The sequence below is a fragment of the Melospiza melodia genome, chromosome W (assembly GCF_035770615.1).
Source record: "Melospiza melodia melodia isolate bMelMel2 chromosome W, bMelMel2.pri, whole genome shotgun sequence".
Taxonomy (NCBI): Eukaryota; Metazoa; Chordata; class Aves; order Passeriformes; family Passerellidae; genus Melospiza; species Melospiza melodia.
Window position 1 is genome coordinate 28,111,812 of NC_086225.1, and position 144,179 is coordinate 28,255,990.

The following is a 144,179-nucleotide window of genomic DNA, read 5'->3' on the forward strand; positions in this document are numbered from 1 at the left end:
CTGCAGACACAAACCTCGGCCCGTTTCCCTGACAAACACAACTCACCTGGCCCTCTTCTGGATGGCAGATTGTCGGAGGCACTTGGTACTATCAAACCAGCCCGACTTGGCACTGGTGCCACCTTGAGTCTGGGAACCATCCTGCGTATCGTGGATTTTCAGGAGCCATTCGGACAGTCCCAGCCATAGTCCCCCAAACACAAACCTCGGCCCTTTTCCCTGGGAAACAAATGTCACCTGCCCCGCTTCTGCATGGCAGATTGCAGGAGCCACTTGGTACTATCAAACCAGCCTGATTTGGCATTGGTGCCACCTTGGGTCTGGGAACCATCCTGCGTATCGTGGATTTTCAGGAGCCAGCTGGCCACTCCAAGCCATAGGCGCCCAAACACAAACTTCGGCCAATTTCCCTTGCAAACAAAACTCACCTGCCCCGCTTCTGGATGGCAGATTGCAGGAGCCACTTGGTACTATCAAACCAGCCTTTCTTCGTACTGGCGCCACCTTGGGTCTGGGAACCATGCTGCCTATAGTATATTTTCAGGAACCATCCGGTCACTGCAGGCAATCCGCCCCCAGACACAAAACTGGGCCCGTTTCCCTGGAGAGCAAAACTCACCTGTCCTTCTTCTGTGTGGCAGATTGCAGGAGGCACTTGGAACTATCAACCAGCCCAGCTTGGCACTGGTGCCTACTTGGGTCCAGAAACCATCCTGCGTACCGTGGATTTTAAGGAGCCAGCCGGCCTGTCCGAGCCACAGGCCCCAAAACACAAACCACGGCCTTTTTCTCTGGTAAACAAAACTCAGCCGCCCCGCTTCTGGTTGGCAGATTGCAGGAGGCACTTGGTGCTATCAAACCAGCCTGACTTGGCACTGGTACCACCTTGGGTCTGGGAACCATTCTGCAAATCGTAGATTTTCAGGAACCAGACGGACACTGCAGGCCTTAGGATCCCAGGCACAAACCTCGGCCCGTTTCCCTGGCAAACAAAACTCAACTGCGCCACTTGTGCTTGGCAGATTGCAGGAGGAACTTGGTAGGATCAAACTAGCCCAACTTGGCGCTGGTGCCACCTTGGGTCTGGGAACCATCCTGCGTATCACAAATTTTCAGGAGCCAGCCGGCCACTCCCAGCCATAGGCGCCCATAAAAAAACCACAGCCCTTTTCCATGGCAAACAAAACTCACCTGCCCCTCTTCTGGATGGCAGACTTCAGGAGGCACTTGGTAATATCAAACCAGTTTGACTTGGCACTGGTGCCACCTCAGGTCTGGGAACCATCCTGCGTATCGTAGATTTTCAGGAACCAGCAGGACACTGAAGGCAATTGTCCCCCAGAGAAAACCTTGGCCCGTTTCCCAAGCAAAAAAAACTCACCTGCCCCACTTCTGGATGGCAGATTGCAGGACCACTTGATACTATCAAACCAGCCCGACTTGGCACTGGTGGAACGGTGGGTCTCGGAACAATCCTGCCTAACATAAATTTACAGGAGCCACCAGGCCACTGCTGGCCATAGGCCCCCATGCACAAAACACGGCCCTTTGCCCTGGCAAACAAAACTCAACTGCCCCACTTCTGGAGGCAGATTGCAGGACCCTGTTGGCATTATCAAACCAGCCCAACTTGGCAGTGGAGCCACATTGGGTATGGGAGGCATCCTGTGTATCGTGGATTTTCAGGAGACAGCCGGCCACTCCCAGCCACAGGCCCTAAAACACAAACCACGGCCCTTTTCTCTGGCAAACAAAACTCAGCTGCCCCACTTCTGGATGGCAGATTGCAGGAGCCACCTGGTACTATCAAACCAGCCCGACTTGGCACTGGTGCCACCTTAGGTCTGAGAAGCATCCTGCGTATCGTGGATTTTCAGGAACCAGCCGGCCACTCCGGGCCATAGGCCTGCAGACACAAACCCCGGCTCGTTTCCCTGACAAACACAACTCACCTGCCCCGCTTCTGGATGGCCGATAGCAGGAGGCACTTGGTACTATAAAACCAGCTCAACCTGGCACTGGTGCCAACTTGGGTCTGGAACCCATCCTGCGAATTGTGGATTTTCACGCGCCAGCCGGCCACTCCTACCCACAGGCCACTAAACTGAAACCACGGCCCTTTTCTCTGGCAAAAAATACTCACCTGGCCCTCTTCTGGATGGCAGATTGCAGGAGGCACTTGGTACTATCAAACCAGACTGTCTTGGCACTGGTGCCAACTTGGGTCTGGGAACCATCCTGCGTATCGTGGATTTTCAGCGTGCACCCTGCCCCTCCCAGCCACAGGCCCTAAAACACAAACCACGGCCTTTTTCCCTTGCATACAAAACTCACCTACCCCGCTTCTGGATGGCAGATTGCAGGAGCCACTTAGTACTATCAAACCAGCTTGACTTGGAACTGGTGCCACCTTTGGTCTGGGAACAACCCTGCGTATCATGGATATTCATGAGCCGGTCGGCCACTCCAGGCAATAGGCCCCAAACAAAAACCATGGCCCTTTTCCCTGGAAAACAAAACTCAGCTGTCCCACTTCTGGATGGCAGATTGCAGGAGCCACTTGGTACTATCACACCAGCCCGCCTTGGCACTGGTGCAACCTTGGGTCTCGGAACCATCCTGCCTATCATAAATTTACAGGAGCCAGCCGGCCTCTTCCGGCCATAGGCCCCCATGCACATACCACGGCCCTTTGCCCTGGCATACACATCTCACCTGCCACACTTTTGGATGGAAGATTGCAGGAGCCTGTTGGTATTATCAAACCAGCCCAACATGGAAGTGGAGCCACCATGGGTCTGGGAAACATCCTGCGTATCGTGGATTTTCAGGAGACAGCCGGCCACTCCCAGCCACAGGCCCGCAAACACAAACCACGGCCCTTTTCTCTGGCAAACAAAACTCAGCTGCCCCACTTCTGGGTGGCAGATTGCAGGAGCCACTTGATACTATCAAACCAGCCCGACTTGGCATCGGTGCCACCTTGGGTCTGAGAAGCATACTGTGTATCGTTGATTTTTAGGAACCAGCCGGCCACTCCGGGCCATAGGCCTGCAGACACAAACCTCGGCCCGTTTCCCTGACAAACACAACTCACCTGCCCCGCTTCTGGATGGCCGATTGCAGGAGGCACTTGGTACTATCAAACCAGCCCGACTTGGCACTGGTGCCACCATGGGTCTGGAACCCATCCTGCGAATCGTGGATTTTCAGGAGTGAGCTGGCCACTCCTACCAACAGGCCACAAACACAAACCACGGCCGTTTTCTCTGGCAAAAAAACTCACCTGGCCCTCTTCTGGATGGCAGATTGTCGGAGGCACTTGGTACTATCAAACCAGCCCGACTTGGCACTGGTGCCACCTTGAGTCTGGGAACCATCCTGCGTATCGTGGATTTTCAGGAGCCAGCCGGACAGTCCCAGCCATAGGCCCCCAAACACAAACCTCGGCCCTTTTCCCTGGGAAACAAACATCACCTGCCCCGCTTCTGCATGGCAGATTGCAGGAGCCACTTGGTACTATCAAACCAGCCTGATTTGGCATTGGTGCCACCTTGGGTCTGGGAACCATCCTGCGTATCGTGGATTTTCAGGAGCCAGCTGGCCACTCCAAGCCATAGGCGCCCAAACACAAACTTCGGCCAATTTCCCTTGCAAACAAACGTCACCTGCCCCGCTTCTGCATGGCAGATTGCAGGAGCCACTTGGTACTATCAAACCAGCCTGATTTGGCATTGGTGCCACCTTGGGTCTGGGAACCATGCTGCCTATAGTATATTTTCAGGAACCATCCGGACACTGCAGGCAATCCGCCCCCAGACACAAAACTGGGCCCGTTTCCCTGGAGAGCAAAACTCACCTGTCCTTCTTCTGTGTGGCAGATTGCAGGAGCCACTTGGAACTATAAACCAGCCCAGCTTGGCACTGGTGCCTACTTGGGTCCAGAAACCATCCTGCGTACCGTGGATTTTAAGGAGCCAGCCTGCCACATCGAGCCACAGGCCCCAAAACACAAACCACGGCCTTTTTCTCTGGTAAACAAAACTCAGCCGCCCCGCTTCTGGTTGGCAGATTGCAGGAGGCACTTGGTGCTATCAAACCAGCCTGACTTGGCACTGGTACCACCTTGGGTCTGGGAACCATTCTGCAAATCGTAGATTTTCAGGAACCAGACGGACACTGCAGGCCTTAGGATCCCAGGCACAAACCTCGGCCCGTTTCCCTGGCAAACAAAACTCAACTGCGCCACTTGTGCTTGGCAGATTGCAGGAGGAACTTGGTAGGATCAAACTAGCCCAACTTGGCGCTGGTGCCACCTTGGGTCTGGGAACCATCCTGCGTATCACAAATTTTCAGGAGCCAGCTGGGCACTCCCAGCCATAGGCGCCCATAAAAAAACCACAGCCCTTTTCCATGGCAAACAAAACTCACCTGCCCCTCTTCTGGATGGCAGACTTCAGGAGGCACTTGGTAATATCAAACCAGTTTGACTTGGCACTGGTGCCACCTCAGGTCTGGGAACCATCCTGCGTATCGTAGACTTTCAGGAACCAGCAGGACACTGAAGGCAATTGTCCCCCAGAGAAAACCTTGGCCCGTTTCCCAAGCAAAAAAAACTCACCTGCCCCACTTCTGGATGGCAGATTGCAGGACCACTTGATACTATCAAACCAGCCCGACTTGGCACTGGTGCAACCGTGGGTCTCGGAACAATCCTGCCTAACATAAATTTACAGGAGCCACCAGGCCACTGCTGGCCATAGGCCCCCATGCACAAAACACGGCCCTTTGCCCTGGCAAACAAAACTCAACTGCCCCACTTCTGGAGGCAGATTGCAGGAGCCTGTTGGCATTATCAAACCAGCCCAACTTGGCACTGGTGCCACATTGGGTCTGGGAACCATCCTGCGTATCGTGGATTTTCAGCGTGCACCCTGCCCCTCCCAGCCACAGGCCCTAAAACACAAACCACGGCCTTTTTCCCTTGCATACAAAACTCACCTACCCCGCTTCTGGATGGCAGATTGCAGGAGCCACTTAGTACTATCAAACCAGACTGTCTTGGCACAGGTGCCAACTTGGGTCTGGGAACCATCCTGCGTATCGTGGATTTTCAGCGTGCACCCTGCCCCTCCCAGCCACAGGCCCTAAAACACAAACCACGGCCTTTTTCCCTTGCATACAAAACTCACCTACCCCGCTTCTGGATGGCAGATTGCAGGAGCCACTTAGTACTATCAAACCAGCTTGACTTGGAACTGGTGCCACCTTTGGTCTGGGAACAACCCTGCGTATCATGGATATTCATGAGCCGGTCGGCCACTCCAGGCAATAGGCCCCAAACAAAAACCATGGCCCTTTTCCCTGGAAAACAAAACTCAGCTGCCCCACTTCTGGATGGCAGATTGCAGGAGCCACTTGGTACTATCACACCAGCCCGACTTGGCACTGGTGCAACCTTGGGTCTCGGAACCATCCTGCCTATCATAAATTTACAGGAGCCAGCCGGCCTCTTCCGGCCATAGGCCCCCATGCACATACCACGGCCCTTTGCCCTGGCATACACATCTCACCTGCCACACTTTTGGATGGAAGATTGCAGGAGCCTGTTGGTATTATCAAACCAGCCCAACATGGAAGTGGAGCCACCATGGGTCTGGGAAACATCCTGCGTATCGTGGATTTTCAGGAGACAGCCGGCCACTCCCAGCCACAGGCCCGCAAACAAAAACCACGGCCCTTTTCTCTGGCAAACAAAACTCAGCTGCCCCACTTCTGGGTGGCAGATTGCAGGAGCCACTTGATACTATCAAACCAGCCCGACTTGGCATCGGTGCCACCTTGGGTCTGAGAAGCATACTGTGTATCGTTGATTTTTAGGAACCAGCCGGCCACTCCGGGCCATAGGCCTGCAGACACAAACCTCGGCCCGTTTCCCTGACAAACACAACTCACCTGCCCCGCTTCTGGATGGCCGATTGCAGGAGGCACTTGGTACTATCAAACCAGCCCGACTTGGCACTGGTGCCACCATGGGTCTGGAACCCATCCTGCGAATCGTGGATTTTCAGGAGTGAGCTGGCCACTCCTACCAACAGGCCACAAACACAAACCACGGCCGTTTTCTCTGGCAAAAAAACTCACCTGGCCCTCTTCTGGATGGCAGATTGTCGGAGGCACTTGGTACTATCAAACCAGCCCGACTTGGCACTGGTGCCACCTTGAGTCTGGGAACCATCCTGCGTATCGTGGATTTTCAGGAGCCAGCCGGACAGTCCCAGCCATAGGCCCCCAAACACAAACCTCCGCACTTTTCCCTGGGAAACAAACGTCACCTGCCCCGCTTCTGCATGGCAGATTGCAGGAGCCACTTGGTACTATCAAACCAGCCTGATTTGGCATTGGTGCCACCTTGGGTCTGGGAACCATCCTGCGTATCGTGGATTTTCAGGAGCCAGCTGGCCACTCCAAGCCATAGGCGCCCAAACACAAACTTCGGCCAATTTCCCTTGCAAACAAAACTCACCTGCCCCGCTTCTGGATGGCAGATTGCAGGAGCCACTTGGTACTATCAAACCAGCCTTTCTTCGTACTGGCACCACCTTGGGTCTGGGAACCATGCTGCCTATAGTATATTTTCAGGAACCATCCGGACACTGCAGGCAATCCGCCCCCAGACACAAAACTGGGCCCTTTGCCCTGGCATACACATCTCACCTGCCACACTTTTGGATGGAAGATTGCAGGAGCCTGTTGGTATTATCAAACCAGCCCAACATGGAAGTGGAGCCACCATGGGTCTGGGAAACATCCTGCGTACCGTGGATTTTAAGGAGCCAGCCGGCCTGTCCGAGCCACAGGCCCCAAAACACAAACCACGGCCTTTTTCTCTGGTAAACAAAACTCAGCCGCCCCGCTTCTGGTTGGCAGATTGCAGGAGGCACTTGGTGCTATCAAACCAGCCTGACTTGGCACTGGTACCACCTTGGGTCTGGGAACCATTCTGCAAATCGTACATTTTCAGGAACCAGACGGACACTGCAGGCCTTAGGATCCCAGGCACAAACCTCGGCCCGTTTCCCTGGCAAACAAAACTCAACTGCGCCACTTGTGCTTGGCAGATTGCAGAAGGAACTTGGTAGGATCAAACTAGCCCAACTTGGCGCTGGTGCCACCTTGGGTCTGGGAACCATCCTGCGTATCACAAATTTTCAGGAGCCAGCTGGGCACTCCCAGCCATAGGCGCCCATAAAAAAACCACAGCCCTTTTCCATGGCAAACAAAACTCACCTGCCCCTCTTCTGGATGGCAGACTTCAGGAGGCACTTGGTAATATCAAACCAGTTTGACTTGGCACTGGTGCCACCTCAGGTCTGGGAACCATCCTGCGTATCGTAGATTTTCAGGAACCGGCAGGACACTGAAGGCAATTGTCCCCCAGAGAAAACCTTGGCCCCTTTCCCAAGCAAAAAAAGCTCACCTGACCCACTTCTGGATGGCAGATTGCAGGACCACTTGATACTATCAAACCAGCCCGACTTGGCACTGGTGGAACCGTGGGTCTCGGAACAATCCTGCCTAACATAAATTTACAGGAGCCAGCCGGCCACTGCTGGCCATAGGCCCCCATGCACAAAACACGGCCCTTTGCCCTGGCAAACAAAACTCAACTGCCCCACTTCTGGAGGCAGATTGCAGGAGCCTGTTGGCATTATCAAACCAGCCCAACTTGGCAGTGGAGCCACATTGGGTATGGGAGGCATCCTGTGTATCGTGGATTTTCAGGAGACAGCCGGCCACTCCCAGCCACAGGCCCTAAAACACAAACCACGGCCCTTTTCTCTGGCAAACAAAACTCAGCTGCCCCACTTCTGGATGGCAGATTGCAGGAGCCACCTGGTACTATCAAACCAGCCCGACTTGGCACTGGTGCCACCTTAGGTCTGAGAAACCATCCTGCGTATCGTGGATTTTCAGGAACCAGCCAGCCACTCCGGCCATAGGCCTGCAGACATAAACCCCGGCTCGTTTCCCTGACAAACACAACTCACCTGCCCCGCTTCTGGATGGCCGATTGCAGGAGGCACTGGGTACTATAAAACCAGCTCAACCTGGCACTGGTGCCAACTTGGGTCTGGAACCCATCCTGCGAATTGTGGATTTTCACGCGCCAGCCGGCCACTCCTACCCACAGGCCACTAAACTGAAACCACGGCCCTTTTCTCTGGCAAAAAATACTCACCTGGCCCTCTTCTGGATGGCAGATTGCAGGAGGCACTTGGTACTATCAAACCAGACTGTCTTGGCACTGGTGCCAACTTGGGTCTGGGAACAACCCTGCGTATCGTGGATTTTCAGCGTGCACCCTGCCCCTCCCAGCCACAGGCCCTAAAACAAAAACCACGGCCTTTTTCCCTTGCATACAAAACTCACCTACCCCGCTTCTGGATGGCAGATTGCAGGAGCCACTTGGTACTATCATACCAGCCCGACTTGGCACTGGTGCAACCTTGGGTCTCGGAACCATCCTGCCTATCATAAATTTACAGGAGCCAGCCGGCCTGTTCCGGCCATAGGCCCCCATGCACATACCACGGCCCTTTGCCCTGGCATACACATCTCACCTGCCACACTTTTGGATGGAAGATTGCAGGAGCCTGTTGGTATTATCAAACCAGCCCAACATGGAAGTGGAGCCACCATGGGTCTGGGAAACATCCTGCGTACCGTGGATTTTAAGGAGCCAGCCGGCCTGTCCGAGCCACAGGCCCCAAAACACAAACCACGGCCTTTTTCTCTGGTAAACAAAACTCAGCCGCCCCGCTTCTGGTTGGATAGATTGCAGGAGGCACTTGGTGCTATCAAACCAGCCTGACTTGGCACTGGTACCACCTTGGGTCTGGGAACCATTCTGCAAATCGTAGATTTTCAGGAACCAGACGGACACTGCAGGCCTTAGGATCCCAGGCACAAACCTCGGCCCGTTTCCCTGGCAAACAAAACTCAACTGCGCCACTTGTGCTTGGCAGATTGCAGGAGGAACTTGGTAGGATCAAACTAGCCCAACTTGGCGCTGGTGCCACCTTGGGTCTGGGAACCATCCTGCGTATCACAAATTTTCAGGAGCCAGCTGGGCACTCCCAGCCATAGGCGCCCATAAAAAAACCACAGCCCTTTTCCATGGCAAACAAAACTCACCTGCCCCTCTTCTGGATGGCAGACTTCAGGAGGCACTTGGTAATATCAAACCAGTTTGACTTGGCACTGGTGCCACCTCAGGTCTGGGAACCATCCTGCGTATCGTAGATTTTCAGGAACCAGCAGGACACTGAAGGCAATTGTCCCCCAGAGAAAACCTTGGCCCGTTTCCCAAGCAAAAAAAACTCACCTGCCCCACTTCTGGATGGCAGATTGCAGGACCACTTGATACTATCAAACCAGCCCGACTTGGCACTGGTGCAACCGTGGGTCTCGGAACAATCCTGCCTAACATAAATTTACAGGAGCCAGCCGGCCACTGCTGGCCATAGGCCCCCATGCACAAAACACGGCCCTTTGCCCTGGCAAACAAAACTCAACTGCCCCACTTCTGGAGGCAGATTGCAGGAGCCTGTTGGCATTATCAAACCAGCCCAACTTGGCAGTGGAGCCACATTGGGTATGGGAGGCATCCTGTGTATCGTGGATTTTCAGGAGACAGCCGGCCACTCCCAGCCACAGGCCCTAAAACACAAACCACGGCCCTTTTCTCTGGCAAACAAAACTCAGCTGCCCCACTTCTGGATGGCAGATTGCAGGAGCCACCTGGTACTATCAAACCAGCCCGACTTGGCACTGGTGCCACCTTAGGTCTGAGAAACCATCCTGCGTATCGTGGATTTTCAGGAACCAGCCGGCCACTCCGGGCCATAGGCCTGCCGACATAAACCCCGGCTCGTTTCCCTGACAAACACAACTCACCTGCCCCGCTTCTGGATGGCCGATTGCAGGAGGCACTGGGTACTATAAAACCAGCTGAACCTGGCACTGGTGCCAACTTGGGTCTGGAACCCATCCTGCGAATTGTGGATTTTCACACGCCAGCCGGCCACTCCTACCCACAGGCCACTAAACTGAAACCACGGGCTTTTCTCTGGCAAAAAATACTCACCTGGCCCTCTTCTGGATGGCAGATTGCAGGAGGCACTTGGTACTATCAAACCAGACTGTCTTGGCACTGGTGCCAACTTGGGTCTGGGAACCATCCTGCGTATCGTGGATTTTCAGCGTGCACCCTGCCCCTCCCAGCCACAGGCCCTAAAACACAAACCACGGCCTTTTTCCCTTGCATACAAAACTCACCTACCCCGCTTCTGGATGGCAGATTGCAGGAGCCACTTAGTACTATCAAACCAGACTGTCTTGGCACAGGTGCCAACTTGGGTCTGGGAACCATCCTGCGTATCGTGGATTTTCAGCGTGCACCCTGCCCCTCCCAGCCACAGGCCCTAAAACACAAACCACGGCCTTTTTCCCTTGCATACAAAACTCACCTACCCCGCTTCTGGATGGCAGATTGCAGGAGCCACTTAGTACTATCAAACCAGCCCGACTTGGAACTGGTGCCACCTTTGGTCTGGGAACAACCCTGCGTATCATGGATATTCATGAGCCGGTCGGCCACTCCAGGCAATAGGCCCCAAACAAATCCATGGCCCTTTTCCCTGGAAAACAAAACTCAGCTGCCCCACTTCTGGATGGCAGATTGCAGGAGCCACTTGGTACTATCACACCAGCCCAACTTGGCACTGGTGCAACCTTGGGTCTCGGAACCATCCTGCCTATCATAAATTTACAGGAGCCAGCCGGCCTCTTCCGGCCATAGGCCCCCATGCACATACCACGGCCCTTTGCCCTGGCATACACATCTCACCTGCCACACTTTTGGATGGAAGATTGCAGGAGCCTGTTGGTATTATCAAACCAGCCCAACATGGAAGTGGAGCCACCATGGGTCTGGGAAACATCCTGCGTATCGTGGATTTTCAGGAGACAGCCGGCCACTCCCAGCCACAGGCCCGCAAACACAAACCACGGCCCTTTTCTCTGGCAAACAAAACTCAGCTGCCCCACTTCTGGGTGGCAGATTGCAGGAGCCACTTGATACTATCAAACCAGCCCGACTTGGCATCGGTGCCACCTTGGGTCTGAGAAGCATACTGTGTATCGTTGATTTTTAGGAACCAGCCGGCCACTCCGGGCCATAGGCCTGCAGACACAAACCTCGGCCCGTTTCCCTGACAAACACAACTCACCTGCCCCGCTTCTGGATGGCCGATTGCAGGAGGCACTTGGTACTATCAAACCAGCCCGACTTGGCACTGGTGCCACCATGGGTCTGGAACCCATCCTGCGAATCGTGGATTTTCAGGAGTGAGCTGGCCACTCCTACCAACAGGCCACAAACACAAACCACGGCCGTTTTCTCTGGCAAAAAAACTCACCTGGCCCTCTTCTGGATGGCAGATTGTCGGAGGCACTTGGTACTATCAAACCAGCCCGACTTGGCACTGGTGCCACCTTGAGTCTGGGAACCATCCTGCGTATCGTGGATTTTCAGGAGCCAGCCGGACAGTCCCAGCCATAGGCCCCCAAACACAAACCTCGGCCCTTTTCCCTGGGAAACAAACGTCACCTGCCCCGCTTCTGCATGGCAGATTGCAGGAGCCACTTGGTACTATCAAACCAGCCTGATTTGGCATTGGTGCCACCTTGGGTCTGGGAACCATCCTGCGTATCGTGGATTTTCAGGAGCCAGCTGGCCACTCCAAGCCATAGGCGCCCAAACACAAACTTCGGCCAATTTCCCTTGCAAACAAAACTCACCTGCCCCGCTTCTGGATGGCAGATTGCAGGAGCCACTTGGTACTATCAAACCAGCCTTTCTTCGTACTGGCACCACCTTGGGTCTGGGAACCATGCTGCCTATAGTATATTTTCAGGAACCATCCGGACACTGCAGGCAATCCGCCCCCAGAAACAAAACTGGGCCCGTTTCCCTGGAGAGCAAAACTCACCTGTCCTTCTTCTGTGTGGCAGATTGCAGGAGCCACTTGGAACTATAAACCAGCCCAGCTTGGCACTGGTGCCTACTTGGGTCCAGAAACCATCCTGCGTACCGTGGATTTTAAGGAGCCAGCCGGCCTGTCCGAGCCACAGGCCCCAAAACACAAACCACGGTCTTTTTCTCTGGTAAACAAAACTCAGCCGCCCCGCTTCTGGTTGGCAGATTGCAGGAGGCACTTGGTGCTATCAAACCAGCCTGACTTGGCACTGGTACCACCTTGGGTCTGGGAACCATTCTGCAAATCGTACATTTTCAGGAACCAGACGGACACTGCAGGCCTTAGGATCCCAGGCACAAACCTCGGCCCGTTTCCCTGGCAAACAAAACTCAACTGCGCCACTTGTGCTTGGCAGATTGCAGAAGGAACTTGGTAGGATCAAACTAGCCCAACTTGGCGCTGGTGCCACCTTGGGTCTGGGAACCATCCTGCGTATCACAAATTTTCAGGAGCCAGCTGGGCACTCCCAGCCATAGGCGCCCATAAAAAAACCACAGCCCTTTTCCATGGCAAACAAAACTCACCTGCCCCTCTTCTGGATGGCAGACTTCAGGAGGCACTTGGTAATATCAAACCAGTTTGACTTGGCACTGGTGCCACCTCAGGTCTGGGAACCATCCTGCGTATCGTAGATTTTCAGGAACCGGCAGGACACTGAAGGCAATTGTCCCCCAGAGAAAACCTTGGCCCCTTTCCCAAGCAAAAAAAGCTCACCTGACCCACTTCTGGATGGCAGATTGCAGCACCACTTGATACTATCAAACCAGCCCGACTTGGCACTGGTGGAACCGTGGGTCTCGGAACAATCCTGCCTAACATAAATTTACAGGAGCCAGCCGGCCACTGCTGGCCATAGGCCCCCATGCACAAAACACGGCCCTTTGCCCTGGCAAACAAAACTCAACTGCCCCACTTCTGGAGGCAGATTGCAGGAGCCTGTTGGCATTATCAAACCAGCCCAACTTGGCAGTGGAGCCACATTGGGTATGGGAGGCATCCTGTGTATCGTGGATTTTCAGGAGACAGCCGGCCACTCCCAGCCACAGGCCCTAAAACACAAACCACGGCCCTTTTCTCTGGCAAACAAAACTCAGCTGCCCCACTTCTGGATGGCAGATTGCAGGAGCCACCTGGTACTATCAAACCAGCCCGACTTGGCACTGGTGCCACCTTAGGTCTGAGAAACCATCCTGCGTATCGTGGATTTTCAGGAACCAGCCAGCCACTCCGGCCATAGGCCTGCAGACATAAACCCCGGCTCGTTTCCCTGACAAACACAACTCACCTGCCCCGCTTCTGGATGGCCGATTGCAGGAGGCACTGGGTACTATAAAACCAGCTCAACCTGGCACTGGTGCCAACTTGGGTCTGGAACCCATCCTGCGAATTGTGGATTTTCACGCGCCAGCCGGCCACTCCTACCCACAGGCCACTAAACTGAAACCACGGCCCTTTTCTCTGGCAAAAAATTCTCACCTGGCCCTCTTCTGGATGGCAGATTGCAGGAGGCACTTGGTACTATCAAACCAGACTGTCTTGGCACTGGTGCCACCTTGGGTCTGGGAACAACCCTGCGTATCGTGGATTTTCAGCGTGCACCCTGCCCCTCCCAGCCACAGGCCCTAAAACAAAAACCACGGCCTTTTTCCCTTGCATACAAAACTCACCTACCCCGCTTCTGGATGGCAGATTGCAGGAGCCACTTGGTACTATCATACCAGCCCGACTTGGCACTGGTGCAACCTTGGGTCTCGGAACCATCCTGCCTATCATAAATTTACAGGAGCCAGCCGGCCTGTTCCGGCCATAGGCCCCCATGCACATACCACGGCCCTTTGCCCTGGCATACACATCTCACCTGCCACACTTTTGGATGGAAGATTGCAGGAGCCTGTTGGTATTATCAAACCAGCCCAACATGGAAGTGGAGCCACCATGGGTCTGGGAAACATCCTGCGTACCGTGGATTTTAAGGAGCCAGCCGGCCTGTCCGAGCCACAGGCCCCAAAACACAAACCACGGCCTTTTTCTCTGGTAAACAAAACTCAGCCGCCCCGCTTCTGGTTGGCAGATTGCAGGAGGCACTTGGTGCTATCAAACCAGCCTGACTTGGCACTGGTACCACCTTGGGTCTGGGAACCATTCTGCAAATCGTAGATTTTCAGGAACCAGACGGACACTGCAGGCCTTAGGATCCCAGGCACAAACCTCGGCCCGTTTCCCTGGCAAACAAAACTCAACTGCGCCACTTGTGCTTGGCAGATTGCAGGAGGAACTTGGTAGGATCAAACTAGCCCAACTTGGCGCTGGTGCCACCTTGGGTCTGGGAACCATCCTGCGTATCACAAATTTTCAGGAGCCAGCTGGGCACTCCCAGCCATAGGCGCCCATAAAAAAACCACAGCCCTTTTCCATGGCAAACAAAACTCACCTGCCCCTCTTCTGGATGGCAGACTTCAGGAGGCACTTGGTAATATCAAACCAGTTTGACTTGGCACTGGTGCCACCTCAGGTCTGGGAACCATCCTGCGTTTCGTAGATTTTCAGGAACCAGCAGGACACTGAAGGCAATTGTCCCCCAGAGAAAACCTTGGCCCGTTTCCCAAGCAAAAAAAACTCACCTGCCCCACTTCTGGATGGCAGATTGCAGGACCACTTGATACTATCAAACCAGCCCGACTTGGCACTGGTGCAACCGTGGGTCTCGGAACAATCCTGCCTAACATAAATTTACAGGAGCCAGCCGGCCACTGCTGGCCATAGGCCCCCATGCACAAAACACGGCCCTTTGCCCTGGCAAACAAAACTCAACTGCCCCACTTCTGGAGGAAGATTGCAGGAGCCTGTTGGCATTATCAAACCAGCCCAACTTGGCAGTGGAGCCACATTGGGTATGGGAGGCATCCTGTGTATCGTGGATTTTCAGGAGACAGCCGGCCACTCCCAGCCACAGGCCCTAAAACACAAACCACGGCCCTTTTCTCTGGCAAACAAAACTCAGCTGCCCCACTTCTGGATGGCAGATTGCAGGAGCCACCTGGTACTATCAAACCAGCCCGACTTGGCACTGGTGCCACCTTAGGTCTGAGAAACCATCCTGCGTATCGTGGATTTTCAGGAACCAGCCAGCCACTCCGGCCATAGGCCTGCAGACATAAACCCCGGCTCGTTTCCCTGACAAACACAACTCACCTGCCCCGCTTCTGGATGGCCGATTGCAGGAGGCACTGGGTACTATAAAACCAGCTGAACCTGGCACTGGTGCCAACTTGGGTCTGGAACCCATCCTGCGAATTGTGGATTTTCACGCGCCAGCCGGCCACTCCTACCCACAGGCCACTAAACTGAAACCACGGGCTTTTCTCTGGCAAAAAATACTCACCTGGCCCTCTTCTGGATGGCAGATTGCAGGAGGCACTTGGTACTATCAAACCAGACTGTCTTGGCACTGGTGCCAACTTGGGTCTGGGAATCATCCTGCGTATCGTGGATTTTCAGCGTGCACCCTGCCCCTCCCAGCCACAGGCCCTAAAACACAAACCACGGCCTTTTTCCCTTGCATACAAAACTCACCTACCCCGCTTCTGGATGGCAGATTGCAGGAGCCACTTAGTACTATCAAACCAGCCCGACTTGGAACTGGTGCCACCTTTTGTCTGGGAACAACCCTGCGCATCATGGATATTCATGAGCCGGTCGGCCACTCCAGGAAATAGGCCCCAAACAAAAACCATGGCCCTTTTCCCTGGAAAACAAAACTCAGCTGCCCCACTTCTGGATGGCAGATTGCAGGAGCCACTTGGTACTATCACACCAGCCCGCCTTGGCACTGGTGCAACCTTGGGTCTCGGAACCATCCTGCCTATCATAAATTTACAGGAGCCAGCCGGCCTCGTCCGGCCATAGGCCCCCATGCACATACCACCGCCCTTTGCCCTGGCATACACATCTCACCTGCCACACTTTTGGATGGAAGATTGCAGGAGCCTGTTGGTATTATCAAACCAGCCCAACATGGAAGTGGAGCCACCATGGGTCTGGGAAACATCCTGCGTATCGTGGATTTTCAGGAGACAGCCGGCCACTCCCAGCCACAGGCCCGCAAACACAAACCACGGCCCTTTTCTCTGGCAAACAAAACTCAGCTGCGCCACTTCTGGGTGGCAGATTGCAGGAGCCACTTGATACTATCAAACCAGCCCGACTTGGCATCGGTGCCACCTTGGGTCTGAGAAGCATACTGTGTATCGTTGATTTTTAGGAACCAGCCGGCCACTTTGGGCCATAGGCCTGCAGACACAAACCTCGGCCCGTTTCCCTGACAAACACAACTCACCTGCCCCGCTTCTGGATGGCCGATTGCAGGAGGCACTTGGTACTATCAAACCAGCCCGACTTGGCACTGGTGCCACCATGGGTCTGGAACCCATCCTGCGAATCGTGGATTTTCAGGAGTGAGCTGGCCACTCCTACCAACAGGCCACAAACACAAACCACGGCCGTTTTCTCTGGCAAAAAAACTCACCTGGCCCTCTTCTGGATGGCAGATTGTCGGAGGCACTTGGTACTATCAAACCAGCCCGACTTGGCACTGGTGCCACCTTGAGTCTGGGAACCATCCTGCGTATCGTGGATTTTCAAGAGCCAGCCGGACAGTCCCAGCCATAGGCCCCCAAACACAAACCTCGGCCCTTTTCCCTGGGAAACAAATGTCACCTGCCCCGCTTCTGCATGGCAGATTGCAGGAGCCACTTGGTACTATCAAACCAGCCCGACTTGGCACTGGTGCCACCTTGGCTCTCAGAACCATCCTGCCTATCATAAATTTTCACGAGCCGGCCATAGGCCCCCATGCACAAACCACAGACCTTTGCCCTGGCAAACAAAACTCACCTGCCACACTTGTAGATGGCAGATTGCAGGAGCCACTTTGTACTATCAAACAAGCCCATCTTGGCACTGGTGCCACCATGGTTCTGGAACCCATCCTGCAAATCGTGGATTTTCAGGAGCCAGCCGGCCACTCCTACCCACAGGCCACCAAACACAAACCATGGCCCTTTACTCTGGCAAAAAAAACTCACCTGTCCCTCTTCTGGGTTGCAGATTGCAGGAGGCACTTGGTACTATCAAACCAGCCTGACTTGGCCGTAGTTCCAAATTGGGTCTGGGAACCATCCTGCGTATCGTAGATTTTCAGGAACCAGACGGACACTGCAGGCCATAGGCCCCCAAACACAAACCTCGGCCCGTTTCCCTGGCAAACAAAACTCAGCTGCCCCGCTTCTGGATGGCAGATGGCAGGAGTCACTTGGTGCAATCAAACCAGCCCGACTTTGCAGTGTTGCCACCATGGGTCTGGGAACCATCCTGCGTATCGTGGATTGTCAGGAGCCAGCCGGACAGTCCCAGCCACAGGCCCCCAGGCAGAAATCTCGTCCCGTTTCCCTGGCAAACAAAACTCTGCTACCCCACTTGTGGATGGTAGATTGCACGAGCCACTTGGGACTGTCAAACCAGCCCGACTTTGCAGTGTTGCCCCCATGGGTCTGGGAAACATCCTGCCTATGGTGGATTTTCAGGAGCTAGCCGGTCACTCCCTGACACAGGCTACCAAAAAAAATCTCGGCCCTTTTCCCTGGGAAACAAAGTCACCTGCCCCGCTTCTGGATGGCAGATTGCTGGAGCCACTTTGAACTGCCAAATAGACCTCACTTGCCAGTGTTGCCCCTTTAGGACTCGGAGCCATCCTGCCTATAAAAGATTTTAAAGAGCCAGCGGGCCACTCTCAGCCTAATGCCCCAATAGGTAAACCATGGCCCTTTCCCCTTGCAAAAAAAACTCACCTGCCCTGCTTCTGAATGGCAGACTGCAGGAGCCAGTTTGTACGTTCAAACCAGCCTGACTTGGCAGTGGTGCCACCTTGGGTCGCGTAAACATCCTGCGAATTGTGGATTTTAAGGTGCCAGCCAGCCACTCCCTGCCACAGGCCCCCAAACAAAAACAACAGCCCTTTTCCTTGGCAAACAAAACTCAGCTGCCCCGCTTCTACATGACAGATTGCAGGAGGCACTTGATACTGTAAAACCAGCCTGACTTGGCAGTGGTGGCACGTTGGGTCTGGGAACCATCCTGCGTATTATGGATTGTCAGGAGCCAGCCGGACAGTCCCAGCCATAGGCCCCCAGACACAAATCTCAGCCCGTTTCTCTGGCAAACAGAGCTCACCTTCCCCACTTGTGGATGGCAGATTGCACGAGCCACTTGGGACTGTCAAATCAGCCTGACTTGGCAGTGGTGCCACCTTGGGTCTGGGAACCATCCTGCGTAAAACGGATTTTCGGGAGCCAGCCGGCCACTCCCAGCCACAGTCCCCCAAATATAAACCACGGCCCTTTTCCCTTGGAAACAAAACTTAGCTGCCCCGCTTCTGGATGGCAGATTGATGGAGCCACTTCTTTCTATCAAACCAGCCTGACTTGGCATTGGTGCCACCTTGGGACTGGGAACCATTCTGCCTATCGTACATTTTCAGGAGCCAGCCGCCCACTACCGGCCATAGGACTCCAGACACATACCTCGGTCCGTTTCCCTGGTAAAAAAAACTCACCCCTCCCCGCTTCTGGATGGCAGATTGTCGGAGCCACTTGGTACAGAAAAACGAGCCCGACTTGTCACTGGTGCCACCTTGGGTCGGGGAACCATCCAGCCTATCATAAATTTTCAGGAGCCTGCAGGACACTGCCGGCCATAGGCCCCAGACACAAATCTCGGCCCGTTTCCCTGGCAAACAAAACTCACATGCCCAGCTTCTAAATTGCAGATTGCAGGAGCCACTTGGCACTATCAAACCAGCCTGTCTTGGCACTGGTGCAAACTTGGAACTGGGAACCATCCTGCCTTTCGTGGATTGTCCGGAGCCAGCCGGCCACTCTCAGCCACTGGCCCCCAAACACAACCCACGGCCCTTTACTCTGGCAAACAAAACTCACCTGCCCCTCTCCTGGATGGCAGATTGCAGGAGCCACTTGGTACTATCAAACCAGCCCGTCTTGGTACTTTTGCCTCCTTGGGTCTGAGAACCATCCTGCCTATGGTAGATTTTCGGGAACCAGCCGGCCAGTCCAGGCCATAGGCCCCGAGACACAAACGTCGGCCCGTTTCCCTTACAAACAAAACTCAGCTGCCCCAGTTGTGGATGGCAGATTGCAGGAGCCACTTGGAACTGTCAAACCAGCCCAACTTGGCACTGGTGCAACCTTGGGTCTGGGAACCATCCTGCTTTTCAAGGTTTTCAAGAACCAGACGGACACTGAAGGCCATAGGCCCCCAACACAAACCTCGGCTCGTTTCCCTGGCAAACAAAACTCAGCTACCCCACTTGTGGATGGCAGATTGCATGAGCCACTTGGGAATGTCAAACCAGCCCGACTTGGCAGTGTTGCCACCATGGGTCTGGGAAACATCCTGCGTATCGTGGATTTTCAGGAGCTAACCAGTCACTCCCTGACACAGGCTGCCAAAAAAAAACCCGGCCCTTTTCCCTGGGAAAAAAAAGTCACCTGACCCGCTTCTGGATGTCAGATTGCTGGAGCCACTTTGAACTGCCAAATAGACCTGACATGCCAGTGTTGCCCCTTTGGGTCTCGGAGCCATCCTGCCTATAAGAGATTTTAAAGAGCCATCGGGCCACTCTCAGCCATAGGCCCCGAAAGATAAACCATGACCGTTTCCACTTGCAAACAAAACTCACCTGCCCTGCTTCTGGATGGCAGACTGCAGGAGCCACTTGGTACGTTCAAACCAGCCCGACTTGGCAGTGGTGCCAAATTGGGTCTGGGAACCATCCTGCGTATCATGGATTGTCAGGAGCCAGCCGGCCTCTCACAGCCACAGGCCCCCGAACACAAACCACAGCACTTTTCTCTGGCAAACAAAACTTAGCTGCCCCGCATCTGGATGGCAGATTGATGGAGCCACTTCTCACTATCAAACCAGCCTGACTTGGCACTGGTGCCACCATGGGTCAGAGAAGAATCCTGCGTATCGTGGATTTTCAGGAGGCAGCCAGCCTCTCCCAGCCACAGGACCTCAAACAAAAACCACGACCTTTTTCCCTGGCAAACAAAACTCAGCTGTCCCACTTCTGGATGGCAGATTGCAAGAGCCAATTGTTACTATCAAACCAGCCTGTCTTAGCACTGGTGCCACATTGGGTCTGGGAACCATCCTGCTTGTCGTGGATTTCAAGAGCCACCCGGCAACTCCCAGCCACAGGCAATCAAACAAAAAGCATGGCCTTTTTCTCTGGCAAAAAATACTCACCTGCCCTGTTACTGGAAAGCAGATTGCAGGAGCAACTTGGTAATATCAAACCTGCCCGACTTACTACTGTTGCCGTCTTGGGTCTGGGAACCATCCTGCGTATCATGGACTTTCATGGTCCAGCCGGCCACTCACAGCCACAGGCCCTCAAACACAAACCACGGCCCTTTTCCCTTGTAAACAAAACTCACCTGCCCACTTCTGGATGGCAGATTGCCAGAGCCACTGGGTACTATGAAACCAGCCTGATTTGGATCTGGTGCCACCTTGGGGCTGGGAACCATCCTGCAGAAGATGTTTTGGACAATATGTCTTCCTGCCAAACAATTGGCAGACCTCCGTGAAACGTCTAGAGCACGATGGGAGTTTTTTCTGTGCTGGCACAGTTTTTCCTAGCCAGACGTAGTGGAAAAGCTTTCTGCTAACATGTAGACGAGAAGAGGTGCTAAAGACGAAGATACGCTTCTCTACGGGGCTAAAAGCCGCTACCGGGCGTCTTTTGGCAGAAGCAGCGCTCCGGAGAGCACTGTGACCGGCACAATCGTCTTTGCGCAAAGTAGCCGCTTCTTCGCTTCCACGAGCCGGAGAGAGCAGCAGCTTCGGAAAGGTGAAGAAGGAAGCTGTACAACACTGGGATTGTGTGTGCAGCTTGCCAACTGATAGAAAACAGTACCTTTGCACTCTCCTGACTTTTCCAATCACATGAACATTCGATTAGAAGCTGTTTTTGACAACTTTTCTTTTCTTCCTGCCAAACACTTGACAGACCTCCGTGCAATGTCTAGAACACGATGGGAGATGTTTTCTGTGCTGGCACAGTTTTTCCTAGCCAGACATAGTGGAAAAGCTTTCTGCTAAGGTGTAGACTACAAAAGACGCTAAACACGAAAGTACCATGCTCTCCGGAGCTAAAAGCCGCTCCCGGGCGTCTTTTGGCAGAAGCCGCGCTAAGGAGAGCACTGTGACCAGCACAATCGTCTTTGCGCGAAGTAGCCGCTTCTTCGCCTCCGGGAGCCGGAGAGAGCGGCAGCTTCGGGAAGGTGAAGAAGGAAGCTGTACAACACTGGGACTGTGTGCGCAGCTTGCCAACTGATAGAAAACAGTGCCTTTGCACTCTCCTGGCTTTTCCAATCACATGAACATTCGATTGGAAGCTGTTTTGGACAACTTTTCTTTTCTTCCTGCCAAACACTTGACAGACCTCCGTGCAACGTCTAGAACACGATGGGAGATGTTTTCTGTGCTGGCACAGTTTTTCCTAGCCAGACATAGTGGAAAAGCTTTCTGCTAAGGTGTAGACTACAAAAGACGCTAAACACGAAACTACGATGCTCTCCAAAGCTAAAAGCTGCTCCCGGGCGTCTTTCGGCAGAAGCCGCGCTGAGGAGAGCACTGTGACCGGCACAATCGTCTTTGCGCGAAGAAGCCGCTTCTCCGCCTCCGGGAGCCGGAGAGAGCGGCAGCTTCTGAAAGGTGAAGAAGGAAGCTGTACAACACTGGGATTGTGTGCGCAGCTTGCCTACTGATAGAAAACAGTACCTTTGCACTCTCCTGACTTTTCCAATCACATGAACATTCGATTGGAAGCTGTTTAGGACAACATTTCTTTTCTTCCTGCCAAACACTTGGCAGACCTCCGTGCAACGTCTAGAACACAATGGGAGTTATTTTCTCTGCTGGCACAGTTTTTCCTAGCCAGACATAGTGGAAAAGCTTTTTGCTAAGATGTAGAGGAGAAGAGGTGCTAAAGACGAAGGTACGCTTCTCTACGGGGCTAAAAGCCGCTCCCGGGCGTCTTTTGGCAGAAGCCGCGCTAAGGAGAGCACTGTGAGCGGCACAATCGTCTTTGCTTCAAGTAGCCGCTTCTTCGCCTCCGGGAGCCGGAGAGAGCGGCAGCTTCAGAAAGGTGAAGAAGGAAGCTGTACAACACTGGGATTGTGTGCGCAGCTTGCCAACTGATAGAAAACAGTGCCATTGCACTCTCCTGACTTTTCCAAGCACATAAACATTCGATTGGAAGCTGTTTTGGACAACTTTTCTTTTCTTCCTGCCAAACACTTGGCAGACATCCGTGCAACGTCTAGAACACAATGGGAGTTGTTTTCTGTGCTGGCACAGTTTTTCCTAGCCAGACATATTGGAAAAGCTTTCTGCTAAGATGTAGACTACAAAAGACGCTAAACACGAAATTACGATGCTCTACGGAGCTAAAAGCTGCTACCGGGCGTGTTAGGCAGAAGCAGCGCTAAGGAGAGCACTGTGACCGGCACAATCGTCTTTGCGCGAAGTAGCCGCTTCTTCGCCTCCGGGAGCTGGAGAGAGCGGCAGCTTCGGAAAGGGGAAGAAGGAAGCTGTACAACACTGGGATTGTGTGCGCAGCTTGCCGACTGATAGAAAACAGTACCTTTGCCCTCTCCTGACTTTTCCAATCACATGAACATTCAATTGGAAGCTGTTTTGGACAACTTTTCTTTTTTTCCTGCCAAACACTTGGCAGCCCTCCGTGCAACGTCTAGAACACGATGGGAGTTGTTTTCTGTGCTGGCACAGTTTTCCTAGCCAGAAATAGTGGAAAAGCTTTTTGCTAAGATGTAGACGACAAGAGAGGATAGGGACTTGATGTAAGCAAATGACACCCATATTCAAAAAAGGCAATTACGGGTACTTGCAATGGTACAAACCAGCCAGCCTCGTTTTTATCCCCAGGAAGTTGATGAAGCAGCTCTTCCTTGAAAACCTTGCCAAGCACATTAAAGACAACAAAATAATGTTGTTAGCATGATTTTTCAGGGGAATTTCATGCTGAACATCACTTTAAACTCCTCTGATGAATCAACTTGACTGGTAGATGAAGGGAATATTATCTGCCTGCGCTTCAGGGAGGTTTTTGACATATCTCTACATGGCAGCACACATACATATGGAAGCAATATTGCAAAGGGGAGGGAATCAGTGTCTTTTCAGTGATGCTGAGTGAAAAGACAAGAGGCAGTGGGCACACACTGAAATACAGGAGATTGCCTTTGAACATCAGTAAATGTTTCTTTACTGTGAGGGTGACTGAACCACGGCACAGACTGCCCAGAAAGATTGTGGAGGCTGGATCTTTGAAGACATTAAAAGTACACCCAGATAGAATCCTGGGCAAGAGGCTCTAGGTATCCTGGTTTAGGCAGGAGGGTTGGGCCTGGTTAGCCCCACCAACCCCTTCCACTCTCATTCATTCTGTGCTAGTGAATTCTCTTCAAGATGCATTTCAAGCACTGGCATGACAAAGTTCTGTGCAGACAGAGATCCAAATGGACATGGCATCTAAGTTCCTTAAGCAGCGTTCAAGAAGAATGTAAAACTCTGGGACAAGTGTCTCTTCCCTAACTGAATCCCTTTCATGGGAAAATTCCCAGCTCTAGAAAGATCTTCTGATACGCATGCTTAAGACTGACACTGGCTGAGCAAATTTCTCCCTATGTGTATCTAAGACCAGTTAGGATCTTCACCCAAAGTGCTGTCAACATAGTCACAGAATGCCTATTGTTAAGAAGTGACAACTTCCATCAGAATGGCAACTATTGGTCCACAAAATGGATGAATGGATGGGAATTATCTACTTGGGTTAAAAACAAAAATAAAGAGTTGGTCTTTATTTATCAATTTCATTGCAATATTGATAAGGGAAGAAAAAGACCTAAGTCCTTGACTTTCTGAACTCGAGGAAAGATTTTAAAAATTCCTTGTAAAAATGTATGATCACAATCAGACTATTGAAACCATTTCAGTTGGGAAAATTTCCAAAATTGTCTAGATAGTGGCAAAAAAGCCAAGAAAACAGGAAAGAAACAAAAAGAGAGCAAAAGAGTCAGCTTGAGTGTACAAGCTCGTTCTAGAAGTAGTCTGCTGGGGAAAGGAAACCCCAGTTGAATTTCCAATGTATTCCTGCGCTTGATTCAGTAACTGGTCAATGTAAAAACCAATCCTTTTGTACAACTTCTTCCAGCAACAAAAACTCCAACAGGTTGACGCTACCATCATGCCTGTTCCAGACATATTTAAAAGAGAAATGATGATTTTCTTGCAAACCTACTAGCATAAAAGTTGCAAGATGGTGGAGGGATTCCCACATCCTCCTTCCTCCATCTGGCTTGAAAGTATATTTGATAAAATATGCAACAAAGCACATGATTTATAAGGGAGAGTCAAATGGATGATTTGGGAATTGATCTCTTGTTGATAGGAAACTTCATATCCACTCGGCGTGACCTTTTTAAAACAAAATGTGGAGCTGAGGCATGAATCTGCCACAACAATTGTAAAGCAAACATACACACTCCCCTTCTCATGCCCCCCCTTCCACACACACCTAGGCACACACAGAGATCAGCATAGCAGATCATGAACACCTTGGAAAAGACTGAAATGCTAAATGCCTCTCTTGATGGGCAAAAGAGCTGGTGCAGTAATTCAAATGCCTGGTACAAAAATTCTGTTTAATATTTAGCTCCTATTTAAAACACAGCTTTTCATTTCATTCTATTTACAGAATAATTTCATTTCATTTGTTTCTTTAAAATTACTTAGTTCTCACCTGTTGTATGTCTAGGAATATTTTCTTCCAAAAAGAGAAAAAAATAGATGATATCTTTTCAGCAGAAAACATTGGTTGATACAATTTTAAACCATCATGATATGGAAGAATTGTTCTGTCCCTCTCTAAGGTGGAAGAAGCATTTGGATCACAGATCATCTACAATGAAATACTTGACATGTTTAAGATGCTTTCAATCAATTTTGATCGTCAATTGCTTATTCGTTGTAAACAGTAATTTTTCAGTGAAGGGAAAGTGTGTGTGGTATATCTACATGATGTGTTCAAAGCCAGTTCCTACTAATGGCCAGGCTAAATTCCAGTAAATAATGTCCCGAATGAAATTTTGCCGCCTTCTTTGGCACTTCATGAAATCTTTCATGATGAAGTGCTGAAACACAGAGATTTTCTCTTAGAGAGTGTCTCATGTTGTAACCCATCCCATGGATTTTATGCTGTAATTCTTATCTCTTTTAAAATTTGCTATCTTCTGTACAGTTTTCATGAAAATTTCTGTTACAGTAGTGAATTGCACAGATAAATGTCATTTTGTACAACTTTGAATTTACCCCAAGAGCTGAGAGAAAACTTGCTCCTATACTTCAATCCGAGTTTCTTCTATAGTCCAACTTTGTTTCTCTGCCATCAAGCTTCTCCTTTGTTGCTGCTCCAAGCCCCGTCCAAGCTGACCTTGAATACTTTCAGGGATGGGACACCCACAACTTCTCTGGGCAACCTGTTCCAGTGTTCCAGCACTCCCCAAGTTAAAAAGGCCTTCCTTTCATCTAATATGTGTAGGAAATCAAAAATCTAGGCATAGAAACTTGGAGTGCAAATTTGAAATTCTTTGGATTGGAAACACATTTTATATGAATACTGACTTACAGATGACTAAAAGATGTTGATGGGCATTTGAGCTGACAAGTTTTGAAAAAGTGCACGGAAATTAAAATTGAAACCACTAAAATTAAAAACTTCTTACCATTTTCTTTTTCCTCCCATATTTAAAAAATTGCATATGTCAGATATCAGCGCTTCATGCAAACCTCTCAGACGCTCTCAGAGAAAAAGCTTTTCTTTCAGACTAAGTTGCGGTTGACGTAGAACACTAGCAGGAGTGAAAGTATTTCTGGGCATCAGGGCAGCACCTTCTCCTTGGATTTGTGTGCAGAATGCATTTTATCCAAACTGGAAAATAGATCCCATCTCTGTTCTATTCATCATTCTTACTACATCAGGCCAGAAGGTTCGGTGAAAAGTAGCCTGTGGACGTTGAAGATAGCGCATGTGAAATAGATGAGAGGTGATGGAGAAGTTGAGGGAGAGGAGAAAGAGCATATTGCCCAGTACGGACACCAGAAATTATTTCTTCACGTGATCATGGCAGATTGCAGGAGTCACTTGGTAATATCAAACCAGCCAGACTTGGCACTGGTGCCACCTTGGTTCTGGGAACCATCCTGCGCAACGTGGATTTTCAGGAGACAGCCGGCCACTCCCAGCCACAGGCCCCCAAACACAATCTAAGGCCTGTTTCCCTGGCAAAAAAAACTCAGCTGCCCCGCTTCTGGATGGCAGATTGCAGGAGCCACTTGGTACTATCAAACCAGCCCGACTCGTCCCTGGTGCCACCTTGGGTCTGGGAACCATCCTGCGTAACGTGGATTTTCAGGAGCCTGCTGACCACTCCCAGCCATAGGCCCACAAATACAAACCACAGCCCTTTTCTCTGGCAAAAAACACTAACCTTCCCCACTACTGGATGGCAGATTGCAGGAGCCACTTGGTACTATCAAACCAGCCCGACTTTGAACTGGTGCCACCTTGGGTCTCAGAACCATCCTGCCTATCATAAATTTTCAGGATCCAGCCGGACACTTCCGGCCATAGGCCCCCAGACAAGAACCTGGTCCCGTTTCCCTGGCAAACAAAACTCACCTGCCCCTCTTCTGGATGATAGATTGCAGGAGGCACTGGGTACTATGAAACCAGCCCGACTTGGCACTGGTACTACCTTGGGTGTGGGAACCATCCTGCCTATCGTGGATTGTCAGGAGCCAGCCGGCCACTCCCAATCACAGGCCCCCAAACACAATCTAAGGCCCGTTTACCTGGCAAAAAAAACTCACCTGCCCTGCTTCTGGATGGCAGATTGCAGGAGCAACTTGGTACTATCAAACCAGCCCGACTTGGCAGCGGTGCCACCTTGGGTCTGGGAACCATCCTGCGTATCGTGGATTTTCAGGAGCTAGCCGGTCTCTCCCTGTCAGAGATCCCCAAAAACAAACCTCGACTCTTTTCCCTGGCAAACGAAAGTCACCTGTCCCGCGACTGGATGGCAGATTGCAGGAGGCACTTGGTACTATCAAACCAGCCCAGCTTGGCACTGGTGCCACCTTGGGTCTTGGAAAAATCCTGCATATCAAAGATTTTCAGGAGCCAGCCGGCCACCCTTTGCCACAGTTGTTTAAACAAAATCCACGGACCTTTTCCCTTGGAAACAAAAGTCGGCTGCCCTGCTTCTGCATGGAAGATTGCAGAAGCCAATTGCTACTATCAGAAAAGCCTGACTTCGCGCTGGTGCCACATTGGGTCTGCGAAACCATCTTTCGTATCGTGGATTTTCAGGGGCCAGCCGGCTACTCCCAGCCATAGGCGCCCAAACACAAACCACGGTCCTTTTCCTTGGCAAACAAAACTCACCGGCCCCTCTTCTGGATGGCAGATTGCCGGAGGAACTTGGTACTATCAAACCAGCTCGACTTGGCACTGGTGCCACCTTGAGTCTGGGAACCATCCTGCGTATCGTGGATTTTCAGGAGCCAGCCGGCCTCTCCCGGCCACTGCACCGAAACAAAAACCACGGCCATTTTCCCTGGTAAATTAAACTCAGCTGTCCCACTTCGTGATGGCAGATTGCAGGAGCCACTTGTTACTATCAAACAAGCCTGACTTGGCACTGGTGCCAACTTGGGTCTGGGAACCATCCTGCGTATCGTGGATTTTCAGGAGCCAGCCGGCCACTCCCAGCCACGCGCCCAAAACCACAAACCACGGCTTCTTTCTCTGGCAAATAAAACTCACGTGCCCCGTTTCTGGATGGCAGATTGCAGGACCCACTCCCTTCCACAGGCCCCCAAACAAAAACCACGGCCCTTTTCCCTGGAAAACAAAACTCAGCTGCCCCGCTTTAGGATTGCATATGGCAGGATCTACTTGTTACTATAAAAGCAGCCTGACTTGGACCTGGTGCCACCTTTGTTCTGGGAACCATCCTGCCTATCGTAGATTTTCAGGAACCATCCGGACAATGCAGGCCATAAGCCCCTAGAGAAAAACCTTGGCCCGTTTCCCTGGCAAACAAAACTCACCTGCCCTACTTCTGGATTGCAGATTGCAGGAGCCACTTGGTACTATCAAACCAGCCCGTCTTGGTACTGGTGCCACAATGGGTCTGTCAAACATCCTGCGTAATGTGGATTTTCAGGACACAGCCGGCCACTCCCAGCCGCAAACCTCCAAACACAAACCACGGCCCTTTACTCTGTCAAACAAAACTCAGCTGCCCCGCTTCCTGATGGCAGATTGCAGGAGCCACTTGGTTCTATCAAACCAGCCTGACTTGGCACTGGTGACACCTTGGGTCTGGGAACCATCCTGGCTATCGTGGATTGGCAGGAGGCTGCCGGCCACTCCCAGGCATAGGACCCCAAACACAAACCACGGCCCTTTACTCTGGCAAACAAAACTCAGCTGCCCCGCTTCTGGATGGCAGATTGCAGGAGCCACTTGGTTCTATCAAACCAGCCTGACTTGGCACTGGTGACACCTTGGGTCTGGGAACCATCCTGGCTATCGTGGATTGGCAGGAGGCTGCCGGCCACTCCCAGGCATAGGACCCCAAACACAAACCACGGCCCTTTTCTCTGACAAAAAAAACTCACCTGCTCGGCTTCTGGATGGCAGATTGGAGGAGCCACTTGGGACTATCAAACTGTGAAAGTCCGCCCGAAATAAACGGGTAACGAATGATTTTTGGGTGCAAAAATAACCAACACAAGGCACAGGGGTTTTGCAGTAACAAATCAACAAGGTGCAGTTTTATTGATTATAACCACAGGTAAATATGCATTTGGTTTGGGATCCGGGGAAGAGAAGGGTAAGACAAGGAAAAAGGGAGGAAAGAAGGTCAGGGAATGGGGTATAGCTACCAAAACGTGATGTCTTTGGGGTCCCGCCGCCGAAACTCGCTGGTACACGTCTTGGGGAGTACTCAAAGGGCAGTCGGACCGAACCCCAATATATATACCGTTCTTGGTTGGGGGAAGGGTGGCTGAAATTAGGTTTCCATGGAGGGGAGAAGTCCATTGTTTTCATGGCCGAATGCTCACAGGTACGTTAAGTTTTCCCCCTCCCTGAATTGGGAGGGGGTACAGTCCCAGTCTCTGGAAGGAGGTTGCCATGGGGGTGCCATGGGGGTGCCATGGGGGTGCCATGAGGGTGCCAATAGGGTGCCAGAGGGGTTCTGGGTTCCTTGACGAGGGGATTCGCATCTCGGTTGGTCCATCACAATGGTTGAAGACAGGCAAGAGGGGTTTTCTCATGGAGCGGGGGGGAGCCACCCCAGAGCTCAGTCTAGCCAGCTCAGGAGTTTGGAAGAAAGTCCAGTTCAATTGTCCAGAAAAGGGCAGCATGTCCCCTTCGAGTACAGCATGGCGTGTCCTGCAAGCATCACTTGTGAACACACTAGATAAGCAGGAGACTTTCTTTCCCAACCGGCTCAGCAGTTTTAACTCTTCGGTAGTCTTTTCTCATGACAATTGTGAGGAAAAAAATGAAGGATTTTCGGATGGACTTCTACACAAACCAGGCCGACTTGGCACTGGTGCCAACATGGGTCTGGGAACCATCCTGCGTATTGTTGAATTTCAGGAGCCAGCCGGCCACTCCCAGCCACAGGCCCATCAACACAAACGACGGCCCTTTTCCCTGGCAAAAAAAACTCACCTGCCCCGCTTCTGGATGGCAGATTTCAGGAGCCACTTGGCACTATCAAAACAGCCCGACTTAGCACTGGTGCCACCTTGAGTTTGGGAGCCATAATGCCTATGTTAGATTTTCATGAACCAGCCGGACACTGCAGACCATAGGCCCCCAGACAAAAACCTCGGCCTGTTTATCTGACAAAAAAAACTCACCTGCCCCGCTTCTGGATGGCAGATTTCAGGAGCCACTTGGCACTATCAAAACAGCCTGACTTTGCACTGGTGCCACCTTGGGTCTGGGAACCATCCTGCGTATCCGGGATTTTCAGGAGTCAGTCGGCCACTCCCAGCCACAGGACCCCAACCACACACCTTGGCCCGTTTCCCTGGCAAACAAAATTCACCTTCCCCTCTTCTGTGTGGCAGATTGCAGGAGGCACTTGGTAATATCAAAGCAGCCCTACTTGGCACTGGTGCCACCTTGGGTCTGGGAACCATCCTGCGTAACGTGGATTTTCAGGAGCCTGCTGACCACTCCCAGCCATAGGCCCACAAATACAAACCACAGCCCTTTTCTCTGGCAAAAAACACTAACCTTCCCCACTACTGGATGGCAGATTGCAGGAGCCACTTGGTACTATCAAACCAGCCCGACTTTGAACTGGTGCCACCTTGGGTCTCAGAACCATCCTGCCTATCATAAATTTTCAGGATCCAGCCGGACACTTCCGGCCATAGGCCCCCAGACAAGAACCTGGTCCCGTTTCCCTGGCAAACAAAACTCACCTGCCCCTCTTCTGGATGATAGATTGCAGGAGGCACTGGGTACTATGAAACCAGCCCGACTTGGCACTGGTACTACCTTGGGTGTGGGAACCATCCTGCCTATCGTGGATTGTCAGGAGCCAGCCGGCCACTCCCAATCACAGGCCCCCAAACACAATCTAAGGCCCGTTTACCTGGCAAAAAAAACTCACCTGCCCTGCTTCTGGATGGCAGATTGCAGGAGCAACTTGGTACTATCAAACCAGCCCGACTTGGCAGCGGTGCCACCTTGGGTCTGGGAACCATCCTGCGTATCGTGGATTTTCAGGAGCTAGCCGGTCTCTCCCTGTCAGAGATCCCCAAAAACAAACCTCGACTCTTTTCCCTGGCAAACGAAAGTCACCTGTCCCGCGACTGGATGGCAGATTGCAGGAGGCACTTGGTACTATCAAACCAGCCCAGCTTGGCACTGGTGCCACCTTGGGTCTTGGAAAAATCCTGCATATCAAAGATTTTCAGGAGCCAGCCGGCCACCCTTTGCCACAGTTGTTTAAACAAAATCCACGGACCTTTTCCCTTGGAAACAAAAGTCGGCTGCCCTGCTTCTGCATGGAAGATTGCAGAAGCCAATTGCTACTATCAGAAAAGCCTGACTTCGCGCTGGTGCCACATTGGGTCTGCGAAACCATCTTTCGTATCGTGGATTTTCAGGGGCCAGCCGGCTACTCCCAGCCATAGGCGCCCAAACACAAACCACGGTCCTTTTCCTTGGCAAACAAAACTCACCGGCCCCTCTTCTGGATGGCAGATTGCCGGAGGAACTTGGTACTATCAAACCAGCCCGACTTGGCACTGGTGCCACCTTGAGTCTGGGAACCATCCTGCGTATCGTGGATTTTCAGGAGCCAGCCGGCCTCTCCCGGCCACTGCACCGAAACAAAAACCACGGCCATTTTCCCTGGTAAATTAAACTCAGCTGTCCCACTTCGTGATGGCAGATTGCAGGAGCCACTTGTTACTATCAAACAAGCCTGACTTGGCACTGGTGCCAACTTGGGTCTGGGAACCATCCTGCGTATCGTGGATTTTCAGGAGCCAGCCGGCCACTCCCAGCCACGCGCCCAAAACCACAAACCACGGCTTCTTTCTCTGGCAAATAAAACTCACGTGCCCCGTTTCTGGATGGCAGATTGCAGGACCCACTCCCTTCCACAGGCCCCCAAACAAAAACCACGGCCCTTTTCCCTGGAAAACAAAACTCAGCTGCCCCGCTTTAGGATTGCATATGGCAGGATCTACTTGTTACTATAAAAGCAGCCTGACTTGGACCTGGTGCCACCTTTGTTCTGGGAACCATCCTGCCTATCGTAGATTTTCAGGAACCATCCGGACAATGCAGGCCATAAGCCCCTAGAGAAAAACCTTGGCCCGTTTCCCTGGCAAACAAAACTCACCTGCCCTACTTCTGGATTGCAGATTGCAGGAGCCACTTGGTACTATCAAACCAGCCCGTCTTGGTACTGGTGCCACAATGGGTCTGTCAAACATCCTGCGTAATGTGGATTTTCAGGACACAGCCGGCCACTCCCAGCCGCAAACCTCCAAACACAAACCACGGCCCTTTACTCTGTCAAACAAAACTCAGCTGCCCCGCTTCCTGATGGCAGATTGCAGGAGCCACTTGGTTCTATCAAACCAGCCTGACTTGGCACTGGTGACACCTTGGGTCTGGGAACCATCCTGGCTATCGTGGATTGGCAGGAGGCTGCCGGCCACTCCCAGGCATAGGACCCCAAACACAAACCACGGCCCTTTACTCTGGCAAACAAAACTCAGCTGCCCCGCTTCTGGATGGCAGATTGCAGGAGCCACTTGGTTCTATCAAACCAGCCTGACTTGGCACTGGTGACACCTTGGGTCTGGGAACCATCCTGGCTATCGTGGATTGGCAGGAGGCTGCCGGCCACTCCCAGGCATAGGACCCCAAACACAAACCACGGCCCTTTTCTCTGACAAAAAAAACTCACCTGCTCGGCTTCTGGATGGCAGATTGGAGGAGCCACTTGGGACTATCAAACTGTGAAAGTCCGCCCGAAATAAACGGGTAACGAATGATTTTTGGGTGCAAAAATAACCAACACAAGGCACAGGGGTTTTGCAGTAACAAATCAACAAGGTGCAGTTTTATTGATTATAACCACAGGTAAATATGCATTTGGTTTGGGATCCGGGGAAGAGAAGGGTAAGACAAGGAAAAAGGGAGGAAAGAAGGTCAGGGAATGGGGTATAGCTACCAAAACGTGATGTCTTTGGGGTCCCGCCGCCGAAACTCGCTGGTACACGTCTTGGGGAGTACTCAAAGGGCAGTCGGACCGAACCCCAATATATATACCGTTCTTGGTTGGGGGAAGGGTGGCTGAAATTAGGTTTCCATGGAGGGGAGAAGTCCATTGTTTTCATGGCCGAATGCTCACAGGTACGTTAAGTTTTCCCCCTCCCTGAATTGGGAGGGGGTACAGTCCCAGTCTCTGGAAGGAGGTTGCCATGGGGGTGCCATGGGGGTGCCATGGGGGTGCCATGAGGGTGCCAATAGGGTGCCAGAGGGGTTCTGGGTTCCTTGACGAGGGGATTCGCATCTCGGTTGGTCCATCACAATGGTTGAAGACAGGCAAGAGGGGTTTTCTCATGGAGCGGGGGGGAGCCACCCCAGAGCTCAGTCTAGCCAGCTCAGGAGTTTGGAAGAAAGTCCAGTTCAATTGTCCAGAAAAGGGCAGCATGTCCCCTTCGAGTACAGCATGGCGTGTCCTGCAAGCATCACTTGTGAACACACTAGATAAGCAGGAGAATTTCTTTCCCAACCGGCTCAGCAGTTTTAACTCTTCGGTAGTCTTTTCTCATGACAATTGTGAGGAAAAAAATGAAGGATTTTCGGATGGACTTCTACACAAACCAGGCCGACTTGGCACTGGTGCCAACATGGGTCTGGGAACCATCCTGCGTATTGTTGAATTTCAGGAGCCAGCCGGCCACTCCCAGCCACAGGCCCATCAACACAAACGACGGCCCTTTTCCCTGGCAAAAAAAACTCACCTGCCCCGCTTCTGGATGGCAGATTTCAGGAGCCACTTGGCACTATCAAAACAGCCCGACTTGGCACTGGTGCCACCTTGAGTTTGGGAGCCATCATGCCTATGTTAGATTTTCATGAACCAGCCGGACACTGCAGACCATAGGCCCCCAGACAAAAACCTCGGCCTGTTTATCTGACAAAAAAAACTCACCTGCCCCGCTTCTGGATGGCAGATTTCAGGAGCCACTTGGCACTATCAAAACAGCCTGACTTTGCACTGGTGCCACCTTGGGTCTGGGAACCATCCTGCGTATCCGGGATTTTCAGGAGTCAGTCGGCCACTCCCAGCCACAGGACCCCAACCACACACCTTGGCCCGTTTCCCTGGCAAACAAAATTCACCTTCCCCTCTTCTGTGTGGCAGATTGCAGGAGGCACTTGGTAATATCAAAGCAGCCCTACTTGGCACTGGTGCCACCATGGGTCTGGGAACCATCCTGCGTATCGTGGATTTTCAGGAACCCGCGGACATTGCAGGCAATTGGCCCCCAGAGACAAACATCGGCCCTTTTCCCTCGAAAAAAAAACTCAGCTGCCCCGCTTCTGGATGGAAGATTTCAGGAGGCACTTGGTAATATCAAACCAGCCCCATTTGCCACTGGTGCCACCTTGGGTCTGGGAAACATCCTGCCAATCGTGGACTGTCAGGAGCCTGCCGGCTACTCCGAGCCAAAGGCCCACAATCACAAACAACGGCCCTTTTCCCTTGCAAAGAAAACTCAGCTGCCCCGCTTCTGGATGGCAGATTGCACGAGCCGCTAGGTACTATCAAACCAACCCGACTAGGCACTGAGGCCACCTTGGGTCTGGGAAACATCCTGCACAGAGTGCATTTTCAGGAGCCAGCAGGCCACTCCGAGCCACAGTCCCCCAAACACAATCCACAGCCATTTTGCCTTGCAAAAAAACTCACCTGCCCCGCTTCTGGACGGCAGATTGCAGGAGCAACTTGGTACTATCAAACCAGCCCGACTTGGCACTGGTGCCACCATGGATCTGGCAACCATCCTGCCTCTCGTAGATTTTAAGGAACCCGCCGGCCCCGAGACAAGAACCTGGTCCCGTTTCCCAGGAAAACAAAACTCACCTGCCCCTCTTCTGGATGACAGATTGCAGGAGGAACTTGTTACTATCAAACCAGCCCGACCTGGCACTGGTGCAACCTTGGGTCTGGGAACCATCCTGCGTAACGTGGATTTTCAGGAGCCTGCTGGCCACTCCCAGCCATAGGCCCACAAATACAAACCACAGCCCTTTTCTCTGGCAAAAAACACTAACCTTCCCCACTACTGGATGGCAGATTGCAGGAGCCACTTGGTACTATCAAACCAGCCCGACTTTGCACTGGTGCCACCTTGGGTCTCAGAACCATCCTGCCTATCATAAATTTTCAGGATCCAGCCGGACACTTCCGGCCATAGGCCCCCAGACAAGAACCTGGTCCCGTTTCCCTGCAAAAAAAACTCACCTGCCCCTCTTCTGGATGATAGATTGCAGGAGGGACTGGGTACTATGAAACCAGCCCGACTTGGCACTGGTGCCACCTTGGGTCTGGGAACCATCCTGCCTATCGTGGATTGTCAGGAGCCTGCCGGCCACTCCCAGCCATAATCCCCCAAAGAAAAACCTCGGCCCTTTTCCCTTCCAAACAAAACTCAGCTGCCCCGCTTCTGGATGGCAGATTGCAGGAGCCACTTGGGACTGTCAAACCAGCCCGACTTGGCACTGGTGCCACCTTGGGTCTGGGAACCAGCCTGCATATCGTGGGTTTTCAGGAGCCAGCCGGCCACTCCCAATCACAGGCCCCCAAACACAATCTAAGGCCCGTTTACCTGGCAAAAAAAACTCAGCTGCCCCGCTTCTGGATGGCAGACTGCAGGAGCCACTTGGTACTATCAAACCAGCCCGACTCGTCCCTGGTGCCACCGTGGGTCTGGAAACCATCTTGCGTAACGTGGATTTTCATGACCCTGCCGGCCACTTCCAGCCACAGGCCCCCAAACACAAACCACGGCCCTTTTCCCTGGCAAACAAAACTCAGCTGCCCCGCTTCTGGATGGTAGATGGCACGAGCCTCTTGGTACTATCAAATCAGTCTGACTTGGCAGTGGTGCCACCTTGGGTCTGGGAACCATCCTGCGTATAACGGATTTTCGGGAGCCAGCCGGCCAATCCCAGCTACATTCCCCCAAATATAAACCACAGTCCTTTTCCCTTGGAAACAAAATTTAGCTGCCCCGCTTCTGGATGGCAGATTGATCGAGCCACTTCTTTCTATCAAACCAGCCTGACTTGGCATTGGTGCCACCTTGGGTCTCAGAACCATCCTGCCTATCATAAATTTTCAGGAGACAGCCGGCCACGGCCGGCCATAGGACTCCAGACACATACCTCGGTCCATTTCCCTGGTAAAAAAAACTCACACCTCTCCGCTTCTGGATGGCAGATTGTCGGAGCCACTTTGTACAGAAAAACGAGCCCGACTTGGCACTGTTGCAAACTTGGGTCTGGAAACCACCTCGCATATCGTAGATTTTAAGGACCTGCCGCCCACTCTGGGCCTTAGGACCCCAGACACATACTTTGGCCCGTTTCCCTGGCAAACAAAACTCATCTGCCCCGCTTCTGCGTCGCAGATTTCAGGAGGCACATGGTACTATCAAACCAGCCCGACTTGGCACTGGTGCCACCTTGGGTCTCAGAACCATCCTGCCTATCATAAATTTTCAGGAGACAGCCGGCCACGGCCGGCCATAGGCCCCCATGCATAAACCACGGCCCTTGGCCGTGGGAAACAAAACTCACCTGCCACAGTTGTGGATAGAAGATTGCAGGAGTCACTTGGTACTATCAAACCAGCCCGACTTTGCACTGGTTCCACCTTGGATCTGGGAACCATCCTGCCTATCGTAGATTTTCCAGAACCAGACGGACACTGCTGGCCATATGCCCCAAAACACAAACATCGGCCTGTTTCCCTGGCAAACAAAACTCACCTGCCCCAGTTGTGGAAGGCAGTTTGCACGAGCCACTTGGGACTATCAAACCCGCCCAACTTGGCAGTGGTGCCACCTTGGGTCTGGGAACCATCCTGCGTATCATGGATTGTCAGGAGCCAACCGGCCTCTCACAGCCACAGGCCCCCGAACACAAACCACAGCCCTTTTCTCTGGCAAAAAAAACTTAGCTGCCCCGCTTCTGGATAGCGGATTGATGGAGCAAATTCTTACTATCAAACCAGCCCGACTGAGAATTGGCGCCACCTTGGGACTGGGAACCATCCTGCCTGTCGTAGATTTTCAGGAGCCAGCCGCCCACTGCCGGCCATACGACCCAAGAAAAACTCCTCGGCCTGTTTCCCTGGCAAAAAAAACTCACCCCTCCCCGCTTCTGGATGGCAGATTGTAGGAGCCACTTGATACTATCAAACCAGCCCGACTTGGCACTGGTGCCACCTTGGGACTGAGAACCAGCCTGCGTATCGTGGATTGTCAGGCGCCTGCCGGCCACTCCCAGCCATAGGCCCCTAAACACAAACCACGGCCCTTTTCTCTGGGAAAAAAAACTCAACTTCCCCGCTTCTGGATGGAAGATTGCAGGAGCCACTTGATACTATCAAACCAGCCCGACTTGGCACTGGTGCCACCTTGGGTCGGGGAACCATCCTGCCTATCATAAATTTTCAGGAGCCTGCAGGACACTGCCGGCCATAGGCCCCAGACACAAATCTCGGCCCGTTTCCCTGGCAAACAAAACTCACATGCCCAGCTTCTAAATTGCAGATTGCAGGAGCCACTTGGCACTGTCAAACCAGCCTGACTTGGTACTTGTGCCTCCTTGGGTCTGAGAACCATCCTGCCTATGGTAGATTTTCAGGAACCAGCCGGCCAGTCCGGGCCATAGGCCCCGAGACACAAACCTCGGCCCGTTTCCCTTACAAACAAAACTCAGCTGCCCCAGTTGTGGATGGCAGATTGCAGGAGCCACTTGGAACTGTCAAACCAGCCCAACTTTGCGCTGGTGCAACCTTGAGTCTGGGAACCATCCTGCTTATCAAGGTTTTCAAGAACCAGACGGACACTGAAGGCCATAGGCCCCCAACACAAACCTCGGCTCGTTTCCCTGGCAAACAAAACTCAGCTACCCCACTTGTGGATGGCAGATTGCATGAGCCACTTGGGAATGTCAAACCAGCCCGACTTGGCAGTGTTGCCACCATGGGTCTGGGAAACATCCTGCGTATCGTGGATTTTCAGGAGCTAACCAGTCACTCCCTGACACAGGCTGCCAAAAAAAATCTCGGCCCTTTTCCCTGGGAAAAAAAAGTCACCTGACCCGCTTCTGGATGTCAGATTGCTGGAGCCACTTTGAACTGCCAAATAGACCTGACATGCCAGTGTTGCCCCTTTGGGTCTCGGAGCCATCCTGCCTATAAGAGATTTTAAAGAGCCATCGGGCCACTCTCAGCCATGGGCCCCGAAAGATAAACCATGACCGTTTCCACTTGCAAACAAAACTCACCTGCCCTGCTTCTGGATGGCAGACTGCAGGAGCCACTTGGTACGTTCAAACCAGCCCGACTTGGCAGTGGTGCCAAATTGGGTCTGGGAACCATCCTGCGTATCATGGATTGTCAGGAGCCAGCCGGCCTCTCACAGCCACAGGCCCCCGAACACAAACCACAGCACTTTTCTCTGGCAAACAAAACTTAGCTGCCCCGCATCTGGATGGCAGATTGATGGAGCCACTTCTCACTATCAAACCAGCCTGACTTGGCACTGGTGCCACCATGGGTCAGAGAAGAATCCTGCGTATCGTGGATTTTCAGGAGGCAGCCAGCCTCTCCCAGCCACAGGACCTCAAACAAAAACCACGACCTTTTTCCCTGGCAAACAAAACTCAGCTGTCCCACTTCTGGATGGCAGATTGAAAGAGCCAATTGTTACTATCAAACCAGCCTGACTTAGCACTGGTGCCACATTGGGTCTGGGAACCATCCTGCTTGTCGTGGATTTCAAGAGCCACCCGGCAACTCCCAGCCACAGGCAATCAAACAAAAAGCACGGCCTTTTTCTCTGGCAAAAAATACTCACCTGCCCTGTTACTGGAAAGCAGATTGCAGGAGCAACTTGGTAATATCAAACCTGCCCGACTTACTACTGTTGCCGTCTTGGGTCTGGGAACCATCCTGCGTATCATGGACTTTCATGGTCCAGCCGGCCACTCACAGCCACAGGCCCTCAAACACAAACCACGGCCCTTTTCCCTTGTAAACAAAACTCACCTGCCCACTTCTGGATGGCAGATTGCCAGAGCCACTGGGTACTATGAAACCAGCCTGATTTGGATCTGGTGCCACCTTGGGGCTGGGAACCATCCTGCAGAAGATGTTTTGGACAATATGTCTTCCTGTCAAACAATTGGCAGACCTCCGTGCAACGTCTAGAGCACGATGGGAGTTTTTTCTGTGCTGGCACAGTTTTTCCTAGCCAGACGTAGTGGAAAAGCTTTCTGCGAACATGTAGACGAGAAGAGGTGCTAAAGACGAAGATACGCTTCTCTACGGGGCTAAAAGCCGCTACCGGGCGTCTTTTGGCAGAAGCAGCGCTCCGGAGAGCACTGTGACCGGCACAATTGTCTTTGCGCGAAGTAGCCGCTTCTTCGCCTCCAGGAGCCGGAGAGAGCAGCAGCTTCGGAAAGGTGAAGAAGGAAGCTGTACAACACTGGGATTGTGTGCGCAGCTTGCCAACTGATAGAAAACAGTACCTTTGCACTCTCCTGACTTTTCCAATCACATGAACATTCAATTGGAAGCTGTTTTGGACAACTTTTCTTCCTGCCAAACACTTGACAGACCTCCATGCAATGTCTAGAACACGATGGGAGTTGTTTTCTGTGCTGGCACAGTTTTTCCTATCCAGACATAGTGGAAAAGCTTTCTGCTAAGGTGTAGACTACAAAAGACGCTAAACACGAAAGTACGATGCTCTGCAGAGCTAAAAGCCGCTTCCGGGCGTCTTACGGCAGAAGCCGCGCTCCAGAGAGCACTGTGATCGGCACCATTGTGTTTGCGCGAAGTAGCCGCTTCTTCGCCTCCGGGAGCCGGAGAGAGCGGCAGCTTCGGGAAGGTGAAGAAGGAAGCTGTACAACACTGGGATTGTGTGCGCAGCTTGCCAACTGATAGAAAACAGTACCTTTGCACTCTCCTGACTTTTCCAATCACATGAACATTCAATTGGAAGCTGTTTTGGACAACTTTTCTTTTTTTCCTGCCAAACACTTGACAGACCTCCGTACATCGTCTAGAACACGATGGGTGTTGTTTTCTGTGCTGGCACAGTTTCTCCTAGCCAGACATAGTGGAAAAGCTTTTTGCTAAGATGTAGAGGAGAAGAGGTGCTAAAGACGAAGGTACGCTTCTCTCCGGAGCTAAAAGCCGCTCCCGGGCGTCTTTCAGCAGAAGCAGCGCTAAGGAGAGCACTGTGACCGGCCCAATCGTCTTTGCTTTAAGTAGCCGGTTCTTCGCCTCCGGGAGCCGGAGATAGCGGCAGCTTCGGAAAGGTGAAGAAGGAAGCTGTACAACACTGGGATTGTTTGCGCAGCTTGCCAAATGATAGAAAACAGTGTATTTGCACTCTCCTGACTTTTCCAATCACATGAACATTTGATTGGAAGCTGTTTTGGAAAACTTTTCTTTTCTTCCTGCCAAACACTTGACAGACCTCCGTGCAACGTCTAGAACACGATGAGAGGTGTTTTCTGTGCTGTCACAGTTTTTCCTAGCAAGACATAGTGGAAAAGCTTTCTGCTAAGGTGTAGACTACAAAAGACGCTAAACACGAAAATACGATGCTCTCCAAAGCTAAAAGCCGCTTCCGGGCGTCTTTCGGCAGAAGCCGCACTAAGGAGAGCACTGTGACCGACACAATCGTCTTTGCGCAAAGTAGCCGCTTCTCCGCCTCCGGGAGCCGGAGAGAGCGGCAGCTTCTGAAAGGTGAAGAAGGAAGCTGTACAACACTGGGATTGTGTGCGCAGCTTGCCTACTGATAGAAAACAGTACCTTTGCACTCTCCTGACTTTTCCAATCACATGAACATTCGATTGGAAGCTGTTTAGGACAACATTTCTTTTCTTCCTGCCAAACACTTGGCAGACCTCCGTGCAACGTCTAGAACATGATGGGAGTTGTTTTCTGTGCTGGCACAGTTTTTCCTAGCCAGACATAGTGGAAAAGCTTTTTGCTAAGATGTAAAGGAGAAGAGGTGCTAAAGACGAAGGTACGCTGCTCTCCGGAGCTAAAAGCGGCTCCTGGGCATCTTATGGCAGAAGCCACGCTAAGGAGAGCACTGTGACCGACACAATCGTCTTTGCGCGAAGTAGCCGCTTCTCCGCCTCCGGGAGCCGGAGAGGGCGGCAGCTTCGGAAAGGTGAAGAAGGAAGCTGTACAACACTTGGATTGTTTGCGCAGCTTGCCAAATGATAGAAAACAGTGCCTTTGCCCTCTCCTGACTTTTCCAATCACATGAACATTCGATTGGAAGCTGTTTTGGACAACTTTTCTTTTCTTCCTGCCAAACACTTGGCAGCCCTCCATGCAACATCTAGAACACGATGGGAGTTGTTTTCTGTGCTGGCACAGTTTTCCTAGCCAGAAATAGTGGAAAAGCTTTTTGCTAAGATGTAGACGACAAGAGAGGATAGGGACTTGATGTAAGCAAATGACACCCATATTCAAAAAAGGCAATTACGGGTACTTGCAATGGTACAAACCAGCCAGCCTCGTTTTTATCCCCAGGAAGTTGATGAAGCAGCTCTTCCTTGAAAACCTTGCCAAGCACATTAAAGACAACAAAATAATGTTGTTAGCATGATTTTTCAGGGGAATTTCATGCTGAACATCACTTTAAACTCCTCTGATGAATCAACTTGACTGGTAGATGAAGGGAATATTATCTGCCTGGGCTTCAGGGAGGTTTTTGACATATCTCTACATGGCAGCACACATACATATGGAAGCAATAGTGCAAAGGGGAGGGAATCAGTGTCTTTTCAGTGATGCTGAGTTAAAAGACAGGAGGCAGTGGGCACACACTGAAATACAGGAGATTGCCTTTGAACATCAGTAAATGATTCTTTACTGTGAGGGTGACTGAACCACGGCGCAGACTGCCCAGAAAGATTGTGGAGGCTGGATCTTTGAAGACATTAAAAGTACACCCAGATAGAATCCTGGGCAAGAGGCTCTAGGTATCCTGGTTTAGGCAGGGGGGTTGGGCCTGGTTAGCCCCACCAACCCCTTCCACTCTCATTCATTCTGTGCTAGTGAATTCTCTTCAAGATGCATTTCAAGCACTGGCATGACAAAGTTCTGTGCAGACAGAGATCCAAATGGACATGGCATCTAAGTTCCTTAAGCAGTGTTCAAGAAGAATGTAAAACTCTGGCACAAGTGTCTCTTCCCTAACTGAATCCCTTTCATGGGAAAATTCCCAGCTCTAGAAAGATCTTCTGATACGCATGCTTAAGACTGACACTGGCTGAGCAAATTTCTCCCTATGTGTATCTAAGACCAGTTAGGATCTTCACCCAAAGTGCTGTCAACATAGTCACAGAATGCCTATTGTTAAGAAGTGACAACTTCCATCAGAATGGCAACTATTGGTCCACAAAATGGATGAATGGATGGGAATTATCTACTTCGGTTAAAAACAAAAATAAAGAGTTGGTCCTTATTTATCAATTTAATTGCAATATTGATAAGGGAAGAAAAAGACCTAAGTCCTTGACTTTCTTAACTCGAGGAAAGATTTTAAAAATTCCTTGTAAAAATGTATGATCACAATCAGACTATTGAAACCATTTCAGTTGGGAAAAAGTTCCAAAATTGTCTAGATAGTGGCAAAGAAGCCAAGAAAATAGGAAAGAAACAAAAAGAGAGCAGAAGAGTCAGCTTCAGTGTACAAGCTCGTTCTAGAAGTAGTCTGCTGGGGAAAGGAACCCCCAGTTGAATTTCCAATGTATTCCTGCGCTTGATTCAGTAACTGGTCAATGTAAAAACCAATCCTTTTGTACAACTTCTTCAAGCAACAAAAACTCCAACAGGTTGACACTACCATCATGCCTGTTCCAGACATATTTAAAAGAGAAATGATGATTTTCTTGAAAACCTACTTGCATAAAAGTTGCAAGATGGTGGAGGGATTCCCACATCCTCCTTCCTCCATCTGGCTTGAAAGTATATTTGATAAAATATGCAACAAAGCACATGATTTATAAGGTAGAGTCAAATGGATGATTTGGGAATTGATCTCTTGTTGATAGGAAACTTCATATCCACTCGGCGTGACCTTTTTAAAACAAAATGTGGAGCTGAGGCATGAATCTGCCACAACAATTGTAAAGCAAACATACACACTCCCCTTCACATGCCCCCCCTTCCACACACACCTAGGCACACACAGAGATCAGCATAGCAGATCATGAACACCTTGGAAAAGACTGAAATGCTAAATGCCTCTCTTGATGGGCAAAAGAGCTGGTGCAGTAATTCAAATGCCTGGTACAAAAATTCTGTTTAATATTTAGCTCCTATTTAAAACACAGCTTTTCATTTCATTCTATTTACAGAATATTTTCATTTAATTTGTTTCTTTAAAATTACTTAGTTCTCACCTGTTGTATGTCTAGGAATATTTTCTTCCAAAAAGAGAAAAAAATAGATGATATCTTTTCAGCAGAAAACATTGGTTGATACAATTTTAAACCATCATGATATGGAAGAATTGTTCTGTCCCTCTCTAAGGTGGAAGAAGCATTTGGATCACAGATCATCTACAATGAAATACTTGACATGTTTAAGATGCTTTCAATCAATTTTGATCGTCAATTGCTTATTCGTTGTAAACAGTAATTTTTCAGTGAAGGGAAAGTGTGTGTGGTATATCTACATGATGTGTTCAAAGCCAGTTCCTACTAATGGCCAGGCTAAATTCCAGTAAATAATGTCCCGAATGATATTTTGCCGCCTTCTTTGGCACTTCATGAAATCTTACCATGATGAAGTGCTGAAACACAGAGATTTTCTCTTAGAGAGTGTCTCATGTTGTAACCCATCCCATGGATTTTATGCTGTAATTCTTATCTCTTTTAAAATTTGCTATCTTCTGTACAGTTTTCATGAAACTTTCTGTTACAGTAGTGAATAGCACAGATAAATGTCATTTTGTACAACTTTGAATTTACCCCAAGAGCTGAGAGAAAACTTGCTCCTATACTTCAATCCGAGTTTCTTCTATAGTCCAACTTTGTTTCTCTGCCATCAAGCTTCTCCTTTGTTGCTGCTCCAAGCCCCGTCCAAGCTGACCTTGAATACTTTCAGGGATGGGACACCCACAACTTCTCTGGGCAACCTGTTCCAGTGTTCCAGCACTCCCACAGTAAAAAAGGCCTTCCTTTCATCTAATATGTGTAGGAAATCATAAATCTAGGCATAGAAACTTGGAGTGCAAATTTGAAATTCTTTGGATTTGAAGCACATATTATATGAATACTGACTTACAGATGACTAAAAGATGTTGATGGGCATTTGAGCTGACAAGTTTTGAAAAAGTGCACGGAAATTAAAATTGAAACCACTAAAATTAAAAACTTCTTACCATTTTCTTTTTCCTCCCATATTTAAAAAATTGCATATGTCAGATATCAGCGCTTCATGCAAACCTCTCAGACGCTCTCAGAGAAAAAGCTTTTCTTTCAGACTAAGTTGCGGTTGACGTAGAACACTAGCAGGAGTGAAAGTATTTCTGGGCATCAGGGCAGCACCTTCTCCTTGGATTTGTGTGCAGAATGCATTTTATCCAAACTGGAAAATAGATCCCATCTCTGTTCTATTCATCATTCTTACTACATCAGGCCAGAAGATTCTGTGAAAAGTAGCCTGTGGACGTTGAAGATAGCGCATGTGAAACAGATGAGAGGTGATGGAGAAGTTGAGGGAGAGAAGAAAGAGCATATGGCACAGTACGGACACCAGAAATTATTTCTTCACGTGATCATGGCAGATTGCAGGAGTCACTTGGTAATATCAAACCAGCCAGACTTGGCACTGGTGCCACCTTGGTTCAGGGAACCATCCTGCGTAACGTGGATTTTCAGGAGACAGCCGGCCACTCCCAGCCACAGGCCCCCAAACAAAATCTAAGGCCCGTTTCCCTGGCAAAAAAAACTCAGCTTCCCCGCTCCTGGATGGCAGATTGCAGGAGCCACCTGGTACTATCAAACCAGCCCGACTCGTCCCCGGTGCCGCCTTGGGTCTGGGAACCATCCTGCGTAACGTGGATTTTCAGGAGCCTGCTGGCCACTCCCAGTCATAGGCCCACAAATACAAACCACAGACCTTTTCTCTGGCAAAAAACACTAACCTTCCCCACTACTGAATGGCAGATTGCAGGAGCCACTTGGTACTATCAAACCAGCCCGACTTTGCACTGGTGCCACCTTAGGTCTCAGAACCATCCTGCCTATCATAAATTTTCAGGATCCAGCCGGACACTTCCGGCCATAGGCCCCCAGACAAGAACCTGGTCCCGTTTCCCTGGCAAACAAAACTCACCTGCCCCTCTTCTGGATGGCAGATTGCAGGAGCCACTTGGGACTGTCAAACCAGCCCGACTTGGCACTGGTGCCACCTTGGGTCTGGGAACCAGCCTGCATATCGAGGATTTTCAGGAGCCAGCCGGCCACTCCCAATCACAGGCCCCCAAACACAATCTAAGGCCCGTTTACCTGGCAAACAAAACTCACCGGCCCTGCTTCTGGATGGCAGATTGCAGGAGCAACTTGGTACTATCAAACCAGCCCGACTTGGCAGCGGTGCCACCTTGGGTCGGGGAACCATCCTGCGTATCGTGGATTTTCAGGAGCTGGCCGGTCTCTCCCTGTCAGAGATGCCCAAAAACAAACCTCGACTCTTTTCCCTGGCAAACGAAAGTCAGCTGCCCCGCATCTGGATGGCAGATTGCAGGAGTCACTTGGTACTATCAAACCAGCCCAGCTTGGCACTGGTGCCACCTTGGGTCTTGGAAAAATCCTGCATATCAAAGATTTTCAGGAGCCAGCCGGCCACCCTTTGCCACAGTTGTTTAAACAAAATCCACGGACCTTTTCCCTTGGAAACAAATGTCAGCTGCCCCGCTTCTGCATGGAAGATTGCAGAAGCCAATTTCTACTGTCAGAAAAGCCTGACTTCGCGCTGGTGCCACATTGGGTCTGCGAAACCATCTTTCGTATCGTGGATTTTCAGGGGCCAGCCGGCTACTCCCAGCCATAGGCGCCCAAACACAAACCACGGTCCTTTTCCTTGGCAAACAAAACTCACCGGCCCCTCTTCTGGATGGCAGATTGCCGGAGGAACTTGGTATTATCAAACCACCTTGAATTGGCACTGGTGCCACCTAGGGTCTGGGCACCATCCAACGTATCGTGGATTTTCAGGAGCCAGCCGGCCTCTCCCGGCCACTGCACCGAAACAAAAACCACGGCCATTTTCCCTGGTAAATTAAATTTAGCTGTCCCACTTCGTGATGGCAGATTGCAGGAGCCACTTGTTACTATCAAACAAGCCTGACTTGGCACTGGTGCCAACTTGGGTCTGGGAACCATCCTGCGTATCGTGGATTTTCAGGAGCCAGCCGGCCACTCCCAGCCACACGCCCAAAACCACAAACCACGGCTTCTTTCTCTGGCAAATAAAACTCACGTGCCCCGTTTCTGGATGGTAGATTGCAGGACCCACTCCCTTTCACAGGCCCCCAAACAAAAACCACGGCCCTTTTCCCTGGCAAACAAAACTCAGCTGCCCCGCTTTAGGATTGCATATGGCAGGATCTACTTGTTACTATAAAAGCAGCCTGACTTGGACCTGGTGCCACCTTTGTTCTGGGAACCATCCTGCCTATCGTAGATTTTCAGGAACCATCCGGACAATGCAGGCCATAAGCCCCTAGAGAAAAACCTTGGCCCTTTTCCCTGGCAAACAAAACTCACCTGCCCTACTTCTGGATTGCAGATTGCAGGAGCCAATTGGTACTATCAAACCAGCCCGTCTTGGTACTGGTGCCACAATGGGTCTGTCAAACATCCTGCGTAATGTGGATTTTCAGGACACAGCCGGCCACTCCCAGCCGCAAACCTCCAAAGACAAACCACGGCCCTTTTCTCTGGCAAACAAAACTCAGCTGCCCCGCTTCTGGATAGCAGATTGCAGGAGCCACTTGGTACTATCAAACCAGCCTGATTTGGCACTGGTGACACCTTGGGTCTGGGAAACTTCCTGGCTATCGTGGATTGGCAGGAGGCTGCCGGCCACTCCCAGGCATAGGACCCCAAACACAAACCACGGCCCTTTACTCTGGCAAACAAAACTCAGCTGCCCCGCTTCTGGATGGCAGATTGCAGGAGCCACTTGGTTCTATCAAACCAGCCTGACTTGGCACTGGTGACACCTTGGGTCTGGGAACCATCCTGGCTATCGTGGATTGGCAGGAGGCTGCCGGCCACTCCCAGGCATAGGACCCCAAACACAAACCACGGCCCTTTTCTCTGACAAAAAAAACTCACCTGCTCGGCTTCTGGATGGCAGATTGGAGGAGCCACTTGGGACTATCAAACTGTGAAAGTCCGCCCGAAATAAACGGGTAACGAATGATTTTTGGGTGCAAAAATAACCAACACAAGGCACAGGGGTTTTGCAGTAACAAATCAACAAGGTGCAGTTTTATTGATTATAACCACAGGTAAATATGCATTTGGTTTGGGATCCGGGGAAGAGAAGGGTAAGACAAGGAAAAAGGGAGGAAAGAAGGTCAGGGAATGGGGTATAGCTACCAAAACGTGATGTCTTTGGGGTCCCGCCGCCGAAACTCGCTGGTACACGTCTTGGGGAGTACTCAAAGGGCAGTCGGACCGAACCCCAATATATATACCGTTCTTGGTTGGGGGAAGGGTGGCTGAAATTAGGTTTCCATGGAGGGGAGAAGTCCATTGTTTTCATGGCCGAATGCTCACAGGTACGTTAAGTTTTCCCCCTCCCTGAATTGGGAGGGGGTACAGTCCCAGTCACTGGAAGGAGGTTGCCATGGGGGTGCCATGGGGGTGCCAATAGGGTGCCAGAGGGGTTCTGGGTTCCTTGACGAGGGGATTCGCATCTCGGTTGGTCCATCACAATGGTTGAAGACAGGCAAGAGGGGTCTTCTCATGGAGCGGGGGGGAGCCACCCCAGAGCTCAGTCTAGCCAGCTCAGGAGTTTGGAGGAAAGTCCAGTTCAATTGTCCAGAAAAGGGCAGCATGTCCCCTTCGAGTACAGCATGGCGTGTCCTGCAAGCATCACTTGTGAACACACAAGATAAGCAGGAGACTTTCTTTCCCAACCGGCTCAGCAGTTTTAACTCTTCGGTAGTCTTTTCTCATGACAATTGTGAGGAAACAAATGAAGGATTTTCGGATGGACTTCTACACGACCCCGTGACTCACGATTGTCTTGAGGAATCTTCATCAGCAGAGCTCTAGAGTGTCTTCGAAACTCGTTGCACGTCGGTAGCATAACCCCGGAAAAGTAGGCATGACAGGAGAGAGGGGATAAAAGGGGAAGAGAAGGAAAAGAAAGAGGGAAAAGGGGAACCAATAAACATAAACATAATTAATATTGATCATCATAACAATTTCACACGTGGTTATTTGTTATAACGATTTCAAAAATTATGATTAATTTTAACAATTTCAAAATATATTCATCGATTAAAGCAATATCATATGTTTAACAATTTCAAAATGATTAAAGCAAATCACAAATAATCAAAACAATAAACAAATCATAATATAATCATCGTCTTTTAAAATTATTTTCTAAAAATTAAAGTAACTTTCTGTGAATCATACTTGATATTTAAGAAGTTGTTCTAAGGCACATATGCTTGAGTCATAGCTGTTTCTTATCAAGTGTTTTGGGGACATCTATTGTATCGAGTACATCAGCTAAGCGGTGTGCATTGACTACAGTTGACAATCTCTTAAGCTTTTTCATCATTCTCCAATTCAAAATGAATAGGGCTACTGACAAGATAAAGCCAAGCGTAACTAGGATCAAAAGAACAACAATTGGATGGCACACACTGTTCAGAACACCTGTGGCAGTAGGTGACCACTCAAAAAGAGTATCCCACCACCTATGCTCAGCATCCTGTTTTACCCTCTCCATAACCCAGTGTATTTGTTTCACGTTGTGATGAACAGTCACCAGGGTCTTCTGTCCGCTCTCTTTGATTTTCTCGAGGATGTCAATCAGGTCTTGATGGAGCAATAGTTGTCTCACGAGGGTGAGGTTCATTCCAATAGGAGTGGGCATCAGCTTCTGGATCAGCGTGTAGTTGGATTGCAGTAGGTGGTGAGAAGTAACTGGAGCTTCATAAGAGAAATCGCATCCTACTATCTTAGTAAAGTTACAAGCACAAAAATTTGAATGATTCTTTGCATCTACCACAACATCTTCTACAAAGACAGAATCACATGTCATTCTAAAGCATGCACAGCCATTGCCTATGTATATAAGAACTGTCTGGGTATCCTCATGTGGACAAATCTCGAAATGACAGATGTTCTGCTCTGTGTCCAAACAGATATACCATTTCCTGACTGATGATTTTTGAGCTATGCCGTCAGGTGGAGGGGTCCCGTTTGTGACAGCTTTAATTACCTTGAAGGGACCTCTCAAGATGATAGCTCGCTGCCGTGTGATTTTTTCTACTTCAATGAGAGCTAAGCTAACAACAAACAATCCTTTTTCCCAGGTAGTGTATCTTTTTTCAGCATCTTTAAAACCACAGGAAAAGAAGCTGACAGGCCTTGTTGGACACTCGGGACCTCGCTGCCAGATGTGTATTGATAGCCCTGAGGAGGCAAACCCCCATTCCACTTGGAAAGGGTCTTTAGGATGGATGGGCCCCAATGCCTGATGTGCAGTGGCTTCAAAAATCAATAACTGCAGTGCTTCCTCCTGAGAAGGAGTCCAATCCCATTTGATTCCTTTCCTCAGTAAATTGTAAAGGGGCCTAGCAATGATTGAGAAATCTGGGATGTGTTTCCTCCAGAATACTAACAGTCCTAAGGCTTGCTGGAGGTCTTTTTTGTTTTCAGGCATTTTCATCTGCTCTAGAGAAGTTAGAGTGTCAGGTGGGATGCATGTGCTGCCAGATCGCCACCAAATTCCCAGGAATTTCACTTCCTGAGAAGGCTTTTGAATTTTCTCTGAGGGGATCTTTAAATCAAGGCTCTCCAGATGAGAGATTATATTCTGCTGGAGATCCCCCACCTCTTTAATTTCCTCTCCTCCTACCAAAATGTCATCAGTGTATTGGTACACAGCTACAGTGTCAGGTTTAGGTATTTTTTCTAATTCTTTTGCTAAAGCATGATGTGCTAGTGTTGGAGAGTGTTTGTATCCCTGAGAGAGTCTGGTGAATGTGTACTGTTGTCCCTCCCATGTGAATGCAAAGCGATCGATGTCCTCTGGCTGTATAGGTATCATGAAGAACATGTCTTTGACATCTATGGTTGCCATGATCGTGTGAGCCTTTTCTTGTATTGATGTTATCAGTTCAGCTAAATTTGGCACTGCTGCAGTCAGAGGGTCAGTGTTGGCATTCAGCCTACGGTAATCAACCGTAAGCCTCCACTTCCCGTTAGGCTTTCGGACTGGCCACACGGGTGAATTGTATGGGGAGTGTGTGTTAACAATTATTCCTTGATCACGCAATTCCTGAATAACTGGTTTGATGCCTTCTCTAGCTCCAGAAGGCAAGGGATACTGTTTCACATTGATTGTTTTACTGTAAGGCAGTGCGGGTGCGGTCTGAAGCAGTCTAATGTTAAGTTGTGGAGTGCCAAAAGACCAGAGGAAACCCTCAGTGTCTTCCCACTGTCTTCCTGAGAGGACATCCATCCCTAGCAGATTATTCGGTATGTCCCCAATTACCATTTTGACAATCAATTGATTTTCTTCTCCAGGGAGTGTTATTTTGACTAAAGCAACGTTCATGGGTTCTATGGTTCCTAAAGCATTAAGAACGCAGCATTGCTTTTTTGTTGGAACAACTCCACACTTCTGGGCATCTCTATGTGTTAGTGCAGAGAATCTGGGCTCCCGTATCAACAATGTAGGTTATCAGAACCTTTTTAGGACCCGTGATTGCTGTAATTAACATGTCTCCTGATTTATTTTTTGTGAGCCTTCGTAAGTAAACCCAATCTCCACCCCTTCGCTCACCTGTAAGCGGTGGAGATATTAGTTTCCCGAAAGCTCTGTTGGTGAAGATTCGCTGTTTGTGATTTGGGGCACGGGCGGGTGGGCAGTTATGTTGCTTAGTTTCTGTGAAAGAAGTTGCGAAAGAGTTACTTCCGGCTTACTGCTGGCGCTTTTCAGGAGACACGCAGCCAGGGTTTCACTGTCCAAGTTCTGTGAAAGAAGCTGAGAAAGAGTTAATTTTGGCTCACTGGCTGTGTTCTGTGGGAGAGGCTGAGATGCAGCCTCACTGCCCAGGTTCCGAGGAAGAGACTGTGAAAGGGTTAACTTTGGCTCATTGCCTGTGTTCTGTGTGAAAGACTGTGATGTATTGTGTGTACTGAACTGTGTATTGGTAGGAGTGTTTGTTAATTTCTGGTGAGGGAGGGGGATCGGTGCACTGGGCTGGGTATTTGATCTCCTAAAATTCCAGTTAGTTATGATTTTCTGCAATTTTTCAAGTGGTAAACCATCCATTATGTCCCGGGGAACCCCTTTCTTTATTCCCAGCATCCACCAGCGTTGTCTGTTGGAAATCTGTTTTCTTGGTTCTATGTTTTCAGTGTTAGGGGTTCCCATAAACCGGACACCTTTTGTTTTTTCAGATTTTTCTTCCAGGGTTTTTACAAGCCCATACTGTCTACAATAGTTTATTAAATCAACTGCTACCTCACCCCATGTCCAAATCTTGCAGTTACTGTTAGATGTGTCAGATGGTGTTGTGGGAGCATGTGTTGGTGTGTAGGGTGAAGGTGCAGTGTCAGTGGATTCAGACTGATCAGTGGAGTTGTTAAGAAGTCTTTCTAATCTATCTATTGGACTTAGAGCCATAACTGTTTTCTGAATAGTGATTGCGGTTGATTTCAATGTTTCTGGAAGCCCACGAATTAAAGGGGTCATAATTTCAGGCTTCACAGGCAATTGCATTGGGGATTCAAAACCAGGAATTAATTTTTTCTCATGAATCATTTGCAAACATGCAGCTTTTTGTACACTTTCTAGGATTTGGTCAGGGGTAGTGGCAATTGCTAAGGAATCACCCCTTTCCAGGGGATTTATTCCCCCGGCCCAATAGGCTGCACGTTGTGTTAGAGACCAGGCATCACGCTTATCTCCTGTTGTTAGGAAAACACCGTGTCCCCAGTAACCGCTGGCTTCTTGTTCAGTTAACTTAATCTGGTCTCCACCAGTGAGAGACACACGGAACACATATTCTGTTTCTGATTCATGGGGGAGGCGACCGAATTCCTTTTTCAATTTAGCTAATTTGGTAGCGCTGAATGGTGTTTGTTTGGTTGTTATGTGGGGATCCATGTCTTCATCATTAATGTAATTATATTCAGTTTTAATAAAAGGTCTCAAATGAGGACAACAATTTTCCCCACAATTTTTAGCTATTTCAGATTCTTTTTGTTTTGCTGCCTTGAGTTCTTTGTAAGGATAAATCTTTTTAATGCAAGGTGTTACTTTTTCTTCCTCTTCTGTAGAGGAGTTGATTTTGTGTATGGCTTTGGTGTGTTCTTCTCTAAGAGCAGCTCGCAGTGTGTAAATTTCATTTCTGTCCTCATTTAACTGTTTTTGCAAAATTTCAACCAAATTTTGAAGGGAATCTATAATTACCATTTCCTCAGTTCTCCGTTTACAGCGGTTTTCTATGGCTGCAGTAAGGCATGCTCCAAGAACTGAGCAAAGAATGTTTTTATTTTTACCCATTTTGAATTTTGATTCATGTTGCAGAGAACATATTCTATCAATGACATTTTCCAAATTAAACCAATTGTTCTCTGCCCAAGTTTCTCCGCCAGATGATGGTTTGGCATGGTATTTAGCAAGCATGGTGTAAAAGTCAGCTTTTGCTTTAGGATTGAGATTTTCACTCATTTTTGTGTGAAGGGACTAGGACTATACCACGGAGCTGATTTGCGAACTCAAGTTACACAATCATACAGACTTTTGTTCCACTCTGTCTCCCTAGATAGCTGAAGAAACCCAATCTGTCTGAAAGGCACTGTTTTAATTGCTTCAGATTGTCCCTTCCTTTCCAGACAGTCCAGACACACGCACTCACACACATACAAATGTTTTCTCTGTGAGGGGACCAGAAACCTAGAACAGGGAAAAGCCACTCAGCCTTCGCTGTGCCGCCCCTCGCTCCCTGTGTAGGTGAAGGGACAATATCTGTCTAATAGGCACTGCTTAATTACTTCAAGTCTGCCCCTTCCCTTTTAGACAGTCCAGGTACACAAAATAGAGCAGTAAAAAACAGTAACAGGTTCAAATTCAGCTCAAAAAACAACAGTAACAGGTTCAGATTCAATTCAAATACAACAACAACAACAACAACAGTATCAATATCAGTATCAATATCAGTAACAGCATCAATATCAGGATCAGGAGAAGTATCAGTGTCAGTGTTCGTGCCAGTAAAATCAGTATCAGAAATGACAGTAACAATTTCCCCTGCTTTTGCACCGAAAAATCTTTTGTGTCAATTCCGGAGCCTGTGTGCTCAATCGAGCATGAGATTTGGCTTTGGTGTGTGTAGTCTGTGAGAGGTTACAAACTACACAAAACCTACAAAATCTCACTGGCTGCTGGAATCCTTGTCCGTGGCGCCAATTATGTGAAGGTCTGCCCGAAATAAACGGGTGACGAATGATTTTTGGGTGCAAAAATAACCAACACAAGGCACAGGGGTTTTGCAGTAACAAATCAACAAGGTGCAGTTTTATTGATTATAACCACAGGTAAATATGCATTTGGTTAAGGGATCCGGGGAAGAGAAGGGTAAGACAAGGAAAAAGGGAGGAAAGAAGGTCAGGGAATGGGGTATAGCTACCAAAACGTGATGTCTTCGGGGTCCCGCCGCCGAAACTCGCTGGTACACGTCTTGGGGAGTACTCAAAGGGCAGTCGGACCGAACCCCAATATATATATACCGTTCTTGGTTGGGGGAAGGGTGGCTGAAATTAGGTTTCCATGGAGGGGAGAAGTCCATTGTTTTCATAGCCGAATGCTCACAGGTACATTAAGTTTTCCCCCTCCCTGAATTGGGAGGGGGTACAGTCCCAGTCTCTGGAAGGAGGTTGCCATGGGGGTGCCATGGGGGTGCCAATAGGGTGCCAGAGGGGTTCTGGGTTCCTTGACGAGGGGATTCGCATCTCGGTTGGTCCATCACAGTGGTTGAAGACAGGCAAGAGGGGTCTTCTCATGGAGCGGGGGGGAGCCACCCCAGAGCTCAGTCTAGCCAGCTCAGGAGTTTGGAAGAAAGTCCAGTTCAATTGTCCAGAAAAGGGCAGCATGCCCCCTTCGAGTACAGCATGGCGTGTTCTGCAAGCATCACTTGTGAACACACTAGATAAGCAGGAGACTTTCTTTCCCAACCGGCTCAGCAGTTTTAACTCTTCGGTAGTCTTTTCTCATGACAATTGTGAGTAAAAAAATGAAGGATTTTCGGATGGACTTCTACACAAACCAGGCTGACTTGGCACTGGTGCCAACATGGGTCTGGGAACCATCCTGCGTATTGTTGATTTTCAGGAGCCAGCCGGCCACTCCCAGCCAAAGGCCCATAAACACAAACGACGGCCCTTTTCCCTGGCAAAAAAAACTCACCTGCCCCGCTTCTGGATGGCAGATTTCAGGAGCCACTTGGCACTATCAAAACAGCCCGACTTGGCACTGGTGCCACCTTGAGTTTGGGAGCCATCCTGCCTATGTTAGATTTTCATGAACCAGCCGGACACTTCAGACCATAGGCCCCCAGACAAAAACCTCGGCCTGTTTATCTGACAAAAAAAACTCACCTGCCCCGCTTCTGGATGGCAGATTTCAGGAGCCACTTGGCACTATCAAAACAGCCTGACTTTGCACTGGTGCCACCTTGGGTCTGGGAACCATCCTGCGTATCCTGGATTTTCAGGAGTCAGCCGGCCACTCCCAGCCACAGGACCCCAACCACAAACCTTGGCCCGTTTCCCTGGCAAACAAAACTCACCTTCCCCTCTTCTGGATGGCAGATTGCAGGAGGCACTTGGTACTATCAAACTAGCCCGACTCGGCACTGGTGCCACCTTGGGTCTGGGAAGCATCCTGCCTATCATAAATTTTCAGGAGGCAGCCGGCCACTGCCGGCCATAGGACCCCAGACACAAAGCTCGGCCCGTTTCCCTTGCAAAGAAAACTCAGCTGCCCCGCTTCTGGATGGCAGATTGCACGAGCCGCTAGGTACTATCAAACCAACCCGACTAGGCACTGAGGCCACCTTGGGTCTGGGAACCATCCTGCACAGAGTGCATTTTCAGGAGCCAGCAGGCCACTCCGAGCCACAGTCCCCCAAACACAATCCACAGCCCTTTTCTCTGGCAAACAAAACTCACCTGCCCTGTTTGTCGATGGCAGGTTGCCGGAGCCACTTGGGAGTATCAAACCAGGCCGACTTGGCACTGGTACCAACTTGGGTCTGGGAACCATCCTGCCTATCGTAGATTTTCAGTAGCCAGCCTTCCACTCCCAGCCACAGGCCCTCAAACACAGACCACGGCCCTTTTGCCTTGCAAAGAAACTCACCTGCCCCGCTTCTGGACGGCAGATTGCAGGAGCAACTTGGTACTATCAAACCAGCCCAACTTGGCACTGGTGCCACCATGGATCTGGCAACCATCCTGCCTATCGTAGATTTTAAGGAACCCGCCGGCCACTACCGGCCATATGCCCCCAGACAAGAACCTGGTCCCGTTTCCCATGAAAATAAAACTCACCTGCCCCTCTTCTGGATGACAGATTGCAGGAGGAACTTTTTTACTATCAAACCAGCCCGACCTGGAACTGGTGCAACCTTGGGTCTGGGAACCAGCCTGCGTATCCTGGATTTTCAGGAGCCAGCCGGCCACTCTCAGCCACAGGCCCCCAAACACAAACCACGGCCCTATTCTCTGGAAAACCAAAGTCACCTGCGCTGCTACTGGATGGCAGATTGCTGGAGCCACTTGGAACTGCCAAATCAGCCTGACTTGGCAGTGTTGCCATCTTGGGTCTGGGAACCATCCTGCATAATAAAGATTTTCAGGGGCCAGCCGGCCACTCCCAGCCACAGGCTGCCAAAAAAAAAACACGGCCCTGTTCCCTGGGAAACAAAAGTCACCTGGCCCGCTTCTGGATGGCAGATTGGCGGAGCCACTTGGAACTGCCAAATAAACCAGACTTGGCAGTGTTGCCCCTTTGGGTCTTGGAACCATCCTGCATATAAAAGATTTTAAAGAGCCAACGGGCCACTCTAAGCCAAAGGCCCCGAATGAAAAACCATCGCCCTTTCCCCTTGCAAACAAAACTCACCTGCCCTGCTTCTGTATAGCAGACTGCAGGAGCCAGTTGGTACGTTCAAACCACCCCGACGTGTCAGTGGTGCCATGTTGGGTCTGGGAAGCATCCTGCGTAACGTGCATTTTCAGGAGACAGACGGCCACTCTCAGCCACAGGCCCTCAAACACAAACCACAGCCCTTTTCCCTGGAAAACAAAACTAAGCTGTCCCGCTTCTGGAAGGCAGATTGCAGGAGCCCCTTGGTACTATCAAAGCAGCCTGACTTTGCACTGGTCTCTTTTGGTCCCCCTCGAAATCGCAAGATTGCCTTTCCCTTCCCAAAACGAAATTTCATTTCCTTTCGGGAAGGGAAAGGGTATCTTGCGACCCTGAAAAGAAAGCTGTAGATTTTCAAGTTTCTCTTTGCTGATTTAGGATGATTTATGCTTGTCGGTTTTCTGTTTCTCCCAGCTGTTTTATGTCTGGAGATAGCTCAGGGATGCCACTTGCTCGGTTTCTCGGCTGTTTCAAAGACCTGGAAAGGCCCAGAGTGGCCTTGGGCAGCCCAGCGCTTCAAAGGACGAGGAGAGACTTCTGATCTTGTTTCGGTCTCGGTGTTTATTTATTGTTTATCTAAAAGATTTTCTTTCAGCCCGACAGAGGTCTGCACAGCAAGTCAGCCATGGGCACACTCCGCAACCCCTGGGGCGGTCACTTATCTTTATACCCAAAGTTACGTGTACAATATTTATGATTTTTCTCCAATACCTTCTACCCTTATTAACCGGTGCACTTCTAGTAAAGACCAATCCCAAAGTGCCACCATCACCACAGAAGATGGAGGCCAAGAAGAAGAAGAAGAAGGACAGGACACGCCCCAATTCCTCCATCTTACTTCTTTAGACCCCCCTGTACAGAAATCCTAAACCCTGTGTTCTATACCTTAATTAACTTATCCCTTCACCATTCACCCTGTAAAATCCTCCCAGTCCTCATACAGGTGTCATCTCCTGTGTAGGATCAAAGTCCAGCCACCAAATACTTCTGGCAACATTCCAGGACTCCCGAGCCCCCCCAAGGGTGGTCTCAGTCACTCTGCACCTTCATCCTGAGGTGCTGAGATCCCACATCTCCCCCTTCTGTTTGCACCAGGAAAACTTCTTTTGCTATCCGATTCATAGCGTGTTTTAAACATGTAAATATGCATGGGACAACAAGTATGAGGACTAGGAGAACTATTAAAACATAGAATCCTACCCTTAAAATTCCTCTCCAAATGGGAGAGATGTCAAAGAACTCTACCCTTAAAATTCCTCTCCAAATGGGAGAGATGTCAAAGAATTCTACCTTACATTTTGCTTTGGCTGACTAATAGGTAAATTACCCCCATTGCTTACTGCAATGAATGAAAGAATGATGCAGATAAGCATCATAAAACTCATGGCTTCGCTTCTATGTGAAATCATTGTTTCGCTTTTCTTTCAGGACCTTAACAGAGAATTCCCCCAAAGTCCTTAGTTTCTTTTTATTTCTCTTCCGAGTCGTCTTGTGCAGTCTGAGTCTCGACTCCTGTCTGAGTACTCGTCTCTTTGTTCCTTGGATCATGTTTCTCGGATCCGCGTTTTCATGTTCTCGCACTCGAAATGGTTTCACGTGTCGTGCCGACACCCACGTCAGACCTCGCTCTGTGGAAACACAAGCGAAAGCCTTGCCCCCCACTAGGTGGCGCTGTCACCGGCCTCCCCAGCTCAGATGACAGCATGAGCTCGACTGCCCCTCGTCCTGTCAACTGCCGTGTTCGTGATCTCGTTTGAGACCGTGTCTGCCTGGCTTTTAATTCAGCTGGAAATGGAGCTTGAACACCAGAATGTCTCCCTTGAAGGGAAGGGTATGGGACTCCGAGGGTTTTCATCCAGAGGTACCAAGTCTGAAGAGGGTGTGGAGCTGCTGCGACATAGGAACCCGAGCACGGCCCCTCCTTGCCCGAGATGTCACAGAGGATCGGGCCCGCCCCCGCCCGCGCTCTACTCCCTGCGCATGGGTGCTCTCCGAGCCGCCCCCCGCCTCTCCCGGGCTGACGTCACTCTCCCCCCCTTGTTCCACCTCCGAGGTCTCCTCCCTCGGTCTGCCCCTGACTCTGTCTCTGTGTCCATTCCTCCCGCCGGTGTGTACGGCCCGCCCCTCGCCAGCACCCGGGCCTGCCCCGCCCCGCAATTCGAGCCAAATTTGTCCGCGGGTTCTTGCGAGTTCTGCCCGCCGCGCGCGTCTCCGGGGCGGCCGCCACCCCCCGGCGCCGTGCTGACAAAAGCCGCACCGGGACATGTGTCTCCCGGTATCTCTTCACCCACGCTCCTTGCCGGCTCCGCCGCTGGCGCGCCGTGCCCCCGCGAGGAAGCGTCCCCCCCCCGATCCCTTCTCTGTCCCCCTTCACCCCCCCTTCCAATCCTGACTCCCCTGCACTCTCCGGAGTTTCAGGACGCTTTAGGAGTTTCCTGGGGTTTCTGGGTTTTGGGACCGGTGGCTTTAATATTTTTTCCTGCTCTCTTTTCTCGAGAGACCTTTCACCCTGGCTTCTTGAGGCCAGAGCTAATTTTTTCCCGGAGCTTTGCTCCCCCCCTCTTTCTGAGGGTGCCGCATCTTTTCGTTGCTCTTCCAGTCTTTTCAACTCTACCGATATGCCTTCCAGCATTAATCTTGCCGGCGAGAGCAGCTTTAACGCTGTCTCGTCTTTTTTTGTCGCTAAGAAATATAAGTGCCTGAGGTGCTGAGATCCCACAGAAAGCCTTACAAACACTCTGGAAGAGAGATAGGATCAAATGAAATGCAATTGAAAAAAACCAGAAAATCGGGAATTTTTGTGCCTTCAAAAAATGGCCTGTGAGGAAATGAGCTGCATTGCAAAGGACCAACACATGCCAAAACTAATCTCACCGATGTTGCAAAAGCAGGGGGAAAAGTCAACGAGGAGTACACACCATAAGGAGAAAGATATGAGGGACATGGCATGGACACTTAAAAAAAAAAAAAGAAAAAAAGAAGCAATTTTTCCCAAAGTCAAAACCATCAAAATGCAGGATGGCATTATGCCATCAAGTGCAGGCACATGCAGCAAAGCTTGCCAAAATTGATCCCCACTGAAGGCCAAAAGAGAAAAGAAGGACTTACAAACACGCTGGAATGGAGATAGCATCAAAGGAATTGCAATTGGAGGAGAAAAATAGAAAATTTGGGAAATTCCCCGATTACAAGAAAATGGACCGGGATTATATCAGGTGCAGTGCAAAACACAAAAACATGCCAAAACTAAGTTCACAGATTTTAAAAAGAAGAGGAAAACATCAAGGAGGAAGACACAACTTGGAGGGGAAGATATGAGGGACATGGCATGGATACATGAAAAAAAAAAAAAAAGGAAAACAATCCTTCCCAAAGTCAAAGCCATCAAAAGGCATGACATGCCATCAAGGGCAGGGACAAGAACCAAAGATTCCTCTATTGGTCCCCATTGAAATCGCAAGATTCCCTTTCCCTTCCCAAAAAGAGAATTTCGGGAAGGGAAAGGGAATATTGCGACCCTGATAAGAAAGCCTTACAAACACTCTGGAAAGGATATAGGATCAAATGAAATGCAATTGAAAAAACCAGAAAATCGGGAAATTTTGTGCCTTCAAAAAATGGCCTGTGAGGAAATGAGCTGCATTGCAAAGGACCAACGCATGCCAAAACTAAGCTCACTAATGTTGCAAAAGCAGGGGGAAAAGTTAACGAGGAGTACACAACATAGGGAGAGAGATATGAGGGACAAGGCATGGAGACTTAAAAAAAAAGAAAAAAAAATATTTTTCCCAAAGTCAAAACCATCAAAATGAAGGATGGCCATATGCCTCTGCTACCCTGAAAATTAAGCCTTAAAAACACTCTGCAAAAAAGAGAGGATCAAATGAAATGCCATTATAAAAATTCCTGTGGCAGGGAGTGACAGGCGAGCTCTTGAACATCCACGATACGCAAGATGATTCCAAGACTCAAGGTGCCAACACTGCCAAGTCAGGCTGGTTTGATAGTACAAAGTGTCTCGTGCAATCTACCATCCACAAGTGGGGCAGGTGAGATTTTTTGCCAGGGAAAAAAGCGGTGGATTGTGTTGGAGGGCCTGGGGCTGCTAGTGGCCGGCTGGCTCCTGAATATCCACGATACCCAGGATGGTTCCCAGACCCAAGGTAGTAACACTGCCAAGTCGGGCTGGTTTGATATTACCAAGTGGCTCCTGCAATCTGCCGTCCAGAAGCTGGGCCGGTGAGCTTTGATTGCAAGAGAAATAGGTCGTGGTTTGTATTGGGGGCCAGTGGCTGGGAGTGGCCGGCTGGTTCCTGATAATCGTCGATACGCAGGATGGTTCCCAGACACAAGGTGGCAACACTGACAAGTCGGGCTGGTTTGATAGTACCAAGTGGGTCCTGCAATCTGTCATCCAGAAGCGGGGTAGCTTAGTTTTGTTTGTCAGTGAAAGGTGACGTGGTTGTTGTTGGAGGGCCTGTTGCTGGGAGTGGTCGGCTGGCTCCTGGAAATCCACGATACGCAGGATGGTTCCCAGACCCAAGGTAGCAATACTGAAATTCGGGCTGGTTTGATAGTACCAATTGGCTCCACCAATCTGCCATCCAGAAGCAGGGCAACTGAGTTTTGTTTGCCAGAGAAACGGGCCTTGGTTTGTATTTGGGGGCCAGTGGCTGGGAGTGGCCGGCTGGCTAATGAAAATCCACGTTAGCAGGATGGTTCCAAGACCCAAGGAGGCACCAGTGCCAAGTCGGGCTGGTTTGATAGTACCAAGGGGCTCCTGCAATCTGCCATCCAGAAGCGGGGCAGCTGAGTTTTTTTTGACAGGAACACGGGTTGAGGTGTGTGTCTGGGGCCCTATGGCAGGGAGTGGCCGGCTGGCCACTGAAAATCCACGATACGCAGAATGTTTCCCAGACCCAAGGTGGCACCAGTGCCAGGTCAGGCTTTTTTGATAGTACCAAGTGGGTCCTGGAATCTGCCATCCAAAAGCTGGGGATGTGAGTGTTGCCTGCCAGGGAAAATGCCCCTAAATTGTGTTGGAGGGCGTATTGCTGGGGGTGGCCGGCTGGCCCATTAAAATCCATGATACGCAGGATGGTTCCAAGACCCAAGGTGGCAGCAGTGTCCAGTCAGGCTTTTTTGATCGTGCCAAGTGGCTCCTGAAATCTGCCATCCAGAAGCTGGGCAGGTGAGTTTTGTTTGCCCGGGAAAAGGGCCGTTGTTTGTGTTGGAAGCCTGCGGATGAGAGTGGCCGGCTGGTTCCTGTAAATCCACGATACGCAGGATGGTTCCCAGACCCAAGGTGGCAGCACTGACAAGTCGGGCTGGTTTTATAGTACCAAGTGGCTCCTGCAATCTGCCATCCAGAATCGAGGCAGCTGAGTTTTATTTGCCAGTGAATAGGGCCGTGGTTTGTGTTTGGGGGCCTATGTGTGGGAGTGGCCGGCTGTCTCCTGAAAATCTACGATAGGCAGGATGCTACCCAGACCCAAGGTGGCACCACTGCCAAGTCGGGCTGGTTTGAACCTACCAACTGGCTACGGCCGTCTGCCATCCAGAAGCAGGGCAGGTGAGTTTTGTTTGCAAGTGGAAAGGGCCATGGTTTTTCTTTCGGCCCCCGACACAAACCTCGGCCCGTTTCCCTGGCAGAAAAAACTCAGCTGCCCTGCTTCTGGATGGCAGAGTGCAGGAGCCACTTGATAATATCAAACCAGCCCGACTTGGCACTTTTGCCACCTTGGGTCGTGCAAACATCCTGCGAATCGTGGATTTTAAGGTGCCAGGCAGCAACTCCCTGCCACAGGCCCCAAGCAAAAACAACAGCCCTTTTCCTTGGCAAACTAAACTCAGCTCTCCCGCTTCAGCATGGCAGATTGCAGGAGGCACTTGAAACTGTCAAACCAGCCCGACTTGGCAGTGGTGCCACCTCGGGTCTGGGAACCATCCTGCGTATCATGGATTGTCAGGAGCCAGCCGGCCTCTCACGGCCACAGGCCCCCAAACACAAACCACAGCCCTTTTCTCTGGCAACCAAAACTTAGCTGCCCCGCTTCTGGAAGGCAGATTGATGGAGCCACTTCTTACTATCACACCAGCCCGACTTGGCATTGGCGCCACCTTGGGACTGGGAACAATCCTGCCTGTCGTAGATTTTCAGGAGCCAGCTGCCCACTGCCGGCCATAGGACCCCAGACACATACCTCAGCCCGTTTCCCTGGCAAACAAAACTCACATGCCCAGCTTCTGGATGGCAGATTGCAGGAGCCACTTGGTACTATCAAACCAGCCTGACTAGACACTGGTGCCACCTTGGGTCGGGGAACCATCCTGCCTATCATGGATTTTCAGGAGCCAGCCGGCCACTCCCAGCCACAGGCCCCCAAACACGAACCACAGCCCTTTACTCTGGCAAAAAAAACTCACCATCCCCTCTTCTGGATGGCAGATTGAAGGAGCCACTTGGTACTATCAAACCAGCCTGACTTAGCAGTGGTGCCACGTTGGGTCTGGGAAGCATCCTGCGAATCGTGGATTTTCACGAACCAGCCAGCCACTCCCAGCTATAGGACCCCAGACACAAACCAAGGCCTGTTTCCCTGGCAAAAAAAAATCACCTGCTCAGCTTCTGGATGGCAGATTGCAAGAGCCACTTGGTACTATCAAAAAAGCCTGACTTGGCACTGGTGCCACCTTGGGTCTGAGAACCATCCTGCGTATCATGGATTGTCAGGAGCCAGCCCGCCTCTCACAGCTACAGGCCCCCAAACACAAACCACAGCCCTTTTCTATGGCAAAAAAAACTTAGCTGCCCCACTTCTGGGAGGCAGATTGATGGAGCCACTTCTTACTATCAAACTAGCCCAACTTGGCATTGGCGCCACCTTGGGACTGGGAAAAATCCTGCCTGTCATAGATTTTCAGGAGCCAGCCGCCCACTGCCGGCCATAGGACCCCAGACACATACCTCGGCCCGTTTCCCTGGCAAACAAAACTCACATGCCCAGCTTCTGGATGGCAGATTGCAGGAGCCACTTGGTACTATCAAACCAGCCTGAATTGGCACTGGTGCCACCCTGGGTCTGGTAAAACTTCCGACTATCGTGGATTTTCAGGAGCCATACGGCCACTCCAGGCCATAGGCCCCCAAACACAAACCTCCTCCCGTTCCCTGGCAAACAAAACTCAGCTGCCCCGCTTCTGGATGGCAGATTGTAGGAGCCACTTGGTGCAGAAAAACGAGTCCGACTTGGCACTGGTGCCAACTTGGGTCTGGGAACCTTCCAACATATTGTAGATTTTAAGGACCAGCCGTGAACTCCGGGCCTTAGGACCCCAGACACATACTTTGGCCCGTTTCCCTGGCAAGCAAAACTCACCTGCCCGGCTTCTGGATGGCAGATTGTAGGAGGCACTTGGTACTATCAAACCAGACTGTCTTTGCACTGGTGCCAACTTGGGACTGGGAACCATCCTGTGTATCGTGGATTTTCAGCGTCCACCCTGCCCCTTGCAGCCACAGGCCCTCAAACACAAACCACGGCGCTTTCCCCTTGCATACAAAACTCACCTACCCCGCTTGTGGATTGCAGATTGCAGGAGCAACTTGGTACTATCAAACCAGCCTGACTTTGCAGTGGTGCCACCTTGGGTCTGGGAACCACCCTGCGTGTCACGGATTTTCATGAGCCGGCCGGCCACTCCAGGCAATAGGCCCCAAACAAAAACCACGGCACTTTTCCCTGGCAAACAAAACTCAGCTGTCCACTTCTGGATGGCAGATTGCAGGAGGCACTTGACACTGTCAAACCAGCCAACTTGGCAGTGGTGCCACCTTGAGTCTGGGAACCATCCTGCGTATCATGGATTGTCAGGAGCCAGCCGGCCTCTCAAAGCCACAGGCCCCCGAACACAAACAACAGCCCTTTTCTATGGCAAACCAAACTTAGCTGCCCCACTTCTTGAAGGCAGATTGATGGAGCCACTTCTTACTATTAAACCAGCCTGATTTGGCATTGGCGCCACCTTGGGACTGGGAACAATCCTGCCTGTCGTAGATTTTCAGGAGCCAGCCGCCCACTGCCGGCCATAGGACCCCAGACACATACCTCGGCCCGTTTCCCTGCCAAACAAAACTCACCTACCCAGCTTCTGGATGGCAGATATCAAGAGCCACTTGGTACTATCAAAAAAGCCTAACTTGGCACTGGTGCCACCTTGGGTCTGAGAACCATCCTGCGTATCGTGGATTTTCAGGAGCCAGCCGGCCACACTCAGCCAAAGGCCCCTGAATCCAAACCTCGACAGTTTTCCTTTGCAACTTAGCTGCCCCATTTCTGGACGGCAGATTGATGGAGCAACTTCTTCCTATCAAACCAGCCCAGCTTGGCACTGGTGCCACCTTGGGTCTTGGAAAAATCCTGCATATCAAAGATTTTCAGGAGCCTGACGGCCACTGCCAGCCATAGGCCCCCAAACAAAAACCACGGCCCTTTTCTCTGGCAAAAAAACCGCACCTGCCCCGTTTCTGGATGGCAGATGGCAGGACCACTTGATACTATCAAACCAGTCCGACTTTGCACTGGTGCCGCCTTGGGTCTGGGAACCATCCTGCGTATCATGGATTTTCAGGAGCCAGTTGGCCACTCCCAGCCACAGGCCCCCAAACACAAACCACGGCCCTTTACTCTGCCGAACGAAACTCAACTTCCCCTCTTCTGGATGGCAGATTGCAGGAGCCACTTGGTACTATCATACCAGCCCAACTTGGCACTGGTGCCACCTTGGGTCTGGAACCCATCCTGCGAATCGTGGATTTTAAGGAGCCAGCCGGCCACTCCTATCCACAGGTCACCAAACACAAACCACGGCCCTTTTCTCTGGCAAAAAAAACTCACCTGGCCCTCTTCTGGATGGCAGATTGCAGGAGGCACTTGGTACAATCAAACCAGCCCAACTTGGCACTGGTGCCAGCTTGGGTCTGGGAACCATCCTGCCTGTTTTGTGGAGAAAAGAAGAAACCTCACAACTTTATAAAAGTTGTAAAGCCTGGTATGCTTTTATTACGACAGGCGCCGGACGCAAGTCCCCCAACAAGGAATGCGTACCTCTGAACACCTCAGGTCTTCTTTTATCCCCCTCCCAAATGCATATGCATACAGTTTCACAATAAGTTCATACATATTCATTCCACGTGACATTTAGCACTAGTTCTTCTTTATCAGAGGAATTCCTAGGTCTGGGGCAGATCGACCTTGTGGTAATTTCTGTTTTTCTTTCTCTGTCTCCTTGCTGTCTCTGGAATGCGGCCTTTCCTTCAGCTTTGGCCCTACAGACCTCTCACCTCTCCCAGGCACTTCACCTAATTCAGAATGGATCCCCACTCCGTCTCATTCCCCCCTTTCCTAGGATATAAGTAAATTCTTTTACTTAATGAAAACCTTCACAACAGTAAGTGTCTTTTAGTGCTTCACCGTGTGCTTTTGACAAAGATGTTAGTACAGCTATTTGTTGTAGCATTCTCCAGTACCAAATTAACAATATAATAGATAGTCCTAAACTTATCCCAACTAATATTAGTAAGACTACAATGGGGTGACACAACTTATTAAAGATTCCATTCGCAGTTGGTGACCACCCAAAGATCACATCCAATAATCTTAACAAAATTACATATACAGAGATTAGAATGGTTTCTACTAGACAGAATAACATCATTGCTATCAATTTGTACAGCAGCACAAGCAGTTCTCAAGCATACCCCCTTTTCCAGTATATACGAGCACAGTTTTCTGGTCAGTGACTGGATGGACTTCGAAGTGACAAATACTCTGTTCGGTGTCCAAACACACATCCTGAGCATTAATAGTATTGCTTTCGCAAATGAATCCCATCTGTTCTCTAGTAATGCAGGATTCTAAATTTACTGTCTGCCACTTTCCATTCATCTTTCGTGCCCACACTCCATGTTCTGAAGGATAGAGTATTGTTTTTTCATGGTTTGATCCTAGAGCAATGATGGGATTGACAACATAAACAGTGGCATTATGTATGGTAAGCACAAAGGCAGTTGCCACATTAGAAACAGGATCATAGGTGAAATTCACCATAGTCTGCCAGGTTTGAAACTTCCTTTCAGCATCAATTGCATTATCCCACACAATTTCTTGAATTTCAGCTGGAAAATTACCCTCACCCCTTTCCCGTATGATCAGAGCTGCTGTTGCTTGTATCCATAACTGTGCTTGTATACAACTGAAAGCTACAGACACATTATCTTGAACTATACTAAGTGCTTCTACTATCAACTTGTGGTCTTGGTCCCTGGCCTTTTCATACTTCCTTACTTTGGCAGTTCTTTTGAAATCTGACACTGGCTAGTTCCCAATGCCAATAGAGATTACTCTAAAGGCTGCTTCAATTTTGTTAGGCTACCTGCTGCAGTGGCCAGTTTATTCACCAGTATTTCTGAATCAATTCCATTTAAAACTCCTAATCTTGTCCCTAATATGCCAGTTAGATGTTTGTTATGGGGAACAGGAACTGCTTCTGTTTATGACCATCCCTCCCTGCCAGAGGGATGTGCTGGGCTCACACTGCAAATTCAGACACACTTCACAAGTGTATCTGACAGAGGTTTAGGTCATATTTGAGGCAGATGTTTGTTCTGAAATGTAGAGACCTCAGGAATCTCCTTCCCCCTCCAGAGCACCTGATTTCCCAGATGTGTGGCAAGCAGGAATGTCTCTCCTGGTCTACGAAACCTCACCCACCTTGCCCCTAGCTTCAGGTCCAAGCCTCAAGTAAATAATGAAGGGGAAGTCTGAGAGAAGAGCCTAAATTCATTGCAGTGCCTCAGAAGAAACTGGGATCAGGTTTCTGCTACTTGAAACACTCAGCACAAAAGTGATGCTCAAAATCCTACAGCCTGCTGCTGAGCTCTTAGGGGGAGTCTCTCTCTACCTCTTTTAAGCAGAATCCAACTGCCTCAGACTGGGACAATCACTGATCCAAATCTAAGTAGGAAAGGGGATAGCTATAAATAAAGAAAATCACCTCCCTTGCTTGGGTTAATTTACCACCTGCAGTTCAGCACCCTTTACCAGTCATTGCCTGGGTGTTCAGCCAACCGGCTTGGAAAATGACCTAAGGAAACTGATTTCTTGGTGTTCCTGGTTTTAGGCACCAGGAGAGCTGGCTCCTTCCTTTCTTCTTCTGCTCCTGAGATATGCCTGTTTTAGTCTGAACTATTATGGGGTGTATAAGGCCCTGCTGTGGTAAAAAGTGCAGTGTCCAGCCCTCAAAGGGAGTTTTTAGGAAGGAGGAGCAGGCTGGTTGGATTTTTGAGATGTTAATTTGCATTATCAACTCCACACATTTGAGAGACCATTCTGGATTGAATAATAGCTGTTTTTCAGTCACATCCACTTTGAATTCAAATGAAAGTCTGATATTAATTCGGGCTCAAAGGCAAGTCACTTCTACAGGCTGTATCAAGGTGAAATTACACCAACAGTCTGATTCACTTAGGTTATCACAGACTTCCTGGTGTTCATATACACCAAGGGAGGTTCAGACACTAATTACATCTGGTCTCTCATAAGCTACCCTATTGATGACCTGGCACCCTACTTTGATTTCTTCTCCTCTGATTCCTTGAAGAGTCCACAGTTCCTGTTCTTGCCATTCTTGCTCCTCACATACCTGATTCTCGTGGATTACTACAGTAGATATGTTTAAATCTTTTATCTCAGAAGGTTTTCCTGTGGATCCAGTATAGTGATTAAATGCCAGGGACCAAGGCCATTTAGCATTACTTTGAACAGAGGTACTCTCCAGTTCTGAAACTTCAGTTATGATTACACACAATACAATTCTACAAACTAAAATATGAGCTACTCCCGACCGCAATATACTCATTTTGCCCGAGTAAGTTTCAATCTCAGTTCATTGTTTCCTGGCGTCACTCCTTAAGGGGTTTCTGGGCCTTCTTCACCCAAGAGTGATGGATCCAGGCATTCTGCTCCTTGATTTTGATTGCAGTGAAGGTGGTGAGAAGTACTCGCAGTGGTCTCTCCCACTGTGGTTCCGACGTCTTCTCTGTAAGAGACTTAACATATACATCATCCCCAGGCTATCTAACTCCCTGCTCCGAGTTCCAGCCACATGTTTCTCAATTACTCTGAGCTGTTTGCTTAATGCCACCATGTAGGTGGACATTCTGGACATTCCCTTTGTATTCTATATGGTCTTCTATAAGGCATTCCAAAAGGACTCAGCATTCCTGTAGCTCAAGGTTTAGTTTGAATTTGCAGTAGTGCTAGTGGAAGAGCTTGGGCTAGGGTAGATTAACTTCTTGCCCCAGTCTTATCATTTGCTGCTTAATCAAATGATTCATTCTCTTCACCTGGCCACTTGATTGGGGGTGGTATGGGGTGTGAAGTTCCTGATCTATGCCCAGATGGCTACTAATCTGTTGCACTATTTTGGAAATGAAATGTGATTCTTTATCTGAGGATATCGTGGCTGGAACTCTGAAGCGTGGTATTATTCCTTATAAAAATAATCTGGTCACCTCTTGAGCTTTGACAGTTCTGGTGGGGAATGTTTCTGGCCACCCTGAAAATGTATCTATCAATACCAGTAAATACTGATACCCCCCTTTCCTTGGGAGTTCTGAAAAGTTAATTTGCCACTGCTGTACAGGCCCATGGCCTCTCCCAGTCTGACCGAGTTTTGGCCGGGGGCGTATTTTGGGGTTAGTCTGGAGGCAAGGATCACATTGTCGGCTTACCTGAGTGATAGTGGCATATAAATTCCTGACAACGATACAACGATTGTTTCAATCAGATGTGTGTTCTAGAAAGCCTGTGGAAATTACTGCTTCAAAGTCAACACTTCATTTCAATGCACTCTGTATCACTCGCAGCCTTGGTCATTTCGAAAAAGGAGCCACACTCTATAAAAGGCTTCTAAGTAGTTAGGCCCTAGTGTGTTTTCTAGTGCCCTTCCTTCACTAGTAACCACGAAAATGGGAAGGGATTACTAGCTCTCTTTCAATGGTAGGCCTCTGTCGGGAGTTTAGTTCAAGCATGGTTTAAAGAAAAAGGCCATGAAGCCATGCAATTGAGAGAAAAGTAACAGGTAGCTGTGAAGCAGTTCCCAGCCTGACTTCTATAAACAATTAGACTCTTTCAGGCATCATTGTATAAACAATAAAGTTCTCAGGCAGTCTTCCCATAACAAGTGTAACACTCTCTCTGGGAAAAGATGGCACCCTGAGAACAGATGTGGAAGTTTTGGGAACCGTTCATATCACAGTGGGAACACTGGTTTTGTTTTGTGTAAACAATCAACGGTGTAGTAAAACAAAAGGTGTGGTTAGAGTTTTCTCTGTTAGCCTATCATAAACCTGTATTTCGGAATATGCATGAAGTTCGTTAACACTATTATTTAAGCTGACTGATCGATCAATAAATCGAGTTCGATGCATCAAAGGATTGGTCGTTCTCCCTTCACTTCAACAGCCCACCCCTTGCAGTTGTACGTCTCTTTTGGTTAGTATTATTGTATTATGGCTTACCTTCGAGGAAAATCTGTACCTCACCCTTTGCTGCTTTCTTTGCCTCTCTATCCGCCAGCTCATTTCTTTCCTCCAATTTTAAGCTCACTCTCTAGTGTGCCTTAATATGCCTTTTCAGGTAGCTGAACTGCTTCCAGCAGCTGGATTGTCTCTTCTTTCCCTGTGAGGTCAGCAGTCCCCTCTCTTTCCAGATGGCTCCATGTGCATGTATGACTCCAAATGCATTCCTTGGGTCTATGTAGATGGTTATTCTCCTCCCTTTTGCCCTTTCCAGGGCACGGGTCAGGGCAATTATCTCAGCCTTCTGCGCAGAGGTACCTGTTGGTAAGGGTCCAGACTCGATTACCTCTCTGCAGGTAGTCACCGTGAACTTTGCAATGTTGCTTTCCTGTCAGTGAACCAGGTCTCTGCATCGTCCGGAGGAGTGTCCCTTAAGTCTGGGCGGCGGGAGTAGGTAGCTTCGGTGGTCTCTAGGCAACTATGGTGTCCGCTGAGAAAAGAAGCTGAGTTGACAATATTAGTCACCACTATCTCTACATCGTCTTGCTCTACCATGATGGCCTGGTATTTCAGAAACCTCTGTGGTGAGAACCAGTGGCCACCCTTTACTTCCAGTTCTGCGGACACTGTGTGGGACACTAGCACAGTCATTTTTGTCCCAGGGTAAACTTGCGTGCCTCTTGAATATTCAGCACGACTGCTGCTACAGCTCTGAGGCAACCTGGCCATCCTTTGGCTGTTGCATCTAGTTGCTTAGAGAAGTAAGCAACTGCCTTTCAGTAAGGGTCCAAGTCCTGAGCCAGTATTCCCTGGGCAATTCCTTGCGTGGGAAAAATAGAAAGAATGGTTTACTTACATCTGGAAGTTTCAAAGCTGGAGCTGACATGAGGGCACTCTCTCTAGCTGGCGAAAGGCCCATGTGGTGTCTTGTGTCCACTGGAGATCTCTGTTTCCATTGGCAATAAGAGCATAGAGGGGTCTGGCAAGCAGTCCATAGTTATAAACCCACAGTTGGCACTACCCTGCCATGCCTAGGAGGGTTCGGAGTTCTTTCATTGTCTGGGGTTTCAGGGTTTGGCATACGGCTTCCCTGCCTTAAAGTCTGCTGCTCAGCACTCACTTCTTACCCCAGGCAGATTACTTTCTGTTTCACTACCTGTGCCTTTTTCTTTGAGACTCTGCGTCCTTGGGGTCCTAGGAAATTCAAAAGGCTTACCGTCCAGGCTTCTCTCGCTTCCCTCATCCGAGTGGCTACTAGAAGATCGTCCACGTACTGCAACAGCCTCCTTTCCTCTTGTGGAGCTTCCTGGGACTCTGGGTCTTTGCAAGCTGTTCTCCAATCGGAGTGGGGAATCTTGAAGCCTTCAGGCACATGGACTATGTGAGCTTGAGTTTGAATGCAAAAATTTCCTGGCTGGCTTCGTGGATAGGGAGGCAAAAGAAGGCATCTCTTAGGCCTAAAACAGTGAACCAGGTTAGCTCAGGTGTTAAACAAGTCAGTAAGGCATATGGATTTGCTACCACAGGGTATAAATTCTGTGTTATCTTATTGACAGCCCTTAATCCAGTACTATCAGTTATTGGGCTGATTCCTTCCTTATTTTCCTTTTGAGGGTACTACTCAGTTCTCACTAGTTGTGTTCTTTCCTGAAACTTGATGCTCATGGGGGAGCATCTTTCACTCTCCCTGGTACAGCAGAGGCCCATACCCTTGGAAACACTTGTTTACTTATTCTAATATCTCCTTACTAATGTCTTTCTTAATTTCAGTGTCTGTTAATGTTAAGCCTAACATCTTTATATCATTTGCCTCCAGAGTAACCTTTCTCATTTGAGAATGTTTAGCAAATTGAGCGAATTGTACAAAAGCTTTTAGGTGCACATAGTACACATATTACTTTAAAGGTTTGCACAAGGATGCCTTCTCAGACTGGCCAGTTGTTCAGTTGTTCCCCACACTGCAACATAAACATTCTCCGCAGGTACTAAAGTTTTATTTAAAACTGAATATATGGCTCTTGTGCCAACAAAAATTCTTCCCTTTTGGGGAGGTCATCTTTACCCTTCCTCCCTTACCTTGGGAGGAGCCTTTAGCAAATCATATGTACTCATTTTGTGAACTGTGATTGCTTTGCATTTCAGCACGATAATCCTTGCCTGATTTCATACGTTGCTATCTTATGCTGCATGCTGAACAACATGTTTGATTTGCTTTCTCTTTGCCTTGTTTTCCCTTTTCAAGAAATCTGGGTGATTTCTTAAAACACAAAGACATTTCAGCATACAAAACTCTATCCCATTTATCCTCCTATTTTAAAACAGTACTAACAGCAATGAAGTATTATAAATCTTTTTATTTTCTGAGCTGCTCCTACTGGCAGCCTTCTCCCAGTGAGCCCCTCCCAAAAGGGGCTAATTTAGGAACCTTTTTGCTCTGGTCAGTTCTCATTATTTATTTCTCCTTGCCCTATCTCACTTCCACTCAAACCTTTTTACAGACCTTCACAGTAGTTTCTCAACTTTCCTCCTATACACACAGCTCCAGGTGGCAGGTATCAGATGTGGTTCCCACACACAAGTTCTAAGACCTTAGGTTCTCAATCCGCTTGACCAGAAACCTCTAATTTACATGTGCCCTGACACTTATTAGAACAGCAAAACCAGTGTTTCTCATAAACACCACACTGCAATAATAACTGCACATCTAACTTTTGCTCACAGGCCATTCCCGTGTTCCCTGGGGAGACGGGGCAGCCAGAGCTGTCCCTGTGCCCAGGGGACAGCCACTGTCACCTCACACAGCATGCTAATCAAAAACGTGACATAGACACTATATTCTGAGCAAACAAAATATCAGTCTTTTCTAGTTCTCTTCTTGCCCAATCTAATTAAGACCTGTGTCTACTTACACTTGTTTTAGTGCTTTGCAAAAAGGCTGTGCTAGTCACAGCTGAAACTCTGATATGCCCTCAGACACAAACACTCGCACCCGCACCCCCCATTTATCTCAAATTCGCTAGAGCCAAGGCTTGAATTGCTGTGAGGGGGGGAATTCTTGGAATTCCTTTAACTCTATCGTAATTAAGCATAAATCACCGTACTATAGTTCTCCTATGTAAAATGCCACTCTTGTTGCAACAAAATCTTAAAATCTCCACAAACACTACTATACAATGAGAATCAAATTACCACAATGCAGCGGAAGAAAATCACCACATAAAACCACTGGGATAGGGCATATCTCTCAAAGTGCTCGCTTTTCTCAACACAACACAGCATACCATAATTCAGCATTTACTCACATCAATTTTCTTGGACACAATCAAAATCAAACATCCAAGGCAAAGCTCATACTCATACTCACGGTTAAAATGTACCAGATCTACACAAATCACTACATTTAAACACGATAAGTACCATCACTGACATTCTTCCACTCACTTCTCTGCGAGGCACTTCTCTCCCTGCCCCCGCAGCCTGCTGCAGCCGGCGCTTCAGGCCTCACTCGGCTGCTTCAAACACGGGTAGTACTGACCCCCCCCGCACTGTAGATTTATTCCTTTTATACACCATACACTTATACACTTGCACGATTAGAAACACAGCTCACCGACCACACAATGCACACATTAACCATACAGCAACACAATGTCCGGACATCACACACACACAAACAAAGCACACACGGGCTCAACAGTTCTGCTCTATCAGAACTATGGACCCCCAACACACATACACGGGTTCACCCGGCTCACCCCCACAGCCTCTAGCGGTTCTGCTCTATCAGAACTATGAACCCCCAACACACATACACGGGTTCACCTGGCTCACCCCCAGAGCCTCTAGCGGTTCTGCTCTATCAGAACTATGAACCCCCAACACACATGCACGGGTTCACCCGGCTCACCCCCAGAGCCGCTTGCGGTCTGCTCTATCAGAACGATGAACCCCGTCTCTAATACAGCTGCTCTATCAGCTGAACCCAGTGATTTACTCCCTTGCTCTCCTTTCTCTCCCCCGGGGGCCCCTCAGAACATACCGTATCTTCCTCCGCAGGCCAGCAGGTCCTTGTCTGTCCTCGCAGGTGGCAAATTGAGACGAGCAGAGCCCCACCAGGAAAAAATCCTAGGGCGCGCCTTGGAGGTCCGTCTATTCCCCCTGCCCCTGCGGGGACAGAGAACTCCTGCCTTGGCTCGTGATAATGTTTTGCGGAGAAAAGAAGAAACCTCAAAACTTTATAAAAGTTGTAAAACCCGGTATGCTTTTATTACGACACGCGCCGGACGCAAGTCCCCCAACAAGGCATGCGTACCTCTGAAGACCTCAGGTCGTCTTTTATCCCCCTCCCAAATGCATATGCATACAGTTTCACAATCAGTTCATACATATTCATTCCGCGTGACATTTAGCACTAGTTCTTCTTTATCAGAGGAATTCCTAGGTCTGGGGCAGATCGACCTTGTGGTAATTTCTGATTTTCTTTCTCTGTCTCCTTGCCGTCTCTGGAATGCGGCCTTTCCTTCAGCTTTGGCCCTACAGACCTCTCACCTCTCCCAGGCACTTCACCTAATTCAGAATGGATCCCCACTCCGTCTCATGCCTATCGTAGGTTTTCGAGAACCAGACGGACACTGCAGGCCGTAGGCCCCCAAACACAAACCTCGACCCGTTTCCCTGGTAAACAAAACTCAGCTACCCTGCTTCTGGATGTCAGATTGCTGGAGCCACTTGGGATTGCCAAATAAACCAGACTTGGCAGTGTAGCCCCTTTGGGTCTCGGAGCCATCCCGCATATAAATGATTTTAAAGAACCAGTGGGCCACTCTCAGACAAAGGCCTCCAAAGAAAAACCACGGCCTTTTTCCCTGGCAAACAAAATTCAGCTGCCCCACTTCTGGATGGAAGACTACAGGAGACACTTGGTACTATCAAACCAGCCCGACTTGGCAGTGTTGCCACCATGGGTCTGGGAACCATCCTGCGTATCACAAATTTTAAGGAGCCAGCCGGCCACTCCCAGCCACAGGCCCCCAAACACAAACCACGGCCTTTTTCCCTGGCAAACAAAACTCAGCTTCCCCGCTTCTGGATGGCAGATTGCAGGAGCCACTTGGTACTATCAAACCAGCTCGACTTTGCAGTGTTGCCACCATGTATCTGGGAAACATCCTGCGTATTGTGGATTTTCAGGAGCTAGCCGGTAACTCCCTGCCACAGGCCGCGAAAGATAAACCTCGGCCCGTTTCCCTGGCAGACAGAACTCACCTGCCCCACTTGTGGATGGCAAATTGCACGAGCCACTTGGGACTATCAAACCAGCCCGACTTGGTAGTGTTGCCACCATGGGTCTGGGAAACATCCTGCGTATCGTAGATGTTCAGGAGCTAGCCTATCACTACCTGACACAGGCTGCAAAAAAATACACGGCACTTTTTCCTGGGAAACAAAACTCACCTTCCCCGCTTCTGGAAGGCACATTGCAGGACCCACTTGGTACGATCAAACCAGCCTGACATGGCACTGGTGCCACCTTGGGTCGGGGAACCATCCTGCCTATCGTGGATTTTCAGGAGCCAGCCGGCCACTCCCAGCCACAGTCCCCCAAACAGAAACCACGGCTTGTTTCCCTGGAAAAAAAAACTCACCTGCTCAGCTTCTGGATGGCAGATTGCAAGAGCCACTTGGTACTATCAAAAAAGCCTGACTTGGCACTGGTGCCACCTTGGGTCTGAGAACCATCCTGCGTGTAGTGGATTTTCAGGAGCCAGCCGGCCACACTCAGCCAAAGGCCCCCGAATCCAAACCTCGACAGTTTTCCTTTGCAAAAAAAAATCACCTGCCCCGCTCCTGCATGGCACATTGCAGAAGAAACATGGTACTATCAAACCAGCCCGACTTGGCACTGGTGCCACCTTGGGTCGTGCAAACATCTTTCGAAACGTGGATTTTAAGGTGCCAGCCAGCAACTCCCTGTCACAGGCCCCCAAACAAAAACAATAGCCCTTTTCCTTGGTAAACAAAACTTAGCTGCCCCACTTGTGGATGGCAGATTGCACGAGCCACTTGGGACTGTCAAAACAGCCCGACTTTACGGTGTTGCCACCATGGGAAACCTCCTGCGTATCGTGGATTTTCAGGAGCTAACCGGTCACTCCCTGACACAGTGTACCAAAAAAAAACTCGGCCCTTTTCCCTGGGAGACAAAAGTAACCTTCCCCGCTTCTGGATGGCAGATTGCTGGAGCTGCTTTGAACTGCGTAATAGACCTGACTTGGCAGTGTTGCCCCTTTGGGTTTCGGAGCCATCCTGCATGTAAATGATTTTAAAGAGCCAGCGGGCCGCTCTCAGCCAAAGGCCCCGAAAGACAAACCATGGCCCTTTCCCCTTGCAAACAATACTCACCTGCCCTGATTCTGGATGGCAGACTGCAGGAGCCAGTTGGTAGGTTCAAACCAGCCCGACTTGGCAGTGGAGCCACATTGGGTCTGGGAAGCATCCTGCGTATCGTGGATTTTCAGGAGACAGCCGGCCACTCCCAGCCACAGGCCCCTGACAAAAACCTCGGCCCGTTTCCCTGGGAAAGAAAACTCACCTAGCCCGCTTCTGGATGGCAGACTGCAGGAGCCACTTGGTACTATCAAACCAGCCTGAATTGGATCTGGTGCCACCCTGGGTCGGGGAAAACTCCCGAGTATCGTGGATTTTCAGGAGCCAGCCGGCCACTCCCAGCCACAGGCCCCAAACACAAACCTCCTCCCGTTCCCTTGAAAACAAAACTCACCTTCCCCGCTTCTGGATGGCAGATTGCAGAAGGCACTTGGTACTATCAAACCAGCCTGACTTGGCACTGGTGCCACCTTGGGTCTGGGAATCATCCTGTGTATTGTGGATTGTCAGCAGCCAGCTGGCCTCTCGAAGCCACAGGCCCCCAAACACAAACCACAGCCCTTTTCTCTGGCAAACAAAACTTAGCTGCCCCATTTCTGGATGGCAGATTGATAGAGCAACTTCTTCCTATCAAACCAGCCCCTCTTGGTACTGGTCCCACCTTGGGTCTGGTAACCATCCTGCAGAAGCTCTTTTGGACAACTTTTCTTTTCTTCCCGCCAAACACTTGGCAGACCTCCGTGCAACGTTTAGAACACGATGGGAATTGTTTTATGTGCTGGCACAGTTTTTCCTAGCCATACATAGTGGAAAAGCTTTTTGCTAATATGTAGACGACAAGAGAGGCTAAGGACTGGATGTAAGCAAATGACACCCATCTTCAAAAAAGGCAATTCGGAGGACTCGCAATAGTACAAACCAGCCAGCCTCTTTTTTATCCCCAGGAAATTGATGAAGCAGCTCTTCCTGGAAAACCTTGCCAGGCACATGAAAGACGACAAAATAATGTAGTTCGCATCATTTTTCAGGGGAATTTCATGCTGAACATCACTTTAAACTCCTCTGATGAATCAACTTGACTGGTAGATGAAGGGAATATTATCTGCCTGGGCTTCAGGGAGGTTTTTGACATTTCTCTACATGGCAGCACACATACATATGGAAGCAATAGTGCAAAGGGGAGGGAATCAGTGTCTTTTCAGTGATGCTGAGTGAAAAGACAAGAGGCAGTGGGCACACACTTAAATACAGGAGATGGCTTTTGAACATCAGTAAATGATTCTTTACTGTGAGGGTGACTGAACCATGGCACAGACTGCCCAGAAAGATTGTGGAGCCTGGATCTTTGAAGACATTAAAAGTACACCCAGATAGAATCCTGGGCAAGAGGCTCTAGGTATCCTGGTTTAGGCAGGGGGGTTGGGCCTGGTTAGCCCCACCAACCCCTTCCACTATCATTCATTCTGTGCTAGTGATTTCTCTTCAAGATGCATTTCAAGCACTGGCATGACAAAGTTCTGTGCAGACAGACATCCAAATGGACATGGCATCTAAGTTCCTTAAGCAGTGTTCAAGAAGAATGCAAAACTCTGGCACAAGTGTCTCTTCCCTAACTGAATCCCTTTCATGGGAAAATTCCCAGCTCTAGAAAGATCTTCTGATACGCATGCTTAAGACTGACGCTGGCTGAGCAAATTTCTCCCTACGTGTATCTAAGACCAGTTAGGATCTTCACCCAAAGTGTTGTCAACATAGTCACAGAATACCTATTGTTAAGAAGTGACAACTTCCATCAGAATGGCAACCATTGGTCCACAAAATGGATTAATGGATGGGAATTATCTACTTGGGTTAAAAACAAAAATAAAGAGTTGGTCTTTATTTATCAATTTCATTGCAATATTGATAAGGGAAGAAAAAGACCTAAGTCCTTGACTTTCTTAACTCGAGGAAAGATTTTAAAAATTCCTTGTAAAAATGTATGATCACAATCAGACTATTGAAACCATTTCAGTTGGGAAAAAGTTCCAAAATTGTCTCGATAGTGGCAAAGAAGCCAAGAAAACAGGAAAGAAACAAAAAGAGAGCAAAAGAGTCAGCTTGAGTGTACAAGCTCGTTCTAGAAGTAGTCTGCTGGGGAAAGGAACCCCCAGCTGAATTTCCAATGTATTCCTGCGCTTGATTCAGTAACTGGTCAATGTAAAATCCAATCCTTTTGTACAACTTCTTCCAGCAACAAAACTCCAACAGGTTGACACTACCATCATGTCTGTTCCAGACATATTTAAAAGAGAAATGATGATTTTCTTGAAAACCTACTTGCATAAAAGTTGCAAGAGGGTGGAGGGATTCCCACATCCTCCTTCCTCCATCTGGCTTGAAAGTATATTTGATAAAATATGCAACAAAGCACATGATTTATAAGGTAGAGTCAAATGGATGATTTGGGAATTGATCTCTTGTTGATAGGAAACTTCATATCCACTCTGTGTGACCTTTCTAAAACAAAATGTGGAGCTGAGACATGAATCTGCCACAACAATTGTAAAGCAAACATACACACTCCCCTTCACATGCCCCCCCTTCCACACACACCTAGGCACACACAGAGATCAGCATAGCAGATCATGAACACCTTGGAAAAGACTGAAATGCTAAATGCCTCTCTTGATGGGCAAAAGAGCTGGTGCAGTAATTCAAATGCCTGGTACAAAAATTCTGTTTAATATTTAGCTCTTATTTAAAACACAGCTTTTCATTTCATTCTATTTACAGAATATTTTCATTTCATTTGTTTCTTTAAAATTACTTAGTTCTCACCTGTTGTATGTCTAGGAATATTTTCTTCGAAAAATAGAAAAAAATAGATGATATCTTTTCAGCAGAAAACATTGGTTGATACAATTTTAAACCATCATGATATGGAAGAATTGTTCTGTCCCTCTCTAAGGTGGAAGAAGCATTTGGATCACAGATCATCTACAATGAAATACTTGACATGTTTAAGATGCTTTCAATCAATTTTGATCGTCAATTGCTTATTCGTTGTAAACAGTAATTTTTCAGTGAAGGGAAAGTGTGTGTGGTATATCTACATGATGTGTTCAAACCCAGTTCCTACTAATGGCCAGGCTGAATTCCAGTAAATAATGTCCCGAATGATATATTGCCGCCTTCTTTGGCACTTCCTTAAATCTTACCATGATGAAGTGCTGAAACAGAGATTTTCTCTTAGAGAGTGTCTCATGTTGTAACCCATCGCATGGATTTTATGCTGTAATTCTTATCTCTTTTAAAATTTGCTATCTTCCGTACAGTTTTCATGAAACTTTCTGTTACAGTAGTGAATAGCACAGATAAATGTCATTTTGTACAACTTTGAATTTACCCCAAGAGCTGAGAGAAATCTTGCTCCTATACTTCAATCCGAGTTTATTCTATAGTCCAACTTTGTTTCTCTACCATCAAGCTTCTCCTTTGTTGCTGCTCCAAGCCCCGTCCAAGCTGACCTTGAATACTTTCAGGGATGGGACACCCACAACTTCTCTGGGCAACCTGTTCCAGTGTTCCAGCACTCCCACAGTCAAAAAGGCCTTCCTTTCATCTAATATGTGTAGGAAATCATAAATCTAGGCATAGAAACTTGGAGTGCAAATTTGAAATTCTTTGGATTTGAAGCACATATTATATGAATACTGACTTACAGATGACTAAAAGATGTTGATGGGCATTTGAGCTGACAAGTTTTGAAAAAGTGCACGGAAATTAAAATTGAAACCACTAAAATTAAAAACTTCTTGCCATTTCCTTTTTCCTCTCCTATTAAAAATTGCATATGTCAGATATCAGCGCTTCATGCAAATCTCTCAGATGCTCTCAGAGAAAAAGCTTTTCTTTCAGACTAAGTTGCGGTTGACGTAGAACACTAGCAGGAGTGAAAGTTTTTCTGGGCATCGGGGCAGCACCTTCTCCTTGGATTTGTGTGCAGAATGCATTTTATCCAAACTGGAAAATAGATCCCAGCTCTGTTCTATTCATCATTCTTACTACATCAGGCCTGAAGATTCTGTGAAAAATAGCCTGTGGACCTTGAAGATAGCGCATGTGAAACAGATGAGAGGTGATGGAGAAGTTGAGGGAGATAAGCAAGAGCATATGGCCCAGTACGAACACCAGAAAGTATTTCTTCATGTGATCATGGCAGATTGCAGGAGCCACTTGGTAATATCAAACCAGCCCGACTTGGCACTGGTGCCACCTTGGGTCTGGGAACCATCCTGCCTATCGTAGATATTAAGAAACCATCCGGACACTGCAGGCCATAAGCCCCCAGAGACAAACCTTGGCCCTTTTCCCTGGCAAACAAAACTTGCCTGCCCCACTTCTGGATGGAAGATTTCAGGAGCCACTTGATACTATCAAACCAGCCCGACTTGGCACTGGTGCCACCTTGAGTTTGGGAGCCATCCTGCCTCTCGTAGATTTTCATGAACCAGCCGGACACTGCAGACCATAGGCCCCCAGATAGAAACCTCGGCCCGTTTATCTGGCAAACAAAACTCACCTGCCCCGCTTCTGGATGGTAGATGGCACGAGCCACTTGATACTATCAAACCAGCCTGACTTGGCAGTGTTGCCACCATGGTTCTGGGAACCATCCTGTGTATCGTGGATTTTCAGGAGCTAGCCGGTCACTCCCTGCAACAGGTCCCCAAAAATAAACCTCGACCATTTTCCCTGGCAAACAAAAATCACCTTCCCCGCTACTGGATGGCAGCTTGCTGGAGCCACTTGGAACTTCCAAATCAGCCTGACTTGGCAGTGTTGCCATCTTGGGTCTGGGAGCCATCCTGCATATCAAAGATTTTCAGGAGCCAGCCGGCCATCCTTAGCCACGGTTCTTGAAACAAAACCACAGTCCTTTTCCCTTGCAAACAAAACTCAGCTGCCCCGCTTCTGCATGGAAGATAGCAGGAGCCAATTGGTACTATTAAAAAAGATTACTTGGCGCTATGCCACCTTGGGTCTGCGAAACCATCTTCCGTATCGTGGATTTTCAGGGGCCAGCCGGCCACTCCCAGCCATAGGCTCCCAAACACAAACCACGGCGCTTTTCCCTGGCGAACAAAACTTACCTGCCCGTCTTCTGGGTGGCAGATTGCAGGAGGCACTTGGTTAGATCAAACCAGCCCGACTTGGCACTGGTGCCACCATGGGTCTTGGAACCATCCTGCGTATCATAGATTTTCAGGAACCCGCGGACATTGCAGGCAGTTGGCCCCCAGAGATTAACTTCGGCCCATTTCCAAGGTAAAAAAATCTAAGCTGCCCCGCTTTTGGATGGAAGATTGCAGGAGCCACTTGGTACTATCGAACCAGCCTGTCTTGGTACTGGGGCCAACTTGGGTCTGGGAACTATCCTGCGTATCGTGGATTTTCAGGAGCCACCTGGCCACTCCCAGCCAAAGGCCCCCAGACAGAAACCTGGGCTGTTTTCCCTGGCAAACAAAAGTCACCTGCCCCGCTTCTGGATGGCAGATTGCAGGAGCAACTTGGTACTACAAAACCAGCCTGATTTGGCACTGGTGCCAACTTCGGTCTGGGAATCGTCCTGCGTAATTTGGATTTTCAGAGTGCAGAGGACCACACCCAGCCACAGGCCCTCAAACAAAATCCACGGCCCTTCTCCCTTGCAAACAAATCGCAGCCGCTCCGCTTCTGGATGGCAGATTGCAGGACCACTTGGTACTATCAAACCAGCCCGACTTAGCACTGGTTCCACCTTGGGTCTGGGAACCATCCTGCGTATCGTGGATTTTAGGGAGCCAGAAGGCCGCTCCCAGCCACAGGCCACCAAACAAAAACCAAGGCCCTTTACTCTGGAAAACAAAACTCAGCTGCCTTGCTTCTGGGTGGCAGATTGCAGGAGCCACCTGGCACTGTCAAACCAGCATGTCTTGGCACTGGTGCAACCTTGGGTCTGGGAACCATCCTGCGTAAAGTGCATTTTCAGGAGCCAGTAGGCCACTCCGAGCCACAGTCCCCCAAACACAACCCACGGCCCTTTTCTCTGGCAAACAAAACTCACCTGCCATGTTTCTGGATGGCAGATTGCAGGAGCCACTTAGCAGTATCAAACCAGGCCGACTTGGCACTGGTTCCAACATGGGTCAGGGAACCATCCTGCCTATCGTAGGTTTTCAGGAGCCAGCTGGCCACTCCCGGCCATAGGCCCCCAGAAAAGAACCTGGTCCCTTTTCCCTTGCAAACAAAACTCACCTGCCCCTCTTCTGGATGACAGATTGCAGGAGGCACTTGGTACTATCAAACCAGACCGACTTGGAACTGGTGCCACCTTGGGTCTGGGAACCACCCTGCGTATGTCGGATTTTCAGGGTCCAGCCGGCCACTCCCAGCCACAGGCCCTCAAACACAAACCACGGCCCTTCTCCCTTGCAAGCAAAAAGCAGCTGCCCTGCTTCTGGATGGCAGATTGCAGGAGCCACATGGTAGTATAAAACCAGCCCGTCTTGGTACTGGTGCAACCTTGGGTCTGGGAACCATCCTGCATATCAACGATTTTCAGGAGCCAGCCAGCCACCCTTAGTCACAGTTGTTGAAACAAAAACAACGGCCTGTTTCCCTTGGAAACAAAACTCAGCTGCCCCTCTTCTGCATGGGAGTTGGGGGAAGCCAATTGGTACTATCAAAAAAGCCTCACTTGGAGCTGGTGGCACCTTGGGTCTGGGAACCATCCTGCGTATTGTGGATTGTCAGAAGCCAGCCGGGCTCTCCCGGCCACAGCACCGAAACAAAAACCACGGCTCTTTTCCCTGCCAAACTAAACTCAGCTGTCCCGCTTCTGGATGGCAGATTGCAGGAGCCACTTGGCGCTATCAAACCAGCCAGACTTGGCACTGGTGTCACCTTGGGTTTGGGAACCATCCTGAGTATCATGGATTTTCAGGAGCCAGCCGGCCACTCCCAGCCTCAGGACCTAAAACACAAACCACGGCCCGTTTCTCTTGCAAGTAAAACTCAACTGCCTTGTTTCTTGATGGCAGATTGCAGGACCCACACCCTGCCACAGGCCCCCAAACAAAAACAAAGGCCCTTTTCCCTGGCAAACAAAATTCTGCGGCGCCGCTTCTGGATGGCATATTGCAGGAGCCACTTGCTACTACAGAACCAGTTCGATTTCGCACTGGTGCCACTTTGGGTCTGGGAGCCATCCTGCGTATCGTGGATTTTCAGGAACCATCCGGACACTGTAGGCCATAAGCCCCCAGAGACAAACCTTGGCCCGTTTCCCTGGCAAACAAAACTCACCTGCCCCACATCTGGATGGCAGATTGCAGGATCCACTTGGTACTATCAAACCAGCCCGACATGGCATTGGTGCCACCTTGTGTCTGGGAACCATCTTGCCTATCGTAGATTTTCATGAGCCAGCCGGCCACTACCAGCCACAGGTCCCCAAACACAAACCACGGCAATTTTCCCTGGTAAAAAAAACTCACGTGGCCCGCTTCTGGATGGCAGATTTCAAGCGCCACTTGGTACTATCAAACCAGCCCGACTTGGCATTGGTGCCACCTTGGGTCTGGGAACCATCCTGCCTATCGTAGATTTTCATGAGCCAGCCGGCCACTACCAGCCACAGGTCCCCAAACACAAACCACGGCAATTTTCCCTGGCAAAAAAAACTCACGTGGCCCGCTTCTGGATGGCAGATTTCAAGCGCCACTTGGTACTATCAAACCAGCCCGACTTGGCATTGGTGCCACCTTGGGTCTGGGAACCATCCTGCCTATCGTAGATTTTCAGGAGCCAGCTGGCCACTCCCGGCCATAGGCCCCCAGAAAAGAACCTGGTCCCGTTTCCCTTGCAAACAAAACTCACCTGCCCCTCTTCTGGATGACAGATTGCAGGAGGCACTTGGTACTATCAAACCAGACCGACTTGGAACTGGTGCCACCTTGGGTCTGGGAACCAGCCTGCGTATGTCGGATTTTCAGGGTCTAGCCGGCCACTCCAAGCCACAGGCCCTCAACAACAAACCACTGCCCTTTTCCCTTGCAAACAAAACTCAGCTGCCCCACTTCTGGATGGCAGATTTCAGGAGCCTCTTGGTCATATCAAACCAGCCTGACTTGGCCCTGGTGCCACCTTGGGTCTGGTAACCATCCTGCCTATCGTAGATTTTAAGGAACCATCCGGACACTGTAGGCCATAAGCCCCCAGAGACAAACCTTGGCCCGTTTCCCTGGCAAAAAAAACTCAGCTGCCCCTCATCTGGATGGCAGATTGCAGGATCCACTTGGTACTATCAAACCAGCCCGACATGGCATTGGTGCCACCTTGTGTCTGGGAACCATCTTGCCTATCGTAGATTTTCATGAGCCAGCCGGCCACTACCAGCCACAGGTCCCCAAACACAAACCACGGCAATTTTCCCTGGCAAAAAAAACTCACGTGGCCCGCTTCTGGATGGCAGATTTCAAGCGCCACTTGGTACTATCAAACCAGCCCGACTTGGCATTGGTGCCACCTTGGGTCTGGGAACCATCCTGCCTATCGTAGATTTTCATGAGCCAGCCGGCCACTACCAGCCACAGGTCCCCAAACACAAACCACGGCAATTTTCCCTGGCAAAAAAAACTCACGTGGCCCGCTTCTGGATGGCAGATTTCAAGCGCCACTTGGTACTATCAAACCAGCCCGACTTGGCATTGGTGCCACCTTGGGTCTGGGAACCATCCTGCCTATCGTAGATTTTCAGGAGCCAGCTGGCCACTCCCGGCCATAGGCCCCCAGAAAAGAACCTGGTCCCGTTTCCCTTGCAAACAAAACTCACCTGCCCCTCTTCTGGATGACAGATTGCAGGAGGCACTTGGTACTATCAAACCAGACCGACTTGGAACTGGTGCCACCTTGGGTCTGGGAACCAGCCTGCGTATGTCGGATTTTCAGGGTCTAGCCGGCCACTCCAAGCCACAGGCCCTCAACAACAAACCACTGCCCTTTTCCCTTGCAAGCAAAACTCAGCTGCCCCACTTCTGGATGGCAGATTTCAGGAGCCTCTTGGTCATATCAAACCAGCCTGACTTGGCCCTGGTGCCACCTTGGGTCTGGTAACCATCCTGCCTATCGTAGATTTTAAGGAACCATCCGGACACTGTAGGCCATAAGCCCCCAGAGACAAACCTTGGCCCGTTTCCCTGGCAAAAAAAACTCAGCTGCCCCTCATCTGGATGGCAGATTGCAGGATCCACTTGGTACTATCAAACCAGCCCGACATGGCATTGGTGCCACCTTGTGTCTGGGAACCATCTTGCCTATCGTAGATTTTCATGAGCCAGCCGGCCACTACCAGCCACAGGTCCCCAAACACAAACCACGGCAATTTTCCCTGGCAAAAAAAACTCACGTGGCCCGCTTCTGGATGGCAGATTTCAAGCGCCACTTGGTACTATCAAACCAGCCCGACTTGGCATTGGTGCCACCTTGGGTCTGGGAACCATCCTGCCTATCGTAGATTTTCATGAGCCAGCCGGCCACTACCAGCCACAGGTCCCCAAACACAAACCACGGCAATTTTCCCTGGCAAAAAAAACTCACATGGCCCGCTTCTGGATGGCAGATTTCAAGCGCCACTTGGTACTATCAAACCAGCCCGACTTGGCATTGGTGCCACCTTGGGTCTGGGAACCATCCTGCCTATCGTAGATTTTCAGGAGCCAGCTGGCCACTCCCGGCCATAGGCCCCCAGAAAAGAACCTGGTCCCGTTTCCCTTGCAAACAAAACTCACCTGCCCCTCTTCTGGATGACAGATTGCAGGAGGCACTTGGTACTATCAAACCAGACCGACTTGGAACTGGTGCCACCTTGGGTCTGGGAACCAGCCTGCGTATGTCGGATTTTCAGGGTCTAGCCGGCCACTCCAAGCCACAGGCCCTCAACAACAAACCACTGCCCTTTTCCCTTGCAAACAAAACTCAGCTGCCCCACTTCTGGATGGCAGATTTCAGGAGCCTCTTGGTCATATCAAACCAGCCTGACTTGGCCCTGGTGCCACCTTGGGTCTGGGAACCATCCTGCGTATCGTAGATTTTCAGGAACCATCCGGACACTGTAGGCCATAAGCCCCCAGAGACAAACCTTGGCCCGTTTCCCTGGCAAACAAAACTCACCTGCCCCACATCTGGATGGCAGATTGCAGGATCCACTTGGTACTATCAAACCAGCCCGACATGGCATTGGTGCCACCTTGGGTCTGGGAACCATCCTGCCTATCGTAGATTTTCAGGATCCAGCCGGCCACTCCCAGCAACAGGCCCCCAAACACAAACAACATCACTTTTCCCTGGAAAACAAAACTCACCTGCCCTGCTTCTGGATGGAAGATTGCAGGAGCCACTTGATACTATCAAACCAGCCCGACTTGGCACTGGTGCCACCTTGAGTTTGGGAGCCATCCTGCCTCTCGTAGGTTTTCATGAACCAGCCGGACACTGCAGACCATAGGCCCCCAGATAGAAACCTCGGCCCGTTTATCTGGCAAACAAAACTCACCTGCCCCGCTTCTGGATGGTAGATGGCACGAGCCACTTGATACTATCAAACCAGCCTGACTTGGCAGTGTTGCCACCATGGTTCTGGGAACCATCCTGTGTATCGTGGATTTTTAGGAGCTAGCCGGTCACTCCCTGCCACAGGTCCCCAAAAATAAACCTCGACCATTTTCCCTGGCAAACAAAAGTCACCTTCCCCGCTACTGGATGGCAGCTTGCTGGAGCCACTTGGAACTTCCAAATCAGCCTGACTTGGCAGTGTTGCCATCTTGGGTCTGGGAGCCATCCTGCATATCAAAGATTTTCAGGAGCCAGCCGGCCATCCTTAGCCACGGTTCTTGAAACAAAACCACAGTCCTTTTCCCTTGCAAACAAAACTCAGCTGCCCCGCTTCTGCATGGAAGATAGCAGGAGCCAATTGGTACTATTAAAAAAGATTACTTGGCGCTATGCCACCTTGGGTCTGCGAAACCATCTTCCGTATCGTGGATTTTCAGGGGCCAGCCGGCCACTCCCAGCCATAGGCTCCCAAACACAAACCACGGCGCTTTTCCCTGGCGAACAAAACTTACCTGCCCGTCTTCTGGGTGGCAGATTGCAGGAGGCACTTGGTTAGATCAAACCAGCCCGACTTGGCACTGGTGCCACCATGGGTCTTGGAACCATCCTGCGTATCGTAGATTTTCAGGAACCCGCGGACATTGCAGGCAGTTGGCCCCCAGAGATTAACATCGGCCCATTTCCAAGGTAAAAAAATCTAAGCTGCCCCGCTTTTGGATGGAAGATTGCAGGAGCCACTTGGTACTATCGAACCAGCCTGTCTTGGTACTGGGGCCAACTTGGGTCTGGGAACTATCCTGCGTATCGTGGATTTTCAGGAGCCACCTGGCCACTCCCAGCCAAAGGCCCCCAGACAGAAACCTGGGCTGTTTTCCCTGGCAAACAAAAGTCACCTGCCCCGCTTCTGGATGGCAGATTGCAGGAGCAACTTGGTACTACAAAACCAGCCTGATTTGGCACTGGTGCCACCTTGGGTCTGGGAATCGTCCTGCGTATTTTGGATTTTCAGAGTGCAGAGGACCACACCCAGCCACAGGCCCTCAAACAAAATCCACGGCCATTCTCCCTTGCAAACAAATCGCAGCCGCTCCGCTTCTGGATGGCAGATTGCAGGACCACTTGGTACTATCAAACCAGCCCGACTTAGCACTGGTTCCACCTTGGGTCTGGGAACCATCCTGCTTATCGTGGATTTTTAGGAGCCAGCCGGCCACTCCCAGCCATAGGCGCCGAAACAAAAACCATGGCCCTTTTCCCTGGCAAACAAAACTCAGCTGCCCCTCTTCTGGATGGCAGATTGCAGGAGGAACTTGGTAATATCAAACCAGCCCGACTTGTCACGGGTGCCACCTTGGGTCTGGGAACCATCCTGCGTATTGTGGATTGTCAGGAGCCAGCCGGCTTCTCCCGGTCAAAGCACGGAAAAAAAACAATGGCCCTTTTCCCTGGAAAACTAAACTCAGCTGTCTCGCCTCTGGATGGCAGATTGCAGGAGCCACATGGTGCTATCAAAACAGCCCGACTTGGCACTGGTGTCACCTTAGGTCTGGGAACCATCCTGCGTATCATGGATTTTCAGGAGCCAGCCGGCTACTCCAGGCCTTAGGAACCCAGACATAAACTTTGGCCCCTTTCTCTTGCAAATACAACTCACCTGCCCCGTTTCTTGATGGCAGATTGCAGGACCCACACCCTGGCACAGGCCCCCAAACAAAAACAAAGGCCCTTTTTCCTGGCAAAAAATACTCTGCTGCCCCACTTCTGGATGGCATATTGCAGGAGGCACTTGGTACTGTCAAACCAGCTCGACTTGGCGCTGGTGCCACCGTGGGTATGGGAACCACGCTGCCTATCGTGGATTGTCAGGCACCTGCCGGCCACTGCCAGCCACAAACCCAAAATCACAAACGACGGTCCTTTTCCCTTGCAAAGAAAAATCAGCTGCCATGCTTCTGGACTGCAGATTGCAGGAGCCACTTGGTACTATCAAAGCAGCCCGACGTGGCACTGGTGCCACCTTGGGTATGGAAACCATCCTGTGTATCGTCGATTTTAGGGAGCCAGAAGGCCACTCCCAGCCACAGGCCACCAAACAAAAACCAAGGCCCTTTACTCTGGAAAAAAAAACTCAGCTGCCTTGCTTCTGAGTGGCAGATTGCAGGAGCCACCTGGCACTATCAAACCAGCATGTCTTGGCACTGGTGCAACCTTGGGTCTGGGAACCATCCTGCGTAAAGTGCATTTTCAGGAGCCAGTAGGCCACTCCGAGCCACAGTCCCCCAAACACAACCCACGGCCCTTTTCTCTGGCAAACAAAACTCACCTGCCATGTTTCTGGATGGCAGATTGCAGGAGCCACTTAGCAGTATCAAACCAGGCCGACTTGGCACTGGTTCCAACATGGGTCAGGGAACCATCCTGCCTATCGTAGGTTTTCAGGAGCCAGCTGGCCACTCCCGGCCATAGGCCCCCAGAAAAGAACCTGGTCCCGTTTCCCTTGCAAACAAAACTCACCTGCCCCTCTTCTGGATGACAGATTGCAGGAGGCACTTGGTACTATCAAACCAGACCGACTTGGAACTGGTGCCACCTTGGGTCTGGGAACCACCCTGCGTATGTCGGATTTTCAGGGTCCAGCCGGCCACTCCCAGCCACAGGCCCTCAAACACAAACCACGGCCCTTCTCCCTTGCAAGCAAAAAGCAGCTGCCCTGCTTCTGGATGGCAGATTGCAGGAGCCACATGGTAGTATAAAACCAGCCCGTCTTGGTACTGGTGCAACCTTGGGTCTGGGAACCATCCTGCATATCAACGATTTTCAGGAGCCAGCCAGCCACCCTTAGTCACAGTTGTTGAAACAAAAACAACGGCCTGTTTCCCTTGGAAACAAAACTCAGCTGCCCCTCTTCTGCGTGGGAGTTAGGGGAAGCCAATTGGTACTATCAAAAAAGCCTCACTTGGAGCTGGTGGCACCTTGGGTCTGGGAACCATCCTGCGTATTGTGGATTGTCAGAAGCCAGCCGGGCTCTCCCGGCCACAGAACCGAAACAAAAACCACGGCTCTTTTCCCTGCCAAACTAAACTCAGCTGTCCCGCTTCTGGATGGCAGATTGCAGGAGCCACTTGGCGCTATCAAACCAGCCAGACTTGGCACTGGTGTCACCTTGGGTTTGGGAACCATCCTGCGTATCATGGATTTTCAGGAGCCAGCCGGCCACTCCCAGCCTCAGGACCTAAAACACAAACCACGGCCCGTTTCTCTTGCAAGTAAAACTCAACTGCCTTGTTTCTTGATGGCAGATTGCAGGACCCACACCCTGCCACAGGCCCCCAAACAAAAACAAAGGCCCTTTTCCCTGGCAAACAAAATTCTGCGGCGCCGCTTCTGGATGGCATATTGCAGGAGCCACTTGCTACTACAGAACCAGTTCGATTTCGCACTGGTGCCACTTTGGGTCTGGGAGCCATCCTGCGTATCGTGGATTTTCAGGAACCATCCGGACACTGTAGGCCATAAGCCCCCAGAGACAAACCTTGGCCCGTTTCCCTGGCAAACAAAACTCACCTGCCCCACATCTGGATGGCAGATTGCAGGATCCACTTGGTACTATCAAACCAGCCCGACATGGCATTGGTGCCACCTTGTGTCTGGGAACCATCTTGCCTATCGTGGATTTTCATGAGCCAGCCGGCCACTACCAGCCACAGGTCCCCAAACACAAACCACGGGAATTTTCCCTGGCAAAAAAAACTCACGTGGCCCGCTTCTGGATGGCAGATTTCAAGCACCACTTGGTACTATCAAACCAGCCCGACTTGGCATTGGTGCCACCTTGGGTCTGGGAACCATCCTGCCTATCGTAGATTTTCAGGAGCCAGCTGGCCACTCCCGGCCATAGGCCCCCAGAAAAGAACCTGGTCCCGTTTCCCTTGCAAACAAAACTCACCTGCCCCTCTTCTGGATGACAGATTGCAGGAGGCACTTGGTACTATCAAACCAGACCGACTTTGCACTGGTGCCACCTTGGGTCTGGGAACCAGCCTGCGTATGTCGGATTTTCAGGGTCTAGCCGGCCACTCCAAGCCACAGGCCCTCAACAACAAACCACTGCCCTTTTCCCTTGCAAAAAAAACTCAGCTGCCCCACTTCTGGATGGCAGATTTCAGGAGCCACTTGGTCATATCAAACCAGCCTGACTTGGCCCTGGTGCCACCTTGGGTCTGGGAACCATCCTGCCTATCGTAGATTTTCAGGAACCATCCGGACACTGTAGGCCATAAGCCCCCAGAGACAAACCTTGGCCCGTTTCCCTGGCAAACAAAACTCACCTGCCTCTCATCTGGATGGCAGATTGCAGGATCCACTTGGTACTATCAAACCAGCCCGACATGGCATTGGTGCCACCTTGTGTCTGGGAACCATCTTGCCTATCGTGGATTTTCATGAGCCAGCCGGCCACTACCAGCCACAGGTCCCCAAACACAAACCACGGCAATTTTCCCTGGCAAAAAAAACTCACGTGGCCCGCTTCTGGATGGCAGATTTCAAGCACCACTTGGTACTATCAAACCAGCCCGACTTGGCATTGGTGCCACCTTGGGTCTGGGAACCATCCTGCCTATCGTAGATTTTCAGGAGCCAGCTGGCCACTCCCGGCCATAGGCCCCCAGAAAAGAACCTGGTCCCGTTTCCCTTGCAAACAAAACTCACCTGCCCCTCTTCTGGATGACAGATTGCAGGAGGCACTTGGTACTATCAAACCAGACCGACTTTGCACTGGTGCCACCTTGGGTCTGGGAACCAGCCTGCGTATGTCGGATTTTCAGGGTCTAGCCGGCCACTCCAAGCCACAGGCCCTCAACAACAAACCACTGCCCTTTTCCCTTGCAAAAAAAACTCAGCTGCCCCACTTCTGGATGGCAGATTTCAGGAGCCACTTGGTCATATCAAACCAGCCTGACTTGGCCCTGGTGCCACCTTGGGTCTGGGAACCATCCTGCCTATCGTAGATTTTCAGGAACCATCCGGACACTGTAGGCCATAAGCCCCCAGAGACAAACCTTGGCCCGTTTCCCTGGCAAACAAAACTCACCTGCCTCTCATCTGGATGGCAGATTGCAGGATCCACTTGGTACTATCAAACCAGCCCGACATGGCATTGGTGCCACCTTGTGTCTGGGAACCATCTTGCCTATCGTGGATTTTCATGAGCCAGCCGGCCACTACCAGCCACAGGTCCCCAAACACAAACCACGGCAATTTTCCCTGGCAAAAAAAACTCACGTGGCCCGCTTCTGGATGGCAGATTTCAAGCACCACTTGGTACTATCAAACCAGCCCGACTTGGCATTGGTGCCACCTTGGGTCTGGGAACCATCCTGCCTATCGTAGATTTTCAGGAGCCAGCTGGCCACTCCCGGCCATAGGCCCCCAGAAAAGAACCTGGTCCCGTTTCCCTTGCAAACAAAACTCACCTGCCCCTCTTCTGGATGACAGATTGCAGGAGGCACTTGGTACTATCAAACCAGACCGACTTGGAACTGGTGCCACCTTGGGTCTGGGAACCAGCCTGCGTATGTCGGATTTTCAGGGTCTAGCCGGCCACTCCAAGCCACAGGCCCTCAACAACAAACCACTGCCCTTTTCCCTTGCAAAAAAAACTCAGCTGCCCCACTTCTGGATGGCAGATTTCAGGAGCCACTTGGTCATATCAAACCAGCCTGACTTGGCCCTGGTGCCACCTTGGGTCTGGGAACCATCCTGCCTATCGTAGATTTTCAGGAACCATCCGGACACTGTAGGCCATAAGCCCCCAGAGACAAACCTTGGCCCGTTTCCCTGGCAAACAAAACTCACCTGCCCCTCATCTGGATGGCAGATTGCAGGATCCACTTGGTACTATCAAACCAGCCCGACATGGCATTGGTGCCACCTTGGGTCTGGGAACCATCCTGCCTATCGTAGATTTTCAGGATCCAGCCGGCCACTCCCAGCAACAGGCCCCCAAACACAAACCACATCACTTTTCCCTTGCAAACAAAACTCACCTGCCCTGCTTCTGGATGGAAGATTGCAGGAGCCACTTGGTACTATCAAACCAGCCCGACTTGGCACTGGTGCAACCATGGGTATGGGAACCATCCTGCCTATCGTAGCTTTTAGGGAGCCAGCCAGCAACTCCAAGCAATGGGCCCCCAGACACAAACCTTGGCCCGTGTCCCTGGCAAACAAATCTCAGCTGACCCGCTTCTGGACGACAGATTGCAGGAGACACTTGGTACCATCAAAGCAGCTCGACTTGGCACTGGTGCCATGTTGGGTCTGGGAAGCATCCTAGACATCAAAGAATTTCAGGAGCCTGCCGGCCACTCTTGGTCACAGACACCCGAATTCAAACCTCCCCCTTTTCCCTGTCAAAAAAAAATCACGTGCCCCGATCCTGGATTTCACATTGCAGGAGAAACATGGTACTGTCAAACCAGCCCGACGTGGCACTGGTGCCACCTTGGGTCTGGGAAGCATCCTGCGTATCGTGGATTTTCACAAGCCAGCTGGCCACACACAGCCATAGGCCCCCAAACACAAACCATGGCCCTTTTTCGTGGCAAACAAAATTCACCTGCCCCGATTCTTGATGGCAGATTGCAGGAGCTACTTTGTCCTATCAAACCAGCCCGACTTGGCACTAATGCCACCTTGGGTCTGGGAACCATCCTGCGTATCGTGGATTTTCAGGGGCCCGCCGGCCACTCCCAGCCACAGGCCCGCAAACACAAACCACGGCCCAATTCTCTGGCAAAAAAAACTCAACTGCCCTGCTTCTGGATGGCAGATTGCAGGAACCACTTGGCACTGTCAAACCAGCCTGACTTGGCACTGGATCCACCTTGGGTCTGGGAAAATTCCCGCGTATCATGGATTTTCAGGAGCCAGCCGGCCACTCACAGCCATAGCCTCACAACCAGAAAACACGGCCCTTTTGTCTGGCAAACAAAACTCAGCTGCCCGGATTCTGGATGGCAGATTGCAGGAGCCACTTGGTACTATCAAACAAGCCACTCTTGGCACTGGTGCCACCTTGGGTATGGGAACCTTCATGCATATCGTGGATTTTCAGGAGCTAGCCGGCCACTCCCATCCATAGCCACAAAAACACTAACCTTGGCCCGTTTCCCTTGCAAACAAAACTCAGCTGCCCCGCTTCTGGATGGCAGATTGCAGGAGCAACTTGGTACCATCAAACAAGCTTGGCTTGGCACTGGTGCCATGTTGGGTCTGGGAAGCATCTGCACATCAAAGAATTTCATGAGCCAACCGGCTGCTCTCCGCAATACACACCCGAATCCAAACCTCGCCCTTTTCGCTTGCAAAAAATAATCACCTGCCCCGATCTTGGATGGCACATTGCAGGAGAAACATGGTACTGTCAAACAAGCCTGACTTGGCACTGTTGCCTCCTTGGGTCTGGAAAACATCCTGCGAATCGTCGATTTTCAGGGGCCAGCCGGCCACTCCCAGCCATAGGGCCCCAAACACAAACGTTGGTCTGTTTCCCTGGCAGACAAAACTCACCTCCCCACCTTCGGCATGGCAGATTGCAGGACCCACTAGGCAGTATCAAAAAAGCCTGACCTGGCACTGGTGCCAACTTGGGTCTGGGAACCATCCTGCGTATCGTGGATTTTTAGGGGTCAGCAGGCCACTCCCAGCCATAGGCCCCCAGACACAAACCTCGGCCCGTGTCCCTGGCAAACAAAACTCACCTGCCCCGCTTCTGGATGGCAGATTGCAGGAGCCACTTTGTACTACCAAACCAGCCCGACTTGGCACTGGTGCTACCTTGGGTCTGGGAACCATCCTGCGCATCACGGATTTTCAGGAGACAGACGGCCACTACCAGCCACAGGCCCCCAAACACAAACCACGGCCCTTTTCTCGGGAAAAAAAAATTCAGCTACCCTGCTTCTGGATGGCAGATTGCAGGAGCGACTTGGTACTATAAAACCAGTCCGACTTGTCAGTGTTGCTACTTTGGGTCTGGGAACCATCCTGCGTATCATGGATTTTCAGGGGCCAGACGGCCACTACCAGCCACAGGCCCCCAAACACAAACCTCGTCCCTTTTCCTTGGCAAAAAAAACTCAGTTGCCACACTTCTGGGTGGCAGATTGCAGGGGCCAATTGGTACCATCAAAAAATCTTGACTTGGCACTCATGCCATGTTGGGTCTGGGAAGCATTCTGCACATCGAAGAATTTCAGGAGCCTGCCGGCCACTCTCAGTCACAGACCCCCGAATCAAAACCTCGCCCTTTTCCCTGTCAAAAAAAAATCACGTGCCCTGATCCTGGATTTCACATTGCAGGAGAAACATGGTAATGTCAAACAAGCCCGACTTGACACTGGTGCCACCTTGGGTCTGGGAAGCATCCTGCGTATCGTGGATTTTCAGGAGCCAGCCGGGCACTCGCAGCCACAGATCCCCATACACAAACCTCGGCCCTTTCCTTTGGCAAACAAAACTCACCTGCCCCGCTTCTGGATGGCAGATTGCAGGAGCCACTTGGTACTATCAAACCGGCCTGACTAGGCACTGGTGCCACCTTGGGTCTGGGAACCATCCTGCCTATCGTAGCTTTTAAGGAGCCAGCTGGCAACTCCAGCCACATGCTCCCAGACACAAACCTCGGCCCGTTTCCCTGGCAAACATACTCAGCTGCCCCGCTTTTGGATGGCAGATTTCAGGAGCCGCTTGGTACTATCAAACCAGCCCGACTTAGCATTGGTGCCACCTTGGATCTGGCAACCATCCTGCGTATCGTGGATTTTCAGGAGCCAGTCAGCCACTCCCAGCCTGAGGCCCCCAAACAAAAACCATGGCCCTTTTCCCTGTCAACAAAAACTCCGCTACCCCGCTTCTGGATGGCAGTTTCTAGGAGGCACTTGGTACTATTAAACATGGCTGGCTTGGCACTGGTGCCACCTTGGGACTAGAAACCATCCTGCGTATCGTTGATTTTCAGGAGCCAGCCGGCCACTCCCTTCCATAGCCATCTAAAAACAAACCTTGGCACGTTCCCCAGGCAAGCAAAACTCAGCTGCCCCGCTTCTGGATGGCAGATAGCAAAAGCCACTTGGAACTGTAAAACCAGCCCGACTTGGCAATGGTGCCACCTTTCATCAAGGAGCTCTCTCGTGTATCGTGGATTTTAATGAGCCAGCCGGCCACTCTCAGCCACAGCCCCCCAAGCACAAACCACGGTCCGTTTGCCTTGCAAACAATCTCACCTGTCCCGCTTCTGGATGGCAGATTGCAGGAGCCACTTGGTACTATAAAACCAGCCCGTCTTGTCAGTGTTGCCACCTTGTGTCTGGGAACCATCCTGCGTATAGTAGATTATCAGGAACCAGCCGGCCACTCCCGTCCACAGGCCCCCAATACCAGCCACGGCCCTTTTCCCTTGCAATCAAAACTCACCTGCCCCGTTTCTGGATGGCAGATTGCAGGAGCCACGTGGTACTATAAAACCAGCCCTACTGGGCAATGGTGCCAACTTGGACCTAGGAACCATCCTGCGTATCGTGGATTTTCAGGAGCTAGCCGGCCACTCCCAACCACCGTCCCTGAAACACAAGCCTCGGCCTGTTTCACTGGTAAAAAAAACTTAGCTGCCCCGCTTCTGGATGGCAGATTGCAGGAGCCAGTTGGTACTATCAAACCAGAGCGACTTAGCACTGATGCCACCATGGGTCTGGAAAACATCCTGCCTATGGTAGATTTTCATGATCCAGCTGGCCACTCCCAGCCACAGGCCCCCAAACACAAAGCACGGCCCTTTTCTCTGGCAAACAAAACTCACCGGCCCCACTTGTGGATGGCAGATTGCACGAGACACTTTGTACTATCAAACCAGCCTGACTTGGCAGTCTTGGCACCTTGGGTCTGGGAATCATCGTGCGTATCGTGGATGTTCATGAGCTCGCCTGTCACTCCCTGCCACAGGCATTTTTTCAATTGCATTTCATTTGATCCTCTCTCCTTTGCAGAGTGTTTGTAAGGCTTAGTTTTCTGGGTCGCAGAGGCACATGGCCATCCTTCATTTTGATTATTTTGACTTTGGGAAAAATATTTTTTTTTCTTTTTTTTTTAAGTGTCCATGCCATGTCCCTCATATCTTTCTCCCTATGGTGTGTACTCCTCGTTGACTTTTCCCCCTGCTTTTGCAACATCGGTGAGCTTTGTTTTGCTATGTGTTGTCCTTTGCACTGCACCTGATATAATCCCGGGCCATTTTCTTACAGTCGCTAAATTTCCCAAATATTTTGTTCCTCCTCCTGTAGCAATTCCTTTGATTGTGTCTCCATTCAAGAGTGTTCATAGGTCCTTCTTTTCTCTTTTGGCCTTCAGTGGGGATCAATTTTGGCAAGCTTTGCTTCATGTGCCTGCACTTGCTGGCATAAGGCCTGCCTTCAATTTTATGGCTTTGACTTTGGCAAAGATTTTTTCCATTTTTGGTCGTTTTCTGAAGTGTCCATGCCATGTCCCTCATATCTTCCCCCTAAGTTTTGTCTCCCTCCTGCACTTTTGCCCCTTTTTTTTTCCAAACTCTGTGAGCTTACTTTTGGCATGTGTTGGTCCTTTGCAATGCAGCTCATTTCCTCACAGGCCATTTTTTGAAGGCACAAAAATTCCTGATTTTCTGTTTTTTTTCAATTGCATTTCATTTGATCCTATCTCCTTTCCAGAGTGTTTGTAAGGCTTTCTTTTCAGCGTCGCAAGATTCCCTTTCCCTTCCCGAACTTTCCTTTCGGGAAGGGAAAGGGAATTTTGCGATTTCAATGGGGACCAATAGAGGAATCTTTGGTGCCTGTCCCTGCCTTTGATGGCATGTCATGCCTTTTGATGGCTTTGAATTTTGAAGGATTTTTTTCTTTTTTTCTTTTTTTCAGGTATCCATGCCATGTCCCACATATCTTCCCCTCCATGTTTTGTCCTCATCCTTGATGTTTTCCCCTGCTTTTGAAACATCTGTGAGCTTAGTTTTGGCATGTTTTTGTGTTTTGCACTGCACCTGATATAATCCCGGTCCATTTTCCTGTGATCGGGGAATTTCCCAAATTTTCTTTTTTTCTCCTCCAATTGCAATTCCTTTGATGCTATCTCCATTCCAGCGTGTTTTTAAGTCCTTCTTTTCTCTTTTGGCTTTCAGTGGGGATCAATTTTGGTAAGCTTTGCTGCATGTGCCTGTACTTGCTGGCATATGGCCATCCTGCATTTTGATGCTTTTGAATTTTGGAAAATTTTTCTTTTTTTCCTTTTTTTTTTAAGTGTCCATGCCATGTCCCTCATATCTTTCTCCTTATGGTGTGTACTCCTCGTTGACTTTTCCTCTGCTTTTGCAACATCGGTGAGCTTAGTTTTGGCATGTGTTGCTCCTTTGCAATGCAGCTCATTTCCTCACAGGTCATTTTTTGAAGGCACAAAAATTCCCTTTTTTCTGTTTTTTTTCAATTGCATTTCATTTGATCCTATCTCCTTTCCAGAGTGTTTGTAAGGCTTTCTTTTCAGGGTCGCATGAAATTTCCTTTCGGGAAGGGAAAGGGAATCTTACGATGTCAATGGGGACCAATAGAGGAATCTTTGGTGCTTGTCCCTGCCCTTGATGGCATGCCATGCCTTTTGATGGCTTTGACTTTGGGAAGGACTGTTTTTTGTTTGTTTTTTTTTCCATGTATCCATGCCATGTTGCTCATATCTTCCCCTCCAAGTTGTGTCCTCCTCCTTGATGTTTTCCCCTGCTTTTGAAACATCTGTGAGCTTAGTTTTGGCATGTTTTTGTGTTTTGCGCTGCACCTGATATAATCCCGGTCCGTTTCCTTGTAATGGGGGAATTTCACAAATTTTCTTTTTTTCTCCTCCAATTGCAATTCTTTTGATGCTATCTCCATTCCAGTGTGTTTGTAAGTCCTTCTTTTCTCATTTGGCCTTCAGTGGGGATCAATTTTTGCAAGCTTTGCTGCATGTGCCTGCACTTGATGGCATATGGCCATACTGCATTTTGATGGTTTTTACCTTGGGAAAAGCATTTTTTTTTTTTTAAGTGTCCATGCCATGTCCCTCATATCTTTCTCCCTATGTTGTGTACCCCTCGTTGACTTTTCCCCCTGCTTTTGCAACATCGGTGAGCTTAGTTTTAGCATGTTTTTGTCCTTTGAACTGCACCTGATATAATCCCGGGCAATTTTCTCAGGGTCACTAAATTTCCCAAATATTTTTTTCCTCATGAGACAGAGTAAAGATCCATTCTGAATTAGGTGAAGTGTCTAAGAAATGTGAAATGTCTGTGAGGCCATAGCTGAAGGAAAAACTCGCATGCCGAGACAGCAAGGAGACAGAGAAAGAAAAACAGAAAAGACCACAAGGTCGATTTGCCCCCGACTTAGAAATTCCTTTAAAAAGGAGAACTGGTGCTAAATGTCACGCGGAATGAATATGTATGAACTTATTGCGAAACTGTATGCATATGCATTTGGAAGGGGGATAAAAGAAGACCCGAGGTCTTCAGAGGCACGCATGCCTTGTTGGGGGACTTGGGTCTGGCGCGCGCCGTAAATAAACATACAGGGCTTTGCAACTTTTATAAAGTTGTGAGGTTTCTTCTTTTCTCCGCAAAACATTATGGCAAGCCAGCCAGGAGTTCTCTGTCCCCGCAGGGGCAGGGGGGATAGACGGACCTCCAAGGCGCGCCCTAGGATTTTTTTTTATGGTGGGGCTCCGCTCGTCTCAACTTGCCACCTGTGAGGACAGACAAGGACCTGCTGGCCTGCGGAGGAAGATACGGTATGTTCTGAGGGGCCCCGGGGGAGGGAAAGGAGAGCAAGGGAGTAAACCACCCAGAGACGTCTGGGTTCAGCTGATAGAGCAGCTGTATTAGAGATGGGGTTCATCGTTCTGATAGAGCAGACCGCAAGTGGTTCTGGGGGTGAGCCGGGTGAACCCGTGTATGTGTGGGTTGGCGGTTCATAGTTCTGATAGAGCAGAACTGTTGAGCCCGTGTGTGCTTTGTTTGTGTGTGTGTGATGTCCGGACATTGTGTTGCTGTATGGTTAATGTGTGCATTGTGTGGTCGGTGCACTGTGTTTCTAATCGTGCAAGTGTGTAAGTGTATGGTGTATAAAAGAGGATAAATCTACAGTGCGGGGGGGGTCAGTACTACCCGTGTTTGAAGCAGCCGAGTGAGGCCGGAGGGGCCGGCTGCAGCAGGCTGCGGGGGCAGGGACAGAAGTGCCCCGCAGAGAAGCGAGTGGAAGAATGTCCGTGATGGTATTTATCGTGTTTAAATGTAGTGATTTGTGTAGATTTGGAACATTTTAACTGTATGAGTATGAGCTCAGAGAGTTCCTTTACCTTGGATGTTTGATTTTGATTGTGTCCAAGAAAATTGATGTGAGTAAATTCTGAATTATGGTATGCTACGTTGTGTTTAGAAAAGCGAGCACTTTGAGAGATATGCCCTTTCCCAGTGGTTTTGTGTGGTGATTTTCTTCCTCTGCATTGTGGTAATTTGATTCTCAGATTGTATAGTAGTGTTTGTGGAGATTTTAAGATTTTGTTGCAACAAGAGTGGCATTTTACATAGGAGAACTATAGTACGGTGATTTATGCTTAATTACGATAGAGTTAAAGGAATTCCAAGAATTCCCCCCCTCACAGCAATTCAAGCCTTGGCTCTAGCGAATTTGAGATAAAGGGGGGTTGCGGGTGCGAGTGTTTGTGTCTGAGGGCATATCAGAGTTTCAGCTGTGATTAGCACAGCCTTTTTGCAAAGCAGTAAAACAAGTGTATGTAGACACAGGGCTTAATTAGATTGTGCAAGAAGAGAACTAGAAAAGACTGATATTTTGTTGGATCAGAATATAGTGTCTATATCACGTTTTTGATTAGCATTCTGTGTGAGGTGACAGTGGCTGTCCCCTGGGCACAGGGACAGCTCTGGCTGCCCCGTCTCCCCAGGGAACAAGGGAATGGCCTGTGAGCAAAAGCTGGATGTGCAGTTATTATTGCAGTGTGGTGTTTATGAGAAACACTGGTTTTGCTGTTCTAATAAGTGTCAGGGCACATGTAAATTAGAGGTTTCTGGTCAAGCGGATTGAGAACCTAAGGTCTTAGAACTTGTGTGTGGGAACCACATCTGATACCTGCCACCTGGAGCTGTGTGTATAGGAGGAGAGTTGAGAAACTACTGTGAAGGTCTGTAAAAAGGTTTGAGTGGAAGCGAGATAGGGCAAGGAGAAATAAATAATGGGAACTGACCAGAGCAAAGAGGTTCCTAAATTAGCCCCTTTTGCGAGGGGCTCACTGGGAGAAGGCTGCCCGTAGGAGCAGCTCAGAAAATAAAAAGATTTATAATACTTCATTGCTGTTAGTACTGTTTTAAAACAGGAGGATAAATGGGATAGAGTTTTGTATGCTGAAATGTCTTTGTGTTTTAAGAAATCACCCAGATTTCTTGAAAAGGGAAAACAAGGCAAAGAGAAAGCAAATCAAACATGTTGTTCAGCATGCAGCATAAGATAGCAACGTATGAAATCAGGCAAGGATTATCATGCTGAAATGCAAAGCAATCACAGTTCACAAAATGAGTACATATGATTTGCTAAAGGCTCCTCCCAAGGTAAGGGAGGAAGGGTAAAGATGACCTCCCCAAAAGGGAAGAATTTTTGTTGACACAAGGGCCATATATTCAGTTTTAAATAAAACTTTAGTACCTATGGAGAATGTTTATGTTGCAGTGTGGGGAACAACTGAACAATTGGCCAGTCTGAGAAGGCATCCTTGTGCAAACCTTTAAAGTAACATGTGTACTATGTGTACCTAAAAGCTTTTGTACAATTCGCTCAATTTGCTAAACATTCTCAAATGAGAAAGGTTACTCTGGAGGCAAATGATATAAAGATGTTAGGCTTAACATTAACAGACATTGAAATTAAGAAAGACATTAGTAAGGAGATATTAGAATAAGTAAACAAGTGTTTTCAAGGGTATGGGCCTCTGCTGTACCAGGGAGAGTGAAAGATGCTCCCCCATGAGCATCAAGCTTAAGGAAAGAACACAACTAGTGAGAAATGAGTAGTACCCTCAAAAGGAAGATAAGGAAGGAATCATCCCAATAACTGATAATACTGGATTAAGGGCTGTCAATAAGATAACACAGAATTTATACCCTGAGGTAGCAAATCCATATGCCTTACTGACTTGTTTAACACCTGAGCTAACCTGGTTCACTGTTTTAGGCCTAAGAGATGCCTTCATTTGCCTCCCTATCCACAAAGCCAGCCAGGAAATTTTTGCATTCAAACTCAAGCTCACATAGTCCATGAGCCTGAAGGCTTCAAGATTCCCCACTCCGATTGGAGAACAGCTTGCAAAGACCCAGAGTCCCAGGAAGCTCCACAAGAGGAAAGGAGGCTGTTGCAGTACGTGGACGATCTTCTAGTAGCCACTCGGATGAGGGAAGCGAGAGAAGCCTGGACGGTAAGCCTTTTGAATTTCCTAGGACTCCAAGGATGCAGAGTCTCAAAGAAAAGGCACAGGTAGTGAAACAGAAGGTAATCTACCTGGGGTAAGAAGTGAGTGCGGAGCAGCAGACTTTAAAGCAAAGAAGCCGTATGCCAAACCATGAAACCCCAGACAATGAAAGAACTCCGAACCTTCTTAGGCATGGTAGGGTAGTGCCAGCTGTGGGTTTATAATTATGGACTGCTCGCCAGACCCCTCTATGCTCTTATTGCCAATGGAAACAGAGATCTCCAGTGGACACAAGACACCACATGGGCCTTTCGCCAGCTAGAGAGAGTGCCCTCATGTCAGCTCCAGCTTTGAAACTTCCAGATGTAGGTAAACCATTCTTTCTATTTTTCCCACGCAAGGAATTGCCCAGGGAATATTGGCTCAGGACTTGGACCCTTACTGAAGGGCAGTTGCTTACTTCTCTAAGCAACTAGATGCAACAGCCAAAGGATGGCCAGGTTGCCTCAGAGCTGTAGCAGCAGTCGTGCTGAATATTCAAGAGGCATGCAAGTTTACCCTGGGACAAAAATGACTGTGCTAGTGTCCCACACAGTGTCCGCAGCACTGGAAGTAAAGGGTGGCCACTGGCTCTCACCACAGAGGTTTCTGAAATGCCAGGCCATCATGGTAGAGCAAGATGATATAGAGATAGTGGTGACTAATATTGTCAACTCAGCTTCTTTTCTCAGTGGACATCATAATTGCCTAGAGACAACCGAAGCTACCTACTCCTGCCGCCCAGACTTAAGGGACGCTCCTCCGGACGATGCAGAGACCTGGTTCACTGACAGGAAAGCGACATTGCAAAGTTCACGGTGACTACCTGCAGAGAGGTAATCGAGTCTGGACCCTTACCAACAGGTACCTCTGCGCAGAAGGCTGAGATAATTGCCCTGACCCGTGCCCTGGAAAGGGCAAAAGGGAGGAGAATAACCATCTACACAGACCCAAGGAATGCATTTGGAGTCATACATGCACATGGAGCCATCTGGAAAGAGAGGGGACTGCTGACCTCACAGGGAAAGAAGAGACAATCCAGCTGCTGGAAGCAGTTCAGCTACCTGAAAAGGCATATTAAGGCACACTAGAGAGTGAGCTTAAAATTGGAGGAAAGAAATGAGCTGGCCGATGGAGAGGCAAAGAAAGCAGCAAAGGGTGAGGTACAGATTTTCCTCGAAGGTAAGCCATAATACAATAATACTAACCAAAAGAGATGTACAACTGCAAGGGGTGGGCTACCATTAAAAGAGAGCTAGTAATCCCTTCCCATTTTCGTGGTTACTAGTGAAGGAAGGGCACTAGAAAACACACTAGGGCCTAACTACTTAGAAGCCTTTTATAGAGTGTGGCCCCTTTTTCGAAATGACCAAGACCATAAGTGATACAGAGTGCATTACACAAATCTGATTGAAACAATCATTGTATCGTTGTCAGGAATTTATATGCCACTATCACTCAGGTAAGCCGACAATGTGATCCTTGCCTCCAGACTAAGCCCAAAATACCACCCGGCCAAAACTCGGCCAGACTGGGAGAGGCCATGGGCCTGTACAGCAGTGGCAAATTAACTTTTCAGAACTCCCAAGGAAAGGGGGGTATCAGTATTTACTGGTATTGATAGATACATTTTCAGGGTGGCCAGAAACATTCCCCACCAGAACTGTCAAAGCTCAAGAGGTGACCAGATTATTTTTATAAGGAATAATACCACGCTTCAGAGTTCCAGCCACGATATCCTCAGATAAAGAATCACATTTCATTTCCAAAATAGTGCAACAGATTAGTAGCCATCTGGGCATAGATCAGGAACTTCACACCCTATACCACCCCCAATCAAGTGGCCAGGTGAAGAGAATGAATCATTTGATTAAGCAGCAAATCATAAGACTGGGGCAAGAAGTTAATCTACCCTAGCCCAAGCTCTTCCACTAGCACTATTGCAAATTCAAACTAAACCTTGAGCTACAGGAATGCTGAGTCCTTTTGGAATGCCTTATAGAAGACCATATAGAATACAAAGGGAATGTCCAGAATGTCCACCTACATGGTGGCATTAAGCAAACAGCTCAGAGTAATTGAGAAACATGTGGCTGGAACTCGGAGCAGGGAGTTAGATAGCCTGGGGATGATGTATATGTTAAGTCTCTTACAGAGAAGACTTCGGAACCACAGTGGGAGAGACCACTGCGAGTACTTCTCACCACCTTCACTGCAATCAAAATCAAGGAGCAGAATGCCTGGATCCATCACTCTCGGGTGAAGAAGGCCCAGAAACCCCTTAAGGAGTGACGCCAGGAGACAATGAACTGAGATTGAAACTTACTCGGGCAAAATGAGTATATTGCGGTCGGGAGTAGCTCATATTTTAGTTTGTAGAATTGTATTGTGTGTAATCATAACTGAAGTTTCAGAACTTGAGAGTACCTCTGTTCAAAGTAATGCTAAATGGCCTTGGTCCCTGGCATTTAATCACTATACTGGATCCATAGGAAAACCTTCTGAGATAAAAGATTTAAACATATCTACTGTAGTAATCCACGAGAATCAGGTATGTGAGGAGCAAGAATGGCAAGAACAGGAACTGTGGACTCTTCAAGGAATCAGAGGAGAAGAAATTAAGGTAGGATGCCGGATGATAAATGGGACAGCTTATGAGAGACGAGATGTAATTAGTGCCTGAACCTCCCTTGGTGTATATGAACACCAGGAAGTCTGTGATAACCTAAGTGAATCAGACTGTTGGTGTAATTTCACCTTGATACAGCCTGTAGAAGTGACCTGCCTTTGAGCTCGAATTACTATCAGACTTTCATTTGAATTCAAAGTGGACTCTGCACTTTTTACCACAGCAGGGCCTTATACACCCCATACTAGTTCAAACTCTACCCAAACTCCAAACTTGAACCTAACGTAGTAAAGAATGTGACTGAACAACAGCTCCTTAGGTCATTTTCCAAGCCGGTTGGCTGAACACACAGGCAATGACTGGTAAAGGGTGCTGAACTGCAGGTGGTAAATTAACCCAAGCAAGGAAGGTGATTTTCTTTATACCTATCCCTTTTCCTACTGAGATTTGGATCAGTGATTGTCCCAGTCTGAGGTGGTTGGATTCTGCTTAAAAGAGGTAGAGAGAGACCCCCCCTCAGAGCTCAGCAACAGGCTGTAGGATTTTGAGCATCACTTTTGTGCTGAGTGTTTCAAGTAGCAGAAACCTGATCCCAGTTTCTTCTGAGGCACTGCAATGAATTTAGGCTCTTCTCTCAGACTTCCCCTTCATTATTTACTTGAGGCTTGGACCTGAAGCTAGGGGCAAGGTGGGTGAGGTTTCGTAGACCAGGAGAGACATTCCTGCTTGCCACACATCTGGGAAATCAGGTGCTCTGGAGGGGGAAGGAGATTCCTGAGGTCTCTACATTTCAGAACAAACATCTGCCTCAAATATGACCTAAACCTCTGTCAGATACACTTGTGAAGTGTGTCTGAATTTGCAGTGTGAGCCCAGCACATCCCTCTGGCAGGGAGGGATGGTCATAAACAGAAAGCAGTTCCTGTTCCCCATAACAAACATCTAACTGGCATATTAGGGACAAGATTAGGAGTTTTAAATGGAATTGATTCAGAAATACTGGTGAATAAACTGGCCACTGCAGCAGGTGGCCTAACAAAATTGAAGCAGCCTTTATAGTAATCTCTATTGGCATTAGGAACTAGCCAGTGACAGATTTCAAAAGTACTGCAAAAGTAAGGAAGTATGAAAAGGCCGGGGACCAAGACCACAAGTTGATAGTAGAAGCACTCAGTATAGTTCAAGATAATGTGTCTTTAGCTTTCAGTTGTATAGAAGCACAGTTATGGATACAAGCAACAGCAGTTCTGATCATATGGGAAAGGGGTGAAGGTAATTTTCCAGCTGAAATTCAAGAAATTGTGTTGGATAATGCAATTGATGTTGAAAGGAAGTTTCAAACCTGGCAGACTATGGTGAATTTCACCTATGATCCTGTTTCTAATGTGGCAACTGCCTTTGTGCTTACCATACATAATGCCACTGTTTATGTTATCCATCCCATCATTGCCCTAGGATTAAACCATGAAAAAACAATACTCTATCCTTCAGAACATGGAGTGTGGGCACGAAAGATGAATGGAAAGTGGCAGACAGTAAACTTGGAATCCTGCATTACTAGAGAACAGATGGGATTCATTTGTGAAAGCAATACTATTAATGCTCAGGATGTGTGTTTGGACACTGAACAGAGTATTTGTCACTTCAAAGTCCATCCAGTCACTGACCAGAAAACTGTGCTCGTATATACTGGAAAAGGGTGTATGCTTGAGAACTGCTTGTGCTGCTGTACAAATTGATAGCAATGATGTTATTCTATCTAGCCGAAACCATTCTAATCTCTGTATTTGTAATTTTGTTAAGATTATTGGATGTGATTTTTGGTATTTGGTACCAGTAACATCCCACCAGCTGATTTAAGCCAATTACACAATGCATCACAGACTACCACCTACCTAGTGGGATGAACCTTACATTTGTAAAACAATTAATTAAGCACCAAAACCTATTTGAAGGCTTGAAAGGAATCCAAGGAAGCGGAAAGAAAACCTTAATTGCTGTCCAACATGATACAAAAGAGATAACCAGAGTTCTACAAAGAATAAAACAAAATATGGATCATTACTGGTGAGATGTGATCTTCGGGTGGTCACCAACTGCAAACGGAATCTTTAATAAGTTGTGCCACCCCATTGTAGTTTTACTAATATTAGTTGGGATGAGCTTAGGATTATCTATTATATTGTTAATTTGGAACTGGAGAATGCTACAACGAATAGCTGTACTAACATCTTTGTCAAACGTACATGGTGAAGCACTAAAAGACACTTACTATCATGAAGGTTTTCATTAAGTAAAAGAATTTACTTATTTCCTAGGAAAGGGGGGAATGAGACAGAGTAAAGATCGATTCTGAATTAGGTGAAGTGTCTAAGAAAGATGAAAAGTCTGTGAGGCCAAAGCTGAATGAAAAACTCGCATGCCGAGACAGCAAGGAGACAGAGAAAGAAAAACAGAAAAGACCACAAGGTCGATTTGCCCCCGACTTAGAAATTCATTTGATAAAGAAGAAGTGGTGCTAAATGTCACGCGGAATGAATATGTATGAACTTATTGTGAAACTGTATGCATATGCATTTGGAAGGGGGATAAAAGAAGACCCGAGGTCTTCAGAGGCACGCATGCCTTGTTGGGGGACTTGCGTCCGGCGCGCGTCGTAAATAAACATACCGGGCTTTGCAACTTTTATAAAATTGTGAGGTTTCTTCTTTTCTCCGCAAAACACTCCTCCAATTGCAATTCCTTTGATGGTGTCTCCATTCCAGTGTGTTCGTAGGTCCGTCTTTTCTATTTGGCCTTCAGTGGGGATCAATTTTGGCAAGCTTTGCTGCATATGCCTGCACTTCCTGGCGTAAGCCCTGACTGCATTTTGATGGCTTTGACTTTGGCAAAGATTTTTTCCATTTTTGGTTGATTTCTGAATTGTCCGTTCCACGTCCCTCATATCTTGCCCCCTAAGTTTTGTCTCCCTCCTGGACTTTTTCCCCATTTTTTTCCAAACTCTGTGAGATTAGTTTTGGCATGTGTTCGTCGTTTGCAATGCAGCTCATTTCCTCACAGGCCATTTTTTGAAGGCACAAAAATTCCCGATTTTCTGGTTTTTTTCAATTGCATTTCATTTGATCCTATCTCCTTTCCAGAGGGTTTGTAAGGCTTTCTTTTCAGGGTCGCAAGATTCCCTTTCCCTTCCCGAAGTGAAATTTCATTTCCTTTCGGGAAGGGAAAGGGAATTTTGCGATTTCAATGGCGACAAATAGAGGAATCTTTGGTGCTTGTCCCTGCCCTTGATGGCATGCCATGCCTTTTGATGGCTTTGACTTTGGGAAGGAATTTTTTCTTTTTTTTCTGTTTCATGTATCCATGCCATGTCCCTCATATCTTCCCCTCCAAATTGTGTCCCCATCCTTGATGTTTTCCTCTGCTTTTGAAACATCTGTGAGCTTAGTTTTCGCATGTTTTTGTGTTTTGCACTGCACCTGATATAATCCCAGTCCATTTCCGTGTAATAGGGGAATTTCCCAAATTTTCTATTTTTCTCCTCCAATTGCAATTCCTTTGATGCTATCTCCATTCCAGCGTGTTTTTAAGTCCTTCTTTTCTCTTTTGGCCTTCAGTGGGGATCAATTTCGGCAAGCTTTGCTGCATGTGCCTGCACTTGATTGCATAGGGCCATCCTGCATTTTGATGGTTTTGACTTTGGGAAAAATTTTTTTGTTTTTCTTTTTTTTTTAAGTCTCCATGCCATGTCCCTCATATCTTTCTCCCTATGGTGTGTACTTGTCGTTGACTTTTCTCCCTGCATTTGCAACATCGTTGAGCTTAGTTTTGGCATGTGTTGGTCCTTCACAATGCAGCTCATTTCCTCACAGGCCATTTTTTGAAGGCACAAAAATTCCCGATTTTCTGGTTTTTTTCAATTGCATTTCATTTGATCCTATCTCCTTTCCAGAGTGTTTGTAAGGCTTTCTTTTCAGGGTCGCAAGATTCCCTTTCCCTTCCCGAAGTGAAATTTCATTTCCTTTTGGAAAGGGAAAGGCAATCTTGCGATTTCAATGGGGACCAATAGAGACCAGTGCCAAGTCGGGCTGGTTTGATAGTACCAATTGGCTCCTGAAATCTGCCATTCCGAAGTGGGGCCGGTGAGTTCTGTTTGCCAGGGAAACGAGCCGAGGATTTTTTCTGGGGGCCTAAGGCGCGGTGTTGACGGCTGGTTCCTGAAAATCCACAATACGCAGGATGGTTCTCCGACCCAAGGTGGCACCTGTACCAAGATGGGCTGGTTTGATAGTACCAAGTGGCTCCTGCAATCTGCCATCCAGAAGAGGGGCAGGTGAGTTTTGTTAGCCAGAGTAAAGGGCCGTGGTTAGTGTTTAGGGGCTAGTGGCTGGAGTGGCCGGCTGGCTCCTGAAAATCCACGGTAGGCAGAATGGTTCCCAGTCCCAAGGTGGCTCCAGTGCCATGTCAGGCTGGTTTGATAGTACCAAGTGTCTCCTGCAATCTGCCATCCAGAAGCGGGGCTGCTGAGTATTGTTTGCAAAGGAAAAGGGCCGTGGTTTGAGTTTGAGGGCCTGTGGCTGGGAGTGGCCGGCTCGCTCTTTAAAATCTTTTATATGCAGGATGGCTCCGAGACCCATCGGGGAAACACGGCCAAGTCTGGTTTATTTGGCAGTTCCAATTGGCTCCAGCAATCTGCCATCCATAAGTGGGACAGGTGACTTTTGTTTGCCAGGGATTAGGGCCGAGATTTTTTTTGGCAGCCTGTGTCAGGAAGTGACCGGCTTGCTCCTGAAAATCCACGATACGCAGGATGTTTCCCAGACCCATGGTGGCAACACTGCCAAGTCGGCCTGTTTTGATAGTACCAAGTGGCTCGTGCAATCTGCCATCCACAGGTGGGGCAGGTGAGTTCGGTTTGCCAGGGAAACGGGCCGACGTTTATTTTTTGCGGCCTGTGGCAGGGAGTGACCGGCTAGCTCCTGAAAATCCACGATACGCAGGATGTTTCCCAGACCCATGGTGGACAAACTGCAAAGTCGGGCTGGTTTGATAGTACTAAGTGGCTACTGCAATCTCCCATCCACAAGTGTGGAAGTGAGTTTGATTTGCCAGGGCAAAGTGCCGTGGTTTGTGCATGGGGGCCTATGGCTGGCCTTGGCCGGCTGGCTCCGGAAAATCTTTGATATGCAGGATGGCTCCCAGACCCAAGGTAGCAACACTGCCAAGTCAGGCTGATTTGGCAGTTCCAAGTGGCTCCAGCAATCTGCCTTCCAGAAGCGGGGCAGATGACTTTTGTTTCCCAGGGAAAAGGGTCATGGTTTTTTTTTCGGGACCTGTGGCTAAGAGTAGCCGGCTGTCTCCTGAAAATCCACGATACGCAGGATGGTTCCCAGACTCGAGGTGGCACCAGTGCCAAGTCGGGCTGGTTTGATATTACCAAGTGCCTCCTGCAATCTGCTATCCAGAAGAGGGGCAGGTGAGTTTAATTTGCCAGAGAATAGGGCCGTGGTTTGTGTTTCAAGAACTGTGGATGAGGGTGGCCGGCTGGCTCCTTAAAATCTTTGATATGCAGGGTGGCTCCCAGACCCAAGGTGGAAACACTACCAAATCAGGCTGATTTGACAGTTCCAAGGGGCTCCAGCAATCTGCCCTCCAGCAGCGGGGAAGGTGAGTTTTTTTTTCCAGAAAAAAGGGCCATGGTTTGTGTTTGGAAGCCTAAGGCTGGAAGTGGCCGGCTGGCTCCTGAAAATCCATGAAAGGCAGGATGGTTCCAAGTTCCATGGTGGCACCAGTGCCAAGTCAGGCTGGTTTGATATTTCCAAGTGACTCCTGCAATCTGCCATTCAGAAGTTGGGCATGTGAGTTTTTTTTGCCAGTGAAACAGGCCGAGATTTGTGTCTGGGACCTATGGCCGGCAATGTCCTGCGGGCTCTTTAAAATTTATGATAGGCAGGATGGTTCCCAGACCCAAGGTGGCACCAGTGCATAGTCGGGCTGGTTTGATAGTATCAAGTGGCTCCTGCAATCTGCCATCCAGAAGCGGGGCAGCTGAGTTTTTTTGCCAGAGAAAAGGCCGGTGGTTTCTGTTTGGGGGCCTATGGCTTGGAGTGGCCTGCCGGCTCATGAAAATCCATGATACGCTGGATGCTTCCCAGACCCAAAGTGGCACCACTGCCAAGTTGGCCTGGTTTGAGTGTACAAACTTGCTCCTGCAGTCTGCCATCTAGAAGCAGAGCAGGTGAGTTTTTTTGCAAGGGAAAAGCGCCATGGTTTTTGTTTCGGGGCCTGTGGCTGGGAGTGGCCGGCTGGCTCTTTAAAATCTTTTATATGCCGGAGGGCTCCGAGACCCAAAGGGGCAACACTGCCAAGTTTGGTTTATATGGCAGTTCGAAGTGGCTCCTGCAATCTGCCATCCAGAAGTGGGGCAGGTGAGTTTTGTTTGCCAGAGAAAAGGGCCGTGGTTTGTGCATGGGGGCCTATGGCCGGTAGTGGCCGGCTGGGTCCTGAAAATCCACGATACGCAGGATGGTTCCCAGACCCAAGGTGGCACCAGTGCCAAGTCGGGCTGGTTTTATTGTAAAAAGTTACTCCTGCAATCTACCATCCAGAAGTGGGGCAGCTTAGTTTTGTTTGCAAGGGTAAATTTCCGTGGTTTGTGATTCAAGAACTGTGGCTGCGGGTGGCCGGCTGGCACCTTAAAATCTTAGATACGCAGGATGGCTGCCAGATCCAATGTGGCAACACTGCCAAGTCAGGCTGATTTGGCAGTTCCAAGTGGCTCCAGCAAACTGCCTTCCAGTAGCGGGGCAGGTGAGTTTCTTTTGCCAGAGAAAAGCGCCATGCTTTGTGTTTGGTTGCCTGTGGCTCTGAGTGGCCGGCTGGCTCATGCAAATCCACGATTAGCAGCATGGTTCTCACACCCAAGGTGTCAACACTGCCAAGTTGGGATGGTTTGATAGTTCCAAGTGACTCGTGCAATCTGCCATCCAGAAGCGGGGCAGGTGAGTTTTTTTTGCCAGAAAAACGGCCCGAGGATTTTGTCTGGGGGCTTATGGCTGGGAGTGGCCGGCTGGTTCTTGAAAATCTGCGATATGCAAGATGGTTCCCAAACCCAAGGTGGCACCAGTGCCAAGACGGGCTGGTTTGATAGTACCATGTGGCTCCTGCAACCTGCCATTTAGAAGCGGGTCAGCTGAGTTTTGTTTGCCAGAGAAAAGGGCCGTGCTTTTTGTTTGGGGCCTGTTGCTCGGAGTGGCCGGCTGGATCATGAAAATCTACCATACGCAGTATGTTTTCCAGACCCATGGTGGCACCAGTGCTAAGTCGGGCTGGTTTGATAGTACCAAATGGCTCCTGCAATCTGCCATCCAGAAGCAGGGCAGCTAATTTTTGTTTACCAGTGAAACAAGTCGAGGCTTGTGTTTGAGAGCCGGTGGTTGGGAGTGGCCGGCTGGCTCCTGAAAATCCACAATACGCAGGATGGTTCCTAGATCCAAGTTGGCACCATTGCCCAGTAGGGCTGGTTTTATAGTACCACGTGGCTCCTGCAATCTGCCATCCAGAAACGGGGCAGGTGAGTTTTGTTTGCCAGAGAAAGTGGCCGTGGTTTGTGTTTGACGGCCTGTGGCTAGGAGTGGCCGGCACGCTCCTGAATATCCACGATACGCAGGACGTGTCCCAGACCCAAGGTCGCACCAGTGCTAAATCCGGCTAGCTTGATAGTACCAAGGTGCTCCTGCAATCTGCCATCCAGAAGCAGGAGAGCTGAGTTTTGTTTGCCAGGGAAAAGGGCCTTTGTTTTTGTGTGGGGGCCCGTGGCAGGGAGTGGCTTGCTGGAACCTTAAAATCCACGATTCGCAGGATGTTTGCGAGACCCAAAGTGGCACCAGTGCCAAGTCTTGCCAGTTTGATAGTACCAAGCGGCTCCTGCAATCTGCCATCCAGAAACAGGGCATCTGAGTTTCGTTTGGCAGGAAAAAGTTCCGTGGTTTCTGTGTGGAGGCCTGGGGCTTAGAGTGGCCGCCTGGCTCCTGAAAACCCACGATACGCAGGATAGTTTACAGACCCAAGTTTTCACCAGTGCAGGTGGGCTGGTTTGATAGTACCAAGTGGCCCCTGCAATTTGCCATCCAGAAGCGGGGCAGCAGAGTTTGGCTTGCCATGGAAACAAGCCCAGGTTTGTGTCTGGGGGCCTAATGCCTGCAGTGTCTGGATGGTTCCTGAAAATCCACGATACGCAGGATGTTTCCAAGACCTAAGGTGGCACCAGTGCCAAGTCGGGCTTGTGTGATAGTACCAAGTGGCACCTGCAATCTGCCATCCAGAAGTGGGGCAGGTGAGTATTGTTTGCCAGGTGCCACGTTGGGTCTGGGAACCATCCTGCCTATCCTGGATTTTCAGGAACCAGCAGGCCACTGCCAGCCATAGGCTCTCAAACAAAAACCTCGGCCCGTTTAACTGGCAAAAAAAACTCACCTTCCTGGATTCTGCATGGAAAATTGCAGGAGCCACTTGGTAATATCAAACCAGCCCATCTTGGCACTGGTGCCACCTTGGGTTTGGAAACCATCCTGCGTATAGTGGATTTTCATGAGGCAGCTGGCCACTCCCAGCCAGCCCGCCAATCACAGACAACGGCCCTCATCTCTGGCAAACCAAACTCACCTGCCCCTCTTCTGGATCACAGATTGCAGGAGCCAGTTGTTGCTATCAATCCACCCCGTCTGTGCGCTGGTGCCACCTTGGGTCTGGCAACCATCCTGCATATCGTGGATTTTTATGAGCCAGCCGGCCACTCTCAGCCAGAGGCCTTGACACAAAAACAACGGCCCTTTTCCCTGGCAAAAAAAACTCAGGTGCCCCGCTTCTGGATGGCAGATTGCAGGTGGCATTTAGCACTGTAAAAACAGCCCCACTTTGCACTGGTGCCACCTTGAGTCTGGGAACCATCCTGCGTATCCTGGATTTTCAGGAGCCAGCCGGCCACTCCCAGCCACAAGCCCTCAAACTCAAACCACGACTCTTTTCTCTGAGAAACAAAACTCACTTGCCCTGCTTCTGGATGGCAGATTGCAGGAGCCACTTGGTACTATCAAACCAGCCAGACGTGTCACTGGTGCCACCTTGGGTCTGGAAACCATCCTGCGTACCGTGGATTTTCAGGAGCCAGCCGGCCGCTCCGAGCCACAGGCCCCCAAACTCAAACCACGGCCCTTTTCTCTGGAAAACAAAACTCAGCTGCCCCTCTTCTGGATGGCAGATCCCTGGAGCCAAGTGGTACTATCATACCAGACCGTATTTGCACTGCTGCAACCTTAGGTGTGGCATCCATACTGCCTATCGTGGATTTTCAGGAGCTAGCCGGCCACTCTAAGCCAGAAACCACGACACAGACACCCCGGCCCTTTTCCCTGGCAAACAAAATTCACCTGCCCCGCTTCTGGATGGCAGATTGCAGGAGCCACTTTGTACTACTAAACCAGCCCGACTTGGCACTGGTGCCACCTTGGGTCTGGGAACCATCCTGCCTATCGTGGATTTTAAGGAGCCAGCCGGCCACTCCCAGCCACAGGCCCCAAAACACAAGCCAAAGCCCCTTTCCCTTGCAAAAAAAACTCAGCTGCCCCGCTTCTGGATGGCAGATTGCAGGATCCACTTGGCACTAACAAACCAGCCCAACTTGGCCCTAATGGCACCTTGGGTCTGGCAAACATCCTGCTAATCGTGGATTGTAAGGCGCCAGCAACCCTTTCCCTGTCACAGGCCCCCAAAAAAAAACAAAGGCCCTTTTCCCTGGCAAACAAAACTCAGCTGCCCCGCTTCTCGATGACAGATTGCAGGAGCCAGTTGGTACTATCAAACCAGCCCGTCTTGGAACTGGTGCCACCTTGGGTCTGGGAACCATCCTGCCTATATTAGATTTTCAGGAATCAGCCGGACACTGCAGACCATACGCCCCCAGACAAAAACCTTGGCCCTTTACCCTGGTAAAATGAACTCAGCTGTCCCGCTTCTGGATGGCAGATTGCAGGAGCCAGTTGGTTCTATTAAACCAGCCCATCTCTGAACTGGTGCCACCTTGTGTCTGGGAACCATCCTGCGAATCGTGGATTTTCAGCAGCTCGGCGGCCACTCAGAGCCAGAGGCCCCCAAACACAAACTTCGGCCCTTTTCCCGGGCAAACAAAACTCAGCTACCCCGCTTCTGGATGGCACATTGCAGGAGCCACTGGGTACTTTCAAACCAGCTTGACTAGGCACTGGTGCCACCTTGGGAGAGGGAACCATCCTGCGTATCGTATATTTTCAGGAGCCAGCCGGCCACTGCCAGCCAAAGGCACCCAAACACAAACCACGGCCCTTTTCCCTAGCAAACAAAACTCAGCTGCCCCGTTTTACAAGGCAGTTTGCAGGAGCCACTTGGTACTGTAAAACCAGCTCGACTTGTCACTGGTGCCACCTTGTGTCTGGGAACCATCCTGCGTATCGTGGATTTTCAGGAGCCAGCCGGCCACTCCCAGCCAAAGGCACCCAAACACAAACCACGGCCTTTTTCCCTTGCATACAAAACTCACCTACCCCGCTTCTGGATGGCAGATTGCAGGAGACACTTGGTACTACCAAACCAGTCCGACATGGCACTGGTGCCACTTTGGGTCTGGGAACCATCCTGCCTATCGTAGATTTTAAGGAGCCAGCCGGCCACTACCATCCATAGCCATCCAAACAAAAACCATTGCCTGTTTCTCTGGCTAACAAAACTTACCTGCTCTGCTTCTGGATGTAAGATTGCAGAAGCCTCTTTGTACTATCAAACCAGCCCGACTTGGCACTGGTGCCACCTTGGGTCTGGGAACCATACTGAGTATAGTGGATTTTCAGGAACCTGCCGGCCCCTCTCAGCCACAGGCCCCAAATCAAAAACAACGGCCCCTTTCCCGCGAAAGCAAAACTCACCTACCCAGGTTCTGGATGGCAGATTGCAGGAGCTACTTGGTACTATCAAAAAAGCCTGACTGGACTCTGGTGCTACCTTTGGTCTGAGAACCATTCTGCGTATCGTGGATTTTCAGGGGCCAGCCGGCCACCCCCAGCAATAGGCTCTGCAACACAAATTACGGGAGTTTTCCCTGGCAAAAAAAACTCACATGCCCAACTTCTGGATGGCAGATTTCAGGAGCCACTTGATACTATCAATCCAGTCCGACATGGCACTGGTGCAACCATGGGTCTGGGAACCATCCTGCGTAACGTAGATGTTCAGGAGCCAGCCGGCCACTCCCAGCATTGGGCCCGCAGACACAAACCTCGGCCCTTTTCTCTGGCAAACTAAGCTCACCTGCCCCACATCTGGATGGCAGATTGCAGGAGACACTTGGTACTATCAAACCAGCCCAACTTGGCACTGGTGTCACCTTGCTTCTGGAAACCATCCTGTGTATCGTGGATTTTCAGGAGCTAGCCGGCCAATCCCAGCCACATGCCCCCAAACAAAAAACCTGGCCAGGTTCCCTGGCAAAAAAAAATCAGCAGCCCCACTTCTGGATGGCAGATAACAGGAGCAACTTGGTACTGTCAAACCAGTCCAACTTGGCACTGGTGCCACCTTGTGAATAGGAACTCTCTCGCGTATCGGGGATTTAAAGGAGCCAGCCGGCCACTCTCAGCCACAGCCCCCAAAACACAAACCATGGTCCGTTTGCCTTTCAAACAAAACTCACCTGCCCCGTTTCTGGATGGCAGATTGCAGGAGCCACTTTTTACTTTAAAACCAGCCCGACTTGTCAGTGTTGCCACCTTCTGTCTGGGAACCATCCTGCGTATCGTAGATTATCAGGAACCAGCCGTCCACTCCCAGCCACAGGCCCCCATGCACAAACCACGGCCCTTTCCCCTTGCAATAAAAACTCCCCTGCCCAGCTTCTGGATGGCAGACTGCAGGAGCCAGTTGGTACGATCAAACCATCCCGACTTGGCAGCATTGCCACCTTGGGTCTGGGAACCATGCTGTGTATCATGGATTGTCAGGAGCCAGACGGCCACTGGCAGCCCCAGGCCCTCCAACACAATCCACCGCCTTTTTCCCTGGCAAACAAAACTCACCTGCCCCACTGGTAGATGGCAGATTGCACGAGACACTTTGTACTATGAAACCAGTCTGACTTGGCAGTGTTGGCACCTTGGGTCTGGGAATCATCGTGCGTATCGTGGATTTTCATGAGCTCGCCTGTCGCTCCCTGCCACAGGCATTTTTTCTATGGTATTTCATTTGATCCTCTCTCCTTTCCAGAGTGTTTGTAAGGGTTAATTTTCAGGCTCGCAGAGGCATATGGCCATCCTGCATTTTGATGGTTTTGACTTTGGGAAAAATATTTTTTTTTTCTTTTTTTTTTTGAAGTGTCCATGCCATGTCCCTCATCTCTTTCTCCCTAAGGTGTGAACTCCTCGTTGACTTTTCCCCCTGCTTTTGCAACATCGGTGAGCTTAATTTTGACATGTTTTGGTCCTTTGCACTGCAAATGATATAATCCTGGACCATATTCTTAGAGTCACTAAATTTCCCAAATATTCCTTTCCCTCCTCCTGTAGCAATTACTTTGATGGTGTCTCCATTCCAGAGTGTTGGTAGGGCCGTCTTTTTTCTTTTGGCCTTGAGTGGAGATCAATTTATGCAAGCTCTGCTGCATGTGCCTGCACTTGCTGGCGTAAGGCCTGCCTGCATTTTGATGGCTTTGACTTTGGCAAAGATTTTTTCCATTTTTGGTTGGTTTCTGAAGTGTCCATGCCATGTCCCTCATATCATGCCCCCTACGTTTTGTCTCCCTCCTTGACTTTTCTCCCATTTTTTTTTCCAAACTCTGCGAGCTTAGTTTTGGCATGTGTTGGTCCTTTGCAATGCAGCTCATTTCCTCAAAGGCCATTTTTTGAAGGCACAAAAATTCCCGATTTTCTGTTTTTTTCATTTGCATTTCATTTGGTCCTATCTCCTTTCCAGAATGTTTGTAAGGCTTTCTTTTCAGGGTCGTAAGATTCCCTTTCCCTTCCCGAACTTTCCTTTCGGGAAGGGAAAGGGAATCTTGCGATTTCAATGGGGACCAATAGAGGAACCTTTGGTGCTTGTCCCTGCCCTTGATGGCATGCCATGCCTTTTGATGGCTTTGACTTTGGGAAGGATTATTTCTTTTTTTTTTTTTCGTGTATCCATGCCATGTCCCTCATATCTTCCCCTCCAAGTTGTGACCTCCTCCTTTATGTTTTCCCCAGCTTTTGAAACATCTGTGAGCTTAGTTTTCGCATGTTTTTTTATTTTGCACTGCACCTGATATAATCCAGGTCCATTTTCTTGTAATCGGGGAATTTCCCAAATTTTCTTTTTTTCTCCTCCAATTGCAATTCCTTTGATGCTATCTCCATTCCAGCGTGTTTGTAAGTCCTTATTTCTCTTTTGGCCTTCAGTGGGGATCAATTTTGGCAAGCTTTGCTGCATGTGCCTGCACTTGATGGCATCTGACCATCCTGCATTTTGATGGTTTTGACTTTGGGAAAAAATTTTTTTTTTTTTTTTTTTTTTTTGTTTAAGTATCCATGCCATGTCCCTCATATCTTTCTCCCTATGGTGTGTACACCTCGTAGACTTTTCCTCTGCTTTTGCAACATCGGTGAGCTTACTTTTGGCATTTGTTGGTCCTATGCAATTCAGCTCATTTCTTCAAAGGCCATTTTTTGAAGGCACAAAAATTCCCAATTTTCTGTTTTTTTTCAATTGCATTTCATTTGATCCTATCTCCTTTCCAGAGTTTTTGTAAGGCTTTCTTTTCAGGGTCGCAAGATTCCCTTTCCCTTCCTGAACTTTCCTTTCGGGAAGGGAAAGGGAATCTTGCGATTTCAATGGGGACCAATAGAGGAATCTATGTGCTTGTCCCTGCCCTTGATGGCATGCCATGCCTTTTGATGGCTTTGACTTTGGGAAGGATTTTTTTTTTTTTTGTTTCATGTATCCATGCCATGTCTATCATATCTTCCCCTCAAAGTTGTGTTCTCCTCCTTGATGCTTTCCCCTGCTTTTGAAACATCTGTGAGCTTAGTTTTGGCATGTTTTTGTGTTTTGCACTTCACCGAATGTAATCCGGGTCCACTTTCTTGTAATCGGGGAATTTCCAAAAATGTTCTTTCTTTCTCCCCCAATTGCAATTCGTTTGATGCTATCTCCATTCGAGCGTGTTTTTAGGTCCGTCTTTTCTCTTTTGGCCTGTAGTGGGGATCAATTTTGGCAAAATTTGCTGCATGTGCCTGCACTTGCTGGCATAATGGCTGCCTGTATTTTGATGGCTTTGACTTTGGAAAAGATTTTTTCCATTTTCGGTTTTTTTCTGAAGTGTCCATGCCATGTCCCTCATATCTTGCCCCCTAAGTTTTGTCTCCCTCCTTGAAATTTGCCCCTGCTTTTGCAAAATCTGTGACCTTAGTTTTGGCATGTGTTGGTCCTTTGCAATGCAGCTCATCTCCTCACAGGCCATTTTTTGAAGGGACAAAAATTCCCGATTTTCTGTTTTTTTTCAATTGCATCTCATTTGATCCTATCTCCTTTCAGGAGGGTTTGTAAGTCTTTCTTTTCCGCGTCGTAAGTTTCCCTTTCCCTTCCCGAAAGGAAATGAAATTTCCTTTTGGAAAGAGAAAGGTAATCTTGCGATTTCAATGGAGACCAAAAGAGACCAGTGCCAAGTCAAGCTGGTTTGATAGTACCAAGTGGCTCCTGCAATCTGCCGTCTACAAGTGGGGCAGGTTAGTTCTGTTTGCCAGGGAAACGGGCCGAGGTTATTTTTTGCGGCCTGCGGCAGGGAGTGACCGTCTAGCTCCTGAAAATCCACGATACGCAGGATGTTTCCCAGACCCATGGTGGCAACACTGCAAAGTCGGGCTGGTTTGATAGTACCAAGTGGCTCCTGCAATCTGCCATCCAGAAGCAGGGCTGGTGAGTTTTTTTTGCTGGGGAAATGAGCCGAGGTTTGTGTCTGGGGGCCTATGGCCTGCAGTGTCCCTCTGGTTCTGGAAAATCTACGACAGGCAGGACGGTTCCCAGACCCAAGTTGTCACCAGTGCCAAGTCGGGCTGGTTTGATAGTACCAAGTGCCTCCTGCAATCTGCCTTCCAGGAGAGGGCCAGGTGAGTTTTTTTTGCCAGAAAAAAGGGCCGTGGTTTCTGTTTGGTGGCCTTTGGGTAGGACTGGCCGCCTGGCTCCTGAAAATCCACAATTCGCAGGATGGTTTCCAGACCCAACGTGGCAACAGTGCCAGGTTATACTGTTTTGATAGTACCAAGTGCCTCCTGCAATCTACAATCCACAAGATGGGCATGTGAGTTTTTTTTTCCAGGGAATCGGGCCGAGATTTGTGTCTGGGGCTTATGGCCGGCAGTGGCCGGCTGGCTCTTGAAATTTTATGATAGGCAGGATGGTTCTGAGCCCCAAGGTGGCACCAGTTCCAAGTAGGGCTGGTTTGATAGTACCAAGTGCCTCCTGCAATCTGCCACCCAGAAGCGGTGAAGGTGAGTTTTGTTTGCAGGGAAAAGGGCCGTGGTGTGAGTTTGAGGGCCTGTGGCTGGGAGTGGCTGGCTGCCTCCTGAAAATCCAAAATACGCAGGATGGTTCCCAGGCCAAACCTGGAACCACTGCCAAGTTTTGCTGGTTTGATAGCACCAAGTGGCTCCTGCAGTCTGCCTTCCAGAAGCGGGGAAGGTGAGTTTTGTTGGCCAGAGAAAAGGTGCGTGGTTTGTGTTTGGGGGACCTATGGCTGGGAGTGGCCGCCTGCCTCCTGAAAATCCACGATACGCATGATGCTTCCCAGACCCAAGTTGGCACCAGTGCCAAGTCGGGCTGGTTTGATAGTACGAAGTGGCTCCTGCAATCTGCCATGATCACGTGAAGAAATAATTTCTGGTTTCAGTACTGGGCCTTATGCTCTTTCTTCTCTCCCTCAACTTCTCCATCACCTCTCATCTGTTTCACATGCGCTATCTTCAACGTCCACAGGCTATTTTTCACAGAATCTTCAGGCCTGATGTAGTAAGAATGATGAATAGAACAGAGATGGGATCTATTTTCCAGTTTGGATAAAATGCATTCTGCACACAAATCCAAGGAGAAGGTGCTGCCCCGATGCCCAGAAAAACTTTCACTCCTGCTAGTGTTCTACGTCAACCGCAACTTAGTCTGAAAGAAAAGCTTTTTCTCTGAGAGCATCTGAGAGGTTTGCATGAAGCGCTGTAATCTGACATAGGCAATTTTGAAAAGGAGAAGAAAAAAATATGACAAGAAGTTTTTAATTTTAGTGGTTTCAATTTTAATTTCCGTGCACTTTTTCAAAACTTGTCAGCTCAAATGCCCATCAACATCTTTTAGTCATCTGTAAGTCAGTATTCATATAAAATGTGCTTCAAATCCAAAGAATTTCAAATTTGCACTCCAAGTTTCTATGCCTAGATTTATGATTTCCTACACATATTAGATGAAAGGAAGGCCTTTTTGACTGTGGGAGTGCTGGAACACTGGAACAGGTTGCCCAGAGAAGTTGTGGGTGTCCCATCCCTGAAAGTATTCAAGGTCAGCTTGGACGGGGCTTGGAGCAGCAACAAAGGAGAAGCTTGATGGCAGAGAAACAAAGTTGGACTATAGAAGAAACTCGGATTGAAGTATAGGAGCAAGTTTTCTCTCAGCTCTTGGGGTAAATTCAAAGTTGTACAAAATGACATTTATCTGTGATATTCACTACTGTAACAGAAAGTTTCATGAAAACTGTACAGAAGATAGCAAATTTTAAAAGAGATAAGAATTACAGCATAAAATCCATGGGATGGGTTACAACATGAGACACTCTCTAAGAGAAAATCTCTGTGTTTCAGCACTTCATCATGGTAAGATTTCAGGAAGTGCCAAAGAAGGCGGCAAAATATCATTCGGGACATTATTTACTGGAATTCAGCCTGGCCATTAGTAGGAACGGGGTTTGAACACATCATGTAGATATACCACACACACTTTCCCTTCACTGAAAAATTACTGTTTACAACGAATAAGCAATTGACGATCAAAATTGATTGAAAGCATCTTAAACATGTCAAGTATTTCATTGTAGATGATCTGTGATCCAAATGCTTCTTCCACCTTAGAGAGGGACAGAACAATTCTTCCATATCATGATGGTTTAAAATTGTATCAACCAATGTTTTCTGCTGAAAAGATATCATCTATTTTTTTCTCTTTTTGGAAGAAAATATTCCTAGACATACAACAGGTGAGAACTAAGTAATTTTAAAGAAACAAATGAAATGAAAATATTCTGTAAATAGAATGAAATGAAAAGCTGTGTTTTAAATAGGAGCTAAATATTAAACAGAATTTTTGTACCAGGCATTTGAATTACTGCACCAGCTCTTTTGCCCATCAAGAGAGGCATTTAGCATTTCAGTCTTTTCCAAGGTTTTCATGATCTGCTATGCTGATCTCTGTGTGTGCCTAGGTGTGTGTGGAAGGGGGGGGGGCATGAGAAGGGGAGTGTGTATGTTTGCTTTACAATTGTTGTGGCAGATTCATGCCTCAGCTCCACATTTTGTTTTAGAAAGGTCACACCGAGTGGATATGAAGTTTCCTATCAACAAGAGATCAATTCCCAAATCATCCATTTGACTCTCCCTTATAAATCATGTGCTTTGTTGCATATTTTATCAAATATACTTTCAAGCCAGATGGAGGAAGGAGGATGTGGGAATCCCTCCACCATCTTGCAACTTTTATGCAAGTAGGTTTTCAAGAAAATCATCATTTCTCTTTTAAATATGTCTGGAACAGGCATGATGGTAGCGTCAACCTATTGGAGTTTTTGTTGCTGGAAGAAGTTGTACAAAAGGATGGGTTTTTACATTGACCAGTTACTGAATCAAGCGCAGGAATACATTGGAAATTCAGCTGGGCGTTCCTTTCCCCAGCAGACTACTTCTAGAACGAGCTTGTACACTCAAGCTGACTCTTTTGCTCTCTTTTTGTTTCTTTCCTGTTTTCTTGGCTTCTTTGCCACTATCTAGACAATTTTGGAACTTTTTTCCCAACTGAAATGGTTTCAATAATCTGATTGTGATCATACATTTTTACAAGGAATTTTTAAAATCTTTCCTCGAGTTAAGAAAGTCAAGGACTTAGGTCTTTTTCTTCCCTTATCAATATTGCAATGAAATTGATAAATAAAGACCAACTCTTTATTTTTGTTTTTAACCCAAGTAGATAATTCCCATCCATTAATCCATTTTGTGGACCAATAGTTGCCATTCTGATGGAAGTTGTCACTTCTTAACAATAGGCATTCTGTGACTATGTTGACAGCACTTTGAGTGAAGATCCTAACTGGTCTTAGATACACGTAGGGAGAAATTTGCTCAGCCAGCGTCAGTCTTAAGCATGCGTATCAGAAGATCTTTCTAGAGCTGGGAATTTTCCCATGAAAGGGATTCAGTTAGGGAAGAGACACTTGTGCCAGAGTTTTACATTCTTCTTGAACACTGCTTAAGGAACTTAGATGCCATGTCCATTTGAATCTCTGTCTGCACAGAACTTTGTCATGCCAGTGCTTGAAATGCATCTTGAAGAGAATTCACTAGCACAGAATGAATGAGAGTGGAAGAGGTTGGTGGGGCTAACCTGGCCCAACCGCCCTGCCTAAACCAGGATACCTAGAGCCTCTTGCCCAGGATTCTATCTGGGTGTACTTTTAATGTCATCAAAGATCAAGGCTCCACAATCTTTCTGGGCAGTCGCGGTGTGGTTCAGTCACCCTCACAGTAAAAAATCTTTTACTAAATTTCAAAGGCAATCTCCTGTATTTCAGTGTGTGCCCACTGCCTCTTGTCTTTTCACTCAGCATCACTGAAAAGACACTGATTCCCTCCCCTTTGCACTATTGCTTCCATATGTATGTGTGCTGCCATGTAGAGATATGTCAAAAACCTCCCTGAAGCCCAGGCAGATAATATTCCCTTCATCTACCAGTCAAGTGGATTCATCACAGGAGTTTAAAGTGATGTTCAGCATGAAATTCCCCTGAAAAATCATGCGAACTACATTATTTTGTCGTCTTTCATGTGCCTGGCAAGGTTTTCCATGAAGAGCTGCTTCATCAATTTCCTGGGGATAAAAAAGAGGCTGGCTGGTTTCTACTATAGTGAGTCCCCCTAACTGCCTTTTTTGAAGATGGGTGTCATTTGATTACATCCAGTCCCTAGCCTCTCTTGTCGTCTACATCTTAGCAAAAAGCTTTTCCACTATGTCTGGCTAGGAAAAACTGTGCCTGCACAGAAAACAACTCCCATCGTGTTCTAAAGGTTGTACGGAGGTCTGCCAAGTGTTTGGCGGGAAGAAAAGAAAAGTTGTTCAAAAGAGTTTCCGCAGGATGGTTACCAGACCCAAGGTGGCACCAGTACCAAGAGGGGCTGGTTTTGAAGCACCAAGTGGCTCCTGCAATCTGCCATCCAGAAGCGGGGCAGCTGAGTTTTTTTTTTCCAGAGAAAAGGGCCGTGGTTTGTGTTTGGGGGCCTGTGGCTCGGAATGGCGTGCTGGCTCATGAAAATCTACGATAGGCAGGATGCTTCAAAGACCCAAGTTTGCAACAGTACCAAGACACGCTGGTTTGATAGTACCATGTGGCTCCTGAAATCTGCCATCCGGAGGCGGTTCAGCTGACTTTTGTTTACCAAGGAAACGGGCCGTGGATTGTGTTTGAGGGATTGTGGCTGGTAGTAGCCGACTGGCTCCTGAAAATCAACAATACGCAGGATGGGTTCCAGACCCATGTTGGCATCAGTGCCAAGTCGAGCTTGTTTGATAGTACCAAGTGGCTCCTACAATCTGCAATCAAGAAACAGGGCAGGGGAGTTATGTTTGCCAGAGAAAAGGGCTGTTGTTTGTGTTGGATGCCGTGTGGCCAGGAGTGGCTGGTTAGTTCCTGAAAATCCACGATACGCTGGATGATTCCCAGACCCAAGGTGCCACCACTGCCAAGTCCATCTGTTTTGATATTACCAAGTGGCTCCTGCAATCTGCCATCCAGAAGCGGGGCAGGTGAGTTTTGTTTGCAGGGAAACGGGCCGAGGTTTCTGTCTGGGGGCCTATGGCTGGGATGGCCACAACCGGCCATAGGCGCCCAGACACAAATCTGGTGCCAAGTTGGGTCTGGCAACCATCCTGCCTAAGGTGGATTTTCAGGAGCTAGACGGCCACTCACACCCAGAGGCCCCCAAACAAAAACCTCGGCCCTTTTCCCTGACAAACAAAACGCAGCTGCCCCACTTCTGGATGGCAGATTTCAGGAGGCACTTGGTACTATCAAACCAGGCCGACTTGGCACTGGTGCCACCTTGGGTCTGGGAACCATCTTGCGTATCGTGGATTTTCAGGAGCCAGCCGGCCACTCCCAGCCACTGGCCCCCAGACAAAAACCTCGGCTATTTTCCCTGGCAAACAAAACTCACCTGCCCCGCTTCTGGATGGAAGATTGCAGGAGCAACTTGCTACTATCAAACCAGACAAACTTGGCACTGCTCCCACCTTAGGTCTTGCAAATATCCTACGAATCGTGGATTTTAAGGCGCCACTCAGCAAGTCCCTGCCATAGAACCCCAAACAAATACAAGGGTGTTCTCTCTGGCAAACAAAATTCAGCTGCCCCACTTCTGCATGGCAGATTGCAGGAGGCACTTTGTAATATCAAACCAGCCCGATTTGGCAGTGGTGCCAACTTGTGTCTTGCAACCATCCTGAGAATCGTGGATTTTCAGGAGCCAGCCGGCCAGTCCAGGCCACAGCCCCCAAAAAAAAACAAAGGCCCTTTTCTCTGAAAAACAAAACTCAGCTATCCCGCTTCTGGATGGCAGACTGCAGGGGGGAGTTGGTAATAGCAAACCAGCCTGACTTAGCACTGGCGCCGCCTTGGGTCTGGGAAAACCCCCACGTATCATGGATTTTCAGGAGCCAGCTGGCCACTCCCATCTATAGCCACCCAAACACAAACCTCGGCCCGTTTCCCTGGCAAAAAAAACTCAGCTGCCCCACTTCTGGATTGCAGATTGCAGGACCCACTTGGTACCATCAAACAAGCTCGACTTGGCTCTGGTGCCATGTTGGGTCTGGGAAGCATCCTGCAAAACAAAGAATTTCAGGAGCCAGCCGGCCACTCCCATCCATAGCCACCCAAACACAAACCTCGGCCCGTTTCTCTGGCAAACAAAACTCACCTTCCCAGCTTCTGGATTGCAGATTGCAGGACCCACTTGGTACTATCAAACCAGCCTGACTTGGCACTGGTGCCACCTTGGGTCTGGGAACCATCCTGCGTATTGTGGATTTTCAGGAGCCAGCCGGCCACTCCAAGCCATAGACCCCCAAACACAAACCTCGGCCCGTTTCTCTGGCAAACAAAACTCACCTGCCCAGCTTCTGGATTGCAGATTGCAGGACACAGTTGGTACTATCAAACCAGCCTGACTTGGCACTGGTGCCACCTTGGGTCTGGGAACCATCCTGCGTATTGCGGATTTTCAACTGCCAGCCGGCCACTCCCAGCCATAGGCCCTCCAAGAAAAACAACGTCCCTTTTCCCTGGCAAACAAAACTCACCTGCCTCGCGTTTGGATGGCAGATTGCAGGAGGAACTTGGTACTATCACAAAAGCCTGACTTGGCACAGGTGCCACATTGGGTCTAGGAACCATCCTCCGTATCGTGGATTTTCAGGAGACAGCTGGCCACTCCCAGCCACAGAACCCTGAACAAAACCTCGGTCATTTTCTCTGGCAAACAAAACTCATCTGCTCCTCTTCTGGATGGCAGATTGCAGGAGCAACTTGGTACTATCAAACCAGCCCGACTTGGCACTGTTGCCACCTTGAGTCTGGGAACCATCCTGACTATCGTGGATTTTCAGGGGCCAGCTGGCCACTCCCAGCCACAGGCCCCTAAACAAAAACCACGGCCCTATTCTCTGGCAAACAAAACTCAGCTGCCCTGCTTCTGGATGGCAGATTGCAGGAGCCACTTGGTACTATAAAAAAACCTGACTTGGCACTGGTGCCACCTTCGGTCTGGGAACCATCTTGCCTATCGTGGATTTTCAGGGGCCAGCCGGCCACTCCCAGCCACAGGCCCTCCAACAAAAACAACGTCCCTTATTCTTGGCAAAAAAAACTCACCTGCCCCGCTTCTGGATGGCAGATTACAGGAGCCACTCTGTACTGATGCCGAATTTTACCCCAAAAAGTGGTAATTAGCTGCCCAGAGACTGGATTTAGGGCCTATAGGCAGGAGGTATTTTTGGATACGCGTTGGAGAAATCGCTAAATGGATTTCTAAGTTATGTACAGCAAAATCAGGTTTTTATACAGTTTTAACAAGGATTACATCATTTATTACATGCATATTCATAGTATAGGCAGAGTCTTCCGAGAATTCTTGGTCTTGCTTAGTTAAATTTTAAGCTTTTCCTAATTTGGATACCTTCCTGTTATCCTTGGCATGTTTTTCCATGGCTTGGCTGAAGTTACTGCCGTATTTGGCTTGATTCTAACGGCTTGGCAGGTCACTTTAACTTATTGGCTTCCACTTCTGTTTCTTCAAATATTCTATTTCCAAAGTTTCTTCTGTGAGTGTATTTAAGATTAACTTATCTAGATATGTGATCAAAGTTCTTCCTAATAGTGTATTTTAGGTTATTTATTAACTTCTGCGATTGCCTTGATATACTTTTAGTGTCTTTTAATTCTTTTATTTCTCAGAAACTATTGTTCATTATAATAAATGGCTTCAGTACTATCAAACCAGCCCGACTTGGCACTGGTGCCACCTTGGGTCTGGGAACCATCCTGACTATCGCAGCTTTTCAGGAGCCAGCCGGCCACTTCCTGCCATAGGCCCCCAGACAGAGACCTCGGCCCTTTCCCCTGGCAAACAAAACTCAGCTGCCCCGCTTCTGGATGGTAGATTGCAGGACACACTTGGTACTATCAAACCAGCCCGACTTGGCACTGGTGCCATCCTGCGTCTGGGAACCATCCTGCCTATCGTGGATTCTCAGGGGCCAGCTGGCCACTCCCAACCACAGGCCCTCCAGGAAAACAATGTCCCTTTCCCCTGGCAAAAAAAAAATTAATCTGCCCTGCTTCTGGATGGCAGATTGCAGTGGACACATGGTACTATAAAACCAGCCCAACTTGGCACTGGTGCCACCTTGGGTCTGGGAACCATCCTGCTTATCGTGAATTTTCAGGAGCCAGCCGGCCACTCCAGGCCATAGGCCCCAAAACACAAACCTCTGCAGCGGGGCAGCTGAGTTTTGTTTGCCAGAGAAAAGGGCTGTGGATTGTGTTTGGGGGCCTGTGGCTGGGAGTGGCCGGCTGGCTCCTGACAATCCACGACACGCAGGATGGTTCCCAGACCCAAGGTGGCACCAGTGCCTAGTTGGACTGGTTTGATAGCACCAAGTGGCTCCTGCAATCTGCCATCCAGAAGCGGGGCAGCTGAGTTTTGTTTGCCAGAGAAATGGGCCGAGGTTTGTGTTTGAGGTCCTATGGCTGGGAGTGGCCGGCTGGCTCCAGAAAATCAACCATACGCATGATTGCTTCCAGACCCAAGGTGGCACCAGTGCCAAGTCAGGCTGGTTTGATAGTACCAAGTGGCTCCTGCAATCGGCCATCCAGAAGTGGGGCAGGTGAATTTTTTTTGCCAAGGAAAAGGGCCATGGTTTGTTTTTGGGGGCCAGTGGCTGGGAGTAGCTGACTAGCTCTGAAAATCCACGATACGCAGGATGGTTGCTATGCCCAGGGTGACACCACTGCCAAGTCGGGCTGTTTCGACAGTGTCAAATCGCTTCTGCAATCTGCCATGCAGAAGCGGGGCAGGTGAGTTTTGTTTGCCAGGGAAAAGGGCCGTTGTTTTTGTTTGGGGGCCTATGGCAGGGAGTGGCAGCCTGGCGCCTTAAAATCCACGATCCGCAGGATGTTTTCCAGACCCAGAGAGGCACCAGTGCCAAGTCGAGCTGGTTTGACAGTGTCAAGTGCCTCCTGCAATCTCCCATCCAGAAGCGGGACAGCTGAGTTTTGTTTGCCCGGGAAACAGGCCGTTGTTTTTGATTGGGGTCTGTGGCCGAGAGTGGTCGGCTGGCTCCTGACAATCCACGATACGCAGGATGGTTCCCAGACCCAAGGTGGCACCAGTGCCAAGTCGGGATGGTTTAGTGATACAAAGTGGCTCCTGCAATTTGCCATCCAGAAGCGGGGAAGCTGATTTTTGTTTGCCAGAGAAAAGGTTTGTGGTTTATTTTTGGGGGCATATGGCTGGGAGTGGCCGGCTGGCTCCTTAAAATGCTCGATACGCAGAATGGTTCCCAGAGCCAAGCTGGCACCACTGCCAAGTCGGGCTGTTTTTGTAGTACCAAGTGTGTCCTGCAATTTGCCGTCCAGAAGAGGGGATGTTGAGTTTTGTTTGCCAGAGAAAATGGCTGTGGTTTGTGTTTGGGGGCCTGTGGCTGGGAGTGGCCGGCTGGCCCCTGACAATCCACGATACGCAGGATGGTTCCCAGACCCAAGGTGGCACCAGTGCCAAGCCGGGCTGGTTTGATAGTACCAAGTGGCTCCTGCGACCTCCCATCCAGAAGAGGGGCAGCTGAGTTTTTTTTGCCAGGGAAACGGGCCGTTGTTTTTGATTGCGGTCTGTGGCCGAGAGTGGTCGGCTGGCTCCGAAAAATCCACGATACGCAGGATGGTTCCCAGACCCAAGGTGGCACCAGTGCCAAGTCGGGCTGGTTTGATTGTACCAAGTGGCTCCTGCAATCTGCCATCCAGAAGCAGGGCAGCTGAGTTTTCTTTGCCGGAAAAAAGGGCCGTAGTTTTTGTCGGGGGCCTGTGGCTGGGAGTAGCCGACTGGCTCCTTAAAATCCACGATACGCAGGATGGTTCCCAGATCCAAGGTGGCCCCAGTGCCAAGTCAAGCTGGTTTGGTGATACAAGGTTGCTGCTGCAATCTCCCATCCAGAAGCGGGGCAGCTGAGTTTTGTTTGCCAGGGAAACGGGCCGTTGTTTTTGATTGGGGTCTGTGGCTGGGAGTAGTCGGCTGGGTCCTGACAATCCACGATACGCAGGATGCTTCCCAGACCCAAGGTGGCACGAGTGCCAAGTTGGGCTGGTTTGATAGTCCCAAGTGGCTCCTGCAATCTGCCATCCAGAAGTGGGGCAGTTGAGTTTTGTTTGCCAGGGAAAAGGGCCGTTGTTTTTGTTTGGGGCCTATGGCAGGGTGTGGCAGCCTGGCGCCTTAAAATCCACGATTCGCAGGATGTTTTCCAGACCCAAAGAGGCACCAGTGCCAAGTCGAGCTTGTTTGACAGTACCATGTTCCTCCTGCAATGTGCTATCCAGAAGCGTAGCAGGTGATTTTTTTTTTTGCAAGGGAAAAGGGTTGAGGTTTGGATTTAGGGACCTGTGGCCGAGAGTGGCCGGCTGGCTCCTGGTATTCATTGATAGGCAGGATGCTTCCCAGACCCAAGGTGGCACCAATGCTGAGTCGGGCTGGTTTGACAGTGTCAAGTGCCTCCTGCATCCTCCCATCCAGAAGCAGGGCAGCTGAGTTTTGTTTGCCAGGGAAACGGGCCATTTTTTTTGATTGGGGTCTGTGGCCGAGAGTGGTCGGCTGGCTCCTTAGAATCCACGATACGCAGGATGGTTCCCAGACCCAAGGTGACACCAGTGCCAAGGCGGACTGGTTGGTGATAAAAAGTGGCTCCTGCAATCTGCCATCCAGAAGCGGGGCAGCTTAGTTTTTTTTTGCCAGGGAAACGGGCCGAGGTTTGTGTCTGGGGGCCTATGGCTGGGAGTGACCAGCTGGCTCCTGAAAAGCTAAGATAGGCAGGATGGTTACCAGACCCATGGTGGCACCAGTGCCAAGTCAGTCTGGTATGATAGTACCAAGTGGCTCCTGCAATCTGCCATCAAAAAGTTGGCAGGCGAGTTTTGTTTTCCAGGGAAAAGCGCCGTTGTTTTTGTTTGGGGGCCTGTGGTTAGGAGTGGCCGGCTGGATCCTTAGAAGCCACGATACGCAGGATGGTTCCCAGACCCAAGGTGGCACCAGTGCCAAGTCGGGCTGGTTTGACAGTGTCAAGTGGCTCCTGCAATCGGCCATCCAGAAGCGGGGCACCCGAGTTTTGTTTGCCAGAGAAAAGGGCTGTGGTTTGTGTTTGGGGCCCTATGGCTGGGAGTGACCGGCTGGTTCCTCAAAAGCTAAGATAGGCAGGATGGTTTCCAGACCCATGGTGGCACCAGTGCCAAGTTGGGCTGGTTTGATAGTACCAAGTGGCTCCTGCAATCTGCCATCAAATGTTGGTCGGCGAGTTTTGTTTTCCAGGGAAAAGCGCCGTTGTTTATGTTTGGGGGCCTGTGGCTGGGAGTGGCCGGCTGGCTCCTTAGAATACACGACACGCAGGATGGTAACCAGACCCAAGGTGGCACCAGTGCCAAGTCGGGCTGTTTTTGTAATACCAAGTGGCTCCTGCAATGTGCCATCCAGAAGTAAGGCGGCTTAATTTTGTTTGCCAGGGAAACGGGCCGAGGTTTGTGTCTGGGGGCCTGTGACTGGGAGTGGCTGGCTGGCTCCGGAAAATCCATAATACGCAGCATGGTTCCCAGACCCAAGGTGGCACCAGTGCCAAGTCGGGCTGGTTTGACAGTGTCAAGTGCCTCCTGCAATCTGCCATCCAGAAGCGGGGCAGCTGAGTTTTTTTTGACAGGGAAACGGGCCGTTGTTTTTTACTGGGGTCTGTGGCCGAGAGTGGTCGGCTGGCTCCTGACAATCCACAATTTGCCGGATGGTTCCCAGACCCAAGGTGGCACCAGTGCCAAGTCGGGCTGGTTTGATAGTACCAAGTGGCTCCTGCAATCTGCCATCCAGAAGCGGGGCATCTAAGTTTTGTTTTCCAGAAGAAACAGCCGTGGTTTTTGTTGGGAGCCTGTGGCTGGGAGTAGCCGGCTGGCTCGTTAAAATCCACGATACGCAGGATGGTAACCAGACCCAAGGTGGCACCACTGCCAAGTCAAGCTGTTTTTGTAGTACCAAGTGGCTCCTGCAATTTGCCATCCAGAAGAGGGGCAGTTGAGTTTTGTTTGCCAGAGTAAAGGGCCGTGGTTTGTGTTAGGGGGCATATGGCTGCGACTGGCCGGCTGGCCCCTGAAAATCCACGATAGGCAGGATGGTTCCCAGACCCAAGGTGGCACCAGTGTCAAGTCGGGCTGGTTTGACAGTGTCAAGTGCCTCCTGCAATCTGCCATCCAGAAGCGGGGCAGCTGAGTTTTTTTTGCCTGGGAAACGGGCCGTTGTTTTTGATTGGGGTCTGTGGCCGAGAGTGGTCGGCTGGCTCCTGACAATCCACAGTACGCAGGATGGTTCCCAGACCCAAGGTGGCACCAGTGCCAAGTTGGGCTGGTTTGATAGTCCCAAGTGGCTCCTGCAATCTGCCATCCAGAAGCGGGGCGGCTTAATTTTGTTTGCCAGGGAAACGGGCCGAGGTTTGTGTTTGGGGGCGTATGGCTTGGAGTGGCCAGCTGGCTCCTTGGAATCCACGATACGCAGGATGGTTCCCAGAGCCAAGGTGGCAACAGTGCCAACTCGGGCTGGTTTGATAGTACTAAGTAGCTCCTGCAATCTGCCATCCAGAAGCGGGGCAGCTTAGTTTTGTTTGCCAGGGTAACGGGCCGAGGTTTGTGACTGGGGGCCTATGGCTGGGAGTGACCGGCTGGCTCGTGAAAAGCTACGATAGGCAGGATGGTTACCAGACCCATGGTGGCACCAGTGCCAAGTTGGGCTGGTTTGATAGTACCAAGTGGCTCCTGCAATCTGCCATCCAGAAGCAGGGCAGCTAAGTTTTGTTAGCCAGAAGAAAGGGCTGTGGTTTTTGTTGGGGGCCTGTGGCTGGGAGTAGCCGGCTGGCTCCTTAAAATCCACGATAGGCAGGATGGTTCCAAGACTCAAGGTGGCACCAGTGCCAAGTCGGGCTTGTTTGACATTGTCAAGTGGCTCCTGCAATCTGCCATCCAGAAGCGGGGCAGCTGAGTTTTGTTTGCCAGAGAAAAGGGCTGTGGTTTGTGTTTGGGGGCCTGTGGCTGGGAGTGGCCGGCTGGCTCCTGAAAATCCATGATACGCAGCATGGTTCAAAGACCCAAGGTGGCACCAGTGCCAATTTGGGCAGGTTTGATAGTACCAAGTGGCTCCGGCAATCTGCCATCCAGAAGCGGGGCGGCTTAATTTTGTTTGCCTGGAAACGGGCCGAGGTTTGTGTCTGGGGGCCTATGTCTGGGAGTGACCGGCTGGCTCCTGAAAAGCTACGATAGGCAGGATGGTTACCAGACCCATGGTGGCACCAGTGCCAAGTTGGGCTGGTTTGATAGTACATAGTGGCTCCTGCAATTGGCCATCCAGAAGCGGGGCAGCTGAGTTTTGTTTGCCAGAGAAAATGGCTGTGGTTTTTGTTGGGGGGCCTATGTCTGGGAGTGACCGGCTGGCTCCTCAAAAGCTAAGATAGGCAGCATGGTTCCCAGACCCAAGGTGGCACCAGTGCCAAGTGGGGCTGGTTTGACAGTGTCAAGTGCCTCCTGCAATCTGCCATCCAGAAGCGGGGCAGCTGAGTTTTTTTTGCCAGGGAAACGGGCCGTTGTTTTTGATTGGGGTCTGTGGCCGAGAGTGGTTGGCTGGCTCCTGACAATCCACAATTCGCAGGATGGTTCCCAGACCCAAGGTGGCACCAGTGCCAAGTCGGGCTGGTTTGATAGTAACAAGTGGCTCCTGCAATCTGCCATCCAAAAGCGGGGCAGCTTAGTTTTTTTTGCCAGGGAAACGGGCCGAGGTTTGTGTCTGGGGGCCTATGGCTGGGAGTGACCGGCTGGCTCCTGAAAAGCTACGATAGGCAGGATGGTTACCAGACCCATGGTGGCACCAGTGCCAAGTCAGTCTGGTATGATAGTACCAAGTGGCTCCTGCAATCTGCCATCAAAAAGTTGGCAGGCGAGTTTTGTTTTCCAGGGAAAAGCGCCGTTGTTTTTGTTAGGGGGCCTGTGGTTAGGAGTGGCCGGCTGGATCCTTAGAAGCCACGATACGCAGGATGGTTCCCAGACCCAAGGTGGCACCAGTGCCAAGTCGGGCTGGTTTGATAGTACCAAGTGGCTCCTGCAATCGGCCATCCAGAAGCGGGGCAGCTGAGTTTTTTTTGCCTGGGAAACGTGCCGTTGTTTTTGATTGGGGTCTGTGGCCGAGAGTGGTCGGCTGGCTCCTGACAATCCACAATACGCAGGATGGTTCCCAGACCCAAGGTGGCACCAGTGCCAAGTCGGGCTGGTTTGATAGTACCAAGTGGCTCCTGCAATCTGCCATCCAGAAGCGGGGCATCTAAGTTTTGTTTTCCAGAAGAAACGGCCGTGGTTTTTGTTGGGAGCCTGTGGCTGGGAGTAGCCGGCTGGCTCCTTAAAATCCACGATACGCAGGATGGTAACCAGACCCAAGGTGGCACCACTGCCAAGTCAAGCTGTTTTTGTAGTACCAAGTGGCTCCTGCAATTTGCCATCCAGAAGAGGGGCAGTTGAGTTTTGTTTGCCAGAGAAAAGTGCCGCGGTTTGTGTTTGAGGGCATATGGCTGAGAGTGGCATGCTGGCCCCTGAAAATCCACGATAGGCAGGATGGTTCCAGGATCCAAGGTGGCACCAGTGCCAAGTTGGGCTGGTTTGATAGTACCAAGTGGCTCCTGCAATCTGCCATCAAAAAGTTGGTAGGCGAGTTTTGTTTTCCAGGGAAAAGCGCCGTTGTTTGTGTTTGGGGGCCTGTGGCTGGGAGTGGCCGGCTGGCTCCTTAGAATCCACAATACGCAGGATGGTTCCCAGACCCAAGGTAGCACCAGTGCCAATTTTGGCAGGTTTGATAGTACCAAGTGGCTCCGGCAATCTGCCATCCAGAAGCGGGGCGGCTTAATTTTGTTTGCCAGGAAACGGGCCGAGGTTTGTGTCTGGGGGCCTATGTCTGGGAGTGACCGTCTGGCTCCTGAAAAGCTACGATAGGCAGGATGGTTACCAGACCCATGGTGGCACCAGTGCCAAGTTGGGCTGGTTTGATAGTACAAAGTGGCTCCTGCAATTGGCCATCCAGAAGCAGGGCAGCTAAGTTTTGTTTGCCAGAAGAAAGGGCCGTGGTTTTTGTTGGGGGCCTGTGGCTGGGAGTAGCCGGCTGGCTCCTTAAAATCCACGATAGGCAGGATCGTTCCCAGACTCAAGGTGGCACCAGTGCCAAGTCGGGCTTGTTTGACATTGTCAAGTGGCTCCTGCAATCTGCCATCCAGAAGCGGGGCAGCTGAGTTTTGTTTGCTAGAGAAAAGGGCTGTGGTTTGTGTTTAGGGGCCTGTGGCTGGGAGTGGCCGGCTGGCTCCTGAAAATCCATGATACGCAGCATGGTTCCAAGACCCAAGGTGGCACCAATGCCAAGTCGGGCTGGTTTGACAGTGTCAAGTGCCTCCTGCAATTTGCCATCCAGAAGCGGGGCAGCTGAGTTTTTTTTGCCTGGGAAACGGGCCGTTGTTTTTGATTGGTGTCTGTGGCCGAGAGTGGTCGGCTGGCTCCTGACAATCCACAATACGCAGGATGGTTCCCAGACCCAAGGTGGCACCAGTGCCAAGTCGGGCTGGTTTGATAGTACCAAGTGGCTCCTGCAATCTGCCATCCAGAAGCGGGACATCTAAGTTTTGTTTTCCAGAAGAAACGGCCGTGGTTTTTGTTGGGAGCCTGTGGCTGGGAGTAGCCGGCTGGCTCCTTAAAATCCACGATACGCAGGATGGTAACCAGACCCAAGGTGGCACCACTGCCAAGTCAAGCTGTTTTTGTAGTACCAAGTGGCTCCTGCAATTTGCCATCCAGAAGAGGGGCAGTTGAGTTTTGTTTGCCAGAGAAAAGGGCCGCGGTTTGTGTTTGAGGGCATATGGCTGAGAGTGGCCGGCTGGCCCCTGAAAAGCTACGATAGGCAGCATGGTTCCCAGACCCAAGGTGGCACCAGTGCCAAGTGGGGCTGGTTTGACAGTGTCAAGTGCCTCCTGCAATCTGCCATCCAGAAGCGGGGCAGCTGAGTTTTGTTTGCCTGAGAAAAGGGCTGTGGTTTTTGTTGGGGGGCCTGTGGCTGGGAGTGACCGGCCGGCTCCTGAAAAGCTATGATAGGCAGCATGGTTCCCAGACCCAAGGTGGCACCAGTGCCAAGTGGGGCTGGTTTGATAGTCCCAAGTGGCTCCTGCAATCTGCCATCCAGAAGCGGGGCGGCTTAATTTTGTTTGCCAGGGAAACGGGCCGTTGTTTTTGATTGGGGTCTGTGGCCGAGAGTGGTTGTCTGGCTCCTGACAATCCACAATTCGCAGGATGGTTCCCAGACCCAAGGTGGCACCAGTGCCAAGTCGGGCTGGTTTGATAGTAACAAGTGGCTCCTGCAATCTGCCATCCAAAAGCGGGGCAGCTTATTTTTTTTTTCCAGGGAAACAGGCCGAGGTTTGTGTCTGGGGGCCTATGGCTGGGAGTGACCGGCTGGCTCCTGAAAAGCTAAGATAGGCAGGATGGTTACCAGACCCATGGTGGCACCAGTGCCAAGTCAGTCTGGTATGATAGTACCAAGTGGCTCCTGCAATCTGCCATCAAAAAGTTTGCAGGCGAGTTTTGTTTTCCAGGGAAAAGCGCCGTTGTTTTTGTTTGGGGGCCTGTGGTTAGGAGTGGCCGGCTGGATCCTTAGAAGCCACGATACGCAGGATGGTTCCCAGACCCAAGGTGGCACCAGTGCCAAGTCTGGCTGGTTTGACAGTGTCAAGTGGCTCCTGCAATCGGCCATCCAGAAGCGGGGCACCCGAGTTTTGTTTGCCAGAGAAAAGGGCTGTGGTTTGTGTTTGAGGGCCTATGGCTGGGAGTGACCGGCTGGTTCCTCAAAAGCTAAGATAGGCAGGATGGTTTCCAGACCCATGGTGGCACCAGTGCCAAGTTGGGCTGGTTTGATAGTACCAAGTGGCTCCTGCAATTTGCCATCCAGAAGAGGGGCAGTTGAGTTTTGTTTGCCAGAGAAAAGTGCCGCGGTTTGTGTTTGAGGGCATATGGCTGAGAGTGGCATGCTGGCCCCTGAAAATCCACGATAGGCAGGATGGTTCCAGGATCCAAGGTGGCACCAGTGCCAAGTTGGGCTGGTTTGATAGTACCAAGTGGCTCCTGCAATCTGCCATCAAAAAGTTGGTAGGCGAGTTTTGTTTTCCAGGGAAAAGCGCCGTTGTTTGTGTTTGGGGGCCTGTGGCTGGGAGTGGCCGGCTGGCTCCTTAGAAGCCATGATACGCAGGATGGTTCCCAGACCCAAGGTAGCACCAGTGCCAATTTGGGCAGGTTTGATAGTACCAAGTGGCTCCGGCAATCTGCCATCCAGAAGCGGGGCGGCTTAATTTTTTTTGCCAGGAAACGGGCCGAGGTTTGTGTCTGGGGGCCTATGTCTGGGAGTGACCGTCTGGCTCCTGAAAAGCTACGATAGGCAGGATGGTTACCAGACCCATGGTGGCACCAGTGCCAAGTTGGGCTGGTTTGATAGTACAAAGTGGCTCCTGCAATTGGCCATCCAGAAGCAGAGCAGCTAAGTTTTGTTTGCCAGAAGAAAGGGCCGTGGTTTTTGTTGGGGGCCTGTGGCTGGGAGTAGCCGGCTGGCTCCTTAAAATCCACGATAGGCAGGATCGTTCCCAGACTCAAGGTGGCACCAGTGCCAAGTCGGGCTTGTTTGACATTGTCAAGTGGCTCCTGCAATCTGCCATCCAGAAGCGGGGCAGCTGAGTTTTGTTTGCTAGAGAAAAGGGCTGTGGTTTGTGTTTAGGGGCCTGTGGCTGGGAGTGGCCGGCTGGCTCCTGAAAATCCATGATACGCAGCATGGTTCCAAGACCCAAGGTGGCACCAATGCCAAGTCGGGCTGGTTTGACAGTGTCAAGTGCCTCCTGCAATTTGCCATCCAGAAGCGGGGCAGCTGAGTTTTTTTTTGCCTGGGAAACGCTCCGTTGTTTTTGATTGGTGTCTGTGGCCGAGAGTGGTCGGCTGGCTCCTGACAATCCACAATACGCAGGATGGTTCCCAGACCCAAGGTGGCACCAGTGCCAAGTCGGGCTGGTTTGATAGTACCAAGTGGCTCCTGCAATCTGCCATCCAGAAGCGGGACATCTAAGTTTTGTTTTCCAGAAGAAACGGCCGTGGTTTTTGTTGGGAGCCTGTGGCTGGGAGTAGCCGGCTGGCTCCTTAAAATCCACGATACGCAGGATGGTAACCAGACCCAAGGTGGCACCACTGCCAAGTCAAGCTGTTTTTGTAGTACCAAGTGGCTCCTGGAATTTGCCATCCAGAAGAGGGGCAGTTGAGTTTTGTTTGCCAGAGAAAAGGGCCGCGGTTTGTGTTTGAGGGCATATGGCTGAGAGTGGCCGGCTGGCCCCTGAAAAGCTACGATAGGCAGCATGGTTCCCAGACCCAAGGTGGCACCAGTGCCAAGTGGGGCTGGTTTGACAGTGTCAAGTGCCTCCTGCAATCTGCCATCCAGAAGCGGGGCAGCTGAGTTTTGTTTGCCAGAGAAAAGGGCTGTGGTTTTTGTTGGGGGGCCTGTGGCTGGGAGTGACCGGCCGGCTCCTGAAAAGCTATGATAGGCAGCATGGTTCCCAGACCCAAGGTGGCACCAGTGCCAAGTGGGGCTGGTTTGATAGTCCCAAGTGGCTCCTGCAATCTGCCATCCAGAAGCGGGGCGGCTTAATTTTGTTTGCCAGGGAAACGGGCCGTTGTTTTTGATTGGGGTCTGTGGCCGAGAGTGGTTGTCTGGCTCCTGACAATCCACAATTCGCAGGATGGTTCCCAGACCCAAGGTGGCACCAGTGCCAAGTCGGGCTGGTTTGATAGTAACAAGTGGCTCCTGCAATCTGCCATCCAAAAGCCGGGCAGCTTAGTTTTTTTTTGCCAGGGAAACGGGCCGAGGTTTGTGTCTGGGGGCCTATGGCTGGGAGTGACCAGCTGGCTCCTGAAAAGCTAAGATAGGCAGGATGGTTACCAGACCCATGGTGGCACCAGTGCCAAGTCAGTCTGGTATGATAGTACCAAGTGGCTCCTGCAATCTGCCATCAAAAAGTTGGCAGGCGAGTTTTGTTTTCCAGGGAAAAGCGCCGTTGTTTTTGTTTGGGGGCCTGTGGTTAGGAGTGGCCGGCTGGATCCTTAGAAGCCACGATACGCAGGATGGTTCCCAGACCCAAGGTGGCACCAGTGCCAAGTCGGGCTGGTTTGACAGTGTCAAGTGGCTCCTGCAATCGGCCATCCAGAAGCGGGGCACCCGAGTTTTGTTTGCCAGAGAAAAGGGCTGTGGTTTGTGTTTGGGGCCCTATGGCTGGGAGTGACCGGCTGGTTCCTCAAAAGCTAAGATAGGCAGGATGGTTTCCAGACCCATGGTGGCACCAGTGCCAAGTTGGGCTGGTTTGATAGTACCAAGTGGCTCCTGCAATCTGCCATCAAATGTTGGTCGGCGAGTTTTGTTTTCCAGGGAAAAGCGCCGTTGTTTATGTTTGGGGGCCTGTGGCTGGGAGTGGCCGGCTGGCTCCTTAGAATACACGACACGCAGGATGGTAACCAGACCCAAGGTGGCACCAGTGCCAAGTCGGGCTGTTTTTGTAGTACCAAGTGGCTCCTGCAATGTGCCATCCAGAAGTAAGGCGGCTTAATTTTGTTTGCCAGGGAAACGGGCCGAGGTTTGTGTCTGGGGGCCTGTGACTGGGAGTGGCTGGCTGGCTCCGGAAAATCCATAATACGCAGCATGGTTCCCAGACCCAAGGTGGCACCAGTGCCAAGTCGGGCTGGTTTGACAGTGTCAAGTGCCTCCTGCAATCTGCCATCCAGAAGCGGGGCAGCTGAGTTTTTTTTGACAGGGAAACGGGCCGTTGTTTTTTACTGGGGTCTGTGGCCGAGAGTGGTCGGCTGGCTCCTGACAATCCACAATTTGCCGGATGGTTCCCAGACCCAAGGTGGCACCAGTGCCAAGTCGGGCTGGTTTGATAGTACCAAGTGGCTCCTGCAATCTGCCATCCAGAAGCGGGGCATCTAAGTTTTGTTTTCCAGAAGAAACAGCCGTGGTTTTTGTTGGGAGCCTGTGGCTGGGAGTAGCCGGCTGGCTCGTTAAAATCCACGATACGCAGGATGGTAACCAGACCCAAGGTGGCACCACTGCCAAGTCAAGCTGTTTTTGTAGTACCAAGTGGCTCCTGCAATTTGCCATCCAGAAGAGGGGCAGTTGAGTTTTGTTTGCCAGAGAAAAGGGCCGCGGTTTGTGTTTGAGGGCATATGGCTGAGAGTGGCCGGCTGGCCCCTGAAAATCCACGATAGGCAGGATGGTTCCAGGATCCAAGGTGGCACAAGTGCCAAGTTGGGCTGGTTTGATAGAACCAAGTGGCTCCTGCAATCTGCAATCAAAAAGTTGGTAGGCGAGTTTTGTTTTCCAGGGAAAAGCGCCGTTGTTTGTGTTTGGGGGCCTGTGGCTGGGAGTGGCCGGCTGGCTCCTTAGAATCCACAATACGCAGGATGGTCGTCAGACCCAAGGTAGCACCAGTGCCAATTTGGGCAGGTTTGATAGTACCAAGTGGCTCCGGCAATTTGCCATCCAGAAGCGGGGCGGCTTAATTTTGTTTGCCAGGAAACGGGCCGAGGTTTGTGTCTGGGGGCCTATGTCTGGGAGTGACCGGCTGGCTCCTGAAAAGCTACGATAGGCAGGATGGTTACCAGACCCATGGTGGCACCAGTGCCAAGTTGGGCTGGTTTGATAGTACCAAGTGGCTCCTGCAATTGGCCATCCAGAAGCGGGGCAGCTGAGTTTTGTTTGCCAGAGAAAAGGGCTGCCGTTTTTGTTGGGGGGCCTGTGGCTGGGAGTGACCGGCTGGCTCCTGAAAAGCTACGATAGGCAGCATGGTTCCCAGACCCAAGGTGGCACCAGTGCCAAGTGGGGCTGGTTTGACAGTGTCAAGTGCCTCCTGCAATCTGCCATCCAGAAGCGGGGCAGCTGAGTTTTTTTTGCCAGGGAAACGGGCCGCTGTTTTTGATTGGGGTCTGTGGCCGAGAGTGGTTGGCTGGCTCCTGACAATCCACAATTCGCAGGATGGTTCCCAGACCCAAGGTGGCACCAGTGCCAAGTCGGGCTTGTTTGATAGTAACAAGTGGCTCCTGCAATCTGCCATCCAAAAGCGGGGCAGCTTAGTTTTTTTTGCCAGGGAAACGGGCCGAGGTTTGTGTCTGGGGGCCTATGGCTGGGAGTGACTGGCTGGCTCCTGAAAAGCTACGATAGACAGGATGGTTACCAGACCCATGGTGGCACCAGTGCCCAGTCAGTCTGGTATGATAGTACCAAGTGGCTCCTGCAATCTGCCATCAAAAAGTTGGCAGGCGAGTTTTGTTTGCCAGGGAAAAGCGCCGTTGTTTTTGTTTGGGGGCCTGTGGTTAGGAGTGGCCGGCTGGATCCTTAGAAGCCACGATACGCAGGATGGTTCCCAGACCCAAGGTGGCACCAGTGCCAAGTCGGGCTGGTTTGACAGTGTCAAGTGGCTCCTGCAATCGGCCATCCAGAAGCGGGGCACCCGAGTTTTGTTTGCCAGAGAAAAGGGCTGTGGTTTGTGTTTGGGGGCCTATGGCTGGGAGTGACCGGCTGGTTCCTCAAAAGCTAAGATAGGCAGGATGGTTACCAGACCCATGGCGGCACCAGTGCCAAGTTGGGCTGGTTTGATAGTAGCAAGTGGCCCCTGCAATCTGCCATCAAATGTTGGTCGGCGAGTTTTGTTTTCCAGGGAAAAGCGCCGTTGTTTATGTTTGGGGGTCTGTGGCTGGGAGTGGCCGGCTGGCTCCTTAGAATACACGATACGCAGGATGGTAACCAGACCCAAGGTGGCACCAGTGCCAAGTCGGGCTCTTTTTGTAGTACCAAGTGGCTCCTGCAATGTGCCATCCAGAAGTAAGGCGGCTTAATTTTGTTTGCCAGGGAAACGGGCCGAGGTTTGTGTCTGGGGGCCTATGGCTGGGAGTGACGGGCTGGCTCCTGAAAAGCTACGATAGGCAGGATGGTTACCAGACCCAAGGTGGCACCAGTGCCAAGTCAGGCTGGTTTGATAGTACCAAGTGGCTCCAGCAATCGGCCATCCAGAAGCGGGGCCCCTGAGTTTAGTTTGCCAGAGAAAAGGGCTGTGGTTTGTGTTTGGGGGCCTGTGACTGGGAGTGGCTGGCTGGCTCCGGAAAATCCATAATACGCAGCATGGTTCCCAGACCCAAGGTGGCACCAGTGCCAAGTCAGGCTGGTTTGACAGTGTCAAGTGCCTCCTGCAATCTGCCATCCAGAAGCGGGGCAGCTGAGTTTTTTTTGACAGGGAAACGGGCCGTTGTTTTTTATTGGGGTCTGTGGCGGAGAGTGGTCGGCTGGCTCCTGACAATCCACAATTTGCCGGATGGTTCCCAGACCCAAGGTGGCACCAGTGCCAAGTTGGGCTGGTTTGATAGTACCAAGTGGCTCCTGCAATCTGCCATCCAGAAGCGGGGCAGCTGAGTTTTGTTTGCCAGAGAAAAGCGCCGTTGTTTGTGTCTGGGGGCCTGTGGCTGGGAGTGGCCGGCTGGCTCCGTAGAATCCACGATACGCAGGATGGTTCCCAGACCCAAGGTGGCACCAGTGCCAAGTCGGGCTGGTTTGATAGTACCAAGTGGCTCCTGCAATCTGCCATCCAGAAGCGGGGCAGCTTACTTTTGTTTGCCAGGGAAACGGGCCGAGGTTTGTGTCTGGGGGCCTATGGCTGGGAGTGACCGGCTGGCTCCGTAAAAGCTACGATAGGCAGGATGGTTACCAGACCCATGGTGGCACCAGTGCCAAGTCGGGCTGGTTTGATAGTACCAAGTGGCTCCTGCAATCTGCCATCCTAAAGTTGGCAGGTGAGTTTTGCTTTCCAGGGAAAAGCACCGCTGTTTGTGTTTCGGGGCCTGTGGCTGCGCGTGGCCGGCTGGCTCCGTAGAATCCACGATACGCAGGATGGTTCCCAGACCCAAGGTGGCACCAGTGCCAAGTCGAACTGGTTTGATAGTACCAAGTGGCTCCTGCAATTTTCCATCCAGAAGCGGGGCAGCTGAGTTTTGTTTGCCAGAGAAAAGGGCTGTGGTTTGTGTTTGGGGGCCTGTGGCTGGGAGTGGCCGGCTGGCTCCTGAAAATCTATGATACGCAGCATGGTTCCCAGACCCATGGTGGCACCAGTGCCAATTCGGGCTGGTTTGACAGTGTCGAGTGCCTCCTGCAATCTGCCATCCAGAAGCGGGGCAGCTGAGTTTTTTTTGCCAGGGAAACGGGCCGTTGTTTTTGATTGGGGTCTGTGGCCGAGAGTGGTCAGCTGGCTCCTGACGATACACATTACGCAGCATGGTTCCCAGACCCAAGGTGGCACCAGTGCCAAGTCGGGCCGGTTTGACAGTGTCAAGTGCCTCCTGCAATCTCCCATCCAGAAGCGGGGCAGCTGAGTTTTTTTTGCCAGGGAAACAGGCCGTTGTTTTTATTTGGGGTCTGTGGCCGAGAGTGGTCGGCTGGCTTCTGACAATCCACAATACGCAGGATGGTTCCCAGACCCAAGGTGGGACCAGTGCAAAGTCGGGCTGGTTTGATCGCACCAAGTGGCTCCTGCAAGCTGCCATGATCACGTGAAGAAATACTTTCTGGTTTCAG